Raw genomic sequence first — 144,179 nt, forward strand, 5'->3', positions numbered from 1 at the left:
CAGTCAAAATTCATAAAGGTGCAAAACTAAAAATCTGCGCTATTTCCATTGAGTCCTTCTTACGCACCACTTCGTCTTCAATACGCGCAACCGGTCTTCCTACATCAATTTGTGTGTCTCTTCTATTGTTTATGTGGTGCGGGGGATAAGAGGATAAGTAGGGTTATTGTTAATTTGTCACACATCGTTATGTGTTATTGTGGCATAGGAATGATTTTATTTTCTCTAATATGGTCATTAATATAGAAGAATGTTTCGATTTAGTCCAAGTTACGACTTGGAGGTGGTATTTAGAAAGAGTACAAGATAAGTCGTGATTATTCTATGAATGGTGTAATAGCCAATTCATCTGTTTGTCTAGTTTATAAGTCGTCTTTTCTTTTTTCATCTCTCCTATACCTTGTAAATGAGTTTTTTTAAAGGTCAAGCGAATATATTAATAACCCAAAAGAAGCTCCTCTACCACATGATGTACTAGATTAACCTTAGAGATCCAGTAATTTAATTACACCATACAAACCACATACAAAAAGTAGCCAAAAACCCAAAAATTACAAATAATTAAGAAACAACATGTAAACACAATAAATGGATCAACCTCCAAGTAGAGTAATCAAAATCAAATGAATATAATATAATTTTAACCATCAGAAAGTTTGAAGTTTATCCTTTTCAGATAAAGAAATAAGTTGTTTTGTCTTATTGTGAAAAATCTTTCGGTTACGTTCCTTTCAAATAGTGAAAAGCACCGAAATCCAAATTATGTTGGAAAATCCGCACCTACCCCCCAAACTAAATAGAATTATCTATTAAAGTACCACAAAAAGCCGTTGAAATCTCTAACCAACCCGAATTCAAGAGTCATTGTCCATCATATGATTCACAATAAAAAAATAAATGGTCTCGATCCTCCTCAACACCACAATCTGAAGGTGAGAAAAACACAAGAAGGGGGGTTGAATTGTGTTGGCTTTTTCTTCTTTTTCTCCTTAGCTGAAAACGCTGATCAGAAGCAGATAGAGTTCTACTTCTGAAGTGATGTTCAGGACAAACTTGCAGCGGATAAAAACAGAGAGAGAGAGAGAGAGAGAGAGAGAGAGAGAGAGAGAGAGAGAGGAAAGACATAAAGCAATTATACAGGTTCCTTCCACAAACTGGAAGTCGGTCCTGTCCCTCTTGCACTTCCAAGGAGAGTTCACTAGAAATGTAATATCTGATTACAATTGCTCACTGCTAAACTTAGCAAGAGACTTCAAATTGCTCAAGCACAACTGCAAGAGACTTCCTATGCTCCTGAACACAATCAAGAGACTTCTAATGCTTAAGCACAACTGCAAGAGACTTTTATTCAAACAGAATTACAACGAAAAATGTTTGAGGTTGAACACTTGATATACAATCAGTTGTATTCACAATACAAATCAGATACAGACTCTTAAGACTCTAGAATTTCTAAGATATGAAAGTTGTTAAGAAATTCTGAGTGAACTTTTGAATGTAGAACAATTTCAGCAGAGTTTTGGCATTTGTAAATTGTTGTTGAGTCCTTGCCAATCTCTAAGTTTTCACTCTTTTATATAGAGGTGTGAAAGAGACGTTGTGAATTGCCAGCACATCAAAATAGAGTCGTTTGAAGCTTTAATCAATCACCAATGATCTTTTGCCTGATATGGTTATTGTCCTATGAATGATCAATTTCAAATCCATTCCAATTGAGAGGGAACATAGTTGCATGTAGAGCTGTTTTTCTTGTCTTGTAGCAGAGACAAAAACAGAGTAGTGGAGGTAGTGGTTGTACACTTCGTACAATTGTACTTTGTCAACGCTCTTCAAAGAACAATCATCCAATGCTTTCAAATCCTTTCAAATTAGTTGTTGCTTCACTATTCTAGTCTTCTGCAATGCTTAGACGAGATTAAATCCATTGAACAGCCTTTGAAGCTTTAAGTCTTGCATCTCCTGATGAACTTCAGCTTCTGGTGATCTTCTACTTCTTATGAGATGCTTCTAAGGAACTTGCTTCTAATGACGTCATCACTTTAGGAACACTTTTACTTCAGGAGCACTGTGACTTCAGGAGCACTTCTCTTCAGACGCTTCAAGCTTCATTTTTGTTGATTCATTTGCTCTCTTTTGTTCTTCCAGAACCTATTTAAGATGTCAAATTTTTGTCTATGGTCATGTACACTTGAATAAATATTAGCATATCCAATTGGCAATTTTTAATACCTTGTTATCATCAAAACTCTTAAAGGGTAATTTTTAACACATTTTGTTTCAACACAATCTGCCGAACAAAAAGTGTCAGCATTCCCCAAAATATGTCCCCTAATAAAGTCTCGATCCTCCTTGTAAATGAGTTTATTATCCCTTGTGCTTCTTTGTATTGAATATCATATTTCGCTATATTTTCTAACACTGATCTAACGCTTTATTTCTCTCTTTCAATCACATCATGATTTTATCAAGTCAATATCTTTATCTCTATCTCTCCCAAGGTGCCAATAACATTTGGATAGATAATATTTCATTCGTTCCTTTTTAATTGTCACATTTTGACTTTTTTACACAAACTAAGACACTAAATGTATTTCACTACTTATCCTTAATTATTTAATATCATATTTCATATATTTCTTTCTCTGCAATAAATTACTAAGGGCATTATAGGAAAAACAACGAATTTTTTTTTCTACCCTAGTTTATGCCAAAAAAATACAAAAATGCCCCACTTTTTTAAAAAATTGCACAAATACCCTACTTTTTCAGATGTCTCTGGTACCACTCCACTTGGAGTTGCGGGGTACCCTAAAAAGTGACAAAAATTTTGTCTTTATTATACCCCTCTACTTGGAGTTGCGGAGTATTTTTAGATTTTTTTTTCAATTTTTTTAAATACCCCTCCATCTTGACTTGCGGGGTATTTTTGGATTTTTTTTTTTTTTAATTTTTAGATACCTCTCAATTTGGACTAGAGTGGTATAATAAGGACAAAAAAAAAATTGAAGGATAGGGATACGTGTATGCATGCATTAATATTATTCCTCTTTTCAAAACTTATTTAACATCTTATTTTCTCCTCTCTTTTTTTACCGCATTACTAACGTATCATACGTGTTTTATTTCTCTCTCTAACGGTATAATGAATATTAGGTGTTGCTTGAAAATATGAATGGCAAACATACCCAAAATATACACACACTAGTTAGTTGTAAACAAAGTAGGACAGTAGTGTAGTGTAGGGCCATATGTACAAAACAAAAGTCCAACAAATGATGATCATAAGAAGCACAACCCTCCACAGCCTCCCTTTATATTAATTTTTCCCCTCTTTCCCCCAACACTATCATCACTTCTGTCACCTCCTTTCTCTCTCTTCATCTAGGAAACTTCAATCACAATCTTTCCATCTTTGTACAAGTATAGTCTACAGTTTCATTTCATTCCGTGTTCCTAACTAACAAAGCATGAAACAACAACAAAACCTTACCCTCCAAAGAAGCACAAGCACAAGCGCCACCATCACAACAAGAAACAATCGTAGAATCATCCCTTCAAACCACCGACTCTCAGAATCCGATGATTTCTCCGGCAACCTTCTCATAAGACAAGGATCATCACCCTCAATCTCTTCCTTCTCCAATCAACGTCAACAACAAGCAAAACAAACAACAACAACAAAGAAGCTATCTTCACTTATACGTTCTTTCCTCAACATCTTCACTTTTCAAACCATATTTCCAACATGCAACTGGCTCACCATTCCTTCCACCCTCTCCTCCACTTCAATCTCCCCTTCACTCGGCCGCAAAGTCACCGGAACACTCTTCGGGAACCGCCGTGGTCATATATCATTCGCCGTCCAACTTCACCCTCGCGCTGAGCCTCTCCTCCTTCTCGAACTCGCCATGTCCACTTCTTCACTTGTAAAAGAGATGTCTTCTGGACTCGTACGCATAGCACTCGAGTGCCGGAAGACATCATCAACGGCCTCTGCTGTCAGCGGAGGCCGAGTCAGGCTCTTTCATGAGCCTGACTGGACCATGTACTGCAATGGGAGGAAGTGCGGCTATGCAGTTTCACGCACGTGCGGGGAACTAGATTGGCACGTGCTGACCACCGTGCAGAGCGTCTCCGTTGGTGCTGGAGTGATTCCGATGTTGGAAGACGGTGGTGGTTGCGGCGGGTCAGAGGGTGAGTTGATGTATATGAGAGCTAAGTTTGAACGAGTCGTTGGGAGCCGTGACTCAGAAGCATTCTACATGCTGAATCCTGATGGTAATGGAGGACCTGAACTTAGTATTTTTCTATTGAGAATATGATTGATCTAAATTGTAAGCAAATAAAAAGATGTCATTAGAATTTGACTTTTTTAGGAAAATTAATTAAATAGGACATTGTGTAAGATTGATATGTGTGTAATAATATTTAGTTAGGATTGGTTTGATCACTTGTTGATTTTATGTTTAAAGATTGTACCTATACACATAAAGATGAAATTGTATGTGATTTAATTTCAGATCACATATATGTACACTTTATAATCAAGTTGAGGGATGTTAGAAAGATACGCAAATGCTTGCTTCATTTTTTTTGTTTAATTATTATTTTAACATATAAGTGATTAATTATAAGGGTCTCCCTAATAAGCATTTTAAGCACTTGTTAACGATTAAAAAATGGAAACAATAAATAACATTTATATAAAAAAAGTTGTTTTTTTTATGTTTCATTGTTTTGAATACTCAAATCCCTAAAAAAAAAAATTATACTTTAAACTTTTTATAAAGTGTGCTTAAAATATTTGTTAAGGTATATGTTAGTATTTTTGTTTTGAAATTAATGTATTCAACACTTTAAATTTTTAATGAATAATTATTTTATATAAAATTTATCTATTATTTTTATTTTAGAATCTTTAACTAGTGTCCTAAAAGTATTTGTTAGTTAGACCTTTCTCTCGTTATAAAAGAGAAGTTTTGTGATCTTGAATGTGTTGGCTTTGTTTGACTGCTTGTGATCATGCAGGCATGTTGTGCATTTATTTATATTTAAGTACAAAAGGTGATGTTCCAAGCTTATTTGCACACTTGTCATCCAATCGAGAGAAGACTTATAAAATTGTATAAATTAATAAATAATATAACAAACTACAAGTTGGTTTCTGAAAGAAAAATAATATATTTTCTCAACAACATAAAAAAAAAAAAGGATGTTTAGCTATTTGTATTATTTCAATGGAAAATGCTAGATATCAAAAATGAATTCTTATGATGGATTTAAGAATGACATGGGAGAATAATCACACTTAAATTTCAATCTTATTTATTAACATTTCATAAAAGAAAAATACATAACACCTACCATCCCATAATTTTCGGTCAGGTTGAGTTTTTTTTTTGAACAACCTAAAATGATATATATTTTTGTTTTAAGAAGAAAAAAATGATATATATATATATATATATTAACAAAGGATCACCCTGCACAAGGTGTGCAAAGGATAAAACAAGCAAAAGTATTTACAAAGTCAAAGTGCCAAAAAAAGAATGAGCACTATCAAAACAATAAAAGCTAATGGACACCCATACACAGTAACGGGTGTTTCCACCAGTCATGATAACTGTAAGATGAGAAAGCAACATGTTTTGATTTTAACCACAAGAACGAATTAAGTTTAACTTTTTCTAGGAGCACGGAAGGATTCAAAGCCCCATTGTTGAAGACACGGTTGTTCCTTTCCTTCCAAATCACCCAAACAGATGCAAACCAAATTAATCGTAAATAAAGATAAGAGAACCTAGGCAAACCAGACATATGTGTAAACTGCACAAAAAGATGACGAAGCTCTCCATGAAGAACTGATGAAATACCTAACCAATGCAGCACAAGTAACCAAAGAGAGCCGTAAATGTCACAACCTAAAAACAAGTGAGAAGTTGTTTCCAATTCGCCACAACCTGCTGTGCAAGCCGTGTCTGTTGCTTGAATGACTCCTCCTTGCCAAATTATTTTTAGTAGGCAATCTGTCACGAAGAAGGCGTCATACAAACAAGGAAACCTTTGAGGAAATAAACATGTGCCAAACATCATCAACCAACGCTGTCAACACCTGCCCCTGAAGTAGTAAGAAAGTGATATGTTCCTCGGACCTAGTAACCATGAATTGGGTCTAACAACCATCGTCAAGTATCAGTTGAAGTTTCCTGCAAAACAACATTAAGAAGCATAACATAACACTCCCCCACACTCTTCTCCTCCCAAGCTAGTAACCGACGTCTCCCCTCCCACGCTCCTCCTCCCACTTCCGACCCTAACCTTTTCATCTCCTCCATCGTTCGTTCTTTATTCACAGCCAAATCAAAAAGGCGGGAAAATTTCAATCGTAGTGGTAATTCCCCCACCCAAGTGTCATACCAGAATAAAGTTTTCCTTCCATTATCCACTATTCGTCGTATATTTTCCTCAAACCAACTACCGGCACCGTTACCAACCCCCTCCCGGATCCTACATAATGACCTCCACCATAAAGAGCTCAAATTCCCCCCATCCTTCAACCGCCCTCCTCCTCCCCGTACCGCGATTTTAAGACACGATACCACAACCCACCCTTGTCAATCAACATCCTCCAACACCACTTTCCCAACAAAGAAGTATTAAAATCTCTGACCCTCCTAACCCCCAAATCCACTACTAAAAAAACAAAAATTAGTGAGGGAAATTTTGTGAGGGAAAACGTGAAATCCCTCTCTAATTCCGTCACTAAATTTTGCGACCATGAAATTTGTGAGGAATTTCATTTTTTCTGTCACTAATTTCCCTCGCTAATTTTACTTTTTCTGGTAGTGATCACCATCCTCCTTAGGAGTACAAATAGACTTCCAATTAATCCAGGCTATTTTCTTACTATCCTCACCACCCAAAAAAAAAATTAAAAATAGATTCAATAGAAAAAATTATACATGCATGGGCTTTGAAAAAGGAAATAAAGTAAACTGGAAGTGAGGACAGGACAGACTTCAAAAGTATCAGACGGCCACTGAAGGAAAGGAATTTTTTATTCCACAACGACAGGCGAGTAACAATGCGATCGACAACAAGTTTCCAAAAGGACAACTTCCTAACATTAATTATGACTAACAATAATTTCGGGACAATTTCTTGATAAAATCTATATTTGATATATAGTATTGATCTATTGCAAACTATAATACTAGTTTTTTTTTTTTTTTTGGTACAACTATAATACTAGTTTAATCAATCTCTTTTCTGCAATAATTTAATCAATCCTTGTGCATGCATGTGAGCTGCGTGACCTGACATTAATGGATTGAATCTTAAAATATTTGTAAGGTTAATACTCTTATACTTTAGACTTTTGTTGCGTATAACATCTAATGTCATGTCAATTAAGTTAATTTATTTCTAAAATAAATTTTATAAGGCAACCGAAACAAAATTGTACCATAGTTTCGATGAGTTAGAGTTATTGTGGGGAGACCGGTCCTCACAACATGGATGGAAATAGTGAAAATACTTGGGTGATAAGACTTTTTTGGTAAAACAGAAAAGATTAAGAGTTTTGCAGAATCTTATTATTTAATTAAAAATGTCATATCATAGAACATAAAAAAAAAAACTTTTTAAATATATTACGACGCCATACTTAAATAAATATGAATATTATTTTTTATCATTATTATAAAAAAAAATTGAGTAATCACATTATTACAATATTAAATTATGCATTTTATATTAAATTATGAATTTGTTAACTTTTCATTAATTTAAATTTATTGATCTACATTAATTTTTTTTGTATATTTATATGTATTATTATAAATTATAATTGAAATATGATATCTCATATAATCAAATTCTCTAAAATGTACAAGTTAAATATTCAAAGAGGTTAATCTTATTGTTCTATTAATTTGTCAGTCTATTTAAACATGAATTGAATTACATATTTAAATGAGTTCATATGAAAAATAGACTTTTAAACATGTTATAGTATCATATGAGAATGTCGAAAGACAAGCTAGATTCACACCTAAAAATAGACATATGACAAGCTACAAGTCAAACCTTAAATGTTTTGATATAGCATACTTAGATCTTGCAAAGCGAACTCACCACAACCTATCCCCTACCTCAATGGGTGCAAGTTATAATTGCATCACAACGGAGCCATCCATTTCAATGTTTAATTGAATTTCGTATATACACATTAATGGTTTTATCATTTTTTTTTTGTCAATATCTAATCACATTATCACTCAAACTGAAAACCTCAAAAAAGATTATTTCATCGATTACATCAATAAATTTATATCATTACAATTCAACAACACTAATTTCTTTTAATACAATTTATCAAAAAGAATCCACAATAAATTGGGACATAATCCCAGCTTTGTTTGGAGAAGCATTCTTAGTGCAAAGGTGGTGGTTAGACAAGGAGCTCGATGGAAAATTGGTGACGGATTTGATATCCCTATTATCAATGAACCTTGGATTGGGTCAGGTTCTAGTATCCCACCCATTGGGGAAGACATGGTGGCTCTCCAACCGTACTCAGTGGGAAATCTAATAGACCAAGAACAAAAAGTCTGGAAGGAACCATTGCTTCGTCAGCTTTTTGTTCCGGAAACTGTCCAGAATATCTTGAATACTCCTCTTCATCATCAGGTTCAGAGGGATAAATTGCTCTGGAAGGCGGAGAAAAATGACCATTATTCGGTTAGAAGTGCTTACCGGATATGTATAGAGGAAGTTATTGATAACAATCATTTGCGTAAACCAGGGTATTGGAGTGGTATTTTGAGACTAAAAGTTCCCCCCAAGGTAAAAAATTTGATCTGGCGTATTTGTAGAGATTGTTTCCCGACACGGAAGAAGCTACAAAGCAGGGGTGTTAATTGTCCTTCAGAGTGTGTCAGGTGTGAAGATCCCCGTGAAGACAGCTATCACATACTGTTTCATTGTCCATTAGCAATTGAAGCTTGGCAGTCTGCAAATCTGTGGCACATGATATACCCTGCTATACAACAGTTTGACAATGCAACTGATATCATTTTTAACTTACTTCAAAATTTATCAGCTGTCCATATTGAGAATATTGTTACCATTATGTGGAGCATATGGAAAGCAAGGAATCTGAAACTTTGGCAACAAGTGTCAGACACAACAATCACTGTCTTGGAAAGAGCAAAACATTTGCTACAAGGTTGGAGAAATGCCAATCATAAGCGTACTCTTCTAAGGTATGACAACTCATCTTCCAATCAAAATTCCTCTTCCCAAAACAGAAATACGCCTGTTAGATGGAGCAAGCCAAGGGCTGGAAGGTATAAGTGTAATGTTGATGCATATTTTCCAAATGATTCTAACAAGGTAGGTCTGGGAATCTGCATCCGAGACTCAGAAGGGAACCATGTACGCTCCAAAATTATGAGTTTCTCTCCAGTTTGTTCGGTAGACGTAGGAGAAGCTTTGGGTTTATACCATGCACTACGGTGGATACAAGAACTTCAATTAACAAATGTTGATTTCGAGATTGACTCTAAAAGAGTAGCTGATTATTTCAACAAAGGTCATGGAGATATCACCAAATTTGGTTCTATTATGGATAGTAGTATCCAATTTTGTAATACTTACTTAACAAACTCTCATGTCGAGTTTATTAGGAGGCAAGCGAATGAGGTTGCTCATAATCTAGCTAAGGCAGCCGCATCTAGTACTAGCCTCCAGATCTTTGATGATATTCCTACATGTATTAGTTCTCTAATCTTTAATGAAATGATATAGTTTTCTTTCACTCAAAAAAAAAAAAAAAAGTTGAGAGAGAGAGAGGGTTCTTATATATGCACTCTTTTTTTTTTTTTAAGAAAAGGAAACTTGTCGACTAACAAGTCCCAAAAGAAATAAATTAAACAAAGATGGAACTACAAAAAGGAGGGGGGACAAGCACCTGACCCTCAAGGCTAACAAAACCTAAAAATAGGTAAACCCAATCTATTTCTAGCAAAGTCCCAGACAATCTCTCTAGGAATACTATCCCACCAAAAAAGATATGGAATAGAAAAACCAATATCTGCTAGTTTGTCAGCACAATGATTACCTTCCCTATAAATATGAGTTACAAAAAAAGACATAGAGGAGCAGAGATGAAGACAATTTTGCCATCTATTTCTTAAGTGCCAAGGAACGATCGTGATAGACTTGAAAGCTGCAGTTACCAACATAGAATCTGTTTCTAGCCAAAGGTGATGCCACCCCTTTTGAGAAGCGAATTCAATTGCCATCATGGCTCCATTAAGCTCAGCGATCAAAGAGTTTGATATCCCCAAGTTTCACGCAAAAGCTCCCACAAACTCAGAAGCGGCGTTTCTGAAAATACCTCCACAACTAGAAGGACCAGGGTTTCCTTTGCAAGCGCCATCTATGTTACATTTAATCCAGTCGAAAACAGGGGGTTGCCAAAGGACCTCTTTAATTCTTGGAGCACTTCCATGTTTGATCTTGACAAAAAAACGATGAAGAAGGACAAAATCTGCCATAGAAGCTGAAGCATGGAGAGAAGATAGATTGCCAGCTAAAGAAGTACCAGTAGTAATTAGGTTTTGGGCTGTACAAAGAGGAATTATTTTGCCATTAAACCTTTTTTGATTCCTGCAGTACCAAATGATGTTGAAGCCATAAACAACTGCAGTTAGAACCACCAGCTTGCAAAGAGGAGAACTTTGCCTATTAGAAATATCTAGAGCCTCATTAATAGATGAGAAGTTACAAAGAGTATCTAACTTTGAACCGAGCCAATACCAAATTTCCCTAGCCATATTGCACTCAAAGAACAAATGATGGAATGATTCCCCTTGAATATTACAAAGACTACACATGGAGGGAAGTTGACAACCTCTAGAGCTGAGAATGTCATCAGTTGGGAGCTTATTATGCAAGCTTCTCCAAATCATCATAGATTTTGATGGTGGTATATTCTTGTTCCAGATGACCTTAGCCCAGGCAATGTTTTGACCATGATTGCAGTGAAAGAGATAAGCGTCCTTGAAGGTTAACTCATCATTAGATGATAAATTCCAAAGCAATTCATCATCTTTTGCTATGACAGGAATGGTGACATTTTCCACAATATTTTGACTATTAGGAAAGTTTTGAATAAGAGGCTGAGGTATTTTCCATTTTGCATCTTGAATAAATAAATTAACAGTTGATGAGAGATTCTCATGCAAACCTGGATCAATAAAATATTCTTCCACCAGAGGTTTACCACACCAATTATCTGTCCAGAAGTTAATAGAAACCCCATCACCAAGATTCCAAGAAGAGTTGAGAAGAACTTCTGAATATTTATGTTTGATGCCACTCCAGACTGAAGAGAGAATATGGTATGAGATAGGTTTCTTCTTTTTCAGCACTCTACTTCTGAGGAATTGAGCCCATTGATAATTTGAGTGAATAAGCTCCCAACAAAGCTTTAAATTGGCACCTTCATTGATTTTAGACAGAGATCTAATACCAAGACCGCCTTCTTTCAAGGGTAGGCAGACCTTATGCCAAGAGACTGTAACAAGTTTTCTTTGGTTAACATCCCCACTCCACACAAAGTTCCTCATCCATCTTTCAATGTCTTTGATCAATTTGACAGGGATAGAATAAACTGAGATGCAATGTAAAAGCATACTTTGAATGACGCTCTTAACTAACTGGACTCTACCAGCCATAGATAGGAGATAACTGGACTCTACCAGCCATACTTTAAAGATTGGGACACCAAGATAGGTGAAGGGAAGACTGCCAATTTTGAACCCAATCCGAGTAGCAATAGATGACAAACGATGATTAGAAATTACACCTCCATAAATTGATGATTTTGCTGGATTCACACACTGGCCAGAAACTTGTGCATACTTGATAAAAAGATCAGTGAGATGTTGAATGTTTGAGTTGATTCCTTTGTAGAAAATCATTATATCATCTGCGTACAAGATGTGAGAAGGAACCGGATTGTCTCTAGAACCAAGAATAAGCTTAATTGTCCTTCTCTAACCATTTTAGTGATGCTTCTGCTCATTACCTCCTCTGCAAGACAAAAGAGGAGAGGAGAGAGAGGATCTCCCTGCCTCACTCCTCTAGTACAGGAGAAAAAACCATGAAGTTTTCCATTTATGGCTATTGAGATTTTTGCAGAAGAAAGAATATTTTTGATCCATTTGCAAAAAATAGAATTAAAACCAAAAGCTTCAAGAACTTCAATGAGAAAATTCCAATCAAGAGTGTCAAATGCTTTTGTAATTGCCACCTTCAAAGCAAGATTTCCTCCAAAAGATTTTTTGTGTAGAACATTGATGGCTTCAGATGTCAAACAGATACAATCTTTTATGCTCCTTCCTTTGATGAAGCCCCTTTGTTGAACTGATGTTATAGCAGGCATGATCTTTGCAAGTCTGTCAGCTAGAATCTTTGAGATGATCTTAAACTTGAAATTGGCAATAGCAATAGGTCTATACTGATCAACTGAATCTGCATTGTTAGTTTTAGGAATAAGCACAAGAATATTAGTGTTAAAATTTGGCAATAACCAACCAGTTGTAAAAAACTGCATAACAGCTTTATATACATCATGTTTGATTATTTCCCAATAAGTTTGAAAAAATATTGCACCAAAACCATCCGGTCCAGGGGCACTATCATTATTTAAAGAAAAAATAGCATTATGAACTTCATCCATAGTTGGTAAAAGTGTAAGCATGTTGTTGATCCTATCAGTGATGAGATTAGGAATCACATCTTGAACCATGTCATTGTGAATAGTGTTTGAATTTGAAGCAAAAAGATTTGAGAAGTGATTTACTACATGTGCAGAGACTTCATTTGGATCATTTAAGATAATATCACCACTTTTCATAGAGGTAATCAGGCTTGAGGCTTGTTGGATTTTGGCAAGTCTATGGAAAAAGGCTGTGTTTCTATCTCCTTCACAGTGCCATTTGACTTTGGATTTCTCTTTCCAAAAGATTTCTTCCATTTTCAGGATGTTTTCAAGGTGAATTTGAGCTGTTCTTTCTTGTTCCATCAGTTGATCAGAGTATCCTAGATTATCAATATCTGCTTGGATATTGTCTAGTTTCTGGATGGCATCTTTCAATTGAGAATGAATATTTCCAAAAGTTTCTTTGTTCCAAATCTTGAGGTTGTTTTTCAGGATTTTGAGTTTTTGGTTCAGGATATACATAGGACAGCCTATCACATTATTGTTCCAGCTTTGTGTGACAATGTTGATGCAGTCAGCATGCTCAATCCACATCTTCATGAATTTAAAAGGAGAAGCAAATTGTATGTCTTGAATTGAGAATTCAAAAAGGAGAGGATGATGATCTGACCTTAACTTAGTGAGAGTGCAAACTGAAGATGAAGAGCAAGCATTAATCCAATCTTGATTTACTATAACTCTGTCCAATCTTCTTTGTATGTTGTTTCTACCTTTTCTACCATTTGTCCATGTGTAATTAGAGCCTCTTGTAGGAAGGTGTATGAGGTTATGAGAATCGGACCAGTTTTGGAAATCTGACATAGGGAGTCTATTGGGTGTGGAGAAGCTTTTCTGTTCGTGAGCACCTAATATGGAGTTAAAATCCCCTATACAAGACCAAGGGATGGGATAATGGGTTTGAATAGAAGAAATAGCATGCCAAAGATGTCTTCTTTTAAGGTAACAGGTTGAGGCATAGACAGCAGATATACCAAAAGTTTTCCCTCCAAGATCAACTTGAAAGGAGACTTGTTGGTCATCAATGGAAAAAATAATAGGGGAGAGATGAGAGGCACAAAGACACCAGAGGTTGGGGTTCAGATTGTTCCTATTATTTACAGCAAAAACTTTAAGATTACGGTTGTGTAACCATCTTTGAGATAGATGAGAAACAGACATCCAGGGTTCGGCAATAATGCAAAGGTCAGGTTTAAATTTCACTAGAAGATTCTTAAGAGCTAATTTTATGGGAGAATTAGCTAAACCCCTAAGGTTCCAGTAAAAGCACTTCATTTGAAGGGCTTAGATGTTCCAGCCCGTGATCTAATAGGGTATGAACTTTGCCTGGCTGATTTGCTTTTAGCAGCTTTCTTGGTTGCCCTAGTGGTTACTAGTTGGAAACCTTGATCATGATTACTAGTATTAACAAAATCAACAGATTTTGACAGAAAATTCTCGGCATTGACATCAAAATTAAGAGTTCTAGTTTGAGAGATGTCTGCACCTGCATTTCTGAATGTGTTATTGTTACTTTCAGACATAACCTCTTCATCTTCATCATCTTCATTACGCGGATCTGCTAGGTTGGCCCATGATTTTTTCAAAAATTCCATATCCTTCAAGATTGCCTTAGGTGTGGTTTCCTTCTCAGTACTTGCTGGAGACTTACCTTTTGCACTTTCAATTTCTTGTGTTGCATCAACGAATTGTGAACCAGTAGAACTATGAGCATCCTCATTAAAAACAAAATTTGCAGGATTGGATTTATTGCTGCTAGCTTGTTTTGCTGTGTGTTCAGCAAGGACTACTTGCAACTCTTCATTTATCTCCCTTTCTAGTTGTAGGTCCTCTTCATGTCTACTATGCACTTCTGGTTGCGCATTATTGGTGTCAACAGACCCCTCATTATTTCCTCTTACAGCCGGAACATAATGTTGTCTAACTACTGCAGAATCTTTCCTTTTGTTTTGCTCTTTCTGCACCTTATCAGTGTTTCCCATGTTCCTTTTCTTACATATATCTATATGATGTCCTGGTATCTTGCAATATGCACAAAAATCAGGTAAGTTCTCATATTCCAAATCAACGAAAAAGGCGTAACCCTTTCTTTCGACAAGTACCCTGTACCTCAATTCAATGGCCAAATCTATGTCAACCAAAACCCTAGCATAGTGCCCGAATGTTCTTTCAATCATGGGCTTCCCTGAAATACTATCAGTGCAAATAGGCGTTCCCACGCTACTTGCTATGGCAAATAGTATTTTCTTACGCCAATTTCTTTTAATATATGCACTCTTATCTATACAACACTAATTTCTTTTAATACAATTTATCAAAAAGAATCCACAATAAAAGTTGAGAGAGAGAGGGTTCTTATATATGCACTCTTATCTATACAACAACAACAATCAAGTCTTACCTCATTAAACGGGGTTGAATACATGGATCAAATTACATATTATATTATGGGTTTGTCTACCATGTGCAACATTGCACATGTTAAAACAACTAATAGTAGTAACTTTTTCTTGAAAAACAACAATTATTTATTCAAAAAATTTATATTTAATATTAAATGTACAAGTTCCAATACAAAGTTTCTATTTTAAACTTCTTATCATGTGCAAATTTGCACATGATAGGAAAACCCTTATATTATAAATCATATTTGAATCAAACTCGTTAACCTCTAATTCATTTTTAATAATTTATCTTATAGTTTTTTGAGATTTTCGTCTACCTTCTTTGATTTAACTCCCTCCCTCCCTCCCTCCCTCATGGTGTCATTCTTAATCATATCTCGTCTTGTTTTAACCCTCATCCAACGCAACATCCTTATCTCCGCTATGTATAGTTGATTCTCGTGTTGCGAATTTATCAAAGGATGCATAACAAAAGATAATTTTAAGGCTTAATACATCCCCTAATCCCTTAACTTATTTTAATTTCTCAGTTTAGTCCCTTAAATATTAAGTGTTTCAATTTGGTCCCATAAATCTTCTGCCGTTTATTATTTTGGTTCTCTCTGTTAGTTTTTAACCTTAAATGGTGAACAAACTTTATAGATGGTCCACCATAGACCTTATTAAATCTTTTATTTTTAACGGTTTGATCTTTTTTTTTAAATGGAGACCATTGGATCAATGAGAGATCTATTGTAGTTTATAATGAACCACAAACACCTAATATTTTCCTCCATCTTCTTCATCCCCAAATAAAACTCTCATCTTTATTCATCTTCATCATTAAATTTGAAAATCCAACTTTTCTTTTCAATTGCTTATTTTTTTTTTCTTTTCAATTTAATTAACAACTAATTATTACTTTTATTCATCTTCCTCCCTCTTCCTATTCATCACTATCATCATATATTCATCCAACATTCAAAGAAATCCAGAAGAAAGAAAAAGAAACCATAAACAATTTCCATCAAATCCAAATAGTTAATTTATAATAGTTAATTCATAATCTGCAAAATCCAAATCATCAACAACAACTCAAGCTTCTCCTAGGTTGAATCCAAACGATGAACCAATCATGAACACAAAAGAGGAAGAATCCAACTCAAAAGAGGAAGAATCCAACTCAAAAGAGGATCCATCACCTCTATCATTCAGGGTTGTGTGTTTTCATACCTCTAGTTTTACATTTGAAAATCGTGAGAAGAAATTTGGACCCAATTTGAGAAGTGGATGCCAAAGTAGAACATAGATATCACAGAATCTACCACTCCAAAAGTAATACCACAAGGTTTAACAATCAATTTCCTCGGTTCTAATAATGATGGAAGTACAAATATTGGTTAAGTTTTTATTAGAAAAAAAAGGTAAGAGATAGATCAAAGATTTCATGAACTAAGGTTCTATAATATATGAAGCTACGAGTATGTGAAGCCTGTGACAACATGATCTTTCTTTGCGTGATATACTGGAAAGAAATATGTGAAGCTTTTATGGATTTCGATTTTTAAAGGGAAAATTTTGAATCTTAGATCTGAACCTGTATGGATTTCGATTGTTTCGTTGTTGGTTCTGTGTTGGTTGTTGCTCATGACTTTCACTGGAAATTGCAGCGGGTATGAAAGGGAAAGCTTTTATGTGTGTTTTGTGATTACTAATTTGTGGATTTTGATAAGTTTATGTTTTAGGATTTCTGGGTTTAGAGTTAAAGATGATATGATGATGAATATGATATGATGATGAGGGAGGAAGGGAAGGAGAAGATAAGAGGAAGAATAGGGAAGTAGAAGAAGGAAAGGAAAACAATTTAGATACGGATGGTTCACTTTAGTACACTATGGACTTACAATCAAACGGTTATAATCATATTAAAAATATCAAACAAAAAAAACTAACTGCGAAGACCAAAATAGATAACGGCAGAATACATAAGGGACCAGTTTGAGACGTTTTTTTAGTTAAGGGATCAAACTGAGAAATTAAAATAAGTTAAGGGACTGGGAGATGTATTAAACCTAATTTTAATAAACGTATATTAATTTTTGTTTCCCCTGCTTTCTATTAGATACCCCCTCTTGATTTGCTAAACTAAAAATAATGCTAGTTCTATAAAGTGTTTTTTGTTTTATAATGCTTAAAAGCTTTTAATTTTATTGTATTGGCCAATATCAAATATTAAAGAAAATTTAAAGAAATAAAATATTAATTTCAAGGTAAATTTTTATTTACCCGTCATTTGAAAAATGGCTAAAGTTACCTATGATGTGTTCTTATTTGTGTTATTGATGTAAGAACATATTGAAGACGAAGTGGCGCGCAAGAAATATTCAAGGGGAATAGTGCAAATTTGACATATTGTGTTCAATTGACTCAAATTATACCTTTTTGAAAAAAGAATTTGCCCATGAGCATAACTCATCGTTTTGCCATGAAGTATGGGTGAATTTAGCCTTTTGAAATCATCTGAAGATTCAAAACCAAATTTTTATTATTTCAACACAACTTTATTATATTTATGTTTTATTTTCAGTTTTTTATTTTCGGCTCGTTAGAGTTTGTTATTTTCCTAGTATTTAAACTAAACATTAGTAGCCTAAGAGGTAGTTTTTGATTCAATAAAAATTATAGAGAACTTTTCTCACTTCTGGTGGATTCCAGAAACTCTTTTAACAGGTTTGTCGTTTACAACATATTTATTTATCTTTTAAATTTAACGCTTGTTAATTCTTGCTTCCGTTCTACGTCAGTTATACTTTATGATATATCATATATCGATAAACTATAATGTAGCTGGTGGAATACAAATGTTATGTTAAACTCAATATGAATAACTCTATCTATATTTTATCGATGGATAATATAATATAATATAATTGTCACCACCTAATTTCAATAACTTGCACTTTCATCAACAGACAAGTTGGCTATCATTCACAGATCACTCAAAATCATCAATGCAATTAGTCGTTGAAAATGGGATAGAGCATGTAGTGGTTTTGGAAGATAAACATTTCCAGCATACGTGGAAGAATGCCACCTTTGTGGCATACATTGGATCAGATATCGATAAGATTCCAACATATATGGAATGAAATGTGTGGGACACTATTTCTCAGCATATACACTAACAAGCAAGAGTATATTTTTTGCTTATGCATGTAGTTTGGTGTAGAATTGTTTTTTTATTTTTTTATCTAAAAAAAACTTTTGAATTTTGATGAGTGATTTAAAAAAGAATTGACCAAAAACAAGTTATTCACGGGAAGTAACAGCTCATGAGTCTCAAAATTAAACAAGATATATAATAATTATTTTTATTAATTGATTTTTTTAGAATATATATTTCTATATATAAATAAAAGGTGAAGAAAAATAAAATGGCTTGTCGGAAATATTTACTAAGATTTGAGAAGCATAATTATAAAGGAAAATTCTATGGTGAAATCATGAAAATGACTTTTCTAATGAAGTTAACACTATAACATCAAAAGTTCAGTCTACATAATATCATCAATTCATTAGATTAATAACACTACACTTAATCTAATTTCATCCTACCTTGTTTCAAATGTAACACCCCACAAAGTGTAACACTTAAGACTATCACATAATATCATCAAATCTGTTTGCATGTTAAAGATGTCAACGATAAAATAATTCTTGTAAGTCTAAGATGTTGCAAACATTATTAGATAAATTACTATTGATCATTAATTAGTAATCAACAATTTAAAAATAAATCAAACATTAAAATCAAAATTAACTTTTTCAAAAAAATCAGTTTTCTAATTGCACCGTAGAAGCTCCCATTTATAAATAGCAAAATGTGAGACAAGCTTGAGTGTGATATTTGATGGCAAGAACTGTGGATCGGTCACAAAGTTTTGTTGATGAGAGGTAACATGGTCACATGCGACAAGAATATTGGCCAAGATCGATTGCGTTTATGAAATGAAATCAGAAAAAAGACGTGTACAAAAGTTTGATATATTCCTTCAAAAAAAAAATTGATGTATCACAGCTGAAACCAACGTGTATATGATTTGTTGTTCCCTCAAAAAATGATTTGTTGTTTTTCGAGCAATGATATTTGTACATTCATTCCATGATAATTTTAATGACAACCTTGTTTTTTCTCTTTTCTTATTGGACAAAAACAATAGAGAGAAAAAAAGGAAGAGAGAGGATAAAACCATCATGTGAGTATGAAAAAGAAAGTTGTACAAAAATTGTCACAAATTGACTGTACAAATATCATTTTTTTTTTTTTTTTTTTTTTTTTTTTTTTTTTTGTAGAGATAGCACAACGGGTTGCATACTTTGGGGCAACCTTGTTTAACTCGTCGTCATTAAAAAACATACTTTTTTTTAAGGAATTAAAAAACATACTTAACTCTAAGGTTCTAAAACAACACTATCATATTAAGTAGGTTGATCAATTAATTTTAATTAATTGCTTTTTAAGTTTTGTTTTTCTGTTTGACATACCAACTGGCCTAAAAATTAACATGTTTATTTTTTGAGTGGTGTTATACATCACAAGAGACCGTCTCACGAACATATCTCACCCCTCTTTACATTAAAAGGGGAAGCTAATTGAAGCTACTTATGAAGGTTCTTGACATCAAAAAACGAACCCAGCAATAGATGGGAGAAAAAATTATGATATTTCTTCATTATTGGCACAGATTCCACTTTCTGATTCAATCAATTATTTCATTCATTATTGAAATCTTGTGCCGATAATAAAGAAATATCAAAAGTTGGATGTGTGATGACTACAAATAAAACTAGCTACATGATCCTTCTTCAAGATTGCATGGTTTGTAGTGAGGAAAATATGCTTGATGATGAATGTATCACGAGTCCAGACTTGGAGAGGGTGCAACCAGAGCAGCGAACAAAAGATGGGAAAAGGCGAAAATCACTCGCAGATTACTGGAAGCCAAGGGAAGAGAGATCGCCGTGAGGTTTAAATGAATATTCGTGAACCTTTATATCAACTCTCGAATAAAATGTGATTTGGTGTCAAAATTAACTTTGACATCTGATGTCATCGAGATCCTGATTCTTTAAAATGTGATGATGATTAGCTCCATAATACTCCCTCGGTCCCAAATTGTATGACGTTTTGGGCATTTCACACATATTAAGAAATGTAATTAATATTGTGTGGGAAAAAGATATTATGAGTTGTTTTACAAAATTATCCTTAATAAATGATATGTGAAAGAAAAATGAAAGAATTGAAAAAAGAAAGTAATAAATAGTTAAGGATATAATAGGAAAAGTAACATTAATGTTTCATTGGTATTCTAAAGTGACATACAATTTGGAACAAATATTTTTTTTAAAGTGACATACAATTTGGGATGGAGGGAGTAACTAATTATATAAGCTGTAATGTGCTTAAAGTAAGCAGAAAGTTCATCATAACCCGTTTTCGCAAGCTCTCTAACACACACACATAGGGGGTGTTCAAATTCAAACCGATCCAAATTAAAACCGTAAACCGATTCAAAAAAATCGAAAACTGCACAAAACCGAATATTATTGGATGTGTTTGGATGACACTTTGTAAAAACCGCTTGGATTGAATCAGATTTTGGATTGATTTTTCAAAACTGAACCAAACCGGACCGAATCGTATACAAATATTTTAATATATATTTCCATTTTTATAAGTAAAATATATTATATTAAGCTATTATTTTTTTTTAATTCTTTTAATACTACGTATGAGTTTAATTTAATCAATTTTGTTTCTTTTTCGTATGTTTTAAAGATAATTAATTATTATCATTCCGCACTATTAATTTTTTATAAATCATATGTTATATTTTGTATCAAACCTATTATTTTATCATATTTTTATAAGATTATTATTAATAAAAAAAAAAGTTACAATTTGTAATTTGGACATCTAAAAACTGATCCAAATTAAACCGCATTAATTTGGATCGGATCGAATCGATTTTTTAAAAGTAATCATCTAAAACCAAACCAAACCGCATATAATTTTATCTATAGGTCGGATGAGGTTTTGCCTCAAAACTGATCCAAACCGGACCGCGAACACCCACACACATGCTTATGTTGTGAGCAATTAACCTCCAAATTACACATCTTGTTATTCTTCTTATTCCACTGCTATATGCTCTCTTACTTCGGTAGGATCGAATGCTGACAGCTAATTGGCTCTTAATTTTTGCTGACATTCCCAGAATCCTAGTTAGTGGGGAGCCAAGACAAACAACACAGTGACAATACACGAATCTATACTATTTGCTCTCCCATCTTTGGCTTTGATGTCCCCCTATAAACAGCAAACAGTTATGTTTCCAAGCTCAGAATCCAATGATAGAAGTCAATGCAATGATATATATATGCTGATCCTGTGTGAATGAAATTGAAACGGTGTCACACTAGTGGTGCTAGTAATTTGGCAACTTGGTGGGAATATATGGCACTTGTGGATGGGAAAATATATTAGTGAAGTAAGTAAACTCCCTTATGTTATAAACAAAGGAGTCATTTCTTTAATCCCCGTCATTCATTTCTCATATCCTTAATTTTTCTACATACAAACTCTTATTCAACATCCTATGAGAGGTAGAAATCGTGACGAGAAATAACATTCGAATCAGAACCCCAGCGAAGGCAACAGTTGCACATGGATTCATTCAACGATAGTAATCAGCTCAGTAATATAATGATCAGCTGGTACCATCACAATTCTAAGCTAACTGATGCAGCTTGGAATTGCCAGATTCTTTCCCGCGCAGTTACAGTAGAAATATCTAGTTAACGTGGGATCGGGGAAGTAGCGACTTTTACAGTAGAAACATCTATTGCCAAATTCTTGCCTTAATTTTGACATGATCTTACCAATTAAAATGTGGAAAAAAAATATTATAAATATGATCAGTCATTTCAGCTTGGATGATGACAGGGTGTGATTTCACTCACCACATTGTCATCAATGAGAAGCTGGTAGTTGAACTTGCTGAATTCAAATAGGAAAAAAAAAAATACAATATTGAACGATAAAAATTACAACAATAACTGGTAGCTCTCTACATGTACAATCTATGAAAATGCTGATCAGTTCAAGGAATAGCTGTCAAAATTGACAGCGCTATTCAGCAGGCCAATGTTGAAAACAAAATTGAATCACAGAACTCGGTTATCACCCTTGAATGTTTTTATGTACTTCTATATATTTGCCTCGATGAATTCTCGGTATTCTCTCTTCATTTTAACTCCTGAAACAGTCCTGCAAAATCAACAGCAGTCAAAACTAGCAAGAATATCCATGAAGCAAGTCACAATGGGCTCTCAAATCTGTTTAGAACAAAAGATGGCAATTAGCAATTTAAGTCTTTTTTTTTTTTTTTTGAACAAGCCAAAATGAGATATATTAACAAAAAGTTTTGGTCCCTAGCACAAGGAGTGCATTAGGAATCAAAACAAAGTTACAACAAAAGTACTGAAAACACCACCAAAAGAAAAATGAAATACATCAGCCAATCCCCAAACAAACCACGGGATACTACAATGATAGGAATTAATGGTTAAAGTTTATATCTTGGGGGAAACATCATGACAAACTCATGCTTGAACCATATATCTTGATGAATATTATAAATGATAAGAAATAATAATAGAAAAGATCAAGCAGTACTAACTTAAGATTCTCCTTGTTTTTAAAAAACTGCACACACGGAGTACCCATGATTCCAGCTGCTTCTGCTATTTCTGGATCTTCCTCTATATCAATTTCAACAAAATGTACACTCTGATCATATTCATCAATTACCTGCCATGAAAAATTTTGAAAAAAAATTAAAACATTATTACTGTGCAATTTAATATTGACAATACCATCAAACAAGGAAGTGAAAGTAATTTCATTTAGTTACTATGTCATGTATAATATAACCATTAATGTATTCTCTTATATATCTATTAAGATCCACGTTAATACATTCACAACGGTTCATGTTTAAAATTTCAAATATGGTTTATGATAGAACATTATGGTAGAATTTGATCCATGTAGCCGACCCCACTTAGTGGGATAAGGCTTGGTTGGTGTTGATGTTGTTGTCTATTAGACAATTTATTTTTTTATGCCATTAGAATATTTGCATTTTGCTTGAAGGCAGTCACTGTGTGACGGTGTATTCTTCTTCATTAAGTGTATAATTTAGAACATCTATAATTTTTTCAACAATTTTCCAAGAATTAATTAATGTGGCATACGGACTACATTCTTATTCCGACATATGAGCATCACAGGGCACTGGTATATCTAAAATCATAATGACAACCAAATGTCTCAATGCATAGTTCAATTTTCAAAAAGAAACAAGGTTCAATGCCACACCACCATCTAACAAAAGACAATTGTCTATTCGTATTTCATTCCTTGAAAGTACTCATGTATCATGTCACTAACTAACAATACTATGTCCATGAGTACTATGATATCTAATTTCAGAATCATTCCATTGTTCTTTAACATACCTTACTGAGGATTGGCTTCAATGTCCGACACGGACCACATGTCGGTGACGTGTATAATACACATATAAGCCTTGGACTATCATGGTACAATTTTCGCAGAGCATACTGTAAACAGGAAAACGTGCAGGAGATAAAAATGTATTATAATACAAACCAAATAATCAAACATTAAATGAACTAATTGGAGATAACATATGCCAAGACTTTATTCTCATTAGCATAAGCACCTAATAAGGAATACATACCTGCCCCTTATGCTTTGTAAGTGTAATGTCAAAGCCCGCTTGAACATCCCTGTCTGTTAATTCCTTCTTAACCTCTTCATGTTTTGGCTGTTACAAGAAACAAATTGGAAGGCTGAGATTCATATTGGAAATTACAGCATAAATCAACTAATTTAATGTAAAGTTAGTTTCCTGTTATTATTTTACTAACATTTACTACAAAGAGCTTTTCTCCACCAATAACTTAAAAGCTTATAAGCATATGGAAATGATTTTATTGTATATCACAAGATAAATACTACATAATAGTTCATATATTCTCAAAACTATGTCCTTTCTTTGAAAAGATTCTGATTCCTAAAGAGCAATAGATAATATGCTACTCAGTAAAAGCTTGTTGAAATAACTAAGTGTAGCAGGTAATGGCTTCCTTATAATTTGTCCTCACGTAAAGGAATGTGTGTGCACGTTTGAGTTTCTATGTTTCTCCGTCTAAATCATTGAAGCGCCCATTTGGGACCTCATTGTGTCATCAAATTATGATTTAAATTTAATTGCATGTTGATGAGATGAGAGAAGCCCGTAACATTGCTCAAAGCCACTGATAAGTACTTACCATTACCCACCAACAAAATTTTGAGGAACTTAGCAAAGCAGACTCCAATTAACTTTATTATCAAATAAAAGTTAGCAGCCTATACAATTTATGAAGTTTTTCAAATTTATCCAATTTATAAAACATCAATTTTACAAACAAATCTTGATTGTAATGTGAACAACACGTTCTACGATGCTATATAATATACAGGCAAAATATAAGTGCTTATAAAATTGGAGTTCTTTGAACTAAAATACCTGATGGAACTCTATAAGAAGACCACTGCTGACGAGATATCTCTCAACTGATAAAGCTGCAATACATCCAGATCCAGCAGCAGTTACGGCTTGCCTCCACTCATGGTCCTATGAGAACAAGAAGAAATAACCTTAACATAGGGGCCTAAGCAGTCATCACTTTTTCATACAAAAAGGTAACGTCGAATCACGATAAATTTACATTATCTGTAATCAAAAGTGAACATATTTAAGGTGAAAAGGGTTTAGCTTGATACGATTTGATATAGAAAACTAAGGGAAATGCTAATAAGTGACCCCGGGGCACTCCTTATGAACATTAAATGTTAAGTTTTTATAAAAAAATTGTGTATTCAATGCATTGGAAATTGAAGTACTTGACTTTTTTAAGAAATTATTTCTTAATATGTAATCCTTAACTACATTATAAGGATAAATAGATTATATTGATCCCTATTTAAAAGGATAAATAGACTCAATGCTAAATAAGTAGGGAATTTAGGAAACACATACTACCTCCGTCCCTGAATACAAGACCCTCTTAATAAAAATTTACCCTTTTTATAAGAGCCTCTTTGAATTTTTAATTGCATTAATTATTTATAACCAGCATACCTCTATTAATTTTATATTTTTTGTGCAATCAACAATAAATACTATAAGGAGAACATAAACTAATTCTCTCTTGAAGGATAAACTTGTAAAAACAATATCAATTATCAACAAATTTAATACGACCACCAACATTCTTAATTCTCGTGGTTTAGTGAAGTGGGTCCCATATTTAGGGACAAATGTAGTAATGACAAGAGATATGGAAATTTATCCAATGAATTAATCTAATATACAATTTGATTGAAAATTAATCATCGGAGATAAACCAAGATATTCTAGAATAATATCAAGATATTATCATATGATTTTATTTTCTAAAATAGACAATGTACTATAGTAATAGAACTATAAACGAATTGCAGTGAATGAGTGAAATAATAGAATTTCTATTCATAATATACGTTCTCTAAATCCATATCAAGGCAATATTGAACATAGATCAATGGCATTGTAGAATTGAAATTAGAAGGTACAGCTCCCATTTCCCAAACATTAGAGAGATCTGGAATCTCCTCTCTATTTTTCTTGTAAAACAATTGATAACTGCCAGTGACTCTCCCTAAAAGGCTTATAGCTACTTACTCTGTATACAGAGACACCAACTAAACAGTTAATTTTTTTAAATAGAAGTTACTACAGTGATTCTGTTCTATAATAATAATAATAACAACAACAACTGTTGTTGTTTCTATTCTCTCCTATTCTTTCAAACATAGACTCTTCATAACGATCAAGTATATCAACACAAAGCATCCAATAGGTTACCTGCACATCTCCTGCAGCAAATACACCTTCAACTGAAGTTTTTGCAGTACCCTCTTTGACTAGTAAGTAGCCAGACTGGTCAAGTTCAACTTGGCCTTTCAACAGTTGAGTATTTGGTGAATGGCCTATGCCGTAGAATAGCCCTTTGGCCTCAAGCACTGACTCCTCCCCACTATCAAGCTTTCTTACTAAAATGCCAGACATCTGTCCTTTTGTATTGCTCACAATATCCACAGTCTCTGTATTGAAGTGCACAGTGACATTTGGATTGTCATACACTCTGAAAATTCGTGATAATCAACCTGTTAAACAAACATTCAGGAGTTGAAAACTCACATACAAGATGTTCATTAGTAGATAATTCACCTTCATAAAGAAGTCGAAATAGAAAACTCCATACTCAAACTGACAGGAAATAATAAAAGAGTACATGATACAGACTCCTTTAATCCCTTTTGCTAACCTAAAATTTTACAGCTGGTAGTAGAGTCTAGAGAATGCTCGGAATGCCTAGACTAAGCAGATAGTTTTCATCATGTATAATGTAAAAAAATATATATACTCTAGCTCAGTATATATATAGCAGAGTCCAGATATATAATCACATAACATGAGTTCATGACACCCTATTGAATGACAATTTAGACAAGAATTAAGTAAAGCATTTTGCAAGCACGCTTTTTTGGGGAATATGGAAAGAGAATGACCACAGGTTGCCATGTGAGAAGAGAATTATGATCAAACACATTATGTTATTAGGATAAATATAATATTTCATCTCCACTAAAAGCCAAATTACAAAGAAGCCTTAGCCTATGTTTGTGTTGGCGGTGGATTTCTCGTGAACGTGCATTAGGAGAGATCCTACAATTTGTGGCTTCTCTATTATCAATTCTCAAGGCTCTCAAACGCACAGTGGCAGTGGTGAAACGGCAAAACAAACACATACTTAATCTAGGAAATACTTTCCAAGTTAATTAAATTTGTTGTAATCTCCAATACAAATTATTGACATAAACATAATGCCTAACAAATCAGTTAATAAAAAAAATATTGATCACCCATCAAATGTATTACACATTAAAATAAAAAGGAAGAACAAAAATGTGTATTAAAAAATGAAGCAAAACAAAGGAAAGAAAAAACAATAATTTACAAGTTGTATAAGCTCAAGTAAACATAAGGTGGAAACTGAAAGGAAAAACAGAGAGGACATATTATGAATAATGAAAAAATATGAAGGTTGATGCCTTTAAAGATTGATCTAACTAAGTTTGTTTGAAACTCTAATTTTCCAGAGGAATATTGTGCGTATGTCAGAGAGAGAGAGAGAGAGAGTGGATAAACTAAAAGGGTACATTATGAAGTGTTTTAAGAGCAGGTAATTATATAAGAAAACTTACAATTATAGATTGTAATGGTAGGATCGGAATCAAATTATTCACTTGTATGATCACTTTAAATTTTAACATGCATTACATAGTTAGCTATTTCTTTATAAAACCATAACTAGTCAGCTACCAAGTAGAGAGTTGGGAAATATTAATCGGACACACCTATCTTGCATGGCTTTAGAAGCCCTTAGTTGGTCTCGACGTACAAGTAAGTGAACATGACGAGCATATTTTGTCAAATATAATGCTTCCTCTGTGGCTGTGTCACCCCCTCCAACGACAGCAAGAATTTGACCCTTGAAGAGAGGTGATGCTCCATCACAAATTGCACAAGCACTAATTCCTCTGCTCCAAAACTCATCTTCTCTGGGTAGCCTAAGTCGTTTTGCAGTTGCTCCAGTGGCAATAATTACAGTATGGCTCTTAACCTGAATGTAATCAAGAAAAGGTGATATACAACATATCAACAACTTTCTTCCAAAGAAACACAACTAGAAAGATATTATAATTACGGAACAATTAGATACAGAACTCCCATATACCACGAATTGGATATTATTGTTTTTGATAATGTCAAAATTCATAATGTATATAAATCAAAAGTGATGGCAAATTATTCATCATATGGTCGGTAGTTTTTATGACATTCAGGACTCGCATTATGAAAAAAATTATATGTCAATATCCAAATAAAACTGACTATCAAATATGTATGAGTTGCATTAATTCAACTCCATAAAATATCACAAAGAAAATTCAAAGAACCAATTAATTTATAAGTTAAAATCTTGAAATTTCGGGGATAACAATTTCTATTTCGATGCAATTATTAAATTGTAAATAAGCTTGCAGCTGATGAATATATCACCTTACGTTCACTGCTTTGGACAGTAAAAGGACTAGACTTCACATCAATAGCTTCAACATCTTCATGATGCAATTCTGCTCCCCAACGTTCAGCTTGCCGTCGCATCCTAGACAAGTAGAAAATTTGTGAACTCCAAGGTTTATTTATGCAAGTTAAATATAAACTACAAAGTAACATTATTTCATAACATGCATATAATACCTGTCCATTAGATCAGGTCCAGTAATCCCGTCCGGAAATCCTGGAAAGTTCTCTACTTCAGTTGTAGTCATCAATTGTCCCCCAGGAACACCACCCATTTGGTAACCCTCGAACACTACGGGTTTCAAATTGGCTCGTGCAGCATATATTGCTGCTGTGTATCCTGCAGGACCTGAACCTATAATTACCACATTTTCAACTGCGTTGCCTGTGAGAAGAAAAAACTGTCACTGTCAGCTTTGCTTATTATTCTAACGAAAGAGAAAAATCATTAACAAGAATTACTAGATCAGCAGACAGTAAGAAAGAACGCATACTCAAAACCTACAAGCCAATAATTTTGGTTCTCACTGAGTAATAAGGCATCTATATATATTTCAATAAGAGGAAACTTAAAAACACTATATAGTGTCATGAAATGCTATCAATCCGTCTAGGAAAATTGCACCAAACGTATAACCAATAATAATAACAACAACCCGTCTCAAAAAATGTCACATTTGCATTTTTTCCATGTATCAAAATAATTGTCACTTTGGTATAACGATTCAACATTTATTACTATTTTCCACTGTTATACTCAACTACCTCATTAACTACAATAACTAAGGGTGTTTTAGTAAATGATATTAATTTTACCATTGAAATGAACTCAACTAATCATTTCCTTAATAACCGTGCATAATCTGAGACGGAGAGAGTAGTTGGCTGGCCTAATTTACGGCTTAAATGTCAGGCTGAGTGTTGGAGCTTTCCATTTCAAGTACCTATTCTCGATATTGATGAAATACAACAACTTATAAATCTCTACTGCTACTACCTAAGCCATCTCCAAATCCTTTAACAACTACCCTCCATTCAATTCGAATGAAATAGTAACACAAACACAGACACCTAACACAATATCGACACCGACACACAGAGATAGCAAAATTCCCACAAATCAAACACAAGTAATCAATTTCATAACTGAACATGCTAATCAAGAAGAAACATTAACGACTTAATTTTATTTCCAAAATTACCACAATTAACTCTTCCTCCATAAAACTAAATTTCAATATAAATCTAAATCCAATAACAGACCAAAAAAATGCATCGTAACCTCGTTTTCTCCGACATTTAACATCAAAATTTCAATTTAAAATTAAAAAAAAAAAAAAAAAAAAAAATTAGCAAGCAAGCAAGCATTGAATTCACCTATAACACTAGTGCGAATTTGAGTGAGTCGCATTAATTTAATGAAAGAAAAGCGTAGAAAGAATGGATAGAGCAAGTAATGAACCTGGTGAGGCTACGGAGGAGGAAGAAGTGTCGGAAGAGGCTCGGAGTGTGAGAGAAGAAGAAGAACGAGTACGAAGAGAGCGGCGTGAGTTGATGAAGATGAAACGATGATGAGAGGAAGCAGTGGTTATACGGTGGTTGTGAGTGGGAGGAAGTGTTGCCACTCCGAAGAGTCCTATCTTCGCAGTAGCCATTCTTTCTTACAGACCATACAATCATCACCAGTAGACTCACCCATTAAATGCGCCCTTTATTTATTTTATTATTCAGCGTTTGTGCAACACGCGTTCAGACCAAACCCATTCATTTCATTAAATAAAAAATGTTTAATTGTAATTTTGATCCCCTATCTTTCCAAAAGTTGTAAATTTGACCCCCTAACTAATTAAAATACAAAACAGTCTCATATGTATTGGATCTTTGGCAGTTTTGGCCCCCAAAGTCACTTTTGACTTAGTCTTCGCTGACGTGGCACCCACAATGGTCGACACGTGGCACCTCACTTAAGGGATGTGGGTGCCACGTCAGCGAAGACTAAGTCAAAAGTGGCATTGGGGGCCAAAGCTGCCAAAGATCCAATACATAAAGGGATGTTTTGTATTTTAATTAGTTAGGGGGCCAAAATCGCAACTTTTAAAAAGATAGGGCCAAAAGTGCAATTAAGCCAATAAAAAACTACACTTGCTCATTGCTACTCTATATTACTCCCTCCGGTCCTTATTATAAGTAACAATTGACTTTTTAGATTTATTGTGTAAGTGATGTATCTAGCCCATATTTATAACGAGATGCATTAATTATCCAATGAACTTAAAAAGTCAATTGTTGCTTATAATAAGGACCGGAGGGAGTGTAAGAGTAAACTACACTTATAAGAGTAATTTAAGTATCTCATAGAGGAGAGGAGTATAGATTTTAATTTTAAAAGAGAGAAGTGTATATTTTAATATAAGAGATGAGAAAAATGTAATTCAAACACCTCTTAAAGGATGGAGTGTAATTTACTCATATTATAATGATCAAAGGGTGTAAATTAATAGGGATGGACAAAAGAACCAAAACATTAAACCAAACTGCTAAATTATACCAAACTGAAATGATATTAAATTGAATCGGTTTGTAAAAGTTCAAAATTGAACCATGTTTAAGGATCGGTTTATTAACTAAATTGTTTAAAAAAAAAACTAAGGGGGGTGTATTGGATCATGATTCTAAAGGATTTTAAAAGACTTTTTTATCATGAAAAAGTCTTGTGGTATTCAATCAAGACTCTTTCCAATTTAAAAAAAGTCTGGTGTTATTCAATCAAGATTCTTTGTCATTTAAAAAAAGTCTTGTGGTATTCAATCAAGATTCTTAATCACTTAAAAAAAGTCTAGTGGTATTCAAAATCATTCAAATTTCGAAGGATTGTTTAATAAATCAGATTTTGATGGATTTTGTGGGATTTTCTAGTAAAATTTTAGCATGAAAAAGTCTTTCATGAAAACATGAGATTTCTTAGGATTGTTTTTTTCTTTTAAGATTTTACTATCTCTCCCTCTCTCTCCTCCCTTCTCTCTTACTCTCTCTTTTCCTCTTCTCTCTCTCTCTCTCTCTCTCTCTCTCTCTAGCTCTCCAGTAAAAAACCTCTCTCTCTCTCTGATTCCTTCACTCTCTCTCTCTAGCTCTAGCTCTCCGTAAAAAATAAAATAAAATAAATAAGAGTCTTTATTGAGATTTTGTAGCTCTAGCTCTCCCGTAAAAAATAAAATAAAATAAATAAAAGAGTCTTTATTGAGTTTTTGTGAAAGAGAGTGTGTTATGATATTTTTTTTTCAATTATTTCTTTAAATTCATAAAATCTCTTGAAATCTCTTGAAATTCATAAAATCATTTCAAATCCTTTAAAATCTTATGAATTAAATCCATTGAAATCCTTAATAGTCTTTTAAAATCATCAAAGTCATCAAAATCTTGCAAAGTCTTTTAAAATCCTCAAGACTTCTTTAAACAAAAATTGTCCTTTAAAATCCTAATCCAATACACCCCCCTAAATTTGAACCAAAAATTACAATGTAAATATTATAATCATAACTTCATAACCTAACTAGAAAAGTGAAATCCACTTCTTCGTCGCGTTGTAATTCCTCTTCGTACTCCTACTATCATGCTACCACGATTTATGTAATATGTAACGCCCTAGTTATTTATTTAATTAATTTTAAACTATGTGGAGTATATATATATATATATTTATATATGATGGTTTGGTGATTTATGTGGAGTATATGCATTTATGTGTGTATTTGTGATTTTTGGGTGATTTATATGGTATATATTATTTTATTATATGGTTTATTTAATAATAATTAAAATAAGTATGGAATAATAATTATTTTGAGGTTTGGGGATATAATAGGAGTTAATAGAATTTATGGGAGTTAAGTGTAAATAGAAGGGAGTTACATTTTAGTGGGAAGTTAATACAGAGAAGTTAGAAACCAGTTTCACGTAGAACCAGTTTTGGGAGAAAAGCAAGAGAGAACCAAGGAAGAACCAAGAGTTGATTTTTGCTGTGCATTCTTCGTCAATTTCTAAGGTAAGGGTGGGGTTTACTTCAATAGTGTATATTTTAAATTCTGATTTTGAGTTTAACAGGTTTTAAAGTGAAATTGAGAAATTGGGTATGAATTGAATTAATGGTTTTTGGGGTAGATATTGCTGTTCTGATGTTAGAATTGGGTTCTGGTTGCATAGAAACATTTATTTTTCATCTGTAAACTGATTTGGGGAGTGATTGGGAGAAAAATGGGATTTTGGGGTAAAACCAGTTTTCTGCCCGTACAGAAGTTCATCGCTCGCCTCGCGAGTAGCTGTGCTCGCCATGGCGAGTGAGCAACTTCATAGCTCGCCTCGCGAGCAACCCAACTCGCCATGGCGAGTAGCCCAGATTAAAACTTGATTTTGAAAAGTTGTTATAAGATGTTTTGAGGATGGTTTAAGGTACCTAGATAATAATAATGATGAATGGTGGAAGTTTTAGGTTAAAAAGATGAATAGGGAACTTAGAATTGAAGTTTGAGTGAGAAAATGTCACTTTTCCCGAGAGCACCTGTTTTTCACTCGCCTCGAGTTCGCCTTGAACTCGCCATGGCGAGCTAGTGTTTTTGTGTACTCGCCGTGGCGAGCAGATGTGCTCGCGAGGCGAGCTAGTGCAGTTCCAGAGTGTTGTTTTGCTAGCTTGATTAGTAGTGTTGGTGTTGTTGTATTTGAGTATGGTTGCGTATAATTATACATTATTGTGGTTGATTTGATTGCTGAATTGATGATTACTGATGATGAATGAAATGTATGCAAAGTATTGAATCATACATATTGTTTAAGTGGAGTCACATGGAGTTGCATTGCATGGTCAGTTGTATGTAGATATACACAAGTAGGTCCATTGCATATGCATAAAACAGCGGTGAGGGCTTCGGTCCTGGAGTACTAGTTGCTCAACAGCGGTGAGGGCTTCGGTCCTGATGAATGCTTTAACCATTCAAAAGCGGTGAGGGCCTCGGTCCTGATTGGTACCACATGCATAATGCATCTCATTCAGAAGTCTAAGATGGTGTCTTAGCAGTGGACATGTCAATTGCATGAGTCTCGGTTGTTATTTCAGTTATTATCTGGTTGATATTGATGTTGGATATACATTCATATATATATATATATGTATTCATTGTGGTTCTGGTGTATTGTTGATGTTGTTGTGGCTTGTGAATAATTATGGATATTTGCAAAATGATATATTTGAAGTTATAGGGTGTTAGATTCAATTGAAGATTTAACATCTATATTGTTGTTGTGAATCTCACCCCTTCTGCTTGAAAACGTTGCCCTTCCTATGGGTAACTTGCAGGTGATCCTGAGTAGTAGGTGGTGGCTCAAGAGTCGTGTCTAGGGCTCTGATACGTGGGATGGGAACTGTTATTTATATTCTTGTTGTTTCTTTTCCATGTATCGAATTTTGAATTTGTGATGAGGAGCCTTTATTGTCTTTTGAATAATGTTGTTGAATTAAGCTAAGGCCTTTAATGCCGTAGGATGTTGTTGGATTGAAAACTATTCCGCTGCTATGTTTTCATATTTTATCAAGTGGTTTGATTAAATAGTTTTATTTTCTATTTAACAATTTTGAAATTGCAATGTAGCATACCCGTTTGGTGAAATACTCTGATGATTATTGTTATTTATTTACTTTTGGGTAACGGGGTGTTACAATTTGGTATCAGAGCAGGTTGGTCCGTCCGGCCAAGTAGTAGAGTCTTGTTGAGCCACCTAGGATAGGGTGTCAACTTTATTGTTGCTTTTTGTTGTTGTTCTGAGTTGTTGTTTGTCGTGTAGAATCTCGAGATGACTGGAAGTAGTGATGCTGCTCTTGTTGCTGCGCTTGAGGCTGTAGCTCAAGCTGTTCAACAGCAACCTAAGGCTGAGACTGGTGGTGATGGAACCAGGATGCTTGAGACTTTCCTGAGGAATCATCCACCAACTTTCAAGGGTAGGTATGATCCTGACGGTGCTCAGAAGTGGCTGAAGGAAATTGAAAGGATTTTCAGGGTCATGCAGTGTTCCGAGGTTCAGAAGGTGCGGGTTGGGACGCACATGCTAGCTGAGGAGGCTGATGATTGGTGGGTGAGTTTGCTGCCTGTGTTGGAACAGGGTGATGCTGTGGTTACCTGGGCCATGTTCAGGAAGGAGTTCCTAGGCAGGTATTTTCCAGAAGATGTCAGAGGTAAGAAGGAGATAGAATTTCTGGAGTTGAAACAGGGTGACATGTCTGTCACAGAGTATGCTGCAAAGTTTGTGGAGCTTGCCACATTCTATCCTCATTATAGTGCGGAGACGGCTGAGTTCTCCAAGTGTATCAAATTTGAGAATGGGCTGAGGGCTGACATCAAAAGAGCCATTGGATATCAACAGATCAGAGTCTTTTCTGAGTTGGTTAACAAGTGTAGGATTTATGAAGAAGACACTAAGGCTCATTATAAGATTATGAGTGACAGGAGGGGTAAGGGACAACAGAATCGTCCTAAGCCTTACAGTGCTCCTGCCGACAAGGGAAAGCAGAGGATGGGTGATGATAGGAGGCCCAAGAGGAGAGATGCTCCAGTTGAGATTGTTTGCTACAAGTGTGGTGAGAAAGGCCACAAGAGTAATGTTTGTGGTAGAGATGATAGAAAGTGCTTCAGGTGTGGTCAGAAGGGTCACAACTTAGCTGAATGCAAGCGTGGGGACGTTGTCTGTTACAACTGCAATGGGGAAGGCCATATTAGTTCGCAGTGTCCTGAGCCGAAGAAGACTAGAATTGGTGGGAAGGTGTTTGCTTTGACTGGTACGCAGACTCCTAATGAGGACCGACTTATCAGAGGTACTTGTTTCTTTAATAGTACTCCTTTAATTGCTATTATTGATACTGGTGCTACTCACTGTTTTATTGCTATTGAATGTGCTTATAAGTTGGGTTTGGATATATCTGATATGAAAGGGGAAATGGTTGTTGAAACTCCAGCTAAGGGTTCAGTAACCACTTCTCTTGTTTGTCTGCGGTGTCCCATTTCTATGTTTGGTAGAGATTTCGTGATTGACTTAGTTTGCCTGCCGTTGACGGGTATGGATGTTATCTTTGGTATGAATTGGTTAGAATATAATCGGGTTCATATCAACTGCTTTAGTAAGACGGTACATTTCTCTTCTGCTGAAGAAGAAGGTGAGGTTGAGCTTCTGTCTACGAAACAGATGAAACAGTTTGAACGTGATGGTATCCTGATGTATTCTCTAATAGCACAATTGTCGTTAGAAAATCAAGCTGTGGTTGATGGTTTACCGGTAGTGAATGAATTCCCAGAAGTGTTCCCTGATGAGATTCCTGATGTACCGCCGGAGAGGGAGGTTGAATTTTCAATTGATCTTGTTCCAGGAACTAAGCCGGTGTCGATGGCACCGTACCGTATGTCAGCTTCTGAGTTGGCTGAGTTGAAGAAGCAGTTGGAGGACCTGTTAGATAAGAAGTTTGTAAGACCCAGTGTTTCGCCTTGGGGAGCACCGGTGTTGTTGGTAAAGAAGAAGGATGGTAGTATGAGACTGTGTATAGATTACCGTCAGTTGAACAAAGTTACGATCAAGAACAGATATCCGCTTCCTAGAATTGACGACTTGATGGATCAATTGGTTGGTGCTAAGATATTTAGTAAGATAGATTTGAGGTCTGGTTATCATCAGATAAAAGTGAAGGATGAGGATATGCAGAAGACGGCCTTTAGGACACGTTATGGTCATTACGAGTACAAAGTGATGCCTTTCGGTGTTACTAATGCGCCTGGTGTTTTTATGGAGTACATGAACCGAATTTTCCATGCTTTTCTGGATAAGTTTGTTGTGGTGTTTATTGATGATATCTTAATCTATTCCAAGAATGAGGAGGAGCATGCAGAGCATCTGAGAATTGTATTGCAAGTGTTGAAGGAAAAGAGGTTGTATGCTAAGTTATCAAAATGTGAGTTCTGGTTAAATGAAGTAAGTTTTCTGGGTCACATTATTTCTGGTAGTGGTATTGCAGTGGATCCTTCAAAGGTTGATGCGGTATCACAATGGGAGACTCCGAAGTCGGTAACTGAGATCAGAAGTTTTCTGGGTTTGGCTGGTTACTACCGCAGGTTCATAGAAGGGTTTTCGAAGTTGGCTCTTCCGTTGACACAGTTGACCTGTAAGGGTAAGTCTTTTGTGTGGGATACTCAGTGTGAGAGTAGTTTCAATGAGTTGAAGCGAAGATTGACAACTGCTCCTGTTTTGATTTTGCCTAAACCGGAAGAACCGTTTGTGGTGTACTGTGATGCATCTAAGCTGGGCTTAGGTGGTGTTCTGATGCAAGATGGTAAAGTGGTAGCATATGCTTCTAGGCAGTTACGTGTTCATGAAAAGAATTATCCTACACATGACCTGGAGTTAGCTGCGGTGGTTTTTGTTTTGAAAATTTGGAGGCATTATTTGTACGGATCCAGATTTGAGGTGTTCAGTGATCATAAAAGTTTGAAATATTTATTTGACCAGAAGGAACTGAACATGAGGCAGAGGAGGTGGTTAGAGTTACTGAAGGATTTTGATTTTGGCTTGAATTACCATCCTGGTAAGGCCAATGTGGTTGCTGATGCTTTGAGTAGGAAAACTTTGCACATGTCTGCTTTGATGGTGAAAGAGTTTGAGTTGTTAGAACAGTTCAGAGACATGAGCCTTGTCTGTGAGTTGTCACCCCAGAGTATTCAGTTGGGAATGTTGAAAATTGATAGTAACTTTTTGAACAGTATCCGAGAAGCTCAGAAAGAGGATTTGAAGCTTGTTGATTTGTTAACTTCTGGTAATGGCACTGAGGATAGTGATTTCAAAGTTGATGATCAGGGTGTTCTGAGGTTCAGAGGTAGAGTTTGTATTCCTGACAATGAAGAGTTGAAGAAGTTGATTCTTGAGGAGAGTCACAAGAGTAGGTTGAGTATTCACCCAGGGGCTACAAAAATGTATCATGATTTGAAGAAGCTGTTTTGGTGGTCCGGTATGAAAAGAGATGCTGCTCAGTTTGTTTATGCATGTTTGATTTGTCAGAAGTCTAAGGTTGAGCATCAGAAGCCTGCAGGGTTGTTGACACCGTTAGATGTACCAGAGTGGAAGTGGGACAGTATCTCTATGGATTTTGTAACGAGTTTACCGAACACTCCGAGAGGGCATGACGCTATTTGGGTTGTTGTCGACCGGTTGACGAAGTCGGCACATTTCATTCCTATTAATATCAGTTATCCGGTAGCACAGTTAGCAGAGATTTATATTCACAGTGTGGTGAAGCTTCATGGTGTTCCGTCTAGCATTGTGTCGGATAGAGATCCGAGGTTCACTTCTAGGTTCTGGAAAAGTTTACAGGACGCTTTGGGTTCAAAGTTGAAGTTGAGTTCGGCTTATCATCCTCAAACAGATGGTCAGTCGGAGAGGACAATTCAATCATTGGAAGATTTGTTGAGGGTGTGTGTGCTTGAGCAAGGTGGAGCTTGGGACAGTCACTTGCCTTTGATTGAATTTACTTATAACAACAGCTATCACTCGAGTATTGGTATGGCACCGTTCGAAGCCTTGTATGGTCGGAGGTGTAGGACTCCTTTATGCTGGTTTGAGTCGGGTGAAAGTGTTGTGTTGGGACCGGATTTGGTGCATGAGACTACTGAGAAAGTCAGGTTGATAAGAGAAAAGATGAAAGCTTCGCAGAGTCGGCAGAAGAGTTACCATGACAAGCGAAGAAAGGATCTTGAATTTCAGGAGGGTGATCATGTTTTTCTGAGAGTCACTCCTTTGACGGGTGTTGGACGTGCCTTGAAGTCGAGGAAGTTGACTCCTAAGTTTATTGGTCCATATCAGATTTCAGAGAGAGTTGGTACTGTGGCATATAGAGTTGGGTTGCCACCACATCTTTCGAACTTGCACGATGTGTTTCATGTTTCTCAGCTTCGGAAGTATGTTGCGGATCCTTCTCATGTGATTCCGAGGGATGATGATGTACAGGTCAGAGACAACCTGACAGTTGAGACTATGCCATTGAGGATCGATGACAGAAAGGTGAAGTCCTTGAGAGGTAAAGAGATACCTCTTGTGAGGGTCGTTTGGGGTGGAGCGACTGGTGAAAGTTTGACCTGGGAGCTGGAGAGTAAGATGCGGGAGTCGTATCCGGAGTTGTTTGCTTGAGGTAAGATTTCGAGGACGAAATTCTGTAATTTGGGGAGAGTTGTAACGCCCTAGTTATTTATTTAATTAATTTTAAACTATGTGGAGTATATATATATATATATATTTATATATGATGGTTTGGTGATTTATGTGGAGTATATGCATTTATGTGTGTATTTGTGATTTTTGGGTGATTTATATGGTATATATTATTTTATTATATGGTTTATTTAATAATAATTAAAATAAGTATGGAATAATAATTATTTTGAGGTTTGGGGATATAATAGGAGTTAATAGAATTTATGGGAGTTAAGTGTAAATAGAAGGGAGTTACATTTTAGTGGGAAGTTAATACAGAGAAGTTAGAAACCAGTTTCACGTAGAACCAGTTTTGGGAGAAAAGCAAGAGAGAACCAAGGAAGAACCAAGAGTTGATTTTTGCTGTGCATTCTTCGTCAATTTCTAAGGTAAGGGTGGGGTTTACTTCAATAGTGTATATTTTAAATTCTGATTTTGAGTTTAACAGGTTTTAAAGTGAAATTGAGAAATTGGGTATGAATTGAATTAATGGTTTTTGGGGTAGATATTGCTGTTCTGATGTTAGAATTGGGTTCTGGTTGCATAGAAACATTTATTTTTCATCTGTAAACTGATTTGGGGAGTGATTGGGAGAAAAATGGGATTTTGGGGTAAAACCAGTTTTCTGCCCGTACAGAAGTTCATCGCTCGCCTCGCGAGTAGCTGTGCTCGCCATGGCGAGTGAGCAACTTCATAGCTCGCCTCGCGAGCAACCCAACTCGCCATGGCGAGTAGCCCAGATTAAAACTTGATTTTGAAAAGTTGTTATAAGATGTTTTGAGGATGGTTTAAGGTACCTAGATAATAATAATGATGAATGGTGGAAGTTTTAGGTTAAAAAGATGAATAGGGAACTTAGAATTGAAGTTTGAGTGAGAAAATGTCACTTTTCCCGAGAGCACCTGTTTTTCACTCGCCTCGAGTTCGCCTTGAACTCGCCATGGCGAGCTAGTGTTTTTGTGTACTCGCCGTGGCGAGCAGATGTGCTCGCGAGGCGAGCTAGTGCAGTTCCAGAGTGTTGTTTTGCTAGCTTGATTAGTAGTGTTGGTGTTGTTGTATTTGAGTATGGTTGCGTATAATTATACATTATTGTGGTTGATTTGATTGCTGAATTGATGATTACTGATGATGAATGAAATGTATGCAAAGTATTGAATCATACATATTGTTTAAGTGGAGTCACATGGAGTTGCATTGCATGGTCAGTTGTATGTAGATATACACAAGTAGGTCCATTGCATATGCATAAAACAGCGGTGAGGGCTTCGGTCCTGGAGTACTAGTTGCTCAACAGCGGTGAGGGCTTCGGTCCTGATGAATGCTTTAACCATTCAAAAGCGGTGAGGGCCTCGGTCCTGATTGGTACCACATGCATAATGCATCTCATTCAGAAGTCTAAGATGGTGTCTTAGCAGTGGACATGTCAATTGCATGAGTCTCGGTTGTTATTTCAGTTATTATCTGGTTGATATTGATGTTGGATATACATTCATATATATATATATATGTATTCATTGTGGTTCTGGTGTATTGTTGATGTTGTTGTGGCTTGTGAATAATTATGGATATTTGCAAAATGATATATTTGAAGTTATAGGGTGTTAGATTCAATTGAAGATTTAATATCTATATTGTTGTTGTGAATCTCACCCCTTCTGCTTGAAAACGTTGCCCTTCCTATGGGTAACTTGCAGGTGATCCTGAGTAGTAGGTGGTGGCTCAAGAGTCGTGTCTAGGGCTCTGATACGTGGGATGGGAACTGTTATTTATATTCTTGTTGTTTCTTTTCCATGTATCGAATTTTGAATTTGTGATGAGGAGCCTTTATTGTCTTTTGAATAATGTTGTTGAATTAAGCTAAGGCCTTTAATGCCGTAGGATGTTGTTGGATTGAAAACTATTCCGCTGCTATGTTTTCATATTTTATCAAGTGGTTTGATTAAATAGTTTTATTTTCTATTTAACAATTTTGAAATTGCAATGTAGCATACCCGTTTGGTGAAATACTCTGATGATTATTGTTATTTATTTACTTTTGGGTAACGGGGTGTTACATAATACCTTAAACCCTTAATACAATAAATATGCAAATAAATCAATTATTCGAAAGAGTTTAGATGTTACATCTTCATTTTTCTTAAAACATTCATAACCTGATTTTCATAAAAACTCACAGCAGAAAACAATGTCATAAATATCTCAGCAACATAAAACAAATCTCAACAACCATGTCTAAGGTCTCATAATACATCACCAAAAATGTCTTAAATATGAGACACAATAGACAACAAGTCTCGGCAATAATGTCAATACATATTAAAAAAAATGCAAAAGGTTCTGACACTCATAATCAGAGTCCTAAAATAGACTTCAAGCAAAAGATAAAGAGGTAACTCCAAGCTAATCCTCAAGCACTCACAAGAAATAAGAACTCAATCATGCACGCCGTTTACACCATTCATACAAATGGGTAGACGGTCAACCAAACGACCACTGAGGGTTAGATAATATTCCACATAATAAAATATAATCATAAAACAGCATTCAAGGATTTCAAGTAAAGCACATATACATAATCATTACTCCTAGAATACTAACATCAGGTGGATAAAATCATAAGTTCATTCATGGCACAATAACGCATAACGAGGGTCGGTCCAAGGGCTAAGCCACTCAAGCAAGAGTTTTAGGCCTCAAGATTTTGGGTTAAGAAAAGGCCTCAAAATAAGTCAATTTAGCTATAAATATATAATATGACATACTAATAATCAATATTTATCTAGCTTAATAGACCAATTTTAAGGCCTTAAAACCTTTTGGTCCTAAGTTCAAATCTTGGATTCAACAAAATTTGATTTATTATGCTTTTAGTAAGCATTGTGTTATTTTTATTTTTATTTCAAAAGGTCTCATTATAAAATTTGTTTTAGGCCTCTTGACATGCAGGGTTGACCCTGCCCATAACACCTCAATTCCTCATAGATAAATCATCACAACAATCATAGATTAACAACATCAATCAATTATATTCCAAGTACACAACTTCACATAAGTCCACATAATTCGTCATATCACATGATTTATATGCATGTTATGTTCTAGACACTTCTACATGCATGCAGTACAAATATCCTATCTCCAATTGGATGTCGGAAATAACATCTCTGAGGGATCCTATCACCATTTCTAACACCAATCATCGACTCCATAATTAACATCATCAAGGATATACATGTATTCATCATCAAGTTATACACATATATAATCATCACCAAATTGTCAATTAAGCACAAGCATCATCATCAATCGTCTATCGCAACAAGAGAAAACAACATCGTCTCATGAAGCACAATTCGCATAATAGACTGACAATCGTTCACACCACGATAACCAATTGTTAGCCTGTAAATTCAACAAGCTTATTTAATATGGTCAACATTTGTTTGACCTTTTACTTTGCAGGAATCAAAGGCTTTCTCATTCTAAGGTTGAAGATTTCGACAAAATAGCAAGCTAACGCGTGATTTGAAGTTTGATGGAACAAAGTCGGAAAGAGCTCGCGTCGAGGTCAAGCAATGAAGGCGGGAAAGCATGATTTCAAGCTTGGAAGCGGTTTTCTTAGTGGAAACGTGGGGCAAGCGGTTGTCCAAGATGGAGGAAGTGCCGATAATGGGGTTAGTGGTTCGCCAGTTAGGTTTTTAGTATAAATAAGTGTTTCCAAGCCGGAAAATGGGTCACAACTCATATATAGAATTCTACAACACTCAAACTATTGGCGTCTAGGGAAACGAGTTATACAGAATGTATGTAAACTGATTTGTAGACCACCTTTATTTTAATGCATTGCATTTACCTTTTCCTTTAAGTATACGTGCTTAAAGCTCTTTATCTTTTCGTTTTTACTTTACGTTGCTTTTGCTTGCAATCTAAAACTTGTCGAGAGACATGCCTTTTCTTTACAAACTCGTCCTACTCTCTAAGTAACCTGAGTGCATCTCGTGGCTCTTTTTCAAACCATTTTTTCAATCAAAACATTTGCACAACATGCCCATGAGATCTCTAGTTCGATTTTGCTTGTAATAATCAGAACTAGCCCGTAGTTTGCCGAAAACACAGGCAAACACCAACATATTTTACACTCATCAATCAAAGATTCATTCTTATTTCACTATATTATCATGAATAGAAGTCAATTGCAAGTTATCAAATCATAATTCCTCATTTTCCCAAAGTTCGTATATTTTCACGAAAGTTTGTCTCATTTTGAAAAATCATCTATTTTCAAATATTTTGCCAAAATAAGATATCATGATCCGACACATCAACAAATCATTCCTATACATCGCCTAACGTCACAGTAGTTCAAGCATAACATCATCATTTCGCAATGTCAAACACACAAACAAGCAATTAAACACTGAAATTCTAAAAGCACTCATGCGTGATTTCCAATAGTCATAGTTAGATCCATCCAACAGAGAGAGTCTGTTTACAAATCCACCTTCCTTGTCCATAACGCTAGAATGAAACTACCCTGGAGCTCACCCTAAAACAGGCAGAGTGCCTGCTCTGATGCCAATTGAAATTCAAGGGCACTTGTTTTAATACGTTATGTATGATGTTTTAACGTTTGCGATGTTACGTTTAATTTCCAACATCACGCGATAAACAGAAGAAAAAAAACAAGAAAATAAATGACAAGAAAGTAAAGAACACAGTGAGTTTGTTAACCCAGTTCGGTGCAACGTCAACCACTTTGGGGGCTACCAAGCCAGGAAGGAAATCCACTAGTGTAGTCCTTATTCAAAAGCTCTCAACAAACTCCTCATTTACACTTTATGACCTAGGACCTACCCGTCTAGACTTCAACCTAGGAACTCCTAGATCTGAGATCTCATCTCACTGTCCTATGGTCAGTCACAGCCCCTGTGAGCTATCAGACCTAAACAAACACAAAAATTGAAGTTACCTTCAAACAAACAACTAGCACCTTGTTTCACAACTTCGGTGTAGTACAAAATCTACCTAGCTTCTTGCTTCACAGCTTCAAAGTAGTGAACATGAGTTTACAACTCAATAAACAGTTCTAGACTTGCATCACAAGCGATACAAGAGAAGAACACACACGGAAGACGACTCAAAACCCTAAAAACTATTCTTTTAACAATCTATGGTTTTGATACAATATAACTCAACTAAAAATCCAACTCAATGCATGATACAAAGAGAGGCTTGTAACACCCCGTTTTCCCAACTTGAAAATTTCACATATAAATCAGAGTATTTCAACATAAACGGAATGTCACACTTCTTTTCATAAAATCATAAACAGAATAAAATAACTATTTATCCTTCAAATTCAACAACATATCATTTATTACATCGCAGCGAAATTTATTCAACATTTAAACATCTTTGGCACCAAGGCCTCAACATAAAATCTCTTAAAGTTATTCAACAACATGTTCATGAAAGTTCAAAAAATAATATGTAAGGAATAGAAAGCAGCAACAAAATTCCCATCCCATTACGTATCAGAGTACCTAAGACACACGTGAGAGAAAGTCCACTCACGACTGCAACTATTCTCGATCACCTGCAAGTTACCCATGCATCGGCAAGAATTTCCAAGTAGAAGGGGTGAGATTTCACATCCAATGATAGTAAGCATATAATTCATCAAATGCATTTGACAACATAAACATCATCAATTAATAATAATAATTTGTCATATAACACTTCATCAACAACTCACGGATAGACGACGACTTAACAACAACGACAATGCAACATCTACGACTTCAACTCGGCAATGCAATTAACTACATCTTCTTAATCATGCATGTGGTACCAACCAGGGCATCAAGCCCTCAACATAAAGAGTGTTATACCCTGATTTTGGACCTAAAAATACTCATTCAAATTTCTTTTTTAACACTGATATTTGTCAATTCTCTGTTATTTTACTCTGAATCTTTACTCTTTTTTTTTTTTTTTTAAAACGTATTTTACTGCCTCTGTCTTTTCTGACATTACAAGTCATTTAAGAACTCTCTGAAACGTCGCATTACTTTTCTTGCATTTTATTTCAAAAAATCATACAAAAGGGTATTTTGGTCATTTCCTGCAGTGGAACCCATTTTAGTCCCTGTGTTTGCCTCTGAGTCTTTTCAACTTGTCTGTACGAATTATTGTTGAGTCTTTGTTTAAAAATCATTTCAAAAATTGCATCTGAGTCAGTTTAAGTCAGTTTAGTCCCTAGGGGCATTTTGGTCTTTTCCTGTCAAAATTTCGGCAGAGAGGTATTTTAAAATACCTCATTTTTGTAGCTGGTTCATTTTAGTCCTTTTGTTAATTTTATTTTTGGTTTCACTTTACGTTTTGTCCAATTTACCAATTTTAGTCCAATTTTATTTTTATTACATTTTAGTCCCTGAAACAGTTTCTAAAATTGCATTTTAGTCCAATACTTTTTAAAATTGCATTTTTAAGTCCTTTTTCATAATTGCAGATTAGTCCTTTTATTTTTCCTTTTTGCAGCAAGGTCCTTAAGTCCAAAAACAGGTGTCCCTCTCCCATTGGGTCTCAAGCACACTTGGCAGCCTATAAAAGGTGCATTTACTGTACAAGTCAGAATCAGATCCATTAACCACACGCCACATCACAAACAGAAATCACAATCTCTCTCCTTTCAGTTACGGATCAAAACAGAAAGTTCTCCAAGAACAATCAAGAACAATCACAAACCCTAACCATTTCAAAATTCAACCAAAATCATCAAAAATCAACACGAGATTCAACAAATTCATCACAGTTCTCAGTGATTCATTGAAGAATCATCATCATCGAACTGATTTCTCTGCAATTCAAGTGCGGATCCGTCACCGTTTGGCGACAAATCCAAGCACGATCACAGAGGAAACCGCGAGAAGAAGAGGGAAAGAAAACGAAGAAGATTGAACCGGTGAAGAAGAAGATAAAGATCCGAATCTGTTTCGAAGCAAGAAATCTCACCGGAAACGATTCAAGTTCTTCCTCAAAGATCTCCGTTTGAATCTCCAACTAAACCAGAGGTAAAACACGTGAACTTCATCTTTCTTTCTCGAAAAGCATCAATAAGGACGAATCAATGTAGATCTTCAAAGTTTCTAAGAGTTTCTTTCAGCAAAACTAAAAAAAAACTAAACTAAAAAAAAACACTTTCAAAACCGTATCAAGATCTTTAGATCTACATTGAATCAAGTTCTATTTGCAAAAACCAGTGCTAGAATCATGTCTAGGATGAAGAAACGAAGAGTTTGATGTAAGATTCGTGAATTTCTGGTTAGGTTAGAGGTGGCCGGAAAACTGGAGATCTCACCGGAGAAGATGAAGATTCCGGCGGACCTATGAAGGTTCCGGCCAGATCTTCATCTTCCCCGGCCGTTCATCCAGAAGTCCGGCAGGGAAAGGGAAGAGAGAGGCGAGAGCTTCTCTCACTAGGTGAGAGTTAGAGAGAGAAAGAGAATGAAAGAATGAAAAAACCGGTGCACACATGCTTATATAAGCCAGTGAACCGGACCGGTCCAAGACCGGTCCAATCCCTTTCGTTCCTGGCCGTTGGATCTAGGGTTTCCTTCCCTGGATCAATCCAACGCTCCCTGTGAATCCGGATCCTTTGGTTTTGGGTTGGGCTTTGCTTTTTTCGTTTTTGCTATTTTCCTGCTATCTGCACCCTGCTTTTTTGCTAATTGAACCTCTGCGTGCTCAATCTTTTCTCTAAAAATTCCTAAAAAATTGTTATATGTTTCATAATACATTTTAACACTTTTGTGATATTTTTCAGTGGTTTAAAAAATGATAAAAATGTGTGTGTTATTTTTCTTGATTAATTTTGTGTTTGGTCTAAGTTTGTGTATTTTTGTGGTATATTTTCTCATAAAATGTTGGCATGTGATGTGGATGATTGGTGTGTAATTTCATGGTGAATATGTTGCTGATCCCATGTATGTTTTGCTGATTGTGGATATGGATTTTCATTTCTTTCTTGTTTTGTAAGTAATGTGTGTTTTGATCAAGAAATAAAGTGCAAAATATCTTTGAAAATGTGTCATGATTCTTGGCTTGAATGTGTCCTACTTGTTCCCACATTATAGCTCAAAATCAAACCCCTTTAACATTGCTATAATGAGGGGATTATAGGTCATGTGCATTGTCTAAGTGTCATAACCAATTTTAGGTATATTTTGCCACTTTATTTCATTTCATTACTTTTTTTTCTTTTCTCTCTTGCTATTCTATTCAATTTTGTTTACCTTTCTACTATTTTTATGCCTTATGATACTAACCATTTCATCTCACATTTCATTCATCCCATAGTTTTGGCATCAATTTTCTATTCATTTCTACATCAATTGGGTTTGTAATAATTTTAGATAGATTAGTTCTTTTTTTAATTCCTTGCAAGACCATAGCATGTATTTAGGACTCAATGTAAAGGACTATGGACACTATAAGTGATGTACACCGACACAAGCACCGACACGCACACACGTTGCATGCTTACCGTTTAGATGTATGCTTAGGAAACGCGATTTTTAGACAAATACCAATTTTCCAAAAAATAATAGTAAATTCCATAATTCAATTTTTTTTTCCAAACAAACCTTGGAGTCAAAACTCCATTGAATCTTTTCCTTTATTTTCTTAACCAAATCCAAATGAATCCTAATTCATACTTAAACTTTTTTAATAATAATTGAACAAACCATTCACCATTTTCTTCTCTTATGCCTTTAAGGCCTCTTTCTCTTCTTCAAAACCATTTTCCAACAAAAACTAAAATCAACCAAACACACAAAAAACAATTTTCGAGAACGAACTACGTTTGGTTTTGATCCCTTAAAAGGGTACGTAGGCAATGAGTTAAAACTCCTCCAAGCCAAGTAAAATAAAATCTCAATCATCTTCTTTCCCCATTCTTCACTCAAATAAAACCTTTTTTAATAAGTAGGCGATAAATATAAAGCGTAGAAATAAACTTAGGAGAACGGTTCTTATGGAATACCATAATCGTTCCGGGTGCCTAACACCTTCCCGTAGCGAAAACGACCCCCGAACTTAGAATCTAAGGGTTTTTTCTCAATTTTGCCCTTCCCAAGAAAAAATAGAGAATATCAAAGATTGAAAGGTTCAAGCCTAATTAATGACTTGACACCCGAAAATCGCGATAACAAAGAGCATAAATACACTCACAGGGCATCAAGCCCTCAACTTAAAGAACAAATAGGCTCACAGGGCATCAAGCCCTCAACGTAAGGAGCAAAGACTCACAGGGCATCAAGCCCTCAACTTAAATGAGTATGTATGGACTCAGCAACTTACAACTTGGACAACATCGACAACTTATATGATTCCAATACTTTGGAACAACATCTTACAACTTTGTAACTTAGACCAACACTTGCAACTTAATCAATATTCAACAACAACAGAGGCAGCACGTAAGCAACTCACAACATATCAATAATCAATGATAATCAACAACAACTTCAACATCATACACTTTTCACATAATACATATATAACTATATTGCATCACCAACAACATTAATCATCTTAATTCAGACTCTCTGAACAACAATAATATTATAAACAACTTTCATTTCTACCCCAAAGACCAACTCATAACATCTCGTGCGACAAATATCGCAAGAATCCTAAACAAGGTTGTCTGCCACTGAGTAGCTCGCGAGGCGAGCCACTCTACTCGTTATGGCGAGTTCAGGAAAAAGGCAACTCGCCTTAGCGAATACGTTACTCGCCTTGACGAGCTAGAAACTGGGTGCTCTCGGGAACTTAACATTTTTCACCCAAAAACACCATTTTTAGCTTCTCTATGTCCAATTCTGATCCAAAAATTTGCCTAATCATTCTTATACATGTTAAGGCACTCAAAACCATCTAAAACTCGACTCAAAAGGTTAATTCACTAAATCATGTTTTCCTCACTGGTCAACTCGCTATGGCGATGGATTTGCTCGCAGTGGTGAGCGACAAAGGGTCACTCGCGAGGCGATAGGATATTGCTCGCTGAGGCGAGCGATGAATGTCAGCTCGGGCAGAATGCAGATTTTCTCAAAAATTCACCCAATCTCATGGTTCTAACCTTAAAACTGATTCTAATCACCATCCTAGGAATTATCTAAGGTCTGTACACAATTTCTACATCAATTCAACAGGTTTCCATCATCTAATCATCAATTTACAACTTTTAACCCTAATTCCCAAATTATAAAACTTCAACCTACAACCATGTTAAATTCAATTTCAGAATCACATACTCATAATTATTGAAGGTTAGTCCCACCCTTACCTTAGGATAATCGATCGGCGGCCTCTCCTCTTTGGTTCTTCTCTTCTCTTGTTTTCTCCCTTTTTCTCCAAAAACTTGTTTCACGTAAAAACTCTTATGACCTATTTTCTCCTATTTATTTCCTCAACCCTCTTTATCTTATTTCCACTTATTCCACTAAACTCTCTAAATTCTCAAAACAACCCCTCATCTCAATATTATTTTATTTTCAAATCTTATTCTATTAAATAATAAAATAAAGCCACTTAATAAAATAACAACACACCACATAATCATTTAAATCACATAAATAGACTCTAAACTCGATAAAATAATCGAATAGGGCGTTACAAGGCTCACAATAAAGCACAAGTCGAAACCCTAAAGACTCAATTCAATAACATTGAATTCGTGACTAAAACTAGGGTACAAGTCTTCCTTATATAGTCATTCAAAGCATGGGATTTTTCGTTATAGGCTAAACATATATTTGTATCAAATATTCTTTTCATAAATATATTGAAACAAATATTCTTTAGAAATATATTTCCATGATTCCTTCTAGAAATATATTTACATATATTTGTATCAAATATTCTTTTCAGAAATATATTGAAACAAATATTCTTTAGAAATATATTCTCCTTTGAAAATATATTTCACAAATATGGTAACTCCTAAAGAGTAGGAACATCTTTAGGAACCGCCAAACACACCATCAAAGAATCCAAAAGTATTGTTTATATTTTTGAAACAAATCTTCCAGCTGATTCTGGACAAAAGTGCGCTGCTTGGTGAACAAGAAATAGGGCGAGATTTCTTTAATAAGATAAAGATTGCGTAAATCAAGGGAGCGGTTATTGTAATAGCCCGATTTTTAGCTAGATTTATTTTAATTAATTTTATTGTGTGTTTATATGTGCTTGTGTGTGATTATTCATAATTGGGTGCATTTCCATGGGTTTCCGCGTTAGAAGGGTATTTTAGTCATTTTGGACTTAGGGGTATTTTGGTCATTTTGTGAGGACGGGTAAATTATAAGTTTTGGTGAGAATTACTTTTAGTGATTAGTGAGAACCGTTGTTTTACTAAGTTACTAGAGTAATAATTAAGGTTTTACCGTTTAGTGACCGTTGGTAATATTTTACCGTTATTTCACTGTTATTAGTGATTATTGTTGTGTGTGTAGAAACATTTTAGATTTGAGTTGAAATGGGTTAAATCCATTAAGCTTTATAGTTAGGCCCATTAAGGGGACTTGCTATAAAAACCTTATCTTAGAGGAAATTTCCTCACACTTTCATTTCATAAGATATTTTTGAGAGAGTTAGAGAGAAAGTGGGAGCAAGAGGAAGCAAGGGTTAGAGAGAAGAGGAACTTGAAGAATCAAGAATTGGGGTTGAGCTAGGAGCAAAATTGAAGTCTAAGCTAGGGAGATTAATCTAACTAAGGTAAGGGGGTTAGAATTTATCATAATCATTATTGCAATTTTTTCAATTATTGTATGAAAAGTGCTTAATTGAGTGAATTGATTAATTTTTCATAAATGATGAAATTCGTGCTCTAATTATGATGACATGTTTAGATGTATGAAGTTATGGATAATTGAATTGTTGTTAGTTGAATTACATGTTCAAAGTATGAGAAGTTGGTATATGTTGAAAATATGCTCAATTGGTGAATTATGCTATGTTGTTGATGATTTGTGATAAGTTTCAAGATCACTTGATGTTGTTGTTGCTAAGTCATGTTGTTGATGATAATTCATGGCTTGGGTTTGCTTGATTCATGATTTGTTGTTGAGAAATGAGATGTTGTTGGTGGTTTGGTGAAAATTGGTGAATTGGTCCAAATGTCAATTGTTTTCATGTTTGTTGAGTCTTTGTGAGTCTTTTAAGTCATATTGACCTGTAAACAACATCAGGAAAAACATTTGGGCATTGAGAGATCAAAATTTGGGTTTTGGGGTGAAAAATGGTTTAAACCCGTGAAAAATTCTGCAGAACTAATGACTGTTCGCTTAAGCGAAGAATCCTTCACTTAAGCGAAATGCTCTCTGACAACATTTCTTATTTCGCGTTCTTGTGTCTTTTTCACAAGTTTCTGTTTTGAATTGGCCTTTGGTGTAAACATGAAAGTTTTAGATAATTATGTTAGCTTTCTAATGGCTTTGGTTTGACTTCTAGATGATTTTTAGAACTTGAGTTATGATCAAATTACTACACATGGGTCATGTGGATTTTTGTGAAAACTTATCATAACTTTTTCTATGAGCCGTGGAACTTTCCAAACTTGATATTGGGTTTAATGAAGTACTTAGAGTGAATAATTGAGTATGCATTTATGTATTTGGGAATGTGAATGTGTTGATGGTTTGAGAAATATTTTGGGTGGAATTGAATCGGTGAAAACGAGTTTTGAGCTAAAATGTCGTTTTAGGTGATCACGTGAAATAAGCTATGTTTTGGCAATTGAACTTGAGATGTTAGAGTTGAAAATGATGTGTTATTTTGCTATTTTGATTCATATTTTTGCTGGAACATATTTTACATGGTCAAAATTTGGATTTTCTAAATGGTTTGAAACTTGAGTTTGTGTCGTTTCGGTTTTTCGGAAATTGTCGAAACTTGGAATTTTGTGAACAAAAAGGATTGCAAGCTTACAGTTCATATAGACTTAGTTAAATGTCTTAATCATGTCAAACTTGATTTTCGGGTGGGATTGTGGAAAATGTGAACTTGGGTTTTCTCATACGAACTTAAGCCATTCTTTGAACTAATGTTTAATAGTTTGTAAGTGGCTTAAGCTCATGACTACATGATTGATTAAGATTGTTTTGAGAGTTTTCGAACTTTATATTGTTACCTTGTTTTGGGAATTGTCAATGTTGGTCGGTTGCCACTTGACACAGACTTTATCGGAAATGGTTCTTTCAAGTCAATTACCTTATGAATTGTTGTGACTATTCTTATATGAATAAGTGAAGTTGTATGAATGAATGATTGTATTGGATATGATGTGTATCATGAGATGTGTATGCTATCTTACTTAGAATGTAATGAATGCTTGAAATGGTGAAACTATATGAGATAGTTAATGTTGAATGACATTGTTGATTATTGATAATCATGTTGATGTGGTGATGATGAATCTTATGATTTGATTGTGCATGGACATGTTTTCTTGATAATGCAAATGTTTTGGAGATGATCAATATAATTGGGAGTGGTCCTATATATTGTGGTGAAAATTGTGGATTGTTGTCGCATTATCGAGTCTTGTTACATGTCCATGCATCATAGTCATGTTGAGATTTTATATGATGTTTTGTTGCATCATTGGGCTCCGGCCTAGCAGAAATCCTTTGGTGATCTAGTTTGTGGATTTCGGTCTTGTAGAGATCCATTAGTGATCTAGTTTGTGGGCTTTAGCCTTGCAGAGACCCCTTGGTGGTCTGGAGATAGGTGACGACCTTGAGGTGATTTAGTACCACATGCATATATGTGTCAATAGGTGCATATCATGACATGAGTCTTATTGATAAATGTGGTTGTGATTGTTCATGAAATATGATTGAGGATTGTTCATGATATATGTGATTGGTGATTGTGTATGAATAACTGTGAATTGATGATTGTTCATGACACGTGTGATTGGTGATTATTGATGTGAGATATCGGGATTATGAGATAAGTATACATGTATGAATATTATTATTGATCAAGTACATGATGTTTGAATTGAATTATTCATGTTAACTGTTATGTGGATTATGATGACGTAATACTTACCCCAGTGGTTTTGACCGCCTACCTGTCTGTATGGATGGGTAGACGCTGTACAGGTTTAGTTGCTTGGTGAGTTCTTGGGCTTGGTGGATATCGGGAGCTATCTCCGGTATCGGTGTTATAGAGTCTAAGTTGGCTCTAATCAAGGCGTTTGTCGTAGTCTAGATCTTTTGTTTGGATTATTTGTTATGATTGGAGATTTACCCGTATGTTGGGGTTTTGTGATTCATCTATGTTGATGTAATAATTGATTCATGACATGTATATTTTGAGTGTTCTGGTTTATTCCACTGCGACTGTTGAGATATATATATGCATGCATGTTTGGATTTGAATTTTGAGTGATGACGTAACATCTATTTCTTGAATAAATGTATTATTCGCATGTTTTATTGCTTTAATAGAAATAGGGTGTTACAGTTATGGTGCATAAGGAAATCCTTATGCACCATGCATAAATCCCAACATAATTGCTTCCTACACCCCCAAAGGAAACCAAACAAAACAACCAAACGCGGAAAGAAACTGAATCATCACCGTCGTTCATCATCATCACCACTGGAATCTTCAATCTCATCATCAACACCGTCGTTCATCATCATCACCGTACCGGAATGTCAAAACCATTTTGCTGTGGAAATGGTTTCTGTGAGTTGTACTCCAAACCCATTTTGCTGTGGAAATGGTTTCCAGAATCTTCAATTTCATCATCAACACCGTCGTTCATCATCATCACCGTACCGGAATGCCAAAACCATTTTGTTGTGGAAAACCATTATATGTACTTAATAGTTTCCAACAGTTGTACTCCAAAACCATTAGATGTACTTAATGGTTTCCAGCAGTTTCTCTGTAACGCCCTATTTTATTGAGTTTAGATGTTTTTTTATAATTTATTCGATTTATTTTGATGAGTGATATTTTGTTATGTTATATGTTGGTATTTATTAGTATAATATATATGTTATTTGGTGTAGAAATATATATGTTATTTGGTGTAGAAATATATATGTTATCTGTTGTAGAAATATATTTGTTATTTGGTGTAGAAATATATATGTTATCTGGTGTAGAAATATATATGTTATAAAAATATATTTGTTATAAAGATATATTTTTTATTTGTTATAGAAGTATTTTGGTCAAATGCATCTAAAGGTCCTTTAAGTTTTTAGTTTTTCCCAAAGTCGTCCTTTAAGTTTCAAAAGTCCCAAACAAGTCCTTTTAGTTTTTGATTTGTTTCAAACTCATACTTTCCGCCAGTCTCCGTTTTTGAATCATTAACTTGCTTTGTTGGCTCAAAACGCACCGTTTTGCATTGCCAGCATGTTACAATAGTGTGTGTCTTCTTGCATCACCCATTTTCCCCCAAATTGATAACCCTAAACGCCATTGTTCCCCAATTTGAAATTTCAGAACTTCAATCCAGTTTCCATGGCCTCCTTTCGCTCCAATTCTTCCAATTCTCGTAACAAAGTAGATGGGTCCTCGCACAGTAACGCTGTTCTTTGCAACAGAAGTGAGGATCAAGATTTGATAGAATGTTGGTGCAAAGAACCAGCTATTCTTCGCACAGTAACAAAGATGGGGCAAAATAAGGGAAGGAAATTTTGGGGATGTCGAGAATGGGTGGTAAGTGTAACACTCCGTTTTCCCAGCATAAAAATTTCATTTAATTAATGAGAGTAATTCACATAAACGGAATGTCACACTTCTTTTCTTAAAATCAAAAACGGAATAATTAACTAATTATCCTTCAAAATTCAATAACATAATATTTAATACTTCGCAGTAGAATTTATTCAAACATCTAAAATAGTCTTGGCACAAAGGCCTCATCAAGACATCTCATAAAAATCCAATCAACAACTTAATCATGTAAATTCATAAACAATACGTAAGGAATAGAAAAGCATGCAACAAAGTTCTCATCCCGTTACGTATCAGAGCACCTAAAGACACACGTGAGAAATAATCCACTCATCACAGCAATCTAACAGCAACTTAAACTCGATCACCTGCAAGTTACTCATACGAAGAGCAACATTTCCAAGCAGAAGGGGTGAGATTTCACAAACAATAATATTAAGCATATAATTCATCAATTACATTTAACAACTTAAACTTCATCAATTTATAATAATAATTCTTCGTATAGTTCTTCATTAAATCATCAATCAACTTCTAGTCAACATTAATGTCATATTCATCACATCATATACATTCATCATATCATAAACATCTTCTCATAATAATATAAACAACACAACATAATCATCACCTCATAATAACATAGACAACACAACATAATCATCACCACATAATAACATAGACAACACAACATAATCATCATCTCATAATCATATAAACAACAAAATATTCATCATCTTATAATAATGTAAACAACAACATAATCATCATCTTATAATAATATAAACAACAACATATCATCATCTCATAATAATATAAACAGCAACATATATTCAACAATAATGTTCTTACTTCTTTAACTTTAGTAACACTTACTAATTCAACCAACAACAACGACAACAACTCAATCAACAATAACGACAACAACTCACTCAACAACAACAACGAAAACAACTCACTCAACAACAACTCATTCAACAATGACGACGACAACTTAATCAACAACAACAACTCACTCAACGACGACGACGACAACAACTCACTCAACAACGACGACAACAACTTAATCAACAATAACAAAAACTCAATCAATAACAACAACAACAACAACTTAATCAACAACAACGACAACAGCTCTCTCAACAACAATGACAACTACAATATGCATGTGGCACCATTTTCAACGTGTTGAATGACTAAGCATTTCGGGGCATAAGCCCCCAACAATTTGAATGATAAACATTCCAGGGCATGAGCCCTCAACGGTTTGAATGACAAGGCATTCCATGGCATAAGCCCTCAACAATTGAATGATAAACATTCCAGGGCATGAGCCCTCAACGGTTTAAATGACAAGGCATTCCAGGGCATAAGCCCTCAACGGTTTTATGAGTATGCAATGGACTCAACTTTGTGTATATCAACATACAACTCAACAACATCAACGACAACGTAGACAACGACAACACGACTATGCATAAATAATTATGACTTACCCACAACTTGGTCAACTTAATGATATTAATAATCAACAACAGCAGGGACAACAACATAAGCAACTTGCAACATAGCAATATTAGTAATAACAACTTAAATGATATAAACAACGATATTTTCTATATCACACATTTCCCTCATAATATAAATATCTTAAACTAACTAACAATCATTAATCATCTTAATTTCAGACTCCCTGAACAACATTAATATTATAAACAACTTCGTTTCTACCCCAAGGGCCAACTCACAACATAGGTTAAATACTATTAAACACCTTAATTGAACTCATAGTACTTCTAGTTTTGAGGTTTGGAATTATCCCATAAGTTTTGGATTAACTTAGAAACAGTTATGCTGAATTTTCATAAGATTTCACTAAGATCTCCTTGGAGTATTTTCATCATATCTCAAACAGAAAAAATCATTTTCAAGTCAAACCAAAGCCATTGGAAAGCTAACACAATTATTGACAACTTTCATGTTTACACCAAAGGCCAATTTAAAACAGAAATGTGTGAAAAAGACGCAAGAACACGAAACAGGGCAGTCTGCCACTGAACATTTCGCCAGGCGAACTAATGGCGAGCTCAAGGCGAGTGGCTACTGTGATATTTCGCCAGGCGAACTACTGGCGAGGAAATGGCGAAAAGCTACTGGAATGATCCGCCAGGTGAAATATCTCTCCGCCATGGCGAATCGCGACAGACCAAACTACGTGAATTCTGCAGTTTTTCACCAAAAGTCCCAATTTTCCTCAATTCAATCCCCAAAACTGATTACAACATTGCTATATGATTATAACTATGATATGTACGCAATCTCTCATCATTGTCATGGTTTCTACACTTTCAATTCAATAATCTATAATCAAAACATAAACCCAAATTCCCAATTTAACCACAACCCTCTTGCTAAATCAACATCAGAAGTTATATAATCTAAAATCATTGAGAGTTAGTCTCACCCTTACCTTAACAATTCGAAATCACAGCTTTCTCTAGGTTCTTCTCTGCTCTTGTTCTCCCTTTTCTCCAAAACTGATTGTACGTGAAAATAATTCTAGACTTAGTTTCTCCTATTTATCACTTCCCATCTATTTTATCTTATTTTCTCTAATTCCACAAAACTCTCTAAATTCACAAAACAGCCCCCCTCTCAATATTTATTATATTCTCAAATCTTATTCTATTAAATACTAAAATAAGCCACTTAATAAATCACATAATCATATAAATATATTCTAAACCTATTAAAACCATCAAATAAATCAAATAATTCAATGAGGGCGTTACAGTAAGTCTTGTAACTTTGATGTTCTGATTGATAAATTGTTAAGTTGGTTACTAACAAGTCTGTTCAATTTTTTATTTTTTAGCCTAATGATGATGCTGCTGGGTGTGGCTACTTCAATTGGCTTTCTAAGTCAAAGAGTGATGAAACACAAGAACAAACACAACAGCTGGGGACACAATGTGTGGAATGCTGCAAGAAAGAAATGGTATTAATGAGCATTACAAGGAAACTATCCAAGAAAAAGAATGAAGAAAAATCAACCAAATATATGTTGAAAACGGTTGTTGTTATCTGTTTGTTTTTAGTTGTGATTTGTGTCATCACTACAATAGGTTTGATAGTCAGTAGTCTAAAGTGATGTAATGTGTTGTGTTTAACTCTAGTGTTTATGTATATCATGTGTTTTGTTGAAGAATCAAGTTGATGTAATGTGTTGAATTGTGGTTACTTAATTTGTTGTAATTTGATGTGATCTCATGTACTGTGTAATTGTTGACAAGTTAATGAAAGTTGTTCACCAAAATTTGGCAACATATAACTTAAAAATTTGGCAACATACACCTTAAAATTTGGCAGCATGTACCACTAAAATTTGGTAGCCTATAATTCCAATATTTGCAGCATATAAATTATGCACATAGCAACCTATAACAATGCATATAGCAGCTTATAAATCAAAAATTGTGCACAAAGCAGATTATAACACAACTTTGCACATAGCATTGCAACATAATTGAGATAACCAATAATGTCATTTATAAGGCCAATATAATATGTCTTACATGATTCAACTAGCATAATTTCAAAGTACATAATTCCAAAAAAAGAGTTGGATGCATCAGTGGATGCAAATTACATTCAATTCATCTCATTAAACATTCCAACTACAACATCAGTGGATGCAAATTACATTCATAATGCCAAAATAAAATATTCAAAAAGACACTGATCTAACTTAGGCATAAATCTAACTTGACCTTTTTGTTTGATCTTGTAGATGTTTTTGTTGGCTGAGATGAAGTTGCAGGATGAGCAGAAGTTTGAGGTTGTAGATGTTTTTCTTTGCATGATCCCTTTTTATGGCCAGATTTTTTGCATATACTACACTTATTTGCCTTGCCTTTCCTGCTAACGAGTGAAGGATTCCTATTTCTTTGGCCTTCCGTCCTCTTTTCATCAGTTGCCCTATTTCTTGATTTCTTTGGCCTCCCTGGCATCTTTTTTATCGGAGGTGGTAAAATGTCCGGGTAAGGTGTTTCTTCCCATAAATTTTGTCCATTTGTTGGGTATATGACAGGCTGATAACACTGGACATATGCTTCTTTTCTAAAAATATCTGGTATGGCACTTGCAGGGTCCTCGGTTCTTTCATTGAAACAAGTAATTGCATGACAACAAGTTATACCGGATAACATCCATCTCCTGCATGAACAGAATTTGGTCTGCAAGTTAACTGTGTACTTCTCTTTAGTCTGGTGTATTCTATACACAGAGTATATTTGAAATCCAGATGGCCTGGCAAAATAAATGACAACATCAAATTACAAAACATTATATTACAAAACTAAATTATAATCCAAGTCATAACACTTAATTTACCTGCACATCCAAAACCTTGTTAATTCTTTTTCTTACAGAAGCTTCTTAGTTATGTTTGGCAAAACAGCACCAGGCTCAAGATTTGAAAATTTGTCTCTGTTTCTAGCCCACCTCTCCATTAGATAACCTTTAATCTCTTCCATCATAGTCACAAAAGGCTTTTCCCTTGGTCCAACAATGACACTGTTGAAGGTCTCTGACATGTTGTTCACTAAAACATCACACGTGTTTTTAAATGTAAACCTTGATTTGCTCCAATATCTTGGTGGAATCTTCCATAGATGATGGTATGCCTTGTAACGCCCTCTTTAATTATTTCATTATTTTTATAAAGTTTAGAGTCCACTTTGATGATTTATGTGATTTTATATGATTATGTGGTGTGTCATTATTTTATTAAGTAGTGTTATTTTATTATTTAATGGAATAAGTCTTGAAAATAGAAATAAGATTAAGATTGTGGGGCTGTTTTGAGAATTTAGAGAGTTTAGTGGATTAAGTGGCAATAAGATAAAATAGATGGGAAGAGATAAATAGGAGAAACTAGGTTTAGAATTATTTTCACGTACAACCAGTTTTGGAGAAAAGGGAGAACAAGAGGAGAGAAGAACCAAGAGAGAGATGCGGATCGATTTTCTTAAGGTAAGGGTGAGACTAACTTTCAATAATTATACTGTATGTGAATTCTGAAATTGATTAACATATGGGTTGTTCTTGATTTTGGAAATTGGAAATTAGGTTTAGAAGTTGTAATTGGTTGTTTTAATTGTAGAATTGATTGTTGGAATTAAGATGTTAATGAAGTTAAGGTTGTGAAAAGAAGTTAGAGTTTTGAAAAGAAGTTAGGTAAACATGAAAGTTTTAGATAATTTTGTTAGCTTTCCAATGGCTTTGGTTTGACTTGAAAATGATTTTTAATTTTTGAGATATGATGAAAATACTCCAAGAAGGTCTTAGTGAAATTTTATGAAAATTCAGCATAACCGTTTCTAAGTGATGAGTCATTTATTGCTTACTTTTATATGCTTTTTAGTTTAGTTTTAATTAGATTTTATTTTATTTTATATTAGCATTATTTCCTTTTTAGGATAGTTTACTTTAAATTGCATTTTATTTTATTTCAGGAATGAATATTGGATGGATTGAGTCTTGGAGCAAAAGAAAGGGACTTGGAGTCAATTGGATACAAAAATATGAAGATTGAGAGACAAAAATATGTCTCCCCACAGTCAGAAGCTTGGCACGGCCCGTGCTAGCCTTGGCACGGCTGTGCCACCATCCAGAGTGCCTTTTGCTGCTTTTGCTTAGATTTTAAGCTACTCTATTTTTAGCCCGAATGTAATAGCTTAGATTTTAAGTCAAATGAATGCTATAAATAAAGTAGCCATCGATCACAAATATTCATCTTTACTTGGAATTCAATAAGTGACAATTGCTTTTCAAATTAAAGTTCTTTTCTTTTCCTTTGTTTTCTTGTCATTTACCTTTATGCTTTCTCTCTTCTCCCCCATGTCTACGATGAACATGAGTGAGTAGACTTCTTCTTGTTTTGGGATTGTTGGATAAGTCTAAATTCACCGTTTTAACATGGATCAACCATTATCAAACTGTGGAAACGAAAGTGGAGGGTTTGATGATTGTTTATCCATCATTCCAAATATCAATTCATAAAACGAAAGTGGAGTTTTGATATTCGAACAAGTGAATTTAGACAAGGATTGCAAAGTCAGCGAAATAGGCTTTGCAATCTTTGAGACAGATAGTTTCGATCTTCAAGGGAACTAATAACAATCAAGTCAGCGAAATAGGTTTGGTTGTTAGAGGAACCAAAATCTAATAGTAATCAAGTCAGCGAAATAGGCTCGGTTGCTAGAGGAACATAAGAGAAACTATCTTGAGAAATTAGGTCTAACATAACATTATAAGCTTATAGTTTTGGTTTGAGAAGGACTTGTTATTTAGATGAAACCAACGATCCCAAGGCTCCTTTTATTATATTAATTTTCAACCGTTTGAAACCCCCAACTTACAATTCTCTTCTCTTCTAATCATTTCCAAAGGTTAATTGAATTGAACTACTCCCTGTCGTAACGATGCTATTTTAATACTACTTCAGTAAGACCGTGCACTTGCGGTTTTATCTCATCAAGTTTTTGGCGCCGCTGCCGGGGAGTAAACTAATTCGATTAACTGTTTCTTTGTGATTAGAACTCTTTTCTCTTCGCCTTTTCTTCTACTTCTTTCTTTGTATTACCAATTAACTTCTTGGGTTCTCGATTTCTTATGCGAAGAAGTAAAAGTCTCGGAGAATTCATTCCTGAGATCGAAAGATATTTGCATAAGAAAAAGAGAGAGGCACAAAATAATACTGCTATGGCTGAACGCACTCTCAAAGAGTATGCTACTCCTTCAACGGAAGAGCCACAAGCTATTATCGTGTACCCAACGGTTGAGGGTAATAACTTCGAGATCAAGCCTGCACTACTCAATTTGGTGCAGCAAAATCAGTTTTCTGGATCACCCACTGAGGATCCAAATCTCCATATTTCTTCCTTCCTTAGACTCAGTGGCACCATAAAAGAGAACCAAGAATCCGTAAGACTTCATCTCTTTCCCTTTTCCTTAAGGGATAGAGCTAGCGCTTGGTTCCATTCCCTAGAAGTCGGTTCCATCACTTCATGGGACGATATGAGGCGAGCATTCCTTGCCCGATTTTTCCCCCCATCTAAAACCGCTAAACTTAGAGATCAAATCACGCGGTTCAATCAAAAAGATGGGGAGTCTCTCTATGAAGCGTGGGAGCGTTTCAAGGAAATGCGTAGACTTTGTCCCCACCATGGCTTAGAAAAGTGGCTTATAGTCCACACGTTTTATAATGGCTTGTCATATACCACTAAGATGTCTGTTGATGCAGCTGCAGGTGGAGCTCTAATGAACAAAAATTATACGGAGGCTTATGCCTTGATTGAAGACATGGCTCAGAATCACTACCAATGGACCAACGAGAGAGCCGTCACCGCTTCTACTCCCTCTAAGAAAGAGGCAGGTATATACGAAGTCTCTGAATATAACCACCTTCTGCTAAGGTTGAGGCATTAACCCAAAAATTTGAAAAACTTAATGTTAATGCTGTCACACCTTCTTCTGCATCCCCTCCTTGTGAAATCTGTGGTATATCCGGTCATATCGGTGTTGATTGTCAGTTAGGTAGCGCTGCCAATATTGAGCAACTGAATTACGCTCAATACCAAGGAACGAGGCCAAATCAAAATTTTTACAAAAATCCTCAAGGTTCCTATGGACAAGCAGCACCACCTGGCTATACAAACAACCAGAGAGTGGCTCAGAAATCAAGTTTGGAGATTTTGTTGGAAAATTGCATAGCTAATCAAAATAAAAATCTTCAAGAACTGAAAAACCAAACAGGATTTCTGAACGATTCTCTCTCCAAACTCACTACCAAGGTTGATTCTATCGCCACACACACCAAAATGCTTGAGACCCAAATCTCCCAAGTAGCCCAACAAGTGGCCACCTCTTCTCAAACGCCAGGAGTCTTTCCTGGTCAACCTGAAACGAACCCCAAAGCTCATGTCAACGCTATTTTTCTTGGGGATAGTAAGTTAGAAGAGACCGTTGCTAAAGCCAAAAGTGTCAAGGGAGAGAGTGTTAAGTGTCTAGGTAAGAAAGGTGTGATAGAAAGTGAGAAACCACTTGATAAGAACAAAGCCCTTGCACCATTAAAGCTTACTAAGCTCAACTTGAAGGCTCAATTCACTAAATTCTTAAACGTACTTCAAAAGATTTGCATTAAGATTCCCTTTGCTGAAGCTTTGTCTCGTATGCCTCTATACGCCAAGTTTTTAAAAGAAATTTTTTCAAAGAAAAAGGCTATAGATCATAATGAAACAATAGCTTTGACAAGGGAAAATAATGCAATCATCAAGAAGCCGCCTACAAAGCTTAGAGATCCAGGAAGTTTTGCCATCCCTTGTATGATAGGGAATGAAACCTTAAACCGAGCCTTATGTGATTTAGGAGCTAGTGTTAGTCTGTTGCCCTTACCCCTCTTTAAAAGGCTGGGGATAGGAGAGTTAAAGCCTACCGAAACGACATTGAAGTTAGCCGATCGTTCTGATATCCAACCTGTCAGATATGTCGAGGACATCCCCGTTAAAATAGAAGGGATAGACATCCCAACTGATTTCATGGTGCTTGACATAGATGAGGACAATGAGTGCCCTATAATTTTAGGACGACCCTTTCTCGCCACTGCGGGTGCTATAGTAGATGTTCAGAATGGTAGGATTGTTTTTCAAGTGAGTAATGAGCTGATAGGGTTTGAGTTGGAGAATTATATGAAAGGTCCCGCCCTCTATTCTTGTAACATGATTAAAGGTCATGATGTGAAAGAACGCTCAATAGCGTCATCTACGCAATATGACCTCTTTGATCCCTTCTAATGACACTTTCTTAACACGTCAAGCTAATGACTATAAAGAAGCGCTTCGTGGGAGGCAACCCACACATTTAACTGCTTTTGTTTTGTTTTTTTGTTTTGTTTTTTTGTTTTGTAGGTAATTGTCCGAGTATGATTCGAGAAAAGGAAAAATTTTGAAGCCCCGATATCCAGAACCTTGGCACGGCCCGTGCTAACACTGGCACGGCCGTGCCAGACCTTGCCTTCCAAAAACCCTCCCAGATTCCAGAAACTTGGCATGGCCTGTGCTAGGGTTGGCACGGCCGTGCCCGACACCAGGTAAGGATATACCTCACCTTTCATCTTCTTCTTCCTTCATTCTCCACCACAAACATCTCTCTACATTCAAACTTCTCTCAAAAACCTCCATAACCATAGAAATTTCAAACCTCCATATCTCCCTCAAAACCTCACCAATTCCCAAAATTTCTTCACCCAATCAACCACAATCCACATTTCAATCATAACCCTTCAATCAAAAACAACTTTCCTCCATCCCTACCAAAAATCATCAAATTCGTAGCCCCCATTCACATACCTAAAAAACCACCAATTCTTCACAAATTCACCCAACCCAACTCCTAACACTTACTCAAACACCAACCCCATCACCCAACCAACCTTTTCCACCAAAAACATTTCCCAAAACCCAACCTTCACCCAAAACACAAGAGTTCAACCAAGGTTAAGGATTAATGGCATCTAGGAAAGGTGGAGCAAGCTCTTCCGGAGGACCACAATCAAAGAAGAAAACGCAAGCCAAGAATCATGACATAATCTTCAAGGACACCAAGCAAAGGGACAGGTATAAAATTCTTCTCTCTAAACCTTTGCACCCTTGTCGATATCCTGATCCTTATACTTTGAGTGTGCTTGGACTAAGGGATAATGTGTTTAGCTTACTAGGAAATCTAGGATGGGTTGATATGCTTAGACCTATGAAAGGTTTTGAAAATTTCACTTATGAATTCTTAAGTTCTATTGAATTTACGAAGGACAAAGTGAACTTTGATAACCCCGACCATAGAGTCTCCTTCCGACTTTTGAATATGGATTACGAGATGTCTCTTGAAAATTTTTGTTTGGAGATGGACTTCGTCAATGCAGGGTTCATCCACGACTCTTGGAATCCAAATCTAAAGTCGGAAGACTATGACCCCGCTCTCTTTTGGAAACACATTACCGGGTTAAGGCAATATAACCCTCGCAACAATAAGGCTAGTAACATTCACAACCCAGTCCTTAGATACCTCCAGAGAGTCATGGCTTGTACCATTTGGGGTAGAAAAGAGGTAGGAACAACTAGGACGGATGAACTTTTTATGCTTTGGGCAATGCTTAGTAACAATCCCGTTAATACTTGTTTCTACCTACTTGATTACCTTTCCTCCATAGGTGCTAGACCTGATAATAGAGCTGAGATAGTAGTCGGTGGTATCATTACCTTCATCGCTAGGAAGTTTGGAGTGGGTGAGGAAGATGGCATAAATCCAATTGAGGGCAACAATAGGCTTAATATTGAAACCCTTGTTGCTATGAATTTCATTAAGATTCACCCACCCATGACCTATGCACTTCAGCTTCGCATACCTCTTTTGTTTCTATTTCCTAACCCATCTCAGACTAACCCCGAGGTGGAGGAAAATTTGTTGTATGTTGGTGATGGATTACAGGTACATGAAGAGCATAATCAAGGTGACGAAGAAGGTGCCCACATGCACCATGAAGAGGAGCCCCATGACCATAACGATGACAATGAAAGATGGGCATGGATGCAAACCGAGGTGCAAAGGATAAGCACTGAGCAACAAAGGCAAGGTGCTGAATTATCTGGGCTAAGAAATGATGTCCTAAGGGGCAACCGCATATCCGAAGAAAATAATCAAATGCTTCGGAACATGATGCAACACTTCAACCTCCAAGGTCCTCCCTACGGACCTCAATAAAAATGTGAGCTTTCCTCTTCCTCTTTTTAACCTTATCTCTTCAATCTCTATCTCATCCTTCTCCTTCTTCTTTTCTATCCTATCTTGAATCATTGAGGACAATGCTTCTCCTAAGTGTGGGGGGAGCCTAATAAAGTGTCTTTAGTCGTAGTGTTTCCAAACTCCCTTGAACTTTATTCTTTTGTTGTGTTTTATTGTAAAAGGCATGAATAAGCAGCTTGTTTTTATTGTTTTATTATGACATAATTTTTTGTTGTCTCTTCAATGGTCGTTTCTTGTATATGAAAGTGATTTCTTGTGTTATAAGTATTCTTGCTATACCCACATCAAGTTTTATTGTGAAATAAATTCTCCAATGAGAAAAACACCTAGTTGCAATCCTTGAGTAAGTGTATGAGTAGGTATTTTAAGGAACACGTTCTAGCTTTAATGGTAACCTGGACCCTTAAAAATCTTCAGAGTAAAAGTGGTATAAGTTTGTGTGGGAATAATTCTAATGTGATGAAATGTGTAAACCGAAATGGGGCGGAAGGATATCACCACACGTGGAGGAAAGGATACCCTCTCACTGACTTCCTAAATGTGGTGATGACTTCTCAAACAAATTGTGCTTGAATTAAACCCTCTAAAAAGAGGAACTTCCTAAGTGAAGTAAACAAGTTGTAGCACTACTTATGGTGATCATAGAAACTTGGAGGAAAGGATACCCTCTCACGGACTTCCAATGTGAAATGATAGCCCCTAGGCATCTACAAACCCCCAAATGTATAACTTCATCAAGTCTATCTTAACTCTCCCACTTCTCTTATATGAAATGAAGAAAAGATTTTTCTCGGTCATTTTAGTGTTAAGGTTAGAACCTGTTCCTCATAATATCTATCTTATACAGGAGCAAGAAAAGGGTTGGACTACACACACACACTCACTTGAGATTTGTTGTCGGGTTGAATAAGTTTACAAGGAATGCTTGAAGTTGTGATTAGTGTACATTGAAATGAAACCTCGAAGGAGACATAAGCTTTTATTTAAAGTGTCATATATTAATCCTTTTGTTGCTGCCATGTCTATGCCTTTTGCTTGAGGACAAGCAAAGATTCAAGTTTGGGGGAGTTTGATGAGTCATTTATTGCTTACTTTTATATGCTTTTTAGTTTAGTTTTAATTAGATTTTATTTTATTTTATATTAGCATTATTTCCTTTTTAGGATAGTTTACTTTAAATTGCATTTTATTTTATTTCAGGAATGAATATTGGATGGATTGAGTCTTGGAGCAAAAGAAAGGGACTTGGAGTCAATTGGATACAAAAATATGAAGATTGAGAGACAAAAATATGTCTCCCCACAGTCAGAAGCTTGGCACGGCCCGTGCTAGCCTTGGCACGGCCGTGCCACCATCCAGAGTGCCTTTTGATGCTTTTGCTTAGATTTTAAGCTACTCTATTTTTAGCCCGAATGTAATAGCTTAGATTTTAAGTCAAATGAATGCTATAAATAGAGTAGCCATCCATCACAAATATTCATCTTTACTTGGAATTCAATAAGTGACAATTGCTTTTCTAATTAAAGTTCTTTTCTTTTCCTTTGTTTTCTTGTCATTTACCTTTATGCTTTCTCTCTTCTCCCCCATGTCTACGATGAACATGAGTGAGTAGACTTCTTCTTGTCTTGGGATTGTTGGATAAGTCTAAATAACATAATCCTAATCAAACCAAGCTCTAAGCCTTAATCTTATGTAACCCTAATTTCTTATCTAAATTCACCGTTTTAACATGGATCAACCATTATCAAACTGTGGAAACGAAAGTGGAGGGTTTGATAATTGTTTATCCATCATTCCAAATATCAATTCATAAAACGAAAGTGGAGTTTTGATATTCGAACAAGTGAATTTAGACAAGGATTGCAAAGTCAGCGAAATAGGCTTTGCAATCTTTGAGACAGATAGTTTCGATCTTCAAGGGAACTAATAACAATCAAGTCAGCGAAATAGGTTTGGTTGTTAGAGGAACCAAAATCTAATAGTAATCAAGTCAGCGAAATAGGCTCGGTTGCTAGAGGAACATAAGAGAAACTATCTTGAGAAATTAGGTCTAACATAACATTATAAGCTTATAGTTTTGGTTTGAGAAGGACTTGTTATTTAGATGAAACCAACGATCCCAAGGCTCCTTTTATTATATTAATTTTCAACCGTTTGAAAACCCCCAACTTACAATTCTCTTCTCTTCTAATCATTTCCAAAGGTTAATTGAATTGAACTACTCCCTGTCGGAACGATACTCTTTTAATACTACTTCGGTAAGACCGTGCACTTGCGGTTTTATCTCATCACTAAGTTAATCCAAAACTTAGGGAATAATTCCAAACCTCAAAACTAGAAGTACTAGGAGTTCAATTATGATGTTTAAGAGTATTTAACCTATGTTATGAGTTGATCCTTGAGGTAGGAATGGAGGTTGAATATAATATTACTGATGATCTGTGAAGCTGTTATAATATGATTTAATGTTGATAGTAATGTAATATATTTGTATATGCATTATGTGAATTATATAAGACGTTTAAGTTGATGTTGATTATCATTTGATGTTGTTATATCTTGAGATGTTTACGTGCTGCCTATGTTGCTGTTGTTGGTTATGTGAAATATTTATATGCCTTATGTGGAAAATGTATGATGTTTAAGTTGTTCATGCTCTTCATTAATATTGTTATGTTGTGAATTGCTTGTATTGTTTCTGTTGTTGTTGCATATTGATCAAGTTCCAGGTGTTGGTCTAAGTTGTAAAGTTGTAAGTTGTCTTTCCAAAGTATTGGAGTATTAAGTTGTTAATGTTGTGTAAGTTGTTGAAGTCGTAGTTGAAGTTGTTATTGGTGACTGTTTATGTTCAGGTGTTTTGTGAGAGGAGGTGTACTCTTACGTTCTTGTTTATAAGAGGTGGTGTACTCTTACGTTGTTGTCTTATAAGAGGTGGTGTACTCTTACGTTGTTATTCTTTAAGAGGTGGTGTACTCTTACGTTGTTGTTTATAAGAGGTGGTGCACTCTTACGTTGTTGTCTTATAAGAGGTGGTGTACTCTTACGTTGTTATTCTTTAAGATGTGGTGTACTCTTACGTTGTCGTTCTATAAGAGGTGGTGTACTCTCACGTAGTTGTATTGTCAGGTTGACATTGTCGTTGACGAATCGTTGAAGTTGTTGATAATGACAAACCATTGGATATTAATGATTATGTTGTTGCTTATGTTATTATAAGATGATGAATATGTTGTTGCTTATTTTATTATAAGATGATGAATATGTTGTTGCTTATGTTATTATAAGATGGTGATTATGTTGTTGTTTATATTATTATTAATTAATGATATTTATGTTGTTAAATGTAATTGTTGAATTATATGTTTAATATCATTGTTTTGTGAAATCTTACCCCTTCTGCTTGGAAATGTTGCTCTTCGTATGTGTAACTTGCAGGTGATCGAGAGTAGGTTGTTGTTGATTGCTGTCGTGAGTGGCTGTCCTTCACTGAGTCTTTTAGGTGCTCTGATACGTAACGGGGTGGGATCTTTTGTGGTTATTTTCTATTCCTTACGTATTTGATTATGAATTCTTATGATTAAGTTGTTAATTGAATTTTATGAGATGTTTTGATGAGGCCTACGTGCCAAGACTATTTTATGATGTTGAATTAAATTCGCTGTGAAGTTTTGAATAATTATGTCGAAGGATAAATTGTTATTTATCTCATTTATGATTTTAAGAAGTGTAGCATTTCGTTTATGTGTTGAATACTCTGATAAATGTTATGAAATTTTTATGTTGGGAAAATGGGGTGTTACATGCCTCTTCACTAACTGCTCTCAGCTCTTTCATGGTTTTTTCCCATGCTTGTGGATAGCTTGACTTAGCAGCTTTCCACATAAGGTCCTTGATTACCTTTCCAGCACATTTTTTTCTCAAATTGCTGTAAAGATGTCTAACACAGAATCTCTGTTCAACACCAGACAGTAAATTATCCATTGCAGGTAATAGTCCCTAAGGTTTCGAAATTATAGTTAGCGTTTGAATTGCTATAAAGATATTATATATCAAAAGAAAAAAAAAATCAACAATGAACTGAACTGAATATCAATGAATCAACTAACCTTTTGCTGATCTGACATGAAAGTCACTTGTTGACAAACATCTTTACTGTAACACCCCGTTTTCCCAACTTAAAAATTTCAAACATATAATCAGAGTAAATCATCACATAAATGGGATATCACACTTCTTAAATCATAAAACAGATAATTAACTAATTATCCTTATCAACATAATAGCAGCGGAATTAAATTCAACATCATAAATATTCAAACATTCTTCAAGTAATGCACATAACATTATATCACATCATAATCAATCATCAACACATCTTAAATAGCTTCACAGATTATAATTAACATCATCATTAAGTCTTAATGCTATCCCAAGGTTCAACTCTCGACAACTCGTGCAACAAAGGTCTCAAAATCTAACAATGTCACTCTGTTTCTAGGTCACTCGCGATGCGAAGCCTCTGCTCGCCGTGGCGAGTTCAGGTCAGAATCCCACAAATTTCATTCCAGGTTCAATCTCATCCTACATTCTTTCCTAATCATTATTAGACATGTTCAGGCACTCAAAAGCATCTAAGGTTCAACTCAAAAGTCAAAATTATGAAATCTTGCATGTTCTCTGGTCAAGCTCGCTAGGCGAGTTCATCTGCTCGCTATGGCGAGCTGCGACGTGCAACTCGCGAGGCGGGGAAAGGTTACTCGCGTGGCGAGTGATGAAGTTCATCACTCGCCGTGGCGAGGACCATAGCTCGGGAGGCGAGCGATGAATGTCGCTACGTGCAGAAGTGCAGTTTCACCTAAAAATCATCAACTCTCATGGTTTTAAGCCTAATCTCGATTCCATAATTCATCATAATCATTATCTAAGGTCAAGAGACAATTTCTACATCATTCTAACAAGTTTTCACCATTTAATCGTCAATTCTACCAATTTGACATAATTTCCGATTCCTCTTAAACTCATCCTAATTCATGTTAAATGTAACCGTTGATTCACAGACTTAATAGAATTGCAAAGTTAGTCTCACCCTTACCTTATAGAATGAAATCGCAGCTTTCTTAGGTCTTCTCCCTTCTCTTGGCTTTTTCTCCCTTTTCTCCAAAAATTGATCGTACGTACAATGTTTTTCTAAACTAGGTTTTCCCTATTTATATCTCCTCCAATTATCTTATCTTATTTCTCTTTCTCCCTCAAAACTCTCTAAAATCTCAAAACAGCCCTTAAACTCAATATTTATTTTATTTTCAAATCTTGTTTTATTAAACAATAAAATAAGTCACAACTCCTCATAAAATCACATAACATCACCTCAATCATACGAATCATATAAATCACACATATATTATATAAATATAAGATAAACTCATCTTAATAACTTCTAGACTCAATTAAATAATTCAAAGAGGGCGTTACATTTACCACCTAAATCATTGATAAGCAACTCAAGAAACCAAGTCCATGAATATGTTGTTTCACCTTTCAACAACTGCTATGAATTTGGCAGCATTTGTTCATTTGGATCCCTGCCAACAGCTGCAAGAATCATACCACCATAATATCCCTTCAAAAAGCAACCATCAAGCCCAATAAACTGTCTGCACTTTGAGAAACTTTTTCTACACCAATCAATACATACATAGAACCTATGAAAGCTAGGCAACAATGGTCTATGAATAAACTCTTCTTCATTACCTTCTTCACTTTGTTCAGTTTGTTGAACTATGATCTGCACTGTGCTATGAGGATTTGATCTAATCAACTCATGACTATAATCATGAAGCCTTCTAAACTGCTCCTTAAATGATCCATCAACCAGTTCAATTGCAGCCTTTCTAGCCCTATAAGCTTTAATTTTACTAACCCCAGCATTCCACTTGTTATGTGCTCTTTCACTTATCTTTCTTCCTCTAATATTAGGATTCTCTCTAACACTAGGAACAAGCTTCTTTCCCAACCAATTTTAATGCATTAATCTTACATTGTACTCTGTAGTGCAATTATGGAAATCTACCAATTTTCTCAACTGCCATGTTTCCTCATCCTTTCATTTTGAACACATTGCAACCCAGGGACAACCAGTTTTGCAACCTACTCTGACTCTTTCTTTGTCATCTTTTATATATCTTAAATCTCTCGCATTATAGATAGCATAGTTGGTAATTGCTTCCTTGAACTCAACCTTGGTACCAAATCTGGCTCCTAACACCCACTTAAAATCAGCCATCTTTTTAGGCATGGCAAATGGTGGATAATGATCTTTGTTGCTATCATCTGAATCATCACCATCATCATCTGTATCCAATTCACTTGAATCATGTTCTTCAACTGAACCTTTCACATTTCTTTTTCTCTTTTTTTCAATTGTCAAGGACATATCATCACTAGACTCATGATGAATTTGAAGCTCTTTAGATGCTAGATGCACTACTTTGTCCCCTTTCATTTGAAATAAGCATAAGCCTTTTCTTAGGCCTCCCTCCTTTATTTTTCTTTTTTGGCTCTGATTGAACTTCCTCATTTATCAACAACTCATCCTCTAATAAATTCTCATCATCAGAATCATCAAACCTATGATCACTGAAGTAATAATCCTCTTCAAATGATCCCTCATCATTGATTACATCCTCATCATATTCATTAGGTATAGTTTCTGGATCAATAGCTTGGTGAAAAATTTCTGGGTCAACAGTTTCTGACTCAACATCATGGGCCATAGTTTGTGACTCAACTGTTTGGTGAACTATTTCAAGTTGAGATATAGAGTGCATTAAAAACAACTATTTGGTCATGCCACCTGTAACAGCCCGATTTTTAGCTAGATTTATTTTAATTTCTTTTATTATGTGTTGTGTGTGATTATTTGTGCTTGTGTGTATTTAATTGTCATTGGGTGCATTTACATGGATTACCGTATTAGAAGGGTATTTTGGTCATTTGGCGGGTAAGGGTAAAATGGTAATTTTGATGAGAATTATTTTTAATATTTAGTGAGAACCCTTATTTTACTAAGTTACTAGTGTAGTGATTAGTTTTTACCATTTAGTGACCGTTGGTTATATTTTACCGTTGTTAGTAGTTACCGTTGAGTGTATAGAAACTTTTTAGAATTGTGTTAGAATGGGTTTAGCCCATTAGGGTCTAAGATTGAGCCCATTAAGGGAGATAAAATTAGGATTGTCTTAGAGAAATATCTTTCATTCACTTCATAAAATTTTCCTAGAGAGAGAAAGAGGTGAAGAGAAGAACAAGGGTTTTGAAGAGAATAGCTTGAGGAATCAATTGGGGTAAGCTTAGGAGCTGAATTGAAGCAAGAGTTTGGGTTAATCTTCTTCTAAGGTAAGGGGGTTAGTTATTATCATAATCATGTACAATTTTTGCATTTTCTCATGTTGTATGAAAATGGGTTGATGAACAATTGTTGCTAAATTCGTGCTCTTGCTGTGATGCTATTTTCTTGTGCATGAATTGATGATTATGGTATGTTTGTGGGTGAAATTACATGTTTCAAAGTATGTATAAATGTTAAGTTATGAGATTATACTTAATTGATGAAATTTGATATGTTTTGATTGAAATGAGATGTAATTCATATTCCATTGTTGTTGTTATTGTTAACTGATGCTATTGTGAGTGAATCATGATTTGGGTATACTTAATTGTGGATTGATGATGAGAAATGAGATGTTGTTGTTGTTTTGAGAAAATGGGTCAAATGGTGATTTTGATTAAAATGATGTGTGATTCAAGTTTGTATATGGATTTAAGTGTATTTTCATGTCTAAAAACATTTGGGTAAACCTTTGGAATCAATTTAGGTAATGGGAAGTCGAAAATTGGGATTTTTGGGGTGAAAATGGATTTTTCCCGTAAAACTGAATTTTTCTGGACTGTGCACTTCCGCCAGGCGAGCTAGTGGCGAGCAGCTACTGCCTTCGCTCGCCATAGCGAGCAAAACCTTCCGCCAGGCGAAATTGCCAGTTCTAGCATCCCCTGTTTCGCGTTCTTGCGTCTTTTTCACCTATTTATGTTTTGAATTGGCCTTTCGTGTAAACATGAAAGTTTTAGATAATTTTGTTAGCTTTCTAATGGATTTGGTTTGACGTCCAAATGATTTTTAGAACTTGAGTTATGATCAAATTACTACACATGGGTCATGTGAATTTTTGTGAAAACTTATCATAACTTTTTCTTTGAGCCGTGGAACTTTTCCAAACTTGATATTGGGTTTAATGAAGTACTTAGAGTGAATAATTGAGTATGCATTTATGTATTTGGGAATGTGAATGTGTTGATAGGTTGAGATATATTTTGGGTGGAATTGAATCGGTGAAAATGGGTTTTTAGCTAAAATGTCGTTTTAAGTGATCACGTGAAATAAGCTATGTTTTAGCGATTGAACTTGAGATGTTAGAGTTGAAAATGAAGTGTTATTTTGCTGTTTTGATTCATATTTTTGTTGGAACATATTTTACATGGTCAAAACTTGGATTTTCCAAATGGTTTGAAACTTGAGATTGTGTCGTTTCGGTTTTTCGGAAATTGTCGAAACTTGGAATTTTGTGAACAAAAAGGGTTGCAAGCTTTGTCTACAGTTCATATGGGCTTAGGAAATGTGTGTAAAGTTGGTACAATGTCTTAATCATGTCAAACTTGATTTTGTCATACGAACTTCGGCTAATCTTTGAACTAATGATTGATAGTTCGTAAGTGGCATATGCTCATACTTATATGATTGATTAAGATTGAATTGTGAGTTATTGAGATTATTCTTGTATGACTAAGTGAAGTTGTATGAATGAATTATTGTATTGAATATGATGTTTATCATGAGATGTGTATGCTATCTTACTTAGAATGTAAGGAATGCTTGAATGGTGAAACTATATGTGATAGTTGATGTTGAATGACATTGTTGATTATTGATAATCATGTTTATGTATGATGAATTGTAGATGTTGAATATAATATTTATCATGAGATGTTGTTTTCCATCTTACTTGGAATATGAGAATGCTTGAATTGGTGAACTATATGTGATAGTTGATGTTGAATAACATTGTTGATTATTGATGATCATGTTGATGTAATGATGATGAATGCTATGATTTAATTGTGTATGGGCATGTTTTCTTGATAATGCAATGTTGTGGAGATAATCAATATAATTGGGTGTTGTCCTATATATTGAGGTTGAAATTGTGGATTGTCGTCGCATTATCGAGTCCTTATACATGTCCATGCATCATAGTCGTGTTGTTGTAAAAGGGTTGAGCTCTCTTACTTCAGAGATTATGTAAGGCGGGGGTGAACCCTTACATACGATGTTGACTTGTCCATCGGAGGTGACGACCTTTTGGAGATTTGGTACCACATGCATTTATGTGTCAATAAGTGCATATCATGACATGAGTCTTATTTGATATATGTGATTGGTGATTGTTCATGAAATGTGATTAATGACTATTCATGAATATTTGTGATTGGTGATTGTGAATGAATATTTGTGAATTGATATTTGTTCCTGATACATGTGATTGGTGATTGTTCATGAAATATGATTGATGATTATTCATGATAAATGTGATTGGTGATTGTGAATGAATATTTGTGAATTGAAAATTGTTCATATGATTGATGAATATTGATATGAGATATTGGGGTGTGATGTAAGTATTAATGCGTGATTATTATTGATCAAGTGCATGATGTTTAAATTGAAATATCCATGTTAACTATTATTTGGATTATGATAATGTAATACTTAGCCCCAGTGGATCTGTGATGGACCGCCTACCTTTCTGTATGGATGGATAGACGTTGTGCAGGTTTAGTTGTTTGGTGAGTTCTTGTGCTTGGTGGATATCTGGAGCTTTCTCCGATATCGGTGTTTAGATGTTTAGTCGGCTCTGATCTAGGCTTAGTTGTGTCGGTCTAGATTATCTTTTACTTTGGTTCCTGTTTTGTTGGAGATTACCCGTTTGTTGGGATTTTTGAGATGCATCTATGTTGATGTAATTTATTGATTCATAACATGTATATTTGAATTTACTCTGGTTTATATTCTGCTGCGACTGTTGATGTTTATATACATGTTTATTGGTTTTTGAATTTTGAATGTGGCGTAGCTTCTATTTCTTGAATAAATGTATTATTCGCATGTTTAATTGCTTTAATAGAAATAGGAGTGTTACACCACCTGTTGTAAAGTAAAATCCAACAAGAAAAAATTAAACAATATCCGACATGGGGACCATATACATTCGGGACCACAGACAAAATAAAAAAAAAAACAATTCATATTCTAAAACCTAGCCAATCTCATTGGATGTGGGACTACAAACACCCAATAAACAAACAATAATCACTAAAGTAATGGGACAAAATATATGTAAACACACATATAAAGCATGGACACTTTTCATATGAACAGGAAAAAGAACAAAAAACATGAACAGGTAAAGCATGAAGGAAGCAGTAACCTTGTAAAGCAAAAACAAACATTTTTAACAAACCTTGATCCATTGTATTGCAGAAGCCTTGCGATTTTGTTTTCCCCATTCGTGTTTCAGATTGTTGATTTCGTGTCCCCCATTCGTGTTTCAGACTGTTGATTTCGTTTCCCCCAATTTCATAACCCTAATTGAACCTGCATTTTTCATTTTTCGTTTTCCCCAATTCTATAACCTTAATCGTTTTTCGTTTTCCCCAATTGCAGATTGCTAATCGTTTTCCCCATTTTCCTTGCGCTAATTATAAGTCGTTTTCCTTTCTAATTGAGTTTCTACATGAACAGACGTTGCTAATCGTTTTTCTTTATAACACGTGCAAATGCAAAACGGTGCGTTTTGAACCTACAAAGCAAGTTAACGGCCGTGTTAAACAGAGACTGACGGAAAGTTTGAGTTTGAAACAATTCAAAAACTAAAAGGACTTGTTTGGGACTTTTGAAACTTAAAGGACGACTTTGGGAAAAACTAAAAACTTAAAGGACCTTTAGATGCATTTGACCAAATATTATATATATATATATATATATATATATATATATATATATATATATATATATATATATATATATATATATATATTAGAATATCGAGACTTGGAGGAAAAATTTGAAAATAAGAGAAAATAAGTAGGTTAAAGATTTATATAAAAGGGGATAGTTAGAATTAGAAAATAAGGATTTCGTGAAGCCTGTTTTTAGAGAAAAGGGGAGAAAGTGAGAAGTCAAAGAAAAGAAGAATCTTATGAGAGAGGAGCAATCTTGTAGAGTCCGATCAATCTAAGGTAAGGGTGGGACTAACCTTCAATAATTCTGAGTATATGATTCTGAAAATTGAATTTAACAAGTTGTAGGTTGTAGTTTTGGGAATTTGGGAATTAGGGTTAGAAGTTGCAAATGGTTGATAGTTTGATGTTATAGAAGTTAGGGTTTTGAATTGCAATTTGATTGTTGAAGGTGTAGGTAATTCAATGAATTAATATAAAAATTGATGTTCAGGTTGTAGAGTAATAATAAGTGAGGTTTCCTATCAATTTGGGAGTATTCTGTTGAGTCTAGTGATCCAAGAGTGATTCTTAAGTGAAAAACGCATTGTTAAACAGATTTTTGAACTACTGTGAAGCTCAAAATCGGCCCCCGAGTTGCCAAAATCGGCCACCGATTTCTGAGCTGATTTTCCAGTTTTGGTTCAACGAAAATCGGTCCCCGAGTTGCCAAAATCGGCCACCGATTTTCTGTGAGGCAAATTTGGAAAATATTCACAATTTTCACCCTTTTCTGTTTTGAATTTGCTTTCGGTGTAAACATGAAATTTGTAGATAACTGAGTTAGCTTTCCAGTGGCTTTGGTTTGACTTGAAAATCATTTCTAGTTTTTGAGATATGATGAAAATACTCCAAGGAGGTCTTAGTGAAATCTTAGGAAAATTCAGTATAACCTTTTCTAAGTTAATCCAAAACTTATGGAATAATTCCAACCCTCAAAACTAGAAGTACTACGAGTTCAATTAAGGTGTTTAAGAGTATTCAACTCATGTTGAGAGTTGATCTTGGGATAGGAATGGAAGTTGTTAATAAGTTATAGACTTACAAAGAGCCTAAATCAAATGATTAATGATTGTTGGTTAGTTTGAGATATTTATATAATGTGTTGAAAATGTATGATATGGAAATTATTATTGTTTATATCATTCAAGTTATTATTATCGATGTTGCTATGTTGCAAGATGTTTATGTTGTTGTTTTTGCTGTTGTTGAATCATTATTGTCATTAAGTTGCTAGTGTTGGTTTAAGTTTAAGTTGTTATTCCAAGATATTGGATCATATAAGTTGTAAAATTGTCTAAGTTGTACGTTGTTGAGTCCATGCATACTCATTTGAAGTTGAGGGCTTGATGCCCTGTGAGCTTTTGCTCTTTACGTTGAGGGCTTGAAGCCCTGTGAGCTTTTGCTCTTTAAGTTGAGGGCTTGATGCTTTGTGAGTATAATTATACTCTATATGTTGAGGGCTTGATGCCCTGGTTGGTACCAAATGCATGATTAAGAAGTTGAAGTTGCATTGTCGAGTCGAAGTCGTTGATGTCGCATTGTCGTTGTCATTAAGTTGTCATTTATCAATGAGTTGTTAATGAAGAACTATTTGAAGAATTAATATTTATTAATTGTTGTTGTTTATGTTGTTATATGATGATGTTTATGATGTGAAGTATATAATGTTATAAGATGATGTTTATGATGTGATGATTATGTTGTTATATGATGATGTTTATGATTTGATTATTATGTGTTATATGATGATGTATATAATGTGATGAATATGAAGTTGATGATGATTAGAAGTTAATTGAGCTATTAATGAAGTACTATATGAAGAATTATTATTATTAATTGATGATGTTTAAGTTGTTAAATACATTTGATGAATTATATGCTTATTATTATTGAATGTGAAATCTCACCCCTTATGCTTGGAAATGGTGCCTTTACAAATGGGTAACTTGCAAGTAATCAAGGTTAGCTGTTGAAGTGAGTGACTCTCTCACGTGTCATCTTAGGGTCGCTCTGATACGTAACATGAAGGGGATCTTGATTGTTTTCCATGTGTTGCGTATTTATTATGAAATTATGTTGAAGATTTGTCTAGACTGGATTTTAAATTAGTTGTTTAAGTTGAGGCTGTTGTGCCAACACGAAGTTGAATTTAAATGTTTTCCGCTGCATTGAGATTTAAATTGATGACATGAGATGATTGAAATAAATAGTAATTTTACTATATTTATATTTTAAAGAAGTGTAGCATCCTGTTTAGTTGTTTTACTCTGATTTTATGCAAAAAATTTCAAGTTGGGAATATGGGGTGTTACATTCTCAGCCATAAATCCCTCTAATATCACAAAGATTTCGAATCCAGTAAGAACTTCAGATCTGAAACCGTGAAACTCATGAACATTAAACCACAGAAAATCACATAAACATCATCTACCACTCTCGAATTCATCAATAAATCCAGAATCGATTTAGAAGAGGTAGAGGGAGAGTTTATACAGCCTACTACAACAAGATTCGAACCGGATCGGAACAACACTTCAACATAACAACAAATCCGAACCGGATCGGAGAAGAAGACCAAAACGCGAAACGTGTAGATCTACGTTCGTGTGAGTTTTTTTTTATAGAAATCTAAGGCGATATTTGGAATTGACACAAAATGATGTCTAAAACCGTGAAAACATTTTGATTTGGACGGAGTTTTGAACTCCGACGCAGTGGTGCCACCACCGGCCACCGCGGTGGAATCATCATGTGTGGCCGGAAGAGATGAAGACTCATATGAATTGTAGAGAGAGAGGGAGAGCTTTATGTTTTAGTGAGAGAAATGTTTGAAGCAAATGAAGTTTGATTTGGTGTAGTTTGAGAAGCCTAGGATTATTACACGTGTACACTAGATATGATGGTTGTGAAGTGTTTATGCGCGGTGCATAAGGATTTCCTTATGCACCATAACTTTTGCCGTAAACCAAGCCACATAAACAGGGCACACTGAACCGTGCCAAGATGTTAGAACATCGTATCCAACATACATGAGTATTTGTTTTAGCAACAATGAAGCCAATACCCAAATACCCAACAAACACATATAATAACTAAATAAATAAATAAATAAAATAATCCTAACAAAAAACAGGTTGTTACAATTTCTACCACTACTCTTCCTATGTCATCTGCTCTGGTCGTCCGCTCTGCCCTTATTGAAGTCGACAATGCCAAACTCGCCTTCACCACAAGCATATACCAGGAAGTAATTCCATCATCACCTCACGTCATCCTCGAAAATATGTTGTTCCTCTATGGTTTCGAATATATTGTTACAACAACTCGAACCAAAATCAACGTTGAATTAATTAAAATTGGTATGAGGGGCCAAAACTGCAAAAGAGGCGGTACTTAGGGTGGTGCTGGATTGTATTTTATTTTGTTAGGGGAGTAAAAGCGCAACTTCCTAATACTTAAGAGACAAAAAAAAAATGCTATTAAGCCAAACATCAAACACAAATTAAATTGATTTTTCCTAGATTCGTTTCCCAAAAGTCTAAATTGAAAGAGATGATCATAAGGGTGCATGGATTTGCTGCTAAGTGAATACCTAACCATTGTCAAACGGACAACAGATGCTCCATAAAAATCACAATCCAAAAACAAGTGATTAACAATTTTCTATTGATGAGGTGTGCCCTGTTTGTCGTAAGGCATGCCTGGATACTTAAGGGGAGCATGTCGTTCATTGTAAGGAGCTTACCGGCTTTAAGTATAGACATAACTTTGTTAGGGATGTACTTTTTGACATTTTCAGATGGGCGGGAATATCAGTGAAGAAGGAGGCACCTGTGAACTTTCTGACTGACCCACTAGATAGAAGATCAACACTCAGGCCTGCAGACGTTATGGTGGAAAACATGCTTCTGTAGACTTGATTGGTGTTTCACCACTTGTGGATTAGATTTCGGACTTTTTACCGTAGGACAAACAACCTAAAAGTTATGTCAAGCAAAGTGGCCAAATATGAGAAAGCGTGTTCTGACAATCAACATGCGTTTATACCTTTTGCTTTTGACACTTTCGGTTTCCTAGTAGCAGAGGTTGTTGACCTTCTACACAGAGTTCAAAAGGTCATGCATAGAAATGTCATGTCTCCTAGGTTTATGAATGTTGTGTTCACGAGGATTAGTTTTGCCATCCAAAAAGGTCTAGCGGCGCAGCTTGTTGTCCGCTTGCCTTCTATTCAAGTGTAAATAATGGTTTTCTTTAGTGGTCAGGATTTGAACCCCGGACCTTGCATATTTTATGCATTATCCAAACCAACTGAGCTAAGCTCATATATAAAGTTAACTTAGATTCTTAAATATAAAAAAGAATATTATAAAAACTATTATTTGATATTTATACATATTAGTACAATAAAATAAACACACAAACAAATATGGAGTGTCAATCAAATTATTAATATTTTTTTTCCTTCAGGTAGCCTAGTGGCTAGAGTTCACCTTATAAGGTGAATAAATGGGGTGTTCAGGGTTCGAACCCGACCCCTGCTTATAATAATGTATTGTCCTACCAACTTAGCTATGCTCACGGCACAATCAAATTATTAATATTAGGGTCTTGCTAACCATTGCCTTGAGGACAATGGTTAAGGAAGCCAAAAGTAGCATGTTTGCATTGGTTTCAACAATATTTTGACTTTTAAAAAATTAAATTTATCACTTTTCACCATTTTTCAATACTATATTTCTATTTTTATTCCCTTATCCAAAGCCCCAAGGGCAATGGTTAGCATTCTCCTTAATATTAATAGAGTTGAAAATTAATTTGGCAACTGAAATAGAGATCAATTTAGATGGAGAATTGCTGTTGACACATTGCTTAAGGCTGAGGCACACAAGTAATTTACGTTCTTTTCCCCTCGGCAAACTGCCGAGGAATTTGAAACCGGCTGCAGTTAACTGCCGAGGAAAACAATTATGCAGACAGTGGGTTCTGCATAATTCTAATGCATTTCCAAGCCATTTTTCGACCAGTTTTTACCTGTAATTAAGCCAGAGCATTTCCAAAGGCAATATAAATCATACAACATTGAAACTCGGACCAAGAAAAATACAATATCTTTTACAATTGTCCATAAGTAAATCAAACCGACATTTGGTTCAAATTACACAAACGTTTGAAATTCATCAATGCATAAACAACACATAAATATGAATTAACAACTAACTAATGCATAAACATCAATGCCATAATGAATTTTAAAAAAAAAATAAAATTTTTTTTGGAAAAAATGGCAGTAGCTGCCATTTTTTCGTTGAGAAAATTTTTCACCAAGTATTCCTTGGTATCTTACTACCGAGGTTTTCCTTGGCAGTACACTACCGAAGTTTTCCTCGGCAGTTAACTGCTGAAGTTTTCCATGACAGAGTTCTACGTAACTGACGTAAATACCCATAACAAAATCAAAAAATGAACGAATTAAAATGCTCAATACCTGTTTTTTTTACGTAAAAAGTGTGTTGATACCTCCTATGCTTGATGCTTGAATGATTTTGGATCAAGATTTGATGAAAAAATATATTGGATTTGGGGATTGAATGGACGTGGTATGGAAGTTGATGATGATAGTATGTAGGGTGAACAGATGGCTGTTTCATCCGATGAAACATATTTCTCGGCAGTTAACTACCGAGGATTTTTTCGGCAGTTAACTGCAGCCGGTTTCAAATTCCTCGGCAGTTAACTGCCGATGGAATAAAAACGTAAATTACTCGTGTGCCCCGACCTTATAGAATGTGTCAATAGCAATTCTCATTTAGAGGTTTCTTCAAAAGTAAAAAAATAAAATAAAGAAGTGATAATAATGGGTTAAACGAGAGTGAAAATAAAAAAAAAATATAATCTTTCTCTTCCCCTTCTCTCTAGTGAGCCGTCACCAAAACCCTAGTTTCTTCTCCTTCATCCATCAAAGAGGGGTGATTTAGGGTCAATTTTTGACCCAAAATCACCCCTCTAACTTGTTTTTCCTTTTCCCTTTTATTGAAATAAGTGATTTTCACATCTATTTTGTTTTTTATTTTGTGATTTCGTCGTCTTCGTGCGACGTTGGTTTGTTCGTCGTCTTTGTGCGACGTTGTTTGTTTTTCTTGTTTCTCTCAGGTATTTGATCAGTTCAGATTGTCAGATCAGCTTCGATCCAGTGCAGATCCAATCAATGACTTTGACGTCATCCACGTTGCAGATCCGGATACATGGTTATTCCGGAGATTTAAATATAGTCATATGTGTAGGTAATTGTACTTTACTGTTTTATGCTATTAACATGGATGATGTGAGCCTGTTCACATATTCATCATTTTTGTTTTTAACGAATTTGCATTATATCGATGTACTCTATCAATTTGAATGAATGAATATCTTTTATTTTGTAAAAAAAAAAATGGGTTAAACGAGAGTATAAAGGCACGTGCGTTAGGGATGTTGTTGTACATAAACTTGTGACGCCTTTGTAAGATTGAAATTCTGACCGAAGCGATAGTGTTGAAAGTCAAAACCCTAAATGGCAGAAGAAGCAGTAGCCGCCGCAGTAGCACTGGAATCATTGTCCGTCGCTGAATCATCATCAACCAATTCAAATCCAAATCCAACACCGCAGTAATTTTCTCTTCTCTCGTTCTAATCTAGATTCTCTATCCTGTTTTCAATTTTCATTATTGATGAATTTGCGTGCATAGGTTGTTGAGTGCGGAACAGAGATTTGAGATCGTAAGAAGCATCGGAGAAGAGTGCATTCAAGAAGATGAACTTCTTAACCTCCTCGCTAAAAAGCCTCAGCCTGTTTGTTACGATGGTTTTGAACCTTCTGGACGAATGCACATTGCTCAGGTCCAACCACCTATTTTTTTTAATTTTTTTATTTATCTGTAAAAATACCTCATTACCTGTTTTCAGCTTATTTTCATAAGTTCTGTACAAGATAGCTTATGCATAAGCTCTTATCATGATAAGCGCTTGTGCGGTAAGTTGCAAATAAGTTGATTATCCAAACAGGCCCATAGTGGAAAACAAATGTATAACTCTAACATCACTAAAAATACCTACACTCCTCAATACAAGTGTTAAGTGAGTGAAAGTACCCACAAATGTATAACTAGATTTGCATATATGCAAATCTAACATGTTTGTTGAGGCTGAGATTTACATGATAGCAAATCATTTTCTTGATAGTTGATTACTAATGAGAAACTAACCCATTTGCTATGAAATTTCTTTGGTTTAAATATGTTTGTGTTCCCTGCAAGTTTACCATTTTTTGGTATAAGTCCTTGTATTTTTTTGTTTTTTTTTTTTGTTTTTAGTCCCTTCAAGCATATCATTTTTGAGTTTTGGTCTTAGGTGTTTTGGTTTAGTCGCTGTAAATTTTGTTCATGTTTTAATTGGTCCTTATTTTGACGGACTAAAATAAACTATTATTCTACATTGGATCATCTCCAATATGAATAAATTTTGCAGGAACTAAAACAAAACAATAAGTGCCAAAAGTAAAACGTTGTATGTCTGCAGGGAATAAAAACAAAAAACAAAATATTACAAGGACAAAAAACAAAAAATGGTATATTTGCATGAACCACAAACATATTTTAACTAATTCCTTTTATTCTTTTGAAAATGTAGAGGCAAATAGAGATTTTTTCTTTGAAAAAGGAGAACTAATTTGTATTCAAGATTGTCCACACTATGTGGCATAACATCAATAATGAGTTGTCTAGTACTTCTCAGTTTTAGGGATGAATTATATTGAGCTCTTGCTCGAACACGTGGTGCGGTTTTTGGTGAATGCATTTGAAGAGGAACAGACTAAAGAAATTAAAGTTACATCTATACATGCTTTGCTAAATCTCGTGATGAACAGTAGATCAAATAGAAGGTGTTCTGGTTGTAACGAATCTCATAGGTTAAAGTAATCCTCAAACATTTGCTTAGGTTGCTATAATTATTAAGCTTTTGTTCTTAGACGATACTATTCAAGAGTATGCTTCTAGCGAAATAGTCCGAGCAATCACCCTCTGAGTTTTATCTTGCTTAACCATCATTCTGTGTCAAAGTGATCTGCCATTCTTTTAATGGAAGAAGTCCTAAATTGATTGTATGATAAGAATAGTAATTCAGAGGCTCAACCTCTAAGAGCTCTGAATTATTCCCATCATCCCCCTGTTGAAGGATTTTTGGCTTTCTTTTAACAATAAGCAAGATAAAATTCACTAGTGTATAGCTCTGACTATTTTGCTAGAAGCATACTCTTAAATGGTAACATCTAAGATCAGAAGTTTAATAATTATTGCAGCTTGAACAGAAGTTTGAGGATTACATGAATCTATTAGATCGACTATTCATCACGAGATTTCGCAAAGCACACATGGCTGTAACTTTCATTTCTTCTGTTTGTTTGTCTTAAAGCACATTCACTAAAACACGACAAACAGAAGCCACATCACATGTTCGAGATCTTCAAGGTCCATAATCCCTAAAATTGGAAAGTTCTAGACGACTTATTCACAAACTCAAATCCTGAAAATTTTGACAATCCTGAATATTTGGTTGATACATAATAGTTTTAAAATTATACTTTTTTGTTACAATTTATTAAATTCCATTGTTTTGCATCAAGGAATTGATTTTATTCTATAATAAATCAATTTAATATTTTATTATTTAGAAATAAATTTATGATTTCAAGTAAAAAAAAAGATTATAAACATCACATAACTATTTTTATTTAGAATCCATCACACGACACTCTTGTTATGTTATTTTGCATCGCTCTTAACTCTATTTGCTAACTCTCATAATTGAGGGTTCCCAAAAGTTCACCCACTTCCGCCTCTGTCTCTCTCTACAATAGAGTTCATGAATGTTATGGGTGTCTTTTATGTCAAAATTAGATGCTTGCTGTTTTTAATTCTGGTTATGAGTGTGGGTCGTTCCTCAGGATCGTGGATTTAACTTTCGTTGGAAGAATCTTGTCACCGATTCTTCTGCGAAACAGAATAGAATCAGTGAAAATTAGAATCAAAATGAGATGGGGCCCATTGACACCAAGATGTCAAAGTTTAGTTTGACACCAAAATATTAAACATCTAACTAATTTCTTTCAATAAACACACGAACAATATTTCTTTTTAGATTTAGGAGGATTACTCGTCTACCTGGTTTTATACTCTCCTAAAGGAATGATTCCTTTACCCACACAAAAAATTTAGTTTTAATTAATTTATTGTACATATCAACTCAAAAGATAAGAAATTTAGTGTGAACCAATCCATCCCTATTCAAAATAATTGTTCCAAACCTTGCAATGGAAAAATAAACACTTTAGAGTTCTACTTTCAAAAGCTCCTCTGAATCAGTCTTGATATATCGAGTGCAGTCTTATTAAATTGAGTGATGGTCTTTCATCGTACTTTTGTGATATTGATACCACATTTAATCTACAATAAGAATTATCCAACTAATTGTGGCGTCTCAACTAAAGTTATAATTAAAACAATGTTTAGACCCTACTCTTCACCATAATCCAATAACACTTTGACAATAATTCATGCATTTGTCCCTTTGGTCTTAAATGCACTTTGACAATAATTTATGGATGAAGATGATGAACACCATTGATGAAGAGATGAAGATTAATGGAATACTTTTTTTTGGATAAAAAAGATTTTTTTAGTTAAAAATATTTATTATTGAATTAAATAAATTAGTAATGATGTTAAAAAAAACTTGTCCATTTAGGTATTGCCATGTCATTAGTGGTCAATGCCACATCAACCAAATTGACTCCACATTGGAGCGGGGGACCAAAACTCAAAAAAAAATTAAAACTGGGGACCAAAATGTTGGTTTTTAAAATAGGGGGATCAAAACTCCCTTTTTATGAAAAAAGGGGACCAAAAGTGCATTTAAGCCAATTTACTTTTTAGGTTCTGAAATAAATGATGTATCTAGTTCCTAATATAGACTTGATACATCATTTATTCAATGAGTCTAAAAAGTTAACTTTATCTTATAATTGAAACCGGAGTAGTATCATACATAAAGGCCAACCGTTTTTTCCTTTATCCTTTTTCAATATCTATTTAAATTAACATAGTGCATTGCATGCAATTTTGCAGTATAAGATACATAAAATACAGACTGACACCGTATGTTTTTACACAATCAAAACCCTTAAAATGATTCCGTAGTATTACTACCATAAGATTCAATACTGGATCTACATGAAGAGCCTGCGCAAAATTCTGTTGCAGGAAGACCAATGTTGCATTATCCCCCACAGCGATTTATTTATTTCTTCCCAGAAACCTGAAAGCCTGAAACAAGCCATACTTGACATCAGATGTGTGTGTGTGTGTAGAAAGCTAAAGAATCAAAATTAGATGTAGGAAAAATTGTTCAAGGTGAGATTCTATGGATAATTTTTTCAATCTACGGCAATAACTATTTTTGGTGACATTTAGTTAAACTCAGGATTGGTGACAAAATAAGTTTTGCTTTAAAATAACTAAATATTTGTATGAGAAAAATCAATTTTTCATTTAGTTGTTGAAGGTGTACTGGTGTGTGATTTTGTAGTTTTTTTTTTTTATGTATATCTAGGGTGTCATGAAAACAATCAATGTGAACAAGCTAACATCTGCTGGTTGCCTAGTCAAAATATGGATTGCTGATTGGTTTGCTAAGCTTAATAACAAAATGGGTGGAGATTTGAAGAAAATTGAGATCGTTGGCCGCTACTTGATCGAAATTTGGAAAGCCGTTGGGATGGATCTGGAAGGAGGAAAAGTTGAGTTTTTGTGGTCGTCTAAAGAGATTAATGCCAGAGCTGATGAGTATTGGCCTCTTGTATTGGATATAGCTCAGAAGAACAACCTTAAAAGAATTATCAGGTTCCTTTTCCTATGATATGAAAATGCTTTCATATGATCCACTGAATAATGGATCTGGAATGTTGTTTCATGTTTGGCTTTTCCAATTTATAGGTGTAGCCAAATTATGGGACGGAGTGAACAAGATGAATTAACCGCTGCTCAAATATTCTATCCATGTATGCAGTGTGCTGACATTTTTTTCCTCAAGGTGAAGTTCACTCTTTCCCTATATATTGATGCTTGCATTGATTGCTTGAACTTATATATAAATTATTGCATTGTTTGCTTTGCTTGACATTTAACTTATAGAATGATGTCCTTATTAGGCTTGTGATGGATGTTACTGTAGAGAACTATCAAAGAAATAAATGAAGGGCAAATAGTAGTCAATAGCGGCCAATAGCGCCGCTATAGCGGCCGCACGGTGCGGTGCCGGAGCGCTACGCAACAAGCCATAGCGTTGTGGTTTTGCGGTTTAGAACCGCTATTTCATTTTAAGAGAAAATACAAAATTGTCCTTGGTTTAAAAAAAAACAAGGGTATTTCTGTAAATCTTCCTCTGCTTTTCTTCTGTTCTGTAAAACTTCTTCACCTCTGCTGTAAATCTTCCTCTACTTTGTCGTGTTTGCTCTGTTATCCTGTTATTTTTTTGTTTAACAATCTCAAAACTTTGTTGTCCTGTTACTTTTTTGTTCTAGTTTTCATTGTTATTATTGATTCCAAACTTCATTCTGCTCTCTCTGTTTCTGTTTGTAGTTTGTACAAACAATCCTCTGTTTTGTTCAGATAAAACTCTATTCTGCTCTTTCTGTTTCCTTATTTTTGTTGTTTTTGTTTTTATGAAATAGCGGTCATAGCGCTATGCACTATCCCGCTATAGCATTTTTGGGGTTGGCCGCTACGCGCCGCTATCCGCTATTAACTACTATGCAAAACTTAGGTGCAATTCTTTAGGTGCTTTTCATATGGTTCTTAACTAAAAATACACCTTTGTTGGATAGAACAGACTTTGAGAAAATGATGGATTTGATGAAATCATGGTGAGTTTAGTTAAGAACCAATCGAAAAGCAACTTAGGAATTGTACCCAAGTTTTTTCTATAAATGAATACATGGTTTTTGCAATGTTAGTTGTGAAAATGGAACTTCTAAATTATGATAGATGTTCACAGCCTTGGATGTGTTAACTGTATGATGAACAACTTCTTCTCTTTAATTTCAAGTGTTCTGTTCTTGGATGTTCCCGTCTTAGTTTCTTATAGTTTCTATCTGTAAAATTGTAAACCAGATGATATTAATTTTTATTTCTCATGTTTAAGTATTTAAATGTTGTACTGTTTATTATGTCCTGGCTTCATCTGTAGTTGTCAATTTGCTTGAAACATATTAGTGAATAATCATGAATATTTTTATCTTAAAATAGGCCGACATCTGCCAATTGGGAATGGATCAGAGAAAAGTGAATGTACTTGCCAGAGAGTATTGTGATGTTATTAAGAGGAAGAACAAACCTGTCATCTTATCACACCGTAATCTCCAGATTTCCTTTCAGCTAGTATATATTGGAGTTTTGTTGTCACTTACTAATTGATCCTCGGGTGATTTTCAGACATGTTACCTGGTCTACAACAAGGGCAAGAGAAGATGTCAAAAAGTGACCCTTTATCATCCATTTACATGGAGGATGAAGAGGTAAGCTGCTAGAAGGGCATTTAAATTTGTCATTACTAAAAAGGAGAAGTTCAATTGTCCTATCTAGTTATGTTTTGTTTTGAACTTGATGACAGCTAAGAAAAAATTTATTTTGCTAAAATTTCAAAAACATAAAAAGAGAATTTGACAGACAAATATTTTGAATGAAGGAATAAAAGGTTATGAATTTATATAAGATTGTGGCTATTTATTCCTTTCTGGTAAAGATTCTCATTTTTTTTTGTGATTCTGTTTTAATATTTTTTTGATAAGCTGTTTTAAAAATATTGACTGTTCGATCTTTGTATTTGGATATCACAGGCCGAAGTGAATGTGAAAATAAAAAAGGCATATTGCCCGCCGAAGATTGTGGAAGGAAACCCATGCTTGGAGTACATTAGATATCTTATCTTACCTTGGTTTAACGAATTTACTGTGGAGCGTAATGCAGATAATGGTGGTAATAAGTAAGTCCTTCTATTTCCTCATTTTGAACTTCATGTTCCATTTATAATAGTAGTAGTTTCCTAAACCATTCTGGTTGGCTTCAGTCTGATGCTAACATTTTGATACTTGTATTCAATTGTTTGGTTGATATATGTTCATGCTTTCATTCTATGTAGGACGTTCAAAAGCTTTGAAGAGTTGATTGCCGACTATGAAAGCGGGGAGTTACATCCGGCTGACCTTAAACCGGCTTTGTCGAAGTCATTGAATAAAATTCTAGAGGTAATGTTTCCTGGTATTGCTCAATAAAAATTCATTCTTACTGATTTGAGAAATATATTTAAATTTCTAATCCCATCACCTTGTTGTCCAAGTAAAGCATAACTGGTATATCTGCTTATATTGTATACGTTTACACTTATTTTTTTGGGGTTATGATGGTAAGTAGCATTGGACCTTTACTTTGTTTACTAAATGTTTGTTTCTTGGAAATATGCAGCCTGTAAGGCAACACTTCAAAAATGACAGCAATGCTAAAGAGCTACTAAAAAGAGTCAAGGTCAGCCTCGTTTAGAATTAGAAAAATACATCAAACAATCATTTTGATGTTGTTATTATATGTTTATCTATCGTTATAGACTAAACTAAATCTGTCTTTGGTTTGCAGGCTTACAGGGTCACCAAGTAATGTTCTGATTAGACTTCAGGCTAATTTTTTATTTCGAAACAGTTCTAGAAATTTTCATTGTTTAGAATACATTTTTTTCATTTGTGAAATACGGTGGATATGAAAAATGTAATAATACTTGTATGGGTTTCAAATTTTGTTGCACTCTCTTATACAGAACAAACAAAATCAAAGCAATAATAAGGTACGGAAACTTAAGGGTATGTTTGGATCGGTGGAATAACATAGAATTAGAGTAATGTTTAATAGCAACACATTTTAACATGCTCTTTGGGATCCGCCAAATTTATATGGGATCCAATTGATTTGATGAGATCCATGTGAATTTTAACCAATCAAAGAGTGTTGAAATGTGTGTTAAAATGTGTTGCTAGCATTTATCTTTTTTAAGTTTCATTTCATTGCGTTTCGCTTCATTACTTTGGTCAAAACTAAATTGTCAATTACAATTGTATCTGTACAGTTTAATTCAAAGTCCTTTATCACTATGAGATCGGTTTAACTAGGCAAGGTCTGGCCTAGAGTTTTCTTAACTGAACAAATTATATACAAGTCTTGTAATTTTTATCACTAATTTGTGTTCTACTTGTGGAACGATTGGAATGGACTAGGGTCTAAGTTGATATGTTTAGTATTAAGGTCGATTTGCGGAAATCACGGTGCTTGTTGTCATTCTTTCAAGAATGTTATTAGTACATTTTGTTAGTGTTTAATTATTTTGCACATATATTTAATGATGCGTTGCTATGTCATATAATAAATTTAAAAACACACGAGTTGTCATATTCATTAATTGATGTAATCATACATTATTTGATGCATGTGTAAAATAATTATACATTGAATAATAAACTTTTCTTTCAAACTTATAGTGAATCCAACATATCAGTGACTTGTCTAATTCTATGCTTGGGTCGATCTTAAAGATGAGTTATGTAAGGTTATGGTGAGACAAAGTCTATTAGCAAAGAGGAAAATACTCTGCCAAATTGCATTTGGATTTTATTTGTCTTGTGCTAAACTATACTTGATAACTTTATTTGGTATGTCCTCTTGAGCTTAACTCAGTTGGTATGGACAATGGATAAAATACGCAAAGTAACCCCGGCCACCAACCAAAAAAAAACTTCATTTGGTATGACTTTTTTTACAATATCATTTGTTATGACCTAACACGCTAAACTTATTGTTGGATTTCAAAGATCCAATCCACAAACTTCTCGTTTCTTAACAGATACCCCCCATAAAATGAAAACAAAAATGGAGTTTTGATTTATAGATAATGACTAACCTTTGTCCTTGAAATCCACCCTATATTCAATATAATATACAAAATAATGATCTTAAAGAGCAACGAAAAGCAACTAAGAACAATATTAAAAGAACTAAAGTGCTTATCATCTTACTCCTAAATATATTAATAAATAAATAAATAAGCTTGAATAAATAACATCCAACTTCAGTGTTTTCAAGTTTCACAAATAAATGAAGATTTTCAACTTGCTTGCTCTTTGATGCTTCAACATGAACAATGGATACAAACGAGATGATAATTAATACTAGTAATAATGTATCTTTTGCAGTGTATGGTTGCTTGAATATTGAAGAAGGAAATGATTATAATACCCCACTTGAGGTCAAGGAATCAAATGAAACAACATATTCACCAAACATATCATCATCATCTTTTGAGCCTCTAAGTGATTTTTCTGAGCTTTTGGTCCAAACTTCATATCAAGTAAGTGTGACTACAAAATCCAAACTACTTTTGTATTAAACAATCTAAGATATTTTTTTTTTTTTTGTCCAACTTGTTGATTTTGTTTGTTGGTGTTCGGGGTTTGAACCTCAGACCTTGCATATATTATGCATTGTCCTTGCCAACTGATTCGATTTGTTGATTTAATGGCAGAAATAAATTTGACTACTACTTTTCCCACCCTATTGCCTTCTCGCGCGCCCTGCAAAAATTCTATAAATACCCCTGGTCCGGATTACGTAATCCGGACCAGATTGTTAGTGTTTCCGGAATATATAATCCGGACAAATACAATATGAATATTTTCTGTCTTTCTTTGATGTCAAGGGTCTCTGTTGACCATTATACGACCCCCGCATAAGCTGCAATGCAATTGCAGGGGTCGTATGAGCGGTCAACAATGACCATGACACCACTAACACTCCTAAAATCTACCTAAAAACTAATATTTTTTGAAGAAAATGTAAGAAAGGAGGGTGAAGAAGAATGAAGGAAAATGTTGAAGATCGAAGCCTTTTTATAGCCTAAAACAAGTCATATAGGTAATTTGGAAGTTAAGGAAAACTTGTTTTTCATTCAAAACCGTCCAAAAAAAAAAACGTATTAAAACTCCACTAACCGGCATAACCTTTGGTGAAACGTCACCGGCGAAAATGTTACTGAGGGTTTCCGGATTTTATAATCCAGAATGCAAGAAGCTATTTTGGATTTTAAAGTCCGAACTGCATCAGACCCTTTTGTTTGGATCGTTTTCGTTGCAAATGCCTTGGAAAAAAATAGAACAAAGGTACATAACATAAATTGAAGCAACATGAGACAAATAAACAGTTAAAAAAAAAAACCATAATAACATATATGATGAAACATTTGGGAAGGTGTTTACAAGAGGATTTCGTAATCCGAAAAGCATATCTTTGGTTATTTTATCGAATAAATGAACATATTTGACGTAAATTAAAACATAATGAAAGTTTAAATAATATGTACATTATTCAAAACAAAATGCAACAACTTAATTCAACAACACATAACTAACACTCAATTAAAACAACATAAAACACGCGATTAAGTAAAACATAGCACATTATCACGGATCATCTAAACTAACTTCTTCCTCCTCTGGTTCCTCCAGCAGAGCCCGGATCTCTTCGTAGTTCATGGTCCGGTGCAAACTTTTCAGAATTTGTTCAGCAGATCTAACCAACGAAGCGTCCAACTCGATCGGTCCTCTTGTACTGTGCTGACCAAAGACATAGAACATGGTTCGCACGTCGTCGTCGTTCTTGAGTTTCATCCGACTGAAGCGAAGAGATCCGATTGAGTCGGACAACGGACATCGATATTCAACTCCAACCACCCTACTCTAACATCGATATTACACCAGAAGCTTTTGGCCGATGGTCTGCACCACAAAGAAAACGTTTTTATAACGTTTTGGACGGTGGTCAAGTTGAAAAACGTGTTTCTACACGTTTTTTTGACCGAAATTGATGGCTTCTCCACGTTTTTTTTAATCCCCCTCCACTATAAATATGATTCATTTTCTCAAACATTTGCACACCTTCTTCTTTCTCCTCTTTTCCTCTACAACGATGTGTTTCCAACGTTGGCTTTTCATAGAAAGAGGTCTCTTTGGAAATCCATCAGGGGCTATATGATCGGTCAATAGGGAAGGGGTCAGTCTGGCTTTGAGGTTGGTTTGCCTAGGTGTCATGTTGACCATCATGGTCTCTTGTTCCCTAGAGGCCCCTGTGCCCCCTATGTCTCCCCACCAACACCAAAGCTACTGGTATGTCCTATCAGGCAACATTGGTTTCTTCTTCCCCGCCATCTTCTTTCCTCTTCACTGGTGGCTGGAGCCACCGGTATTGCTTATGTAATAAGTTAAGAGTAGAAATAGATTTAGCATCTTATGTAATAAGCTTAAAAAGCTTGAAAATTATTGTAATGTATTGTTCATATATTAATAAAATGAGTTGTTTTTATGTTTGTGTCATTTTATTTATGTTTTTTTATTTTATTTGCATTTTATTTTACGAATTTTGAAGATTAAAATTGTAAAAGCTCTGGTAAAACATTATTCCAGATTTTCAAATCCGAAGACATCTGCAAAATTCTAACAATGCAATCCGGAAAACAAAATCCAGACCAGGAGTAAAATTAGAAAAAAAATAGGGCGCCGAGGAAAGACATAGGTGGGAAAAGTAATAATCAATAAATTTCTTCCATGTGTTATATAAGAGGGGGCTCTCCATATTATACAGGAAAATCTAGAACCTTCAGATCCCTATCAGATGTAAGGTGTTTAGAAGATTTATCAAGAAAGAGATTCCTCGTAAAAAGAAAGCACGTAGCTCATTCCACTGTCGCAAGGAAAGACCTGTTTTACATCTTTTATTATCTAAATCGAATGAGTTTCAGGAGAACTCAACTCTGGCAACATGCCCTTTTGAGTTTTTTGCGTTTGTTTTTGTGAGTTTAAAAACTATAGACTGTGTAAAAAAAAATTATACATTCATCAAATTATATTCTATAAGAATGTCACTTTGTTATATTTCATTTTTAAGTAGCATTTAATTGGTATCCACCGACCGTGTAATTTTTTTACACTTGCATCCAATCGAATCAGTTTATAATACAACATTTTTAGGTTAGTTTCTAAAATATATATAAATATTTATCTGTGACGATTTAATTATGTTCATTTATAAAATGTTAGGTTAATGTTTTACATCATTTATAATACAACATTTTTAGGTTAGTTTTATAAAATTTTAAAAATATATTACACTTTATCAAATACTCCCTCCGATCACAATTATAAGTAAAGTATATTTTTTTTTAATTTATTGAATAGTTAATGTATTTGGTGTGTAATATAGACCTAATACATCAACTATTAAATAAGTTTAAAAAGTGAAATGTTGTTTATAATTGAAACCTAAGAGTGTAATAAATAAGTTCAATTCAACATATGATGTTTTTTTAAGATACAAGCAAAACATCGACTATAAGATCTAATAACTATTGATATACAATTTCTATAATTTTTTGTATGCATTATTGTTAAGGTAATATAAAAATATTAAACAGTTGAATTTTGTATGCATTTTTTGTATGCATTATTTTTAGTCTACTAAAGAGTTATAAACCGGTAACTATGACAAAAGTTACTCTTGGTAGTCAACAAACCTGTCTCTGTTTTTTTTTTTGATAGACGAAATGATAAAGTCATTGTAAACTTACACACACATAAGTGGAGGTACCATGATTCGAACTCCGATCATAACATCTGGCCTAACAATTTCGACATTTTTGCCAGTTGACGAACGTCTCTATTCACACATATTATATCTTTTGTAAAATCAATAATTATATTAAGCTGAGTGACTCACAATACATTCAATCTTTAATAATGTGATACCTTGTTTTAGGCCATTATTGAACCTTTTCAAATTTTTGGCCTAATTACATTTGAAAATTGTTAGCCTTTACTTGCTCATATCCCCCCAAAATCCCAAAATGCTATTGTTTTAAATGATTGGAAGTTGTGAATCGATCATTTTGGGAGATAACTTCCGACCCACATAAAAATAGCTTGAACTCTGAGACACATGCATCGAAAGTTATGAAGTGATTAGAAGTACAAACCGATCTGATCAGTATATTTGTTGCAATGGACCTGAACATGTTTTAACAGAACTGAAATTGGGAGAATGGGCATATTGAGAAGTTTAAAATAGAAATTTTGTATTGGAACTTGTACAATTAATATTAAATATAAAATAAATAAATAAATAATTGTTGTTTTTCAAGAAAAAGTTACTACTATTAGATATTTTAACATGTGCAATGTTGCACATGTTAGACAAACCCAACATCAATTACGTTCATCAACAAAACATGAAAATCATTCTGATAAAATCAATAAATAGAATATATTTGACGTCGGTTAGATGAAAATGAGTAATGATATTTGTACAACCCTTTTGAGACAATTTTTGGGTCAACCTTGCTATTCTCTCTTTTCATTTGTCTAAAGTAATAGAGAGAGAAAAAAAATATATTATGAGTATGAGAGAAAAAGTTGTCAAAAATTGTACCAAAATGGTTGTACAAATATCATTTCTCGATGAAAATAAATGGTTGCAGTAAGGAGAGTGTTTGGATATCTAGAACTGAAGTGTTTGTTATTTTGATTAAAGATTCACACACATAAAAAAGATTTTGTAAAGCCAAAATGCAAATTATACTAAAGAGAAAGATTTTTTTATTTATTTTTATTGTTTAACTATCCATGATCTCTATGGATAGAAGTTAGAATATCGATTAGACGATGACAATTAGATGAATTTTTTGTTTTTTTTTTGTTTTACCATCCATTTGTTTTAATGGATAGAAGGCGGAATGCCAATTAGGCTAAAAAATAATGAATTTGGCTAAACTGTCCATTTTTTTGGATGGATAGAAGGTACAATGCCGATTATGTGAAAAAGAATAAAATTTTGATCTCTTAACTACTATCTATTGTTTTTATGGGTAAAAGCTAAAATGTCATATGAGACTAATGCAATGAATATCATCAATTTTAGTGTTTTTGAGAAACTTTGAAAAATTCTTGATCTTGATCAAATCCAAGAACCTAATCGATGCATAACTTATTTCTATTACAGTAGAGAAAAGAACAATAGCATTCAAAATACAGGACGTAGGCCAACCACATTGATCGTTTTGATGAGGAAATTTCTATTACACTTAAGTGTTACACATGCTACAAAGTAGATTGGAAATGAATGGGGAGATTGATTATGTCATGAACAATAAGAAGGTGAAGCAAGAATGGGTTATTTTGGAAGATGAATAGATTGATCAAGAATAAAAAAAGAAAAGAAAGATAAATCAACTAAGCTTCAAGAGAACTCATAATTGAGAGAAAAAAAAAAAATTAGAAAAATAACATTCATTATGAGAGAGTTGTCACATAAGTAAGTCCATCAAAGACTTATGTAGCTAATTAGGCTAACTAAATCCTAACTAAATAATTAACATATAACTAACTTTTACATCTCCAATCCTTCGGCACAATCTAGGAAATGGGCACAACAGAAGAAAGAAATATAAATTCATAGTTAATCTAGTTCAAAATATACATGTCAATAGTCAATGGTTAGTACAGCTTGTTGACTTCAGAGCAAGGCTCAAAATCAATTTGCTTCTGCTTTTGATTCTGATTATTTATCACAAGGGCACTTACAAATCACACGATAAACTTTTAAGAAAGTATATTGATAACTCTAAACTTTTAATTGTTATGATATTCAACGGTCAATAAAAAGTTAAGAAACTAAGAAAAAACACATAGCTACCTGCAGCATTTGCCCATATAATTTATTTAAAATTATATCATAGAATTTTAGTATTAGTCAAGTTAAGGCTTGTTTAGGGTATAGCTCAACTAAACTCTTTGTTTATTAATTACTAATATATATGAGTTCATATATAAATGATTTCTATTAAAGATGGCTAAAAATTCCATACCCACATGTACCTGCAAACTCAATCACAGATACATGCTTGATATATGGTTATTTATATATGTGGATCCATACCTTTTTGTAAATTATTAAATCACTAAAGTGTTTCTAGTACTTAAATATAAACAATTTCTACATGGAAGAAATCATAACCTAATTTCCTAATTTTTGTTTGTTTAATTAATAATTTTGTTGTCCAAGTTAGTCCAATGTATTAATATTTTTGCAAAGTCTATTTTCCATCATAAAAAATAATAGAGTCATGATATATGAACAACCTAAAATGGTTGTCATATGCCACACCGTATGAGTTTTAAGTAACTTTAAGCATGACACACATATCAAGAAGGGCAAATAAATTATTAAAAAAGAGAAAGTTTAGACGGAACGTTTGAAAATACGTTGTCCCTACAACTTTCGGTTGTCAAAATAACAATTCTGAAAATAATAATACTTAAAACCTAACCCACTAGGGTTGGTATGGTGATGTTGCCCTAGGACCTCGGAAAGTGCTCCTCAAACAAATTTGACTTTTTTCAAAAAAATAATTAAAAACTATGCAATTTTTTTATAAAAAAGAAAAAAAAATACGTTGATACTCTTAAACACCCTTGGATTAAACCCTCAACATTCAACTGACAAACACTCATACAGATATGGAGCAGACACTGAAAATCACTTTTATTCAACTTGATAATGCAAATGCCTACCATCTGAAGCTTGGTACTCTTCATTTATTTTCTGTTTTTGACAATGGTATCCTTTTCATTTAATACTTGACAGAGTCAAAATATTAACTGCATCAAGTGTGTGATTGGCTGTTTTGCAAGCACAAGGGAAAAAATATAACGAAAATGGTAAGGAGAAAAATAGTAATATATTTGTTTTGGGCATACTCAATGTCCACGAGTCTCAACATGAATAACGATATTTATCTATAACATCAGTCAGGGCATGCAATACATAGTGACAAATGCATAGAAGATGGCAATGCATAGCTATATAGTACAACACCACCCTCTTGAATTTCTCCCATAAGTTATGCATGCAGTAAGCATTCTCTCAATACCAACACAGCATAAATATATGCCACACTTTTATCAACTGTTTTACCACCTTTAGTGTTGCGCAGCTCCAGTATCTACTACTTTCTTTTGAACTTGTTTGATTTGGAAGCTCCTATCCGTACATTAGGAGCTTTGCCCCTTCTCTTCCCATCACCGTGAGGGAAACTTTTGAATTGGCTTTTATTGCCCTTCATACTTCCTTCTGACCTTAAATTAGAATTTGTATCATTAGAATGCCTACTTCTCTTGGCTGATCTAAATTCATCATTGCTCCTAAACTTAGTTGGTTCAGTTTTGCTTGACATGTCTCTCTCAAATTTCCCCTTTCTCTTTCTTTGTTGAAACGAGTCTTTCTCTTGGGTGTTCAAAATATCAGGTTTCCTCCGCTCCAGCCTACAAAGGAAAGAGGGATAGACAATAGCATTCAGCTTCAAGGAAACAATAAATCAGCTGCCATTTTTTTTTTTACAAGCAATAAAACCATACCCCTTGGCAGCTGAAACTTCATTTTCTGTATCATTAGCAGCTGCTTCATTTGATTTTCCATGTCGATTCTGCACACCAATAGGCACCGTAATTTTTTTTATCAAACATGAAATCAGTCTAATAATCACCCTCTAGAAATACTATAAATTTTGAACGAGGCTGAGTTGAAAGTAATACAAAAGCCTTTTACTCCCTCCGTCCCATATTAGATGACTTATTTGACAATGTGCACTATTGACCTGACATACTTTGACCATATTTTTCTACTACAAAGATAAATAATATCTATCATATAAGATGTTGTTGAATTCGTCTCGATGAATATTTTCAAAATATTAAATTTTCATAATTTTTTCTGATAGATAATTAAAGATAAAAAAAAAATATATATATATTGGTTTGTGTGATTGAGTCAACTGTGTCACTTAATATGGGACGGAGGGAGTATTTAATATGAAAAACAGTACCTCTAAAACTGTCTTGAGAAAATCCATGTACTTCTCTGGGGTAACCACTCTGACAGCAGCAGAACCACACTTCCGAATTAATATTTCAAATATGACTGTGACCTATAGACAACAAAGAAAACATTATTATGGTTCAATCCAGTATAGACAAGAGTCCATGTTGTGTAGGTGTACTTATTTAAGTACACGTCATGCATGGGTAAGACTAGTAGCTTAATATTAGAAATTAGACATGCCTTCGTTTTAAAATGATGTCTTGAAACAGACGACCAACGGATGATTTCAGAGACAACATCTGAGAGAATATTCTGCAACTCTCTTGCTTCTAAGCAAGACACCATCACTTTAAAAAAGCCCAAGACAGCCTGTTACAGATGTAAAGTTAAACTCAAGCAATAACAGAAATAAGCTACAACAATTATTTGATCTTTAAAATGAACGACAACACTCACTTTTATGATTTCTGTATCTTTGGTGTGCAGCAACGATAGAAGAGAAGGGACGAGATCAGGAATGGAGGCACAAAGGTTTGCATCCTTATATACCAATACTGACAGTGCAGACACTGCTCCACTTTTTATATGGGGAGATGAACCAGAAAGATATCCCATTATCTGTATATTTAGTATTGAAGTTATAACTCATTAATATATTCCAGGAAATGCAAATCATTACTTTAAACTATTAAAAAAGGCAGCCCGGTGCACCAAAGCTCCCGCATACACAGAGTTCGGGAACCCCACCATTTTGGTGCATCGTACACAGCCTTACCCTGTTTTTTACACAAGAGGTTGTTTCCAGGACTTGAACCCGCGACCTTTCAGTCACATGACAACAACTTTGCCGTTGCGCCAAGGCTCCACCTTATTAACCTCAAATATTACATGATATAATATTTTTTTTTCTACATAAAACAAGTTCATCCAAGCACACAGTGTGAAATTGCATTTATTGCAAAATTATTGGCTTGAAACAACAGGAAAGATGTGTGATTCGGAAAATTCAAAATGAACTAGATTGACAAAAATAAATAACATTAAAAAGAAGAGTGAATTTACCATGCTAACTAGTTTGTGATACGGTTCAGTAGGACCAACACAGGATAAATCTCTCAAGCTAGAACTTATATTTAAGAGTAAATCACAAGCTTCTTTCCTAGCTTCATCCTTTCCCTACATGGTACCAACGCATATGATTTAGTACAGCTACTATCTCTTCTTACAAATATGATACATAGCAGACCAAGCTAAACCAATGAAAGAAATGTGAATGGTATGTACTTGAACTTACATCTTTTAATGTGAGAATGATTTCATTCAGAATAAGAAAAGCCTTTGAGTTCACATCCTCTTCGAAACTAATCTGCATAATGCATATCAAGACAAGACCACTTAAGTTTAAATAGTACACCTTCATTCATTGTTCAAAAAACAAAAAGAGCATGAAAATAAATTGGCTATGAACCTCCCAATCCCAAGCAAATCTCAGAAAGAAACTCTAATTTGCAAATGAACCGGGCTCATACAAACAAATAATGCAGATATGTAACATTTGTTAACCCAATTTCACAGTTCAGCCAGAGGCAAACAGCACAATTTCTTAAGATACATAAATCACTGCATCAAATACATTCAGGATCCAAGTTTCTCCACTTGACTTGACCCACATTTTTTTCCTACTTTTCGATTTTCCATAAAAAACAATTGCTGCGGCCATAAGGTTCCACGCCACACACGATATCTTCCGCGTTACACACATCATTAATATGCAACATGTTTGGGCTGCTGTGGAGGTGGGCCACCGCTCTCCACCACTCCATCGTGATAGCGGTGCCATCTTCTGCTATTGACTACCTACGGCTCAAGTCTAATTACATAGATATCAAATGGGTAAAAATATGGATATTGAAGTTGCTATCATGCTAGACCGGTCGGAATCTAGGTATTTTTTTATAAACAAGGTATGGGGACAGCAAGTACTTTCGTGCAAAGCTGAAACTTGATTTCTACAACAAAAAGAACAGTGTCTGTTTAATTCCGCAATGGACAAACTTTAATCGCAGAACGACCCACCTTAGACAACATATGTGTAACCTTTGTTCTGTACGTCCGGTCACACCATAAAAAGACTATTTTCCAAATACACACATAGATGAAGAAATATATCACAAAAGGTTACACATCCTCATACCCAAGACCCAAGGAAATCGACACATAATATATATAAAAAATGAAATAATATCATATTTAAGATTTCTGACCTTCACAATGTGAATCATCAGCGTGTGGAAACAAACAAACCGGTTTCTAAGAGAAGCAACATCAGTTGGAGGTTTTATACTAAGTAATAAATCAATTAGCTCCATATATTTAGAAGAATAGCAAGGGTGCTCCTGCATCATCCAGTAACAACATTGAGACATATAACAAGAGAAAATGAAACAGAAAAAAGAATCACACAAAGCATACCTTCAAAATTTTGCTCAAAGTGTTGTATGCTTCATAATGAACACTTTCATTAGTTGCCTACATATCAAGCATACATTAACTTTATTTTTTACAAAAATGCATATGCTCGTCAAAAGAATTATAAAGGGATTATATCAACAAAAATAAAGTTCTGCTCAACCTTTAAGAAATACCTGAAAGGAATGTATTGTTAAATTATAAATTATCTCAACAAGATTATCATTGGCTCCTTTGACAAGACAAGATGATATCTCCAATATCGAGCACCTGAAGAATAAGAAGACTCTGGCTTGCATCAATTATGTAATATGTAGTAACAAGGAATAGAAAGAAAGGGGATAGTTTTAATAGGCCAGGTTTCCCTATTCTCCCATTCATTTTCTATAGTTTAAGATGATGTAAAGCTCAATCATATTCAAAAGGGCAGGGCAGCCTGGTGCACTAAAGCTCCCGCATACGCAGGGTCGGGACGGGGCTCCACCATTTTTGGTGTATTGTATGCAGCCTTACCCTGTTTTTACACAAGAGGCTGTTTCCAAGACTTGAACCCTCAATCATATACAAAGCAGCCAATAAATATTAAAGTTGACATTAGAATGAAATCAACAAATCAAGAACTCGATTAATTTTATCCAGTTAAGGCTTGGTTGTTGTTTGTTGTTGTATAGAAAACCGTAGCTATGGACCAATTCTCTCTAAAACATAGCAGACAGGTCTATGCACGTGAATGGGCCTCTCTGATTACACTCCTTCAAATGAGCTCTTTAGGGTTAAGCGTGGATATTACAAGTCTATCAAGGAGAGAAATTCAACGAAGAGAAACTGAAACAATGAATTGTCATTATAAATCTGAAAAATCTGTTTGTTATATGATATTCTGGCTGCCATTAGATCTCCACCGGTACAATTAATCTTTTATAAATTAGTTACTAGGTTCACCTTTGAGAACATCCCGTCTCATCACTTGGCTCAATGTCCAACACACTGCTGTTACTAGTCAATACTTCACCTTCACCTTCACCTTCACAATCTACAAGCTCAAACCTCTTGAGCAGAGACACAAAAACTTCTTTGGTTACAGAAGAATTAGTTATCGAAGCTAGGCAGCTGATTGCACCCTATAAAAGAAAGGCAAAAAAATTAAAATTACTTAAACCGTTGTATTAGTGGGCAAGAAAAGCCAGGCAATGTTATAGTAACAGAGCAATATTCGGCCTAGGAATTCTCCAAAATTGTATTAAATGACACAAAAGAGTGCATTTTAAATACATGAGTAACAAAAAAAAGTAATTTTCAGGACAAGAGCACAAGAGAATGATATCAAATATCAATATACAGGGGATTATCTGTAAAATAATTGAAAAATGTGAAACCTTTAATGAAATGCGTGTTTGAGGAGGTGAACTTATAAATAAATCTGATAAAATATGAAGCAATTGACTCGAATAAGATTCCAAGGCCTTCATATTTCTGGTGGCAGCTTTCTTTGAATAAGCAGGTAGCATGCTGAATTCTAATGAAGAATCCTGTTCTGCATCACATTCTGTCTCCTCCTTTTTAGGGTTAAGTACAGCTTTATTCTCGTTCACAAGAATCTACATAAAATTCAAGATCATTTACATGGAAGCCAATTAAAAAAACAAACAAATAAAGCCACGAGAAGTACAAAGGTAATCATCAGTATGAAAATCTGACCTGTAGTGCCGTGGAAACATTTTCATGCATGGAGAGGTTCTTTTTAAGAAAAGTAGTCAGCACATCACTTAGACGAGCAAAACTTTTGTATGTATCAGTTGCATGACGACAAAAGCTGGGAAGTAATCCCCATAATTCTTGGGCACGAACGAGCAGATCTTGACTGACCTTTGACTTTTTGACTGGAAAGAAACCACAACAATTTAGCTCAAGAATTTGACTAAATTAATTATTGTCATAAAGAAAAATTGCATGTCCAAAAGCTTAACGAATATTTGAAGTGAGAGTGGAACAAAATTGACAACTTTGAGACACTACATTTCTCTCAACATTGTAATATACTAATATCCCAAAATGACTATTTGTCAAAAATTAATTTCCTTTTACTATATTTCCGCCGTACAAAATGGAAATAGATTATTTATTTAGATTTATCAAAAAAAAAAAAAAAAAAAGATAATTTTTTTTTGAACTATATTCTAAATAGCACTGCAATTGTGGGAAAACTCAGTATCGCGAAGCACAATTGGAAGTGATGCGACAATAAACGCTGGTGTGTTTAATTTTAACAAATTTTTGCAGCCACAAATTGCAGCGAAAACAGCTTGTTGCAGCAGCTAAAGGAGTTAGGGTTTGAAATACCTATTTTACCCTCTGTTATATTTGTTCAAAATATATTTTTAGCAACTTTCTTGTCATTTCCTATAGAGAAGGAGCTCAGACTTAGTTTAGTTACAGTTAATTAGTCTTAGAGCTAGCTAGTTAGAGTATGCCCGCTACAGCGGGCACTTAACAGCTATTGACAGCTGTTAAGTGACTGACAAGTGTCAGCCATCCATATAGCAACCTGCTATAGCAGGTAACTCACCAAGCTACTATAAATGCTCGGTTGTAATATTAGTGGGACTATGTTCATCATGGACTATTGAACATTTTGATTATATGAACACCGGGATAAAAATGTTTGAGTTTGAGCTCTTAGACAAATTTGATGATGAGATTGGAGAGAAAATGATGTGCAAGTTACTGAGAATGGAACTACCTCTTGAAGAGCAAAATGTTGTTACTAATGTTTAAATTTTCTAAGGCAAATTCTCATTCCATTATGTCTTAGGCAAATATTTACAAGGTGGGCAGAAAAGAGTCTTTTGGAATCGATATACCGCATATCATCTGGATTAGATGTTGGAAGATGTAAAGATTGTAGACCTATGTGAAGCACAAAAACAGGTCACAGAATCATAACCTACTCTGAGACAATGGAGTGGATATGTGTGAAACGTTGTGTGTCTAAACAGAGCAAACCTTGTTTGTGTTTATACAAGAAATAGAATCAATTTCAATAAATGAATAAATCAATTACAATTAATGCTAATTAAACATAATTGATATGAAAACTACATTATTTGCTAAATTGTCATATCAATCATGTTTAATTAGCATTAATTGTAATTTATTATAGTATTAATTGTAATTGAGTCTACTTCTTTTATAAATTATAAATACAAAGAATGTGTGCTTGTATAGGCACAACCATTCACACATATCTACAAGACGATAAGCACACCTTGTTTGTATTTATAATAGAGATAGAATCAATTTCAATTAATGCTAGAATCAATTACAATTAATGCTACTATAATGCTAGAATCTATTACAATTAATGTTAATTAAACATAATTGATATGAAAACTATATGATTTGCTAAATTGTCATATCACTTATGTTTAACCAACATTAATTGTAATTGATTCTAATTCTATTATAAATAGAAACAAGGTGTAGTTTTATAGACAACCATTCACACATATCTACAATTTGTATTCTGTACATAACACATTAGAAAGCTGCCAAGTGCCAAGAGAGGAATAGGGAAATTTCTTCTTGGCTTGATCTACTCATTAATTCTCATCACGATGAGGAAGTTGGAATTGGTTAGGAGTGGAGTGACGAGGTTTGCACAAACATGAAACAACACCAGTGGCTAAACACAAGACAACAGAAGAGCCCAAGGGAAGGAAAAACTGTCCCTAAGACAGTATTGTGGAGTGATATACTCTCTTAATCCACTAGTCAATTCTGTTAGTTGCTATCATAAAAGAGTTGTCAAACAAAGCCTTGTATTTTCCTTAGAATCAAGAGAAATGTGCAAAGGAGAGGGCAAACAACATGGAAAAATGTGCGTGGGTAATGGATGCTCAAAACTGGGCTAAGGGTTTCCATTTTCACCGAAGACAATAGGTTATGTAGCAACCAGGTCACAAAACCCAAAGCAATAGTTGATTGACGCCAAAGATCACCAAAAATAATTTCTTGTCATCCAATGTACAAGAACTGAAATCCTACATGATCCTACAGATTGTGTCTCACACTAGGATCGAGATATCCCAAGGCTCCAAAAGATTGTAATATTTTATTCAACCTGCTTGAATATGTCTGCACCTACGTATGTTCTCCAATACTTATCTATCACAATAGAACTGTCAAGGTAGAGGGGTAGCCATTGGCAAAAAAAACCTACTGGTTACCTCCAGGAAAAGGGTTTCAATAATACAACACCATGCTCAAAGTAGCGCAGTGCAGCAGAGGAACATTATAACAGGAAAAACATGTTATGTTATCAATAGATATAGATGTTCCAGAAGTTGACATATACCTTTACGACTAGCCTTCTTAAAGGACTTTGCAAGAGGCACGATATGCTCCATGTAGAAAGCAAGTGATGCTCCAGTAATGTACTGCTTCAAGATCGGTACTAGCCAAATATTTGAATAAGTATAGCTGTGTTCATCAAGAGAGATAGGTACAAGTATGAGAAATTTCTCTGGTCCCATAGCAAAAACGGCAGACCCGATGCATTTCTGAAGCTGCATAACATTGAAAACCAGATGAAAGAGTAATCAGTAAAGCAGCTTTAGTTTATTTTCTACCAAAACATAAATAATACTATAATAGTAACTGGGACATAACATTGAATACCAGATGAAAGAGTAATCAGTAAAGTAGCTTTAGTTTATTTTCTACCAAAACATAAATAATAGTAACTGGGACAAAATTCAAGACCAAACCACAAACCACATCTGAGACAAAAGTCAAGACTAAATAACATCAGACATAATTCAAGACTAAACTGCAACTAGGACAAAAACCAAGGCCAAAACCCAATTACAATTAGGATAAAAGAGGGGACAAAAAACCAGGGTCATACTAATGGCCAATGAGAAGGAAAAATCATGGAGGTAATGACGTTTTCATAGAGTTCCAGATTTTAAGGAACTCAACAACATAATGAAGACATCAAAAGTTGTGGAGGGTGGTACTCTCATACCATGTTGAATTGTAGGGTTTTATGTTGGGTTTGTGTTGGTATCCCAAGGCCTTTCAACAGGCATCTAACCCAAGGAGAAAACTTTTCATGTCTCACAAAATGCTGCATCAAAACGTGTGCAGCACCCTTCCAATACACCCAGACGACTTTGCTTTTAAATATAGATGAAGGGGAATATAATATAGAATAAAAAAATTATATCGATATGTTGGATGTCATGAAAAAAATATGGTAGCAAATCATATTTATACTAATACAAGAAACTTTTTTCAGGGACTAGTCTTTATTTATACTAATACTAAACTCTTAATTCTAATTAAAACTGGTAGCAAATCATGGAAAAAAATGAAATATGAAAACTAATATGAAAACATATTTATGATAGAATATTAAATAGCTGATTATTTTTCAAATCTTTCAACCAGTAATCTACGATAAGAGAAACTACAGGCAGAGGAAGACCTAGAAAAACTATTAAGAGAAACTATTAATTAAGAAAGATCTAGAAGTTAATGAACTGGATAGAGATATGATATACGATAGAATATCATGGTGTCGTTTAATACATGCAGCCGATCCCACTTAGTGGGATAAAGTTTGTTTGTTGTTGTTGTAGTAGTAGTCTATACAATATTAATCAAGGTTTTGGAAAATATAAAGTGAAACTAGTCATTATACCAATGTAGAGTTACCAAAGTTGAGCCATGAATGAACTTGGATTTTGAATACACTTATGGTAGTGTTTGATGCACAGATAGAACAGAATGGAACAATTTTGTTCTACTCTTCTTTTTAGTACAAGATTTTGTTCTATTATATTCTTGTTGATTCCACACCACACATTTAGTGGAACCAAAAAGGTACCATTTTTTATCCTCATGCTCATGGGTAGTTCAATTATATTTTTTAAATCAATGTAGAGCAATTCTTATGTTTCGTTCAATCACATTCTAAGTCTCGGAATTTGGGCTTATCTAATTCAACCTAAAAAGTTAGCTCAAGATGTAAGGATTGCTCAAAAATGAGAAAGACAATTATGTTCAATATACTAACTTCCTAAAATGAACTACCCATAATTCTAAAATGAGTGAGAAACAACACATAATGAAGAAATACATAACATGATTAATTAAGGTATTGAGATTAACCTACCAAACATCTAGATCAATGTGGAAACATCCAAAATATTTTTCACCAGTACTTACATGCTCATTATTAGCCTTGCTATCGGAAGTCTGAATCATCAGGTCAGCAAGTTTAAGCACAATATTCCTCATAGATACAGATGAGAATTCTCCTGCAACCAACAAAGATTACGAAGAATAACATCGGGATGAAATATAGTTTGATTACAAATTTCTTTTACACAAGAAACTGTAAAATAGAAAACTATGGTATTATGGGATGCCCAAGTCCCACATTAAGAAATATGGGATGCTTGATGGAGTATTTAAGTGGCTTGGTACTTCTCCCTTGAGAGCTAGCTCCAAGGGAGGGTTCTCCAAGTGCTTATATACTTATCAATTGGTATCAAAGCCAGGTTGTCGATGGCTCGGAAAGGACTACCCTACGAAGGGGCAGGCCATGTAAAGTGGCGTAGGGTGCAATCCACCGGGACATCGGCTCTAATGGGCGGTGCTATGATAGGGAACTTTGGTATTATGGGGTACCCAAGTCCCACATCGAGTGGTATGGGTATGGGATACTCGATGGAGTATTTAAGTGACTTAGCTCTTCCCCCTAGATAGCTTGCTTATAATGGAGGGTTCCCCAAGCGGTTATATGCTTATCACTTTAGTATTGATAGAGAAGTGCAATAACAGACAACATATTTGCTCCTTACAAAATAAAAAAGAGCAAGAGATAGAAAGAGATTATCCAGTGTTATTTATTTATTTTTTTGACAAAAACGTTAATGATTAATAAAAGAGAAAAGAAAAAAAGTATAATGAAGTCAGCGGACAAGATATCCCGCTACATGAAGAAACTAAAAGAAAACAATGAGCCTACGAGATTCGAAATTAAAATATCAACACTTCTAAAACATGCACAGCAGAACATCAAAGTGAGACCATAAACACAACCATATCACAAAGTATCTGTAAAGAATAAAGTAACATGCTTAACAAATTTATGCCATCGAGTATCTAACAATCGATAACTAAGACCAATAAGATAGACAAAAGAATTTAAAAAATAATATATCGTCTACAGTGCAAATATAGTAGAAGACAGTTCCATACCAAGCTCATGAAACAAAACAGATATGACTGACAAAAGATGCTCATTTGGGAGCCCATCAGTAACAGAGAGGGTGTTCTCAAAAACTGCACATGTTGATTTTATAGCATCACCTTCCAAACTTAGCTGACTATCATCATGAACTGTTTGATCGGTACTAATTAATAAGCTTTGGGAACCAATACGATGCTTGAGCACATCATTCAAGATACTTGATGCCTGTGATGCAGTGTTTCCCTCAGAAGTTAGAAGCCCTAAGTTCAACATTTGCAGATTGAATCAGAAGATTAGTAATACTAAAAACGTAATATAAGGCAAGAGAAAGTAGTAATACTTAAAAATGTACATGAAAGATTGCTTTTAGTACAAAGTCTCCACAGGAAAATTATCAGCAATACCTAAGATTTTAGCATTAATCAGTAGCAAGTTATTTAGATATTACTGGGTATTCATAGTATGGAAATTTTATGCTTGGAACAAGAAACAACATGCCATAAAAAGACCGTACAGGCTGCAGTAGGTATCCAAGGGGGGGAACCACCGACCAAAGCATGACAAGCACATGGAAAATGTTTTATAGAGGAACTATCAATATTCAATAGATTTTGATTTCTAATTTAATTAATGATGCATTGACATGATTCATTGTTAAACACAACTCCTTTTTTTGTCCTAAAAGAAAAATCAGAAGAAAGATGGTTCTAAACACAATGAGGTGAATTAAAATAATCTGAATTAAAAACATAAATCAAATTAATTACAATTAAATGATTTCTATAAGGGATAAACATAGAAGCATCATACATACCCATCATAGGTTGACAAACTAGAGGAAGGTTCTTGACCCACAAGCTTGGTTGTCCAATATAAAGTAAGTCCATTGCAAGTCTTAATATGGTTGCTCCAACAATCACAGTATCCAGTGGGTTCTTATCACCCAAAGATACATAAGAAGCAAGAGAAACTACAATGTTCTCTATCTCCAGGACTATACTTCGGATTCTTGAAGTTTCAAAAATAGCTTCTATGGTTTTAAGAACATGCCTTGTAAGTGCCGAGACTTGAGAACCAAATAATTTATGCACTTCTGAAAGAACTTTAGGAACAACTTTAGGATAAAGATTAGGAGCAACGAGATTAACTACATTTAGTACATGTAGGACTTCCAGGTGCTCGGGTTTTGAAGTCCCGTTATCTTTACATTCATTAACAGTCCTCGAAGCAGTTACTTTCATTGTCAAATCAATGCACCTCTTTAGCTCAGACAAAACTAACTTGCTAGCTTCCTTGATAACAGTGGAAGATTTAAGAGACCTAAAAAACTTCTCGAGAGACTCTAGAGCACATCTTCGAACCTAAACAAATAAACAACAACCAATTAAGTGGCATGAACACTTCAGGATAGTAGCCATGTTCATAAAGTATCGAACGCTTCGCAAATAATTTGGACTCTATTATTTTTACTTCTATTGTTTAAACTTCTATACCAACACATCTTACGATATCAACATAACATTTAAAAGAAAAAATAATACTTCAATACAATAATATGCATTGTCAGTACTGTTTTCTACTAAAACAGTACCAAAAACTTAAGTATCACCAACTGCATTACATTCCACCTTTTCTCAACTGATGATTTGCCTAAACTTTTTTGTGAGTCTTTTAAACAGAACACGACCTATAGTAGCTAAGAGTATTGAAGCTAAATTCGGGATAATAGTGGCATGAACCTCCGTAGCACCAAATCAAAGGGTGTGCCCAGCACCAACATATTGGATCACACTGAATTATGTTATTTTCTCAAAATTTTATCGGTCTGGATGTGTTAGTATCAATGTCTTGTCGACTGAATGTGTCTTTGCTTTATGGACAAGAAGCAATGTTAAATACACAGTGATTATAGTTTTGCAAGATAAAACTAACAATTAATTAGGAATTCATGCACCAGGCAATGCATAATAAATAAATAAATTAAACACAGATAACAAAAAACTAAGATTGTTACTACCTTAGGGCGTTTATCAATGGAGAATTTAAGCAAAGTTTGAAACCCTAATTTAACAGAATCCCAATCCTCCAAATCACAAAACCCTAGCAAAACCCCAACACACTTCACCGCAGCTCTCAAGCTAGAAACAACCAAACCCTCCTCTTCCCTCACCAGCAACATCCCCACAATCTCCGCCGCCTCCCTCGCCTTCTCCGTAGAGATAGCCCCAGTCGGCACAAGCGGAAGCGCGATTGCCATAAAGGAAGCAAGCGAGGACAGCGATACGGAGTCTAGAGACTCCGACGACGAGGCGGTGGATATCGCGGCAGCGAAATAGGCGGGAGGTGTGAGAGGGAGGGATTCGGAGGAGAGATTGGAGCGGAGAGCGGCCGCAGCGGCGAGGAGGTGGCGATGGTGCGGAGCGGGGGATTTGGCGTAACGGTCCATGAGCTGCTGGCAGAGGTCGGATGCGTCGTTGAAGGAATCTGCGTGCTCTTCTTCCATTTTTTTCGATGGAGTGATTTCTCTGATTGAAGAGGTTTTGGTGGATTGTGGAATGAAAGGAAACAACGGCGGAGTGGTGAAGGGTTTAAACGTTTTAGGGGTTTATGCAGTACATACAAATCAAAAAATTGAGGTATTCCTAAAAACAAAATTAAAAAAAGGTAAGTTAACAATGCCCAAGACCGGTTAAGAAAGTCAAAAATAGAAATTTTCCATTAAAAATAGGGTTAATACATGTTTATTGTATGTAATATTAATGAATTTCAGTTTACTTAAAAAAATTTGTTTAAATTACAACCCTTTAATTTGAAGTTGTTTGGTTTTAGACCTTCATCAATTTCGACTATAAAAAATCAATGATATGACAGGGGTACCCTGAAATATCGATGATATGGAAGGGGGTAAACTGAAATTTTCTCAAATTTTCTCAAATTTTGTAATATGATGCCATGAAGGTCCAAAATCAAAAAATCTTCAAATTACAGGGTTGGAATCTAAACAATTTTTTTTTACAGGGAGTAAACCAGAAATCGCTAATATTACAGGGGAGTAAACATATATTAACCCTTAAAAATAATAACTGTTTGACTTTCATAAAGTGGAACATTCCACTTTTCATTATTTCCCAATGCAAAACTTCTATATTAGTCTCCTTAACTAGTGCCTCGGGGGCACTAGTTAACATTTTCCATAAAAAATTGGGGTATTATAATACATATGTACACCTTATTGTCGGTGATAATCCTCTATATTAAAATAGTCATTGATTATGTACACCTTATTATCGGTCATAGTCTTCGATATTAATATAGTTTTTCAATGAGTGAATAGGCAAAAATCTCATCAAAATTGTAACTTTCGTCAAAAACCTCCTGACTTTTTACAAACTTTAAAACCGCAAGTGCACGGTCTTACCGAAGTAGTAAAATATGAGTATCGTTCCGACAGGGAGTTATGAATTCAATTAACTTTAGATAATGATTAGACTAAAGTTTTATAAGGTGGAAAGTTTTGGATTTTTAATTAAAAGCAAATAATAAAAGAAAAGATAAAAGTCTTGGAATTATTGGTTTATCCTAATGACAAGTCCTTCACAAACCAAACTATTAAACTTATAACCTTATGTTAGACCTAATTTCTCAAGACAGTTTCTCTTTTGTTCCTCTAGCAACCAAGCCTATTTCGCTGACTTGATTACTATTAGATTTTGGTTCCTCTAACAACCAAGCCTATTTCGCTGACTTGATCATTATTAGTTCCCTTGAAGATCGAAACTATATGTCTCAAAGATTGTAAAGACTATTTCGCTGCCTTTACAATCTTTGTCTAAATTCACTTGTTCGAATATCAAAGCTCCACTTTCGTTTTATGAATTGATATTTGAGATGATGGATAAACAATTATCAAACCCTCCACTTTCGTTTCCACAGTTTGATAATGGTTGATCCATGTTAAAGCGGTGAATTTAGATAAGGAATTAGGGTTACATAAGATTAAGGTTTAAAGCTTGGTTTGATTAGGATTATGTCATTAGACTTATCCAACAATCCCAAGACAAGAGAAGTCTACTCACTAATGTTCATCGTAGACAAGGAGAAGAAGAGAGAAAGCATAAAAGTAAATAACAAGAAAGTAAAATGAACTTTTATTAGAAAGACAATTGTCACATATTGTATTCCAAGAAAAGATGAATATTTGTGATGGATGGCTACTCTATTTATAGCATTCATTCGACTTAAAATCTAAGCTATTACATTCGGGCTAAAAATAGAGTAGCTTAAAATCTAAGCAAAAGCAACTCTGGAGGGTGGCACGGCCGTGCCAATGCTAGCACGGGCCGTGCCAAGCTTCTGACTTTAGGGGAGACATATTTTGTCTTCCAATCTTTGTATTTTCGTACCGAATCAGCTCCAAGTCCCTTTCTTTTGCTCCAAGACTCAATCCATCCAATATTCATTCCTGAAATATAATAAAATGCAATTTGTAGTAAACTATCTTAAAAGGGAAATAATATTAATATAAAATAAACTAAAATCTAATTAAAACTAAACTAAATAACATATAAAAACAGATAATAAATGACTCATCAAACTCCCCCACACTTGAATCTTTGCTTGTCCTCAAGCAAAAGGCATAAACATGGTAGCATAAACAAGATTACTTCATGACAATTTAATTAAAACACATGTCTCCTCAAAGGCTTTAATTTCAAGTGTACACTAATCACAAACTCAAGCATTCTTTGTAATCCCTCTTCAACCCAACAATCAAGTTTCAAGTGAGTGTGTGTGTGTAGTCCAACTCTTTTCTTGCTCCTGTATAAGATAGATATTATGAGGAAACATGTTCTAATCCTAGTACTAAACCAACCAAGAAAAACTCTTTCTTCATTTCATATAAGAGAGATGGGAGTATTTGCAATCTTTTTGATCTTTGCCATTTGCACATTTTTGGAATTTCAACATACTTTATTTAAGAAACAACACCTTCACGTAGGAGGTCGGAGGGCCTACCCCCTTCCCCAATCTAGATTCAGTGGTGCTCCTTAAAACATCATCTTCACGTAGGAAGTTGGAGGGCCTACCCCCTTCCCCAATCTAGATTCAATGATGCTTTTTAAAGTTTTTCAAGATAACATTACCTTCACGTAGGAAGTCGGAGGGCCTACCTCCTTCCCCAATCTAGATTCAATAATGCAACCTTGAAATTATTTTGGCTATTTGGCTTTTTATAAACTCCTTTATACTAACTTATACTACTTTTACTTTGAGAGTTTTTAAAGGTCAAAGTACCACTAAAATTAAAACATATTTCCTTAAAATACCTATTCATACACTTACTCAAGGGAAGCAACTTGTGTTTTTCTCATTGGAGAATTGTATTCACTTTGAAGCAAGATGTGAGTATATCAAGAAAACTTAAAATACAAGAGTTCACTTTCATGTACAAGAAATAACCAATTAAGAGGAGACAATAAAAAATTTATGTCATGATATTTTTCAATAAAAACAAGCTACTTAACCATGCCTTTCACAATAAAACAGAACAAAAGAATAAAGTTCAAGGGAGTTTGGAAACACTACGACTAAAGACACTTTATTAGGCTCCCCCCACACTTAGGAGAAGCATTGTCCTCAATGATTTAAAAGAAGAAGAAGAAAAAGAAGAAGATGATGAAGAAAGAAGAGAAGTAGAGAAGAGTAGAGGAAGAGGAGAGCTCACAATTTTATTGAAGTCCATAAGGTAGACCTTGGAGGTGAAGGTGTTGCATCATGTATCGCAACATTTGATTGTTGTATTCATTTATTTGAGTGCCCCTTAGGACATCGTTTCTTAGCCCGATCATTTCAACACCTTGTCTTTGTTGCTCGGTGCATGTTCTTTGAACTTCGGTTTGCATCCATGCCCACCGTTCATCATTATAGTTTCCACCGACTACTTGTTAATGGTGCAAGTTTGCACCTACCTCCTCTTCATGACCACCATCATCACCATCATTGTGTACCTGTGGGTTAGTGCCAACATAAAAGTTTTCTACCACCTTCGGATTAGTAATATCTGAATTAGGTAGAATAATCAAGAAATTAGCATTATTGACTCGCCACTCATATTGGGAATTGTGAGAAGGGCCATGGATTCTAAAAAAAACATGGTAGTGAGGGTTTCTAAGTATAGATAGTAGTTTCCCTCAATCCTATTTATCCATTTGTTCACATTTACCTCAAATTTTCTAACAAATGAAAGTGATGATTCCACCTACCACTATATCACCTTTATATCTGGTTTCTTTCTAGCAATTGAAACAAGATAATAAATCAAATAATAGCAAATGTTAACATGGTGGTTATAAAGTATAGCCTACAACATAAACAACTCAATAGTCCTCATCATTTCTACCTTTTTTCTACGCCATATGGTGCAAGCAATAACCGTGTGAAGGTACCTAAGCACAGGGTTGTGAATGTATTCAACAGCCTAATCACATGTTCATCTATTTCTAGTCTATCCAAAGCATTAACATCAGGGTACCTGCAAGGAGAGATAGTTCTAGAGATTAGAGAATTATACCTATTTCTTTGCTCGGAATCCTTGAATTGGATCCCATGATTGCGGGCTGTTGATTGCTTCTTGCTTGCACCTCTTCCGGAGGCTTCGATATCCTCACCTTTCGTTTTTGATGCCATTGACCTTAGCTTGGTTTGCGTGTGGGTGGAGGTTAGGTGTGGACAAGGTTTATGTGGGAAGGGGTGGTTTAGTGATGGGGTTTGGTTTTAGTGAGGTTTATGAGTTGAATGGTGGAGATTGGTGAAGAATTTTTTTGGAATGGGGATAGATATGGAGGTTTGAAGATTGATGTTATGGAGGTTGAGAGAGAGAAGTTGAAGATGAGGGAAGTTTGTGTTTGAGAATGAAGGAAGAAGAAGAAAAGTGAAAAAAATGGTAAAAGAGGGTCTGGGACCATGGCACGGCCGTGCCACCACAGGCACGGGCCGTGCCAACTCTCTGGAAGTTGGTGGATGTTGGCTAGGTCACAAGCACGGCTGTGCCAACATTGGCACTGGCCGTGCCAAGCTTCTGGACGTGCAAGGCTCAATTTTCTTCATTTTTTTGCATCATATTTGGACAAATACCTACAAAATAAATTAAAACAACACAAAACAAACAAAATAAAAGCAATTAAACTCGTGGGTTGCCTCCCACGAAGCGCTCTTTTAGAGTCATTAGCTTGACGATTAGAAGGTTTCTCTACCCAATACCCAATCTTTCCCAAAGGGATAGTGGCATCAACCTGAGATTCTCTCCCAAATTACACATAGCTTTTTCAATGGTTTCACTCTCAATCACACAAGGGGTGGAAAAACTCTCAATCACTATGATGTTAGGCTTAACAAGCCTTTGTGGGACATGGATTTTGAGTTTATAAGGTGGTGAAACGATTGGCTTATCACTCTCTCCTATGACTTTCTCACCTTGTTGCTTTTCACTCTCTATCTCACCCTCAATTGTCTTAGTTTTCATAATGGGGTCCTCTAACTGCTTACCGTCCCTAAGTTGAATAGCATTTATAAGGTCTTTGGGATTGGCTTCAGTTTGACCTGGAAAGACTTCGGGGGTTTGAGAGGAAGTAGCTACTTTTTGGGCTACTTGAGAGATTTGAGTTTCTAGCATTCTAGTGTGAGTAGCAATGGAGTCCACTTTAGATGTAAGCTTGACAAAAGAGTCAAGATCCAGTTTGATTTTTAAGTTCTTGAAATTGCTTGGATTGCTCCATAGCATGTTTTTCTAGTAAAATTTCCAAGCTGGATTTCTGAGGGACTCTTTCGTTGTTTGCATAAATGGATGGTGTTGTTTGTTGTCCAAAGGTATAAAAATTTTGCTCGGGACTTTTAGCAACACTACCTAGTTGGCATTCAACACCAGTATGGTCAAGTATTCCACAAAATTCACAAGGTGGTGAAACAAGAGCAGGTGTGACGACACTTACAGTTAATTTATCAAATTTTTGAAGAAGTGTGTCCACCTTAGCAGATAGATGATCAAGGGTAGAAACTTGGCACATACCTGCCTCTTTTTTAGAGGGTGGAGGAGTACCTTTAGTGATAACTCTCTCACTTGTCCACTGATAGTGGTTGTATGCCATGTTCTCGATCAAATCATAGGCTCCTGCGTAGGTTTTATTCATCAAAGCTCCACCTGCAGCTGCATCAACATTCATTTTTGTGGAAAACAAAAGACCATTATAAAAAGTGTGGATAATAAGCCAATTCTCAAAACCATGATGGGGGCAAAGCCTAAACATTTCTTTGAAACGCTTCCACGCATTGTAAAGAGATTCACCATCTTTTTGAGTGAATTGTGTGATTTGACTCCTTAATTGAGCAGTTTTACTATGGGGAAAGAATTGGGAAAGGAATGCCTTCCTCATTTTGTCCCATGAAATTATAGAACCAATTTTCAATGAATGAAACCAAGCACTAGCTCTATCCCTCAAAGAGAAAGGAAAGAGGTGCAGCTTTACGGCCTCTTGGTTTGCCTTCAAAGTTCCACTCAGTCTTAGAAAAGTTGAAATATGAAAATTCGGATCCTCAGTGGGTGATCCGAAAAATTGATTTTGCTGCACCAGATAAATAAGTGCAGGCTTTATTTCAAATTTAATATCCTCAACCGTTGGTTACACAATAGCATCGTACGGCTCATCTGAAGATGTGATTGCATACTCTTTGAGAACACGTTTCTCATCCATATCGTTATTATCTTCTTTGAGCCATGCCTGAAATCAAAACGGTTAAAGATAGAAAAAAATAATAATAAAAAAAAAAATAAGGAGAAAGGGAGGGAGAGATATTTTATATATATATATATATATATATATATATATATATATATATAAAATAAAAAAATAAATAAAGAGATAAGAAAAGGAAAGAAAATATATATATATGTTTTTTTTTTATGGAGAGAGAGAGATATAAATATATAAAAAAATAAAAAGATAAGAAAAAGAAATAATTTTTTTTTAATTTTTTTTATATATAAATATATTTTATTTACTTATATAAATTTATTATTATTATTATTATTATTTTAGACTAAACACTATTGAAAAGTTAATCAAATTACAATAACTCCCCGGCAGCGGCGCCAAAAACTTGATGGGATAAAACCGCAAGTGCACGGTCTTACCGAAGTAGTAAAATATGAGCATCGTTCCGACAGGGAGTTATGAATTCAATTAACTTTAGATAATGATTAGACTAAAGTTTTATAAGGTGGAAAGTTTTGGATTTTTAATTAAAAGCAAATAATAAAAGAAAAGATAAAAGTCTTGGAATTATTGGTTCATCCTAATGACAAGTCCTTCACAAACCAAACTATTAAACTTATAACCTTATGTTAGACCTAATTTCTCAAGACAGTTTCTCTTTTGTTCCTCTAGCAACCAAGCCTATTTCGCTGACTTGATTACTATTAGATTTTGGTTCCTCTAACAACCAAGCCTATTTCGCTGACTTGATCATTATTAGTTCCCTTGAAGATCAAAACTATATGTCTCAAAGATTGTAAAGACTATTTCGCTGCCTTTACAATCTTTGTCTAAATTCACTTGTTCGAATATCAAAGCTCCACTTTCGTTTTATGAATTGATATTTGAGATGATGGATAAACAATTATCAAACCCTCCACTTTCGTTTCCACAGTTTGATAATGGTTGATCCATGTTAAAGCGGTGAATTTAGATAAGGAATTAGGGTTACATAAGATTAAGGTTTAAAGCTTGGTTTGATTAGGATTATGTCATTAGACTTATCCAACAATCCCAAGACAAGAGAAGTCTACTCACTAATGTTCATCGTAGACAAGGAGAAGAAGAGAGAAAGCATAAAAGTAAATAACAAGAAAGTAAAATGAACTTTTATTAGAAAGACAATTGTCACATATTGTATTCCAAGAAAAGATGAATATTTGTGATGGATGGCTACTCTATTTATAGCATTCATTCGACTTAAAATCTAAGCTATTACATTCGGGCTAAAAATAGAGTAGCTTAAAATCTAAGCAAAAGCAACTCTGGAGGGTGGCACGGCCGTGCCAATGCTAGCACGGGCCGTGCCAAGCTTCTGACTTTAGGGGAGACATATTTTGTCTTCCAATCTTTGTATTTTCGTACCGAATCAGCTCCAAGTCCCTTTCTTTTGCTCCAAGACTCAATCCATCCAATATTCATTCCTGAAATATAATAAAATGCAATTTGTAGTAAACTATCTTAAAAGGGAAATAATATTAATATAAAATAAACTAAAATCTAATTAAAACTAAACTAAATAACATATAAAAACAGATAATAAATGACTCATCACATCCCCACAAGACGCAAGGTATGGACGAAACAAGATACAGATGGTGCCGCATATAGACGGTACACCATAACCACCTAAAAACACCCTTGAAGATAAACCCACCAAACCACATCACCACCTAAAACAAACTCCAAAAAAACAAGCACCGTAAATGTAACACTCCTATTTCTATTAAAGCAATAATGATTGCGAATAATACATTTATTCAAGAAATAGATGCTACGTCACATTCAAAATTCCAAACATAACATGCATGCATATAAATCTCAACAGTCGCAGCGGAATATAAACCAGAGTACATGTCATGAATCAATGATCAACATAGATGAATCTCAAAATTCCAACATACGGGTAATCTCCAATCATAACAAATAATCCAAAACAAAAGATCTAGACTACGACAGACGCCTAGATCAGAGTCACCTAACTCTATAAACACCGATACCAGAGATAGCTTCCGATATCCATCAAGCACAATAACTCACCAAGAAACTAATCCTGCACAACGTCTACCCATCCATACAGACAGGTAGGCGGTCAAAACCACTAGGGGTAAGTATTACATCATCATAATCCAAATAATAGTTAACATGAATATTTCAATTTAAACATCATGCACTTGAACAATAATAGTATTCACATAAATATACCTATATCCCAATTCCAATATCTCACAGCAATAGTCACTAATCATATGTGTCATGAACAAATATCAATTCACGGTTATTCATACACAATTACCAATCACATATATCATGAACAATCATCAATCATATTTCATGAACAATCACCAACCACATTTATCAATAAGACTCGTGGCATGATATGCACCTATTGACACATACATGCATGTGGTACCAAATCACCTCAAGGTCGTCACCTTCGATGCAACAAAAACATCGTATGTAAGATTTCACACCCGTCTTACATAATCTCCGAAGTAAAAGAGTTCAACCCTTTTTCAACTACAAACTCAACAAGACTATGATGCATGGACATGTAACAAGACTCGATAATGCGACAACAATCCAAAATTTTCACCACAATATATAGGACAACTCCCAATTATATTGATCATATCCACAACATTTGCATTATCAAGAAAATATGTCCATACACAATCAATTCATAGCATTCCTCATCACACATCAACATGATTATCGATAATCAACAATGTCATTCAGCATCAACTATCACATATAGTTTCACCATTTCAAGCATTCCTTACATTATAGTAAGATATCATACACATCTCATGATAAACATCATATCCAATACAATAATTCATTCATACAACTTCACTTAGTCATAAAAGAGTAGTCACAACAATTCAAAAGGTAATTGACTTGAAAGAACCATTTCCGACAATACCGTACCAAGTGGCAAACAACCAACATTGGTAATCCCCAAGACAAAACAACATGGACAAATTGAAAACTTTCAAACAATCTTAATCGACTATGTAGTCATGAACTTAAGTCGTGTAACGCCCTAGTCGTTGTTTTATTTATTTTTGATTTATTAGAGTCTTTTGTATGATTTTAAGTAATTATTGTTGATTATGTGGTGTGTTATATTTTATTATATGGTTTATTTTAATATTAATTAGAATAATGTGAGAATTATTATTATTTTGGAGGTTGGGTGTAACGCCCACTTTTATTTAATTAATTATTTAATCGAGTTTAGACGAGTTATATTATATTTATATAATATATGTGTGAATTTTGATGATTTATGACGATTTAGATGATTTGGATGATTTTAGATGAGTTATGAGTTTTGATGATTTTATGAGATATGAGACTTATTTTATTGTTTAATAAAATAAGATTTGAAAATAAAATAAAATATTTAGTTAAGGGCTGTTTTGAGATTTTAGAGAGTTTTGGGGAGAAAGTGAGATAAGATAAGATTTTAGGAGGAGATATAAAAAGGAAAACCTAGTCTTAGAAAAATTAGTACGTACGACTAATTTTGGAGAAAAGGGAGAAAAAGTCATAGAAGGGAGAATCACCTTAGAGAGCTGCGATTTCATCACACAAGGTAAGAGTGGGACTAACTCTACAATTTTATTAATCATGTAATCCATCTGGTTGTAATTAGCAAAAATTAGGATTGAATTGGAGAAATCGAAAATTAGGTCAAATCCCTAGAATTGATGATTAAACGGTGAAAATTGATTAGATTGATGTAGAAACTGTCCTTTGACCTTAGATTATGTTTAGAATGAATTCTGGAATTGAAATTAGGCTTAGAACCATGAGATTAGATGAATTTTCGTAGAAAACTGCATTTTGCCCGAGCTTGTATTCATCGCTCGCCCTGGCGAACGATGGTCACTTAAAGGAAATGAAGCATGCATAACATAAACCTCATCCCGTTACGTATTAGAGCGACCTAGACGGCTCAGTGAGGCAAGGCCACTCACGACAGCAAACTGCACACTAAGCTCGATAACATGCAAGTTACTCATACGAAGAGCAACATTTCCAAGCAGAAGGGGTGAGATTTCACAAAACAATAATATTAATCAATATAATTCAACAATCATAATTAACAACATAAACATCTTAACATCATTGCATCTTTGATAAACAATTATCAAGTAATCACATCATTCAATCATCATCAATAACACAACATCTTTTAACTCGACAATGCGACAATGCAACCTAAACCTCTTACATGCATGTGGTACCAATTCAGGGAATGAGCCCCCAACAATTTAGTATTAATATACTTTCAGGGCATAAGCCCCCAACAAATATTTTGAGCTAAAGCTCCATCGTGGTGAGGACAAGGCTGCAGGGCATGAGCCCCCAACAAATGTATGCTAATGTATGGACTCAATCAATCTAAAACAATCTTAATCAACATCTCAATATGCATCCAATAATTTGGAGCTCAACAACATCTTATTCATCTTATAATGACTCATGCAACTTAATTAAATAACAAAAGCAGCATAATCAGAACACAACAACATTATAACTTCATAATAACAATTCATTTCAACAACATCTAGGTTATTCAAGAATAATTCAAGTAATGCATTTAATCATTAAATCACATTACAAATAGCTTAACAATTCATAACAGCTTCACAGATCTCAGTTAACATCTTAAATAGGTCACATTACTACCTAAAGTTCCATTCCTAATCAATTCAATCAATTCAGGTCACGACAATCTCAAATGCACTGAGTTCTGGAAGTGCTCGCGAGGCGAGAGCATCTGCTCACCATGGCGAGTACAAGCTAGAATTCCAACTAAGGTTGTTCTAAGCTAATCCAGGTTCAATCTTGTTTTAAATCATCATCTAATCTTTAATAGACATCTAAAGGCACTCAAAAGCATATAAGGTTCAACTCAAAAGTCCAAAACACGAAATTCAACATGCTCTCTGGTCATGCTCGCTGTGGCGAGCTACGACTTGTAACTTGTGAGGCGAGGGGAAAAGGCTCGCGTGGCGAGCGATGAACTTCATCACTCGCGAGGCGAGGATCATCGTTCGCCAGGGCGAGCAATGAACAAAGGCTCGGGCAGAATTGTAGTTTTTACAAAAATCCATCTAATCTCATGGTTTAAAGCCTAATTTTGATTCCTGAATTCATCCTATTCATAATCTAAGGTCAAGGGACGGTTTTTGCACCAATTTAACAACCTAACATCATTGGATCATCAAATTCTCCTATTAACCCTAATTTCAAAACTTTTCTAATTCAATCCTAACTTTGTTAATTGATCATCAGAATTATAAGAATTAACATTACTGAATCGTTAGTCTCACCCTTACCTTGTATGAAGAAATCGTAGCTCTTATGGTGATTCTCTCTTCTCTTGGCTTTTTCTCCCTTTTCTCCAAAAACAGTCGTACGTACTGATGTTTTCTAAAGCTAGGTTTTCCTTTTTATATCCCTTCCCAATATCTTATCTTATCTCACTATCTCCCCCAAAACTCTCTAAAATCTCAAAACAACCCTTAACTAAATATTTTATTTTATTTTCAAATCTTATTTTATTAAACAATAAAATAAGTCTCATATCTTATCAAATTATCAAAACTCATAGCTCGTCTAAAAATCATCCAAATCATCCAAATCGTCTTAAATCAACAAAATTCACACATATATTATATAAATATAATATAATCGTCTATACTCGATTAAATAATTAATTAAATAAAAGTGGGCGTTACAGAAACTGTCCTTTGACCTTAGATTATGTTTAGAATGAATTCTGGAATTCAAATTAGGCTTAGAACCATGAGATTAGATGAATTTTCATAGAAAACTGCATTCTGCCCGAGCCTGTATTCATTGCTCTCCCTAGCGATTGATGATCCTCGCCTCGCGAGTGATGAAGTTCATCGCTCGTCACGCGAACCATTACCCCTCGCCTCGCGAGTTACAAGTCGTAGCTCGCCACAACGAGCAACCTTACTCGCCATAGCGAGCATGACTAGAGAGCATGTTGAATTCTGTATTTTTGATTTTTGAGTTGAACCTTAGATGCTTTTGAGTGCCTTAAGATGTTTAATAAAGATTAGATGATGATTTAGAACGAGATTGAACCTGGTTTAGCTTAGAACAACTTGAGTTGGAAATCTGGCTTGTACTCGCCATGGCGAGCAGATGCTCTCACCTCACGAGCACTTCCAGAACTGAGTGCAATTGAGAATGTTGTGACCTGAGTTGCTTGAATTGATTAGGAATGGAACTTTAGGTAGTAGTAAGATATATTTAAGATGTTAACTGAAATCTGTGAGGTTGTTTGAACTGCTAAGTTGTTTGTAATGTGATTTAACGATTAAATGCATTACTTGAAATATTCTTGAATGATCTAGATGTTGTTGAAATGAATTGTTGTTATGAAGTTATAAAGTTGTTGTGATCTGATTATGCTGCTTTTGTTATTTAACCAAGTTGCATGAGTCTATACAAGATGATGTTGAACTCCAAATTATTGGATGTATATGTGATGATTAAGATGTTTTAGATGATTGAGTCCATGCATTAGCATACATTTGTTGGGGCCTCACACCCTGGAGCTTTGTACTCACCATGATGGAGCATTTGCTCAAAATAAACTGTTGGGGGCTTATGCCCTGAAAGTATATTAATACTAGAATGTTGGGGGCTCATGCCCTGAATTGGTACCACATGCATATAAGAGGTTTAGGTTGCATTGTCGCATTGTCGAGTCAAAAGATGTTATGTTATTGATGATGATTGAATGAAGTGACTACTTGATATTTTATTATCAATGATGCTATGATGTTTAAGATGTTTATGTTGTTAATTATGATTGTTGAATTATATTGATTAATATTATTGTTTAGTGAAATCTCATCCCTTCTGCTTGGAAATGTTGCTCTTCGTATGAGTAACTTGCAGGTGATCGAGCTTAGTGTGCAGTTTGCTGTCGTGAGTGGCCTTGCCTCACTGAGTCGTCTAGGTCGCTCTGATACGTAACGGGATGGGGTTTATGTTATGCATGCTTCATTCTTTTACGTGTTCATTTATTGAAGTTTAACTTAAATTTTATGAGATGTTTTAATGAGGCCTGCGTGCCAAGACTTTATGATGATTTGAATTTAATTCCGCTGCTATTTGGTTGATGAAGGATAAATTATTATTTATCTATGTTTATGAGATTTTTAAGAATGTGATAACCCGTTAATTGATGATTACTCTGATTATATGTTTGAAATTTTTATATTGGGAAAACGGGGTGTTACATTGGGGATTTAATTAGAAATTAATAGAATTAAGGGGTAGTTAAATGAAATAAAGGGGAGTTATGTATTTGGAAGTTAGGAAAAGAAACAGTCAGAAAGCAGTTAACATGAAAACAGTCAAGTTTTGGGAGAAAAGGGAGAAGAGCCAAGTAAAGCCAAGTGAACCAGATTTCTGTGCATTTGTTCGTCTGAATTAAGGTAAGGGTGAGGTTTGCTTCAGTAGTATAGATGTCTAATTCTGATTTTGGTTTAACAGGTTTATGGTAGGAATTGGGGATTTTGGGGTTTAAGTTGAATTCTTGGTGTTTGGGTGAATTGAGTGTAGGAATTACTGTTTTGATGTTAGAAATACGTTCTGATTGCATACAACATTTAGTTTTACATCTGTAAACTGATTTGGGGAGTGAAATTGAGAAAATTGGGATTTTGGGGAAAAACCTGCATTCTGCCCGTACTGATATTCATCGCTCGCCCCGGCGAGTAGCTTGTCTCGCCTCGCGAGTGAGCAATCTTCATAGCCCGCCTCGCGAGCAGAACCACTCGCCATGGCGAGTTAGTGAGTGAGAACCTTGATTTTAAATTGTTGTTATAAGGTGTAAGATGGATAGTTTTGAGTCCTTAGATGGTTTTAGAGAGGACTGGGACAATTTTTAGATTAAAAAGATGAATAAGGAGCTTAAAAATGAAGATTTAGTGAGAAAAATGTCAAAACTCCCGAGAGCACCCTTTTTCTCGTTTGCCTCGTACTCGCCACAGCGAGTAACCCATTTCCTTGAGTTCGCCATAACGAGTAGATGTATTCGTGAGGCGAGTTGCCCAGTTCTGAAGCTGATTGTTATTTAATTGAATAGAAATGGATGAACTTGATGTGTGAGCATGATTATGATTGATTGTGCATTTTTCTGGAATTGTTGGATTAACTATGCTGCCTTGTTGATGACTGTGATGTATGTTTATATTAATTAAATCATACATGTTGCTTAATTATGGAGTTGTAAGTCATATATATATATATATGCATTGTTAAGTTGTATGTAGATATACACAAGTGGAGTCCATTGCATAACTTATAAAGCGGGAGGGCTCATGCCCTGGAACGCCTTGTCGTTCAAAGCGGGAGGACTCATGTCCTGGAACACTTTATTGTTCAAATTGGTGAGGGCTTATGCCCTGATGAATGCTTTAACCATTCAAAATTCGGTGAGGGCTTCTGCCCTGTAAATTGGTACCACATGCATGTGCATTGTCGCATTGTCGAGGAGTCTTAGCGGTGTTGTCGAGTAGTTGCATGAGTCGCTGTTGTTGGTTGTAATTACCATAATTGTTGATGTTGTTAATTATGAGATATATATGTATATTGAATAATTATTGTTATGTTAGGGTGTTAGATTCAATTGATGAATTTTATATCTATTATTATTGTTGTGAATCTCACCCCTTCTGCTTGGAAATGTTGCCCTTCCTATGGGTAACTTGCAGGTGATCCTGAGTAGTAGGTGGTGGCTCAATGTCTAGGGCTCTGATACGTAATGGGATGGGGATTACTTGTTATTTTCATTCCTTATGTATGAAATTTTCGAACATGCTGATTTAGCCCTTTTATTGTTAATTGAACAATGTTGATGATTATTATGTTGAGGCCTTTTGTGACAGGATTTAATATGGATGTTGAAGTTTAATGTTTGAAAAATATTTCCGCTGCAATTTATTGATGTTTCATAAAGGATGTTGTTTATTAAATAGTTTTATATTCTATTTGTTATCATGGTTTTTGGGTGCCAAGCCATTAATTGGACTTGAACCTTTCGACCGTTGATATCTCTCTTTTTTCTTGGGAAGGGCAAAATTGAGAAAAAACCCTTAGATTCTAAGTTCGGGGGTCGTTTTCGCTACGGGAAGGTGTTAGGCACCCGGAGCGATTATGGTATTCCATAAGAACCGTTCTCCTAAGTTTATTTCTACGCTTTTATTTTTATTGCCTACTTTTTTGAAAAGAAAAGATTTTATTTGAGTGAAGAATGGGGGTGAGAAGAAGTAGAATTTGATTTTATTTCGGCTTGGAGGGGTTAAAGTCCCTTGCCTACGTACCGTTTTACGGGATCAAAACCGGCGTAGTTCTTGCTAAAAAGACTTGTTGTTTTTTGTTTTTAATTGTTTGATTTTAAATTTTGAAAATGATTTTGAAGAAGGGGATTGAGAGGCTTCATGAGCATTAGAGTATGAAAGAGTGAGGGTTTGTTTAGTGATTTTGCAAAAAGTCTAAATGATTAGGTTTATTTGAGAATTTGATTAAGAAAATAAAAGGTAAAAAATATTGGAGTTTTGACTCCATTTTTTATGACAAATATTTGAAGCGAGTTTGTTTGCATATTTTTGGAAAAAGTTGGATTTTCTCTAAGTGTTTAAACCTAAGCATTCATCTAACCATGCAATCCTAGCCATACATCTAGGGTGAGTGTGTGCGTGCCGGTGCGTCATAGTGTCCATAGTCCATATTACAAAAATTGCCTAAATACATTCTATGGCCCCTTTGCCAAGCTACAAACCAATGATAACAAATTACATCACCGAATGAATTAAAATTTGCAAAAAATAAATGCTAAGCTAAAGGAAGTGGAGGAGATAGTGGTGAAATGGAGAAATACTCATGAAATGAATGGAACAAAAGAAATGAGATGATTAGTAAAATAAAGCATAGAATAAAAGAAATGCACAAAAAATATTAAGAGGAAAGACATAAAAGAAACTAATAAAGTGACAAAATGTGCATGAAAATGGTCCTAAGGCTCTAGCATATGTATGACCCATAATCCCTTCATTATGGCATTTTTAGAGGTCTTGCTTTGTGCCATAATGTAAAAAAAAAAATGGGACATATTTGATGCTAAAGTTTATGGCACACTTTCAAACTATTTTGGCACTTTCAAACTATTTTGGCACTTTATTTAAAACCATTGAAAAATATACAAAAAAGTATGAAAATACATCAAGAAACATGTGATAATTTTTGGAGATTTTTAGAGAAAATTTAAGCATGCAGAAGTTCAAACAGCAAAGAAATATGGTGCAGATAGCAGGAAAATAAACAAAAACGTACAGAAAAAAGCCCAGCACAAAACCAAAGGATCCGGATCTCACAGGGACGCTCAGGGATCGTTGGATTGATCCAAGATCCCAAACCCTAGATCTAAGGGCTCACAACGCAGGGGGTTGGACCGGTCTTGAACCGGTCCGGTCTAGCGCCCTATATAAAAGCCTAATGCGCCGGTTTTTTCATTTGCAACACACCTTTCTCTCTCTAAACTCCTCTTCTCTCGCCTCTCTCTCGCCTTTCTCTAAACTCACCGCCGATGAGGATGAAGCTACGGCGGAGACCTTGAAGGTCCGCCGGAAACTTCATCTTCTCCGGCGAGCCTATGAACTCTCCGGTGACCTAATTTTCCAGAACTTAAAAATTTCCACATCAAACGATTCGTCCTTTAACCCTAAACACGAATCCAGCAAAGATTTTCTCAAACACAGCTTAAAACGACGTAGATCTGAAAATTTTTGTACGGTTTTGAAACTAATTTTTTTGATCTTTTTTGAAAGAAAACGTTTAGATCTTTAAGGATCTACATCGTTTCGTCGTTTATCACTTCTCTGGTGCTTGTTCTTGCTTTCAAAACTTGGATCCTTATGGATCTAGGTTTTGGTGTTTACGGTTATGATTTTATCTTTGTGATTCTGGAAATTTTTTTTTAGATCTGTTTGTTCACGTGATTTTACAGGTTAAACTATGATATCACTTTTGAAAAGAAATTCTGTTCTGAGTTTTACCTGAAGTTTTTGATTGGAGGTTTTATGAGATTCTTCGGAAAACTTGATTCTGTTCTTGATGATTTTTGATTCTTCTGCTTGTTCTTTGGACCGAAAATAAATCGGTGATTCACCGGTTTTGTTTCTTCATCTTCTTCGCCGGTTTCAACCTTGCTTCTTTTCCTCTTCTAATCTTCTCTGTGATCAACGCTTGAGTTTGCTTCTTGCTTCTTAGATCTGCGTGAGAGGATCCCTGTGATCAGTGCTTGAGCTTGCTTCAATGTGAGCTCGCACTTAGAATTGCAGGAGAATCTTCAATCCAGTGATGAAGATTCACACGAATCTCTGAGGATTGATGTGAAATTCGTTGATTCTGATGAATTTTGAAATTTCTGGAAACGGTTAGGGTTTTGTGTTCTTGAGAAATTCTGAGAAATTTTCTGTTTTGATTCAATTGCTGAGAGAGAGAGAATTGGATTTGTGTTTATGAGTTGGCGTGTGATTAATGGATCTGATCCTGACTTGTACAGTAAATGCGCCTTTTATAGGCTGCCATGTGTGCTTCTGAACCAATGAGAAAGGGACACCTGTCTTGGACTTAAGGACCTTGCTGCCAAAAGGAAAAATAAAAGGACTAAACTGCAATAATAATAAAAAGGACTGAAATGGAATTTTCAAATATTTTGGACTAAAATGCAATTTAAAAAAAAAGAGTTCTGGACTGAAAAGCAATTTTGGACCTCTTTGAGGACCAAAATGCAAAAATAAAAATAAAATTGAAATAAAATTGGTAACCTGACAAAACGTAAAGTGAAACCTAAAATAAAATCAACAAAAGGACTAAAACGAACCAAAAACTGACATGAGGTATTTCAAAATACCTCCCTGTCAAAATTTTGACAGGAAAAGACCAAAATGCCCCTAGGGACTAAACTGACTCAGACTGACTCAGATGCAATTTTTTGAAATGATTTTTTAAACAAAGACTCAATAATGATTTGTACAGACAAATTGAAAAGACTCAGAGGCAAACACAGGGACTAAAATGGGTTCCACTGCAGGAAATGACCAAAATACCCTTTTTGCATGGTTTTTGAAATAAAATGCAAGAAAAGTAATGCGACGTTTCAGAAAGTTCTTAAATGACTTGTAATGCAAGAAAAGACAGACAGAGGCAGTAAAATACGTTTAAAAGAGAGTTAAAGATTCAGAGTAAAATAATAGAGAATTGACAAATATCAGTGTTAGAAAAGAAATTTAGACGAGTATTTTTAGGTCCAAAATCAGGGTATAACACTATTTAAGAAATTTTGAAAAGCAGTGTGACATGCCCGTTTTGGTGATATACTCTGATGTATTATTTATTATTTAATTGTTTGGGATAACGAGGTGTTCCAATTGGTATCAGAGCAGATTGGTCCGTCCGGCCAAGTAGTAGAGTCGTGTTGAGCCACATAGGATAGAGTGTCAACTTTAATGTTGTCTTTTGTTGTTCTGAATTGTTGTTTCTTATGTAGAATTTTGAGCTGGCTGGTAGAAACGATGCCGCTATTGCTGCTGCACTTGAGGTTGTTGCTCAAGCTGTAGGACAACAACCGAAAGCTGCTGCTGGTAACGATGGTGTGAGAATGTTGGAGACTTTCCTGAGAAACCATCCACCAACTTTTAAAGGGAGGTATGACCTTGACGGAGCTCAGAAGTGGCTCAAGGAGGTTGAAAGGATTTTCAGAGTTATGCAATGCAGTGAAGTGCAGAAGGTGCGGTTTGGGACGCACATGTTAGCTGAAGAAGCTGATGACTGGTGGGTAAGTCTGTTACCTGTGCTTGAAGAGGATGGTGCTGTGGTGACCTGGGCTGTGTTCAGGAGAGAATTCCTGAATAGGTATTTTCCAGAGGATGTCCGAGGAAAGAAATAGATTGAATTTCTGGAATTGAAACAAGGGGATATGTCTGTAACAGAGTATGCTGCGAAGTTTGTAGAGCTTGCAAAGTTTTATCCTCATTATACTGCGGAGACCGCTGAGTTCTCCAAATGTATTAAGTTTGAGAATGGCCTGAGAGCTTATATCAAGAGGGCTATTGGTTATCAGAAAATAATAAACTTCTCTGATTTGGTAAGCAGCTGTAGGATCTATGAAGAAGATACGAAAGCTCATTACAAGGTGATGAGTGAGCGTAGAGGCAAGGGACAGCAGAGTCTTCCGAAGCCGTATAGTGCTCCTGCTGACAAGGGTAAGCAGAGACTGAATGATGAGAGGAGGCCCAAGAGGAGAGATGCTCCTACTGATATTGTTTATTACAAGTGTGGTGAAAAAGGCCACAAGAGTAATGTTTGTGACCGAGATGATGAAAAATTGGCACGTACAATCACTTTTGGGAGAAAAGGGAAAACAAGAAGAGAGAAGAACCAAGAAAAGAAGAGGGTGTCCATCGATTTCTTAAGGTAAGGGGGGAGTCTCTATTCACAGTAAGGGTTACATGAATATATGGGTAATGAAAGTTTTTTGTTTTCTATTATTCTTTTATGATCTTTTGATAAATTCATGTTAAATTCGTGCTCTTATACGTTGCTATGATTGTGTGTTTGATTAGTTGTGATAGTCCTTCGTTAAATTGTGATGTGATAACTATGGTTTTTCATACCTAAAATCCACAACTAGCAACTTCCTAATGATCCATTACTATTCCTATTTTGTTTTGTTTTGTTTGGGATTACTACTATTCGACACTATTTATGTTGTTTCGCCTGATTACCTTGGTTTCAATTATGATCTTATTGCTACCGTTTGTGCCGTATTCCATATATAAACATATGATGATTGTTGCTTCTGTTCCGTTTTCGATTGCCATTGCAATGACATGAGAATGATCTTGCTTTTAATTTGAGCTATTGTGCTTTGTGCTGCTATATGTTAAATATGCGTTTATTAGAAAGTAATTATATATGTCATTATTTTCTAGAAGATTCAATTTGAGTTATTGAAAAGGTCAATGGCTTATTTTATGAAGTGATTTGGCAAATGGCTTATATTACTGAATTAGATATTTAGGTAATTTGTTTTAGAAATTGGAAATGATCTAAAATAATAATTTTTCTATGAGTTACCGTAAGCTATTTTGGAATATATATTAATATTTTAATTTAAGAGTAACAATCGTAAAGAGTTATAAATAATAAAAGTTTTAGATGAAGAATTGAATTGGTTAGATATCAATTGATGAGCAAAGATGATTTACTTTGATGATTAAATGTGAAAATATTTATATATTGTGAAAGACGTTGATATGGAGTTGTAATGATTATATTTGATGATTATTGTTCATGTTGACTTGCTGCATATTATTTAATGGTGCTGCCTTACTGTCGTGATTAGGATTGATAATGTGGTCTAAGTTGTTTAAGTTGATGTTGATTATCATTTAATGTTGTTATATCTTGAGATGTTTACGTGCTGTCTATGTTGCTGTTGTTGGTTATGTGAAATATGTATATGCCTTATGTGGAAAATGTATGATGTTTAAGTTGTTGATGCTTTTCATTAATATTGTTATGTTGTGAATTGTTTGTACTGTTTCTGTTGCTGTTGCATATTGATCAAGTTGCAGGTGTTGGTCTAAGTTGTAAAGTTGTAAGTTGTCTTTCCAAAGTATTGGAGTCTTAAGTTGTTAATGTTGTCTAAGTTGTTGAAGTCGTAGTTGAAGCTGTTGTTGGTGACTGTTTATGTTCAGGTGTTTTGTGAGAGGTGGTGTACTCTTACGTTGTTGTTTATAAGAGGTGGTGTACTCTTACGTTGTTGTTTATAAGAGGTGGTGTACTCTTACGTTGTCGTATTATAAGAGGTGATGTACTCTTACATTGTTGTATTATAAGAGGTGGTGTACTCTGACGTAGTAGTATTGTCAGGTTGACGTTGTCGTCGTCGAATCGTTGAATTTGTTGTTGATGACAAACCATGAAATATTATTGATTATGTTGTTGTTTATAATTGTTATGAGTTAATGATGATTAGAAGTGGATTGGACTATTAATGAAACACTATATGAAGAATTATTATTATTATTAATTAATAATGTTTATGTTGTTAAATTTAATTGTTGAATTATATGCTTAATATTATTGTTTGTGAAATCTCACCCCTTCTGCTTGGAAATGTTGCTCTTCGTATGAGTAACTTGCAGGTGATCGAGTTTAAGCTGCTGTTAGATTGCTGTCGTGAGTGGCTATCTCTCACTGCGTCTTTAGGTGCTCTGATACGTAACGGAATGGGAACTTTATGGCTATTTTCTATTCCTTACGTATTGATTAGTGGATTTTATAAGATGTTTTGATGAGCCTTTGTGCCAATACTATTTTAGATGTTGAAATAAATTCCGCTGCGAAGTAATGATTATTATGTTGATTAAATTTTGAAGGATAATTAATTAATTATTTCATTTATGATTCTTAAAAAGTGTAGCATCTTGTTTAGTTGTTTTACTCTGATTTATGCAAAAAATTTCAAGTTGGGAAAACGGGGTGTTACAGGAATCCATTTATTCGTCCAAATGTTAATGGTATTGCCATCACCAACCATCCAGTAGCTTCCCTTATTGAGCAAGTGTCTAGCCTTTAAAATGTTGTTCTAGGTATAACTCAGGTTGGAGGTGGGTTTGGCTTGCAGGAATGAACATTTAGGGTGGTATTTTGCCTTGATCGAGCACTTTGGAGATAAGGGAATCTTCATTAGTGGTGAGTCTCCAACCCTGCCTAGCCAGCAGAGCTTCATTGAATAGGCTAAGATCTCTGAAGCTCAAGCCTCCTTGTTTCTTGTTGTTGCATAACTTTCTCCATTTGACCCAGTGGAGTTTATTATTATCCACATTGCTGCCCCACCAAAAGTTGCATATCATTTTTTCTATATGACTGCAGAAGCCCTTAGGGAGGAGAAAGCAGCTCATAATGTAAGTATGGATGGCCCGAGCAACAACCTTGATAAGGGTGCTTTTCCCAACAAAAGATAAGTGCATTTCTTTCCAACCTTTTAATTTTTTCCACATTCTGTCTTGAATATAGTTAAAAACTTCTCTCTTTGATATGCCAATAATTGTAGGCAACCCCAGGTATTAGGAGAAAGCAGGAACTACTTGCATAGGGAGGAGGCTCATAACATCCATTTGATCCAGGGAAGCCACTTTTTTGCTGAACATCAACTCAAATGTGCAGAAAATCATAGGAAGGTAAAGTGCAGAGTACCATAGGATTACAGACCGAATAGGCACACTAGGTGCTCACAATATCCAGGGCTTAGTCCACAGATCAAAGAAAAAAGAACCAAATCCATAGGTTACAAATAATAATAAAAAAATGGTCCATCGCATCATTCAGCGATTAAATTGCTACCAGAGGCTTCCTCACCCTCCTCATCATCATTCCCACCTTCATCTGCATTATCATCCTCATTGCCTTCCTGCTTACCCTCAGCTGCAACATCCTCTCTCTCTCTCTCTCTCTAAGGAATGGATCATTAGCTCAAACTGAGATTTCCTTTCATCCAACATTACACATGTGTCTTTAAGAGCAGCCACAATTTTCTGTTTTGTCATCAACCCTGCAACAGGTACAATTCCAGATGTTCCAACAATGTCTGGAACATGACTTGACCCAAACAGTTTATAATGTAGAGTAAGAGGAGATTCCCTCTTCTTAGGAACATCAGCAGCAGTTATAAGACTAGGATGTTGTTCCAACATAATACTACACAATAAGGTGGGAAAAGCTATAGGAAAGTTAACAGCATCAGTCTTGGCATGCTTGACAGTTTGCTCAAAATATACTTTCCAACATTAATTCTAGTTTTTGTGCCTGCAAAATAGATAAATCTTCCCAAACTTGTAGCAATGTCAGAAGAATGTGTGGTTGGCACCCAATTTGATGCAACAATCCGATTAAGAATAACATACTTCACTGAGAGCTTTCCAGAAGAAATCTTCCCCTTTTTGGGCCAAACTTTCACTTTGTTTGCAGTAATTTCCTTGCAAACCTGATTATCAGTAACTTCCAGCTCAACAGTATCTACTTCATCAATTCCTAGGAATTTGTTGATAATGTTGGGGGGAGAAGTTGACACACTGTCCTCTAACATACACATTCTGATACTCTTGACTTAAAGGGTTGTCATAGTCTTCAGAAACATTCACCATAAATTCTTTAACAAGCTTCTTATAGCAACCAGCAATATTGCAAACAGTCTTCATAAGCCCAACTTCCTTGATCATCTCAATCACAACTTCCATCTTTAAGGCTTCGTTGCCTAGCTCTCTTTGCAACGCCAGCCTCCTATGAAAGATGAATTTCCACCTTTGAGCATTCTCAGGATAATGGAAAGACATCTTGTCAATGGGCACATTAGACACATGTTGTGACATCTTCTTTCCTGCAGATTTCTTTGAGGCCGTAGGGATACTGTCTTGATCATCCTCCTCAACATCGTACTCAGACTCACTAGAAGAGATAATCTTCCTCTTCCTTGACCTTCCAACAGTGGATTTTACCTGCACCTTACTCCATCCTTTCTTGGGTCCAGCTCCAACAGTCTTGGTTTGGCTTTTAGGGGTTTCAGTCACAAAGGCATCACTCTTTCCTTTGGGAGTTCTAGAAATTGCAGGAACAATTGTCTGGGGGGTCTAGTCACAGAGGGACCAGCCTTTCCTTTGCTACTTCTTAATCCCTTAGCAACACTTTGATAATTCTTCAATAGTTAGTATTTTTACAGTCAGTTCTAAATAGTTTTAAGTTAAGTTGAATCAATTCAAAGTGCTTTTATAGTCAAACTGAGCAAAAAAGAGAATTTTGAAAATATCCAGTTATGTTAGTCATTCTTGTTCTAATTCTCTCTAACCTAACAAACTCTTGGAGTTTTTGTTCTTTATTTATTTTTATAGGTTGAGTTGACAAAGTGAACTTAGTTTCGAGAAGTCATGAGTGGTTAATTCAAGCACGAAATCAATGTTGTGAAGCATGAAAGACCGATGAGCAATGTTCAACACGAGACAAATTTCCAGCAAGTGCAAAACCATTTTCTCTACTAGCTTTTTTGTTGATGTCAATTGTGTTTTGCATTGATCGGCATATATGATATGTAATTGGCCTTCCTATCTTTCTACTGACGTGGTCTCCTTCCACCACATTTGTTCATTACTTGCCAAAATTTGATGCATTTGCCACAAAGAAGAAACTGAATGCACAAGGGCCCACTTTCACTACACTAATGCAGCAAAGGAAAGGTCCAGCGAGAGTAAAGAAAGCCTAAAAATTTGGCACACGTGGAGGAGCTTATATCATAGAGGGCGTGTATAAAAGCCAAGTAAAAGAAGAATAAAAAGGGGGACAAAGTAAATTCGCAAAGAGAAGAAAAGAGGGTCACGACATAAGGGTTACGACGGCACTATTGGGAGATCAATTGAAGGGTAATTCAACTAGCTTTGATCATCAATCAACTGTAATTTTTTGTGTAATTCTCAATTCTCTTTTACCTTTTGACAAACATCATGAGTAGTTAGATTCTCAATTGTTAGGGATGAGATTATCTAGATGACAACTTTTGTCATATGACTTTATTTTGATTATTGATGAAGTTTATTGAATCATTTTTCTTATCTCTGCTCTTAATGCTTTTATTGCTTGCCCGCCTCTAAATTGATTTACGGTTTATATTGGGAATCGGAAGTTGAATTTATAAACACTTTGAGATAAGAAATTCTTTCCTTTGTAATCTAGGAATAGATGCAAACCCTAGAAACCACTTGAGAATTCTTGTTCAATTATGCTTAATTATAATCTTAAATTCACTAAGGAATTAGGGGTTATTTTAGGATTAATGATTTTGTCACTAAGGAATTAGGGCAAGAATAAATTAGAGAATTCGGTAATGATTTGATAAGTCGATTCAATTGTCATATTCAATTCGATAACTTAAGATAGTTATCTAGTGAAAGTCATCCCTGACAACTTTATTATTATAAAGTTCAAACCAATTTAATTTGCTTAATTTTCATTATTGCAATCAAACAAATTCAGTACCTTTTTGTTCAATTAAGTTATAAATACTATTCGACGGTATAACGCGATCCTCGAGTTCGACACTCGATCTTACCGTTTTAATTTTACTACTTGCACGATTTCGTACACTTACGAAAATCGCTATCAAACTTTCAAAATACTTCTGAACTAAAGGGACATCATCTTCGTCCAGATTATCAACATACACCACATCCTCTTCTTCCTTCTTAACGGATTGATCTTCTTCAAGATCCGTCTATTTCTCTTCTTAAGAAGGAGAAATCACACCCATTTCTCTAGAATGATCTTTCTTTTCTGAGGGTGTTTCAGAGCCTGACTCATTACCAACAATATTAGCAGTATTATCAACCTGCTTGTCCTGTTGGTCCAAAGATGTTCTAACATCCAGCCCAACATCCTTTGGCCAAAAGCTTGCTCAGGAGAAGTTTGAGCAGATTCATCAACAATATTTTCAACACCAGTTTGAGGATTATCAATATCCATATTTTCAGTGCTATCAATGGCAGCGTTCAAGTCTTCTAACCCTAGTTTTCTACCAGATTCATAAACTTCAGAGGTTATGGTTTCATCAAGGTTGCCTTTTTCAACCTCAGAAGAAGCAACATCAGGAGCAATCTTGACTGTTACTTCAGCATCAACATTTTCGGGATCCTTCTCAGAAGTGCCAACATTTGGTTCGACAATGGTAAATAGGAAAGGGTTTTCCTTTTCGTACATTCCAGCCATGCTCATTGGGGTCTTTGATTCACCCCTTTTTGACTTAGAAGGCTTCTTCTTCTTCGAAGCAAATTTGGTGGAAGTTCTCCTTTTAGGTTTACTTGGAGGAACCGTAGATATGGGTTCGATCAACTTGGTAAAAGAGGCGTTGGTCTCTTGAGATTCATAAACGATGGTTTGCTTGGATGTAGGAGAGGTTGATTTGCTAGACATGGTGATTTGGTGATGTTAGTGAAGGTTGACGAAAAGGTGGGGACAAGACGGTTGAGATAAGAGAGAGGGAAAAAGAGAGATGTTTTTGAACTTGGGAGAAGAGAAAGTGTAAATGATGATTAAGTGTAGGTTATTGTGTATCGATGACAGTTTTGGAAATTCATAGGAATCAGCAAAAGAAACCCAAACAGTACGATGAAGAAGAATAAAGAAATTAATCACATGGTTTTAGTATATTTTAAAGTTGAAACCATCTTAACCATTGGATTTAATCGGATGGTTGTTAATTGCTCCTCTCATCTCTCACCATAACAACTCATCTCACTTGATATGTATATGAGACAGGATCCGTTGACACCATGTGTAAGTTAAAAGACTTACACCAAATCTCAACCATTGAATTTAATAAATCGCACGCTCCATAATAAATAAAAACTTAGCAAAATTAGAATCTAAGCATGCAATCACTTCTCTTCTCCAGTTAGAAACCTTCTGAACCTGTTTCTTTCATGATGAATAAACTCTGTATTTGTTTATTGTTGAACGAAGATCCATTCTATCATCAGCGATCTCACCTCTACAGACAACTACTACCTTCAAGTCTTGTTGATATCTTAATTCCTTCAATATATACCATGTTTTCTCGGTCTCTAAAAAATCTCCATTCCAACTTGTTTATCTTTTTGGTGAAAATATCAAGAGATTAATTCAATTTTATGACGAAAGTAATTGAAAATTTTAATTTCACTTTTTCTATTTGATACCTCTATTGGGAAAAACTCAGGTCCCACATCGGATAGACAAGACTCTTGAGAAGAGTTTATAAAGAGGAGGCAATCCTCACCTTACAAGCCGGTTTTGTGAGGATGAGTTAGGCCCCGAATTTCAACATGGTATCAGAGCTTGTCGAATTCAAGGGCCGCCTAAACCTATTCACGCACCAAGCCCAAAGAGTGCTGGGCGTGAGGGGGGTGTATTGGGAAAAACCCAAGTCCCAAATCGGATAGACAAGACTCTTGAGAAGAGTTTATAAAGAGGAGGCAATCCTCACCTTACAAGCCGGTTTTGCGAGGATGAGTTAGGCCCCGAATTTCAACAACCTCTTTTCCCCTTTTGCATTTTCGTGATACATATAGTTACTCACAGTGGCGGATCTTGGTTAGGACCCATGGGAGCCATGGCACCCGCCAAGTTTTCTATATATATTAGATCAGGCGCAAAATGTTAACACTAGTATACAGATGGTGCAGTGGAAATGATGGTTGTTTTTCTTTCAAAGGCCGTATGTTTTCCTTTGTTCAAAAAAAGGCTCTTATGGGAATCGAACCCGCACCCCCTATTGAGGCAAAATCCCTAATTAATTTTAAAGATAACAAACCTTGATGATTAAGGAATTAATGGATTTTGATTAATTTGTTGGTATTTAACTTGTGCTCTTGAGTGGTCAACTAAGACAGGAACAAGTTTCAATTTATACCAAGATACAAAGAATCAAAGAAAATAAAGACTTAAAGAACTCAGTTAGAGTTCAGAAAGTTAAAAAGATTTCAGAAGGTTGGACAAAGTTCAGAAGGTTGTTCATGATGAACATCAAGAACCAAGCCCAGAAATTCATGAACCAAATGAAGAACATGCAAGGTTCAAGTACAACCCAGAAATTCATGTGACATTCATCTGTAAAAGTCCAGATGCATATCTGACCGTTCATCCATATGAACCCAGATGAAGATCATGATGAAAACAACAACATTTTGAAGTATTCTCAAGAACACAACAACATTATGAAGTATTTCAGTTTGCCCAAAATTTCTAGTGAAAGTTGATGGGTCCCAAGACACGTGACATAAGACCAGTGGTCACTCTCCAACGGCTACAAAGGCTCAAGAACTCTATAAATAGAGATCAAGACATTAGCATAACACACACCTTTGCAAAGCATACATTAAAACAACATATGAGTGTTTGAAGCTTTAGCAAAAACATTGATCAACACAAAGATTCCAGAAAGTCTTCAAAAGTGTAAATCAATATTTCTCTTATCTTTTTAAAGATAAATCTCTCCCTCCATTCTTCTCTTGTCTGATCTATGTAACAGTCCGATTTTTAGCTAGTTTTATTTTAATTACTTTTATTATGTGTTTGTGTGTGATTATTTGTGCTTGCGTGTATTTAATTGTCATCGGGTGCATTTACGTGGGTTTTCGTATTAGAAGGGTATTTTGGTAATTTTGTGAGGATGGGTAAAATTATAATTTTAGTGGGAATTGCTTTTAGTAATTAGTGAGAATGGCTATTTCATTAAGTTACTAGAGAGAATCGAGATTTTACCGTTAGTGATACTTTACCGTTATTAATTAAAATATCGTTTGAAGTGTAGTAATATTTTTGGTTTGAGTAGAAATGGGTTAAGCCCACTAGAAACTAAGTTAAGTCCATTAGTAGAAATAACACTAGGGTAGTGTTAGAAGAACCAAATCATTTTCATTTCACAAAATATTTCTAGAGAGAGGTAGAGAGAGAAAGAGGTAAAGAGAAGAGCAAAAGGGTTTTGGAGAGAGGAGCTTTAGGAATCAAGTGGGTGACCTAGGAGCTGAATTGAAGCTAGGATTAAGGATAATCAACTTCAAAGGTAAGGGGGTTAGTTATTATCACAATCATGTAATTTTTGCATTTACTCATGTTGTATGAAAATGGGTTGATGAACAATTCATGCTAAATTCGTGCTCTTACTGTGGTGTTATGTTTCTATGCATGAATTGATGTTAGTTGTATGATTGTTGGTGAAATTACATGTTCATATATGCAAAAATGATAAGTTATGAATATTGTGCTCAATTGGTGAATTTCTCCTAGGTTGTTGTTAAGTTGAGATGTGATGCTTGTTCAAATGATGTTATGAATGTTATTTGATAATATGATTAATGAATAATTGCTTGGGTTTGCATATTCATGAATTGATGATGAGAATTTGAGTTGTGTTGGTGTTTTGGTGAAAATGAAGAGTTAGCTCAAATGTCAAGTGTTTTCAAGTTTGATTGTGTCTTTTTAGTCATATTGACCTGTAAACATGTTCTGGAAACATATTTTGGGATTTGGGAATCAAATTGGGGGATTTTGAGTGAAAGGGGTTCCAAACCCGTAAAATTTCTGCAAACCTGTGAAGGTTCGCTTAAGCGACCTGGTAAGCGAACATTCATAGTATTTTTCTGGGTTCAGTTCGCTTTAGCGAACTGTGAGCGAACGAGTGAGCGAAGATTTCTGGTTGCTACTGGAACTCGTTCGCTTAAGCGAACATGTCGTCGCTTAAGCGAATTAGTGAGCGATCAGTTAGCGACCAGAAAGCGAACAAGTCGAGTTGCTACTGTAACTTGTTCGCTTAAGCGAACTAGAGGGTCGCTTAAGCGAACAGCTTCAGTTTCAACCACCTTGATCTTTCGTTCCGGTCTTCGGGGACCAATCCGAGTTTTCTTAAATGATGTTTTAAACATGTTAAACCATTGTTAATTCCCCAAAGCCTGCTGGAACGATGAGTGTTCGCATATACTTGGGATTTTTGAAATGAGTCTTAACTTGTGAGATTTTGAGAGTTCTAAACCTTGTCAAAAAAAATAAATTTTGTAATCCAATGAGGCTTGCAAGTGGACCTACAGCTCATATAGACTTAGGTGATGCTTGCAAGGGTGGTCAATACCATAATCAAAGTAAAATGATATTTTTGAGTGGGAAATGAAGGGTTGTGAAAACGGGATTCCTTTATGAACTTAAGTTGTGCTTGGTCTTGTATGATAGTCTGAAGACGACTTAACTTCATGTAAACATTATTGGATAAGATTGGTTAATAGTGTTCGACTTGTTCTAGTTGTTTCGTTCTGAGATAGTGTGGTGAAATATTCATATGATAAGTGAGTTGCGTGAAAGATATTGTTGATTGTTGATAATCAAGTTGTTGGTGTGATGAGGAATACTATGATTTAACTGTGTGTGGGCATGTTTTCTTGGTAATGCAATATTGTGGAGATAATCAATATAATTGGGTGTTGTCCTATATATTGAGTTGAGATTGTGAATTGTTGTCGCATTATCGAGTCCTTACACATGTCCATGCATCATAGTCGTTGTTGCTGTAAAAGGAATGACTCTTTTACTTCGAGATTATTGTAAGGCAGAGGTGAGCCTTACGTGCGATGTTGACTTGTCCATCGGAGGTGACGACCTTGTTGAGATTTGGTACCACATGCATTTATGTGTCCATAAGTGCATATCATAGCATGAGTCCTATGTGAAATATGTGATTGGTGATGAAATGAGATGAATGAATGTCGATAATGATTGTTCAATGATTGGTGTTGTGAATGAATATTTATGATTGGGTAATTATTCATGTGATTGATGTATGTTGATATGAGATATCGAGTTGTGATGTAAGTATTTATGCATGACTAATATTATTCAAGTGCATGATATTATTTGATTTGATTATTATTTGGTTATGATAATGTAATGCTTACCCCCAGTGGTTTTAACCGCCTACTTGTCTGTATGGGTGAGTAGACGTTGTGCAGGAGTAGTCTCGGTGAGTCTTTGCTTGGGATATCGGGAGCTTCCTCCGATATCGATGTCGTGTCGGCTCTGATCTAGGCTTGTCGTGTCGGTCTAGATTAGGTTGTTTATATTTTCCTTGGATTATTATTTTGTTGTTGTTGTTGATGACTACCCGTATGTTTGGGTTTTGAGATTTATCTTTGAGACATGATTTATTTGCTCATGGCATGTATATATATTCGATCACTCTGATTTATATTCCGCTGTAACTGTTGAGATTTACATACATGTTTATCGGTTTTTGAATTTTGAATAAGACGTAATCTCTATTTCTTGAATAAATGTATTATTCGCATGTTTAATTGCTTTAATAGAAATAGGAGCGTTACAAGTTGGTATCAGAGCCATGGTCAGTCGTGTTTAGATTAATCTTGTTGTGTTGTTTCTTATCGGTTAGATGGTTGTGTAGTGCGAACATGGCAGGAGGTCGTGATGATGCGGCGATTGCACAAGCCTTGGCAGCGATGGCTCAGGTGTTGGCTCAATTGAATGAGCAAGCGGCGATTGGTCGTCGGAATGAGGGAGAAGCTGAGGAGCGGAGGCTTGATCGTTTCTTGTGAAACAATCCACCTACGTTCAAGGGAAGGTTCGACCCGGATGGAGCTCAGACATGGTTGCAAGGCATGGAGAGGATCTTTCGTGCTATGGTGACTAGTGATGATCAGAAGGTGAGGTTGGCTACTCACATGCTTGCTGAGGAGGCTGAGTATTGGTGGACCAATGCTAAGGGAAGACTTGAGATTGATGGAGAGGTTGTGACTTGGACAAGGTTCAAAGCTGAGTTTTTGAGGAAGTACTTTCCAGAGGATTTGAGGACTAGGAAGGAAGTGGAGTTCCTGAATTTGAAGCAAGGGAGTATGTCCGTGGCCGAGTATGCGGCGAAGTTTGAGGAGCTTGCAAGGTTTTGCCCGTACATCAATGCGGAGGATGCTATGGTTTCGAAGTGTGTGAAGTTTGAGAGTGGGCTTAGGCCGGACATCTATCAGTACATGTGTGTTCAGGAGATCCGAGACTTTGATACTTTGGTGCATAAGTGTCGTATGTTTGATGATGCTGGGAAGGCTAAGTCTAATTACTACAAGGCTCAGGGTGAAAAGAGAGGAAGATGACATGGGGCTGGAAAACCTTACAGCAAGGACAAGGGAAAGAAGAGAGAATCTGGTGGAGGCTCTAGGCCAAGTTTGGCGGATGTTAAGTGCTTTAAGTGTGGAACTTTGGGTCACTATGCTAATGATTGCAAGAATGATTTTACTTGTCACAAGTGTGGAAAAGCGGGTCACAAGGCGGCCGATTGCAGAGGTGTTGCAAGAGAGATTACTTGTTACAATTGTGGAGAGAAGGGTCATATTAGTACCAAGTGTACCAAGCCGAAGAAGGCGGCGGG

General features: G+C 35.0%; 7 protein-coding genes, 1 long non-coding RNA gene and 2 other non-coding genes across 10 annotated transcripts; 5 read left to right on the forward strand and 5 right to left on the reverse strand.

Annotated features, from left to right (window-relative positions):
* Nucleotides 1–3,158: 3,158 nt before the first annotated feature.
* On the forward strand, nt 3,159–4,576 carry LOC25483451 (protein MIZU-KUSSEI 1). Its single transcript, XM_013612145.2, has one exon. It carries the CDS (start codon nt 3,468–3,470, stop codon nt 4,320–4,322), a length of 855 nt encoding a protein of 284 aa, XP_013467599.1. The 5' UTR covers nt 3,159–3,467; the 3' UTR covers nt 4,323–4,576.
* Nucleotides 4,577–22,122: 17,546 nt separating this feature from the next.
* On the reverse strand, nt 22,123–30,207 carry LOC25483453 (NADPH-dependent thioredoxin reductase 3). Its single transcript, XM_013612147.3, has 10 exons — nt 29,968–30,207; nt 28,683–28,890; nt 28,482–28,587; nt 27,776–28,041; nt 26,220–26,499; nt 24,840–24,947; nt 24,006–24,092; nt 23,761–23,865; nt 22,920–23,050; nt 22,123–22,507 (listed from the first exon to the last, which is right to left on the reverse strand). The coding sequence occupies exons 1-10, from the start codon at nt 30,158–30,160 to the stop codon at nt 22,447–22,449; spliced, it is 1,545 nt and encodes a 514-aa protein (XP_013467601.1). The 5' UTR covers nt 30,161–30,207; the 3' UTR covers nt 22,123–22,446.
* A 23,995-nt stretch (nt 30,208–54,202) lies between these two features.
* On the forward strand, nt 54,203–57,815 carry LOC120580571 (uncharacterized). Its single transcript, XM_039834445.1, has 2 exons — nt 54,203–54,527; nt 57,421–57,815. Exons 1-2 carry the CDS (start codon nt 54,330–54,332, stop codon nt 57,694–57,696), a joined length of 474 nt encoding a protein of 157 aa, XP_039690379.1. The 5' UTR covers nt 54,203–54,329; the 3' UTR covers nt 57,697–57,815.
* A 473-nt stretch (nt 57,816–58,288) lies between these two features.
* Nucleotides 58,289–69,386, reverse strand: LOC112418102 (uncharacterized). Its single transcript, XM_039830441.1, has 3 exons — nt 69,206–69,386; nt 58,974–59,148; nt 58,289–58,853 (listed from the first exon to the last, which is right to left on the reverse strand). The coding sequence occupies exons 1-3, from the start codon at nt 69,384–69,386 to the stop codon at nt 58,289–58,291; spliced, it is 921 nt and encodes a 306-aa protein (XP_039686375.1).
* LOC120577959 (small nucleolar RNA R71) lies at nt 61,674–61,780 on the reverse strand. Its single transcript, XR_005643935.1, has one exon. It is a non-coding gene; the product is annotated as a small nucleolar RNA R71 (small nucleolar RNA).
* Nucleotides 69,387–82,997: 13,611 nt separating the features above from the next.
* Nucleotides 82,998–90,465, forward strand: LOC25483460 (tyrosine--tRNA ligase 1, cytoplasmic). The gene is made up of 10 exons (XM_013612154.3): nt 82,998–83,165; nt 83,246–83,396; nt 87,165–87,454; nt 87,548–87,644; nt 88,859–88,964; nt 89,045–89,127; nt 89,449–89,594; nt 89,751–89,856; nt 90,074–90,133; nt 90,242–90,465. The coding sequence occupies exons 1-10, from the start codon at nt 83,071–83,073 to the stop codon at nt 90,260–90,262; spliced, it is 1,155 nt and encodes a 384-aa protein (XP_013467608.1). The 5' UTR covers nt 82,998–83,070; the 3' UTR covers nt 90,263–90,465.
* A 1,276-nt stretch (nt 90,466–91,741) lies between these two features.
* LOC25483459 (uncharacterized) lies at nt 91,742–94,580 on the forward strand. Its single transcript, XR_003009508.2, has 2 exons — nt 91,742–92,000; nt 94,108–94,580. It is a non-coding gene; the product is annotated as an uncharacterized lncRNA (long non-coding RNA).
* Nucleotides 94,581–98,401: 3,821 nt separating this feature from the next.
* On the reverse strand, nt 98,402–111,932 carry LOC25483457 (RRP12-like protein). The gene is made up of 18 exons (XM_013612151.3): nt 111,319–111,932; nt 110,116–110,662; nt 109,310–109,561; nt 108,272–108,363; nt 106,395–106,605; nt 103,739–103,920; nt 103,417–103,638; nt 102,983–103,161; nt 102,217–102,310; nt 102,044–102,100; nt 101,836–101,967; nt 100,866–100,937; nt 100,634–100,747; nt 100,028–100,189; nt 99,812–99,940; nt 99,576–99,677; nt 99,109–99,176; nt 98,402–99,015 (listed from the first exon to the last, which is right to left on the reverse strand). The coding sequence occupies exons 1-18, from the start codon at nt 111,802–111,804 to the stop codon at nt 98,700–98,702; spliced, it is 3,417 nt and encodes a 1,138-aa protein (XP_013467605.1). The 5' UTR covers nt 111,805–111,932; the 3' UTR covers nt 98,402–98,699.
* Nucleotides 111,933–117,575: 5,643 nt separating this feature from the next.
* Nucleotides 117,576–117,682, forward strand: LOC120577984 (small nucleolar RNA R71). The gene has a single exon (XR_005643960.1). It is a non-coding gene; the product is annotated as a small nucleolar RNA R71 (small nucleolar RNA).
* A 16,879-nt stretch (nt 117,683–134,561) lies between these two features.
* LOC112418063 (uncharacterized) lies at nt 134,562–138,193 on the reverse strand. The gene is made up of 5 exons (XM_024774256.1): nt 137,613–138,193; nt 135,325–135,835; nt 135,019–135,224; nt 134,746–134,938; nt 134,562–134,693 (listed from the first exon to the last, which is right to left on the reverse strand). Exons 1-5 carry the CDS (start codon nt 138,191–138,193, stop codon nt 134,562–134,564), a joined length of 1,623 nt encoding a protein of 540 aa, XP_024630024.1.
* Between the last annotated feature and the right edge of the window lie 5,986 nt (nt 138,194–144,179).

Source organism: Medicago truncatula, chromosome 1, assembly GCF_003473485.1.
Source record: "Medicago truncatula cultivar Jemalong A17 chromosome 1, MtrunA17r5.0-ANR, whole genome shotgun sequence".
Classification (NCBI taxonomy): domain Eukaryota; kingdom Viridiplantae; phylum Streptophyta; class Magnoliopsida; order Fabales; family Fabaceae; genus Medicago; species Medicago truncatula.

Coding starts and splice junctions, on each gene's coding strand:
- LOC120580571 (XM_039834445.1), top strand. CDS start 54,330: ATGGCCTCCTTTCGCTCCAATTCTTCCAATTCTCGTAACAAAGTAGAT. Junction 54,528..57,420: donor GGGGATGTCGAGAATGGGTG/GTAAGTGTAACA, acceptor TTTATTTTTTAG/CCTAATGATGATGCTGCTGG.
- LOC25483457 (XM_013612151.3), bottom strand. CDS start 111,804: ATGGAAGAAGAGCACGCAGATTCCTTCAACGACGCATCCGACCTCTGC. Junction 109,562..110,115: donor AGTTTGTCAACCTATGATGG/GTATGTATGATG, acceptor TGTTGAACTTAG/GGCTTCTAACTTCTGAGGGA. Junction 103,162..103,416: donor AAACACGCATTTCATTAAAG/GTTTCACATTTT, acceptor TTTCTTTTATAG/GGTGCAATCAGCTGCCTAGC.
- LOC25483451 (XM_013612145.2), top strand. CDS start 3,468: ATGAAACAACAACAAAACCTTACCCTCCAAAGAAGCACAAGCACAAGC.
- LOC25483453 (XM_013612147.3), bottom strand. CDS start 30,160: ATGGCTACTGCGAAGATAGGACTCTTCGGAGTGGCAACACTTCCTCCC. Junction 28,588..28,682: donor GGACCTGATCTAATGGACAG/GTATTATATGCA, acceptor CTACTTGTCTAG/GATGCGACGGCAAGCTGAAC. Junction 24,093..24,839: donor TTCTTATAGAGTTCCATCAG/GTATTTTAGTTC, acceptor TTCTTGTAACAG/CCAAAACATGAAGAGGTTAA.
- LOC25483460 (XM_013612154.3), top strand. CDS start 83,071: ATGGCAGAAGAAGCAGTAGCCGCCGCAGTAGCACTGGAATCATTGTCC. Junction 83,397..87,164: donor GACGAATGCACATTGCTCAG/GTCCAACCACCT, acceptor ATGTATATCTAG/GGTGTCATGAAAACAATCAA. Junction 88,965..89,044: donor ACCTGTCATCTTATCACACC/GTAATCTCCAGA, acceptor GGTGATTTTCAG/ACATGTTACCTGGTCTACAA.
- LOC112418102 (XM_039830441.1), bottom strand. CDS start 69,386: ATGGATAATTTACTGTCTGGTGTTGAACAGAGATTCTGTGTTAGACAT. Junction 59,149..69,205: donor AGCAGTTAGTGAAGAGGCAT/GTAACACCCCAT, acceptor GTGATGTTTTAG/TGAACAACATGTCAGAGACC. Junction 58,854..58,973: donor AACATAACTAAGAAGCTTCT/GTAAGAAAAAGA, acceptor TTATTTTGCCAG/GCCATCTGGATTTCAAATAT.
- LOC112418063 (XM_024774256.1), bottom strand. CDS start 138,193: ATGTCTAGCAAATCAACCTCTCCTACATCCAAGCAAACCATCGTTTAT. Junction 135,836..137,612: donor TGGACCAACAGGACAAGCAG/GTTGATAATACT, acceptor TGCAATTTCTAG/AACTCCCAAAGGAAAGAGTG. Junction 134,694..134,745: donor CTGCTCTTAAAGACACATGT/GTAATGTTGGAT, acceptor TCCATTCCTTAG/AGAGAGAGAGAGAGAGAGGA.